This window comes from Oncorhynchus mykiss, chromosome 24 (genome assembly GCF_013265735.2).
Source record: "Oncorhynchus mykiss isolate Arlee chromosome 24, USDA_OmykA_1.1, whole genome shotgun sequence".
NCBI lineage: Eukaryota > Metazoa > Chordata > Actinopteri > Salmoniformes > Salmonidae > Oncorhynchus > Oncorhynchus mykiss.
Window position 1 is genome coordinate 30,310,019 of NC_048588.1, and position 111,316 is coordinate 30,421,334.

General features: G+C 43.6%; 3 protein-coding genes across 3 annotated transcripts in view; all 3 read right to left on the reverse strand.

Annotated features, from left to right (window-relative positions):
* The window catches only part of LOC110503392 (von Willebrand factor A domain-containing protein 5A-like), a 2,236-nt gene extending 1,804 nt beyond the window's left edge, over positions 1 to 432 (reverse strand). Inside the window, exon 1 of the mRNA XM_021581741.2 lies at positions 417 to 432. The gene's annotated coding sequence lies outside the window, so the exon portion shown is untranslated. The remainder of the gene's footprint in view (positions 1 to 416) is intronic.
* A 1,871-nt stretch (positions 433 to 2,303) lies between these two features.
* On the reverse strand, positions 2,304 to 49,199 carry LOC110503155 (von Willebrand factor A domain-containing protein 5A). Its single transcript, XM_036961293.1, has 18 exons — positions 49,057 to 49,199; positions 43,353 to 43,403; positions 43,028 to 43,230; positions 42,530 to 42,752; positions 42,023 to 42,198; positions 37,225 to 37,339; positions 36,853 to 37,028; positions 36,570 to 36,658; positions 22,641 to 22,785; positions 12,917 to 12,996; positions 8,385 to 8,499; positions 8,094 to 8,252; positions 7,792 to 7,895; positions 5,527 to 5,777; positions 5,001 to 5,153; positions 4,099 to 4,256; positions 3,095 to 3,218; positions 2,304 to 2,823 (listed from the first exon to the last, which is right to left on the reverse strand). Exons 2-18 carry the CDS (start codon positions 43,393 to 43,395, stop codon positions 2,744 to 2,746), a joined length of 2,394 nt encoding a protein of 797 aa, XP_036817188.1. The 5' UTR covers positions 43,396 to 43,403; positions 49,057 to 49,199; the 3' UTR covers positions 2,304 to 2,743.
* A 3,396-nt stretch (positions 49,200 to 52,595) lies between these two features.
* Positions 52,596 to 91,937, reverse strand: LOC110503154 (von Willebrand factor A domain-containing protein 5A). Its single transcript, XM_036961292.1, has 18 exons — positions 91,791 to 91,937; positions 85,516 to 85,566; positions 85,191 to 85,393; positions 84,693 to 84,915; positions 84,192 to 84,367; positions 76,343 to 76,457; positions 75,971 to 76,146; positions 75,627 to 75,715; positions 70,974 to 71,118; positions 61,840 to 61,919; positions 57,815 to 57,929; positions 57,514 to 57,672; positions 57,212 to 57,315; positions 55,937 to 56,187; positions 55,387 to 55,563; positions 54,479 to 54,636; positions 53,424 to 53,547; positions 52,596 to 53,151 (listed from the first exon to the last, which is right to left on the reverse strand). Exons 2-18 carry the CDS (start codon positions 85,556 to 85,558, stop codon positions 53,072 to 53,074), a joined length of 2,418 nt encoding a protein of 805 aa, XP_036817187.1. The 5' UTR covers positions 85,559 to 85,566; positions 91,791 to 91,937; the 3' UTR covers positions 52,596 to 53,071.
* Positions 91,938 to 111,316: the final 19,379 nt, after the last annotated feature.

Sequence of the window (111,316 nt, forward strand, 5' to 3'; positions counted from 1 at the left end):
ACACACACATTATCTTCAGTACGGGGATCAAGAAAGAAAACTCAAACATATACAGTAACATTTAGTATTCTGATTAGTACATATACAGTAACATAATAGTATTCTGATTAGTACATCCTGATTGAAATGTATACATAATTAGTCATTATAGATAAAAAATTCCCTTAACAACCTGCCACCTTGATGGTGATGGTCAGGTATTGTAGAGCCCGTGATGAATGTCGGTTCAATAAACATGATACATTCTGAACGTTCTGTAACGTTGAGCAGTGTTGAACAGAAGTCTATAATAATAAGCATATTAAATGTAATTTCAATATCTGATACAATTTTGATTTTTTAAAGAAAACCGGAATGCTTTCACAAAGTAGCCTTATCATCACCAAACGCTGCACTTACGTATAATAATAGCCTACCTTAAAATCTGTGATAGGCTGGTTTTCAATCTTCAGAGCAGGTCTGATTGGTAAAAAGACAAATTGGTGAAAAAAGCTCTCAGAATTGGGCTTCCAGTGTAAACGCAGCCTTCTTCCTGGTTTATAAAGAAAGGTAAATGTCAATAGTAAACACGTGTAGGTGCACCGGTGTGCACTCATCTCATTGTCATAGTCACAACTGCTATCTTCCTATTGGTGGTGGTGGTGGATAGACACATTAGGCCTATTCAACCACTGGTTGTTTTTGAGTCTGTAATGCAGGTTTCTACGTTATGTCTTTGACAGTCTTATTATAAGGCATATATGTATATAGGCTATGGCAATTCTTTGTCCCTAATCTATGGATTTCACATGACTGGGAATACATATATGCATCTTTTGGTCACAGATACCGTTAAAAAAAAGGTAGGGGCGTGGATCAGAAAATCTGTCAGTATCTGGTGTGACCACCACTTGCCCCTGTCACACCCTGATCTGTTTGACCTGTCTTTGTGCTTGTCTCCACCCCCCTCCAGGTGTCATCCATCTTCCCCATTATCCCATGTGTATTTATACCGGTTTTCTCTGTTTGTCTGTTGCCAGTTAGCTTTGTTTTGTCAAGTCTACCAGCGGTTTTCCCGTATCCCTGGCTTTCTCTAGTTCCTGTTTTCTAGTTTTGACCATTCTTCCTGCCCTAACTCTGCCTGCTGTTCTGTGCCTTGTCACACCACCCTGGATTACAGACCTCTGACTTCCCTGAGCCTGCCTGACGTTCTGTACCTTGTGGACTCTGCTCTGGATTATTGACCTATGCCTGCCCTGAGCCTGCCTGTCGTTCTGTACCTTTCGGACTCTGCTCTGGATTACTGACCTATGCCTGCCCATGACCTGTCGTTTGCCTGCCCCTCTGTTTTTGTTATTAACTTATGTTACTTCAAAACTGTCTGCATCTGGGTCTTCTGAGCCTTGAAAGCCCATGCAGTGTGAAAAATATCCTTCCTTCGCATAGAGTTGATCAGTCTGTTGATTGTGGAATGTCATCCCACTCCTCTTCAATGGCTGTGCGAAGTTGCTGGATATTGGCGGGAACTGGAACACGCTGTCTTACACGTCAATCCAGAGCATCCCAAACAAGCTCAATGGGTGACATGTCTGAGTATACAGGCCATGGAATAACTGGAAAATGTTCAGCTTCCAGGAATGGTGTACAGATCCTTACGACATGGGGCCATGCATTATCATGCTGAAATATGACGTGATGGTGATGTGATGACGTGATGTTTTGAATACAGGGCTGGAAAAGCCTGCACATCCAGTGGCTCTCCAGAAGGGGTTGGCCACTCCTGATCTAGGTTCCATGAAGAAGGAACAGAGGTTGGTGTCATTAAAAAAACAAATAAAATGGCCTCCCGGGTGGCACAGTGGTTAAGGGCGCTGTACGGCAGCGCCAGCTGTGCCACCAGAGACACTGGGTTCGCGCCCAGGCTCTGTCGTGAACCGGCCGCGACCGCGAGGTCCGTGGGGCGACGCACAATTGGCCTAGCGTTGTCCGGGTTAGGGAGGGCTTGGCCGGTAGGGATATCCTTGTCTCATCGCACACCAGCGACTCCTGTGGCGGGCCGGGCGCAGTGCGTGCTAACCAAGGTACACGGTGTTTCCTCCGACACATTGGTGCGGCTGGCTTCTGGGTTGGATGGTGCTGTGTTAAGAAGCAGTGCGGCTTGGTTGGGTTCTGTATCGGAGGACGCATGACTTTCAACCTTCGTCTCTCCCGAGCCCGTACGGGAGTTGTAGCAATGAGACAAGATAGTAGCTACTAAACAATTGGATACCACGAAAAAGTGGTGAAATTTAAATAAAATAAAATAGATGAAATGACCAATCAACATCATATGATTTTAAAGGACAGTGTTACATGATCACACAGGCACTCATCTAGCTTTCCATTTTACCAAGCATTTTGGATAGTGATGACAGTGATGATAGTGATGACAGTTAACAGTTAACACATTGTTTCCAGTAGCCTATTGAATTGATAACCAAAGCAAAGTCTGACAAGTATAGCTGTATATGTAATACATAGATTCATGTTGATATGTTAATAACAACCAATACATTGAGATACATAAGTGCCCCTACATTAAATGACAGTAGGCTAATATAGGTGAGAGGTTGATAATTAGGCTTGTTCAGACCGGGACAGTAGCTAGTTCCACCATGTTGCTTTGAGGAGGGGACCAGGAGCAGGTTGGGTTGTGTGTATATCTGACCCCAGGCAGAGTAGCAGGAGCGTGGGGGACAGAGAGAGGACAGGCAGTGTGAACCTCTCAGAGCCCCAATGTGTCTTTCTGCACCTGGCAACCCAAAAGGGTGTTTCCAGCCTGGACACACTCGGACACACTGGCCGCTGAAACACACATCACCAGGACAGGTATCATGAGAGATATTGTGGAATCATGGGGACAAGGGTGGGCAAAATGTATCCTCAAACACTTGTTAGAAGACAAAATACCACCAACATTGTATTGTGAATGATTGATTATACTCACAATAGAGAGATTAAGTAATAGAGTGGATCCCAACCAGGAAATTGCTTTCACGAAACAATTTATTTCCAATCAGGTTAGATGAAGGCCAAAATTTTAGATGCCAGGACTATGAGAGTGAGCTATAGCTACCTTTCTGAGCCTGGATCCATGATACTGCCTTCAAGGCCAGAAACTGCCACTCCTCCTGAGCCTCCATCTTGAACCCATAGAGCCATACCAGGGCTAGAACCGTGGCCCACACCTCCTGGTCCACCTGAGAGAGAGAGAACAGAACAGAAAGACAGACGGGGAGAGAGAGACAGACCGACAGACCGACAGACCGACAGACAGACAGACAGACAGACAGACAGACAGACAGAGAGAGTGACAGACAGAGAGAGCGACAGACAGAGAGAGCGACAGACAGAGAGAGAGAGCGACAGACAGACAGACAGACAGACAGAGCGACAGACAGACAGACAGAGCGACAGACAGACAGACAGAGCGACAGACAGACAGACAGAGCGACAGACAGACAGAGAGAGAGAGAGAGCGACAGACAGACAGAGAGAGAGCGACAGACAGACAGACAGAGAGAGAGCGACAGACAGACAGAGAGAGAGCGACAGACAGACAGACAGACAGACAGACAGACAGACAGACAGACAGACAGAGAGAGAGAGAGAGACAGAGAGCGACAGACAGACAGAGAGCGACAGACAGACAGACAAACAGACAGACAGACAGACAGACAGACAGACAGACAGACAGAGAGAGAGAGAGCGACAGACAGACAGAGAGAGAGCGACAGACAGACAGACAGACACACAGACAGAGAGCGACAGAGACAGAGAGCGACAGACAGACAGAGAGCAACAGACAGACAGACAGACAGACAGACAGACAGACAGACAGACAGACAGACAGACAGACAGACACACAGACAGAAAAAGAGAGTAAGGGAAAGAGAACGAGAGAGATGATGAGAAAGAGAGGAAACAGGCAGAAGATAAGGATACTGAGACATGGGAATCATGGTGAGATTCAGTTCAATGGTCATCATGCCGTTGTCCAGAGCTGATGGTCATTCTACAGAATATACGTGCAGATAGTCTGTGTGATTTCAGAGTCTTAGTTTATTTCTGTGGACCTACCGGTGCAGGCTTTGGCTTGGCCACTTCCTCCTCAGTCTTCCCCAGTACCTCAGCCAACGCTGCCTCCAGGACCCAGGAACCAGAGGCCTTCTGGAGGGAGATCAGCTGGAGGAGAGTGTCCTTCACAGGATTAGAGGATGTGGCTGGACAGTCTAAGTCTGATGGGACAGGACAACAAATAGTCAGAACGGTGACAACTGACCAAAACGTTTTTTACCTAATACCTAAACATTATAGCACCAGTGGCTAACTGGGTCACCCAAACCCTAAAAACAGTGGTAAAGTCCTTGTACTGGGCTTGAGTAATACAATCACAATAAATGGATACGCTTTGGGGAGTATCAAACTGTGTTACCTGTTATTCACATGGGAATTGTACTTGAAATGAGGTTAACACAGATATTAACCCTTTGCAAGAGTCTTGGTCACAGTCTAATAATTCAGGTCTCCAAACCAGAAAACTAATGTAAATGGGTAATGTTTGTTTTGTACATTCCTATCAACAAAAAAGTCTATCAATAGCAGATCATAATTCAATATTACAATTCAATACCCAAAATAATTCAACATTTACAATGTTCTTTCCAACATTTCTGTAAAAGCCATGATGTGAAAAGGAAAAAAATATAGAAAATGTGTATTGTCAATTCCGGATATTGTCAAATGTAATTATTATTTGAATTGAACCTGAAATGAATAAAGACATGTAGTTTCATCTAAACATGCAGCCTTTAAACATGAACCCATCAGATCACAATCTAAATACAAATGAACAGGGATCGTATTAACAGGGTTCAGTCAAAATATGATTAACTCATAATAGTGATAGGAAGCATATTGAAATAGAGGCATGAGCATGAGTCATGCAATTTGTTTCATAACCAAATAGACTCAGTGCTTACCTTCACTATGAAGCTTACTCATTTTGCTAAACTTTGACCTTAATCCTAGGGGACCCATATCAGCTTGGACATTGAAACTCATCTTTTTGGGCATAGACATGTTCATAGCCGCACCATACACCGTCCTCCTGGACATGGAGGTTTTTAAAAATGCTGAGAAAGAAACACACAGGTCACTGGGTTACAAACAAAGGAAAACACACAGAACACATTTATAAATAAACACTGAGGCTTACATGTGCAGAGGGCACAGTTTGTGACACTGCAGCTCGGGTTACCACTTATTTATTTGGGGCAGCAGGGAACCTAGTGGTTAGAGCGTAAACGAAAGATCGAATCCCCGAGCTGACAAGGTAAAAATCTGTCGTTCTGCCCCTGAACAAGGCAGTTAACCCACTGTTCCTAGGCCGTCATTGTAAATAAGAATTTGTTCTTAACTGACTTGCCTATTTAAATAAAATGTAAACATTTGTATACATATATTTTGTGCTGTTTACACAATATCTGCATAAAATCATTTCCTTACACCGACGCTGTTGTTTCACAGACACAGACACACTTGGCGTGGGGACTTGTCTGAGTAGCATTGGTCCTTGCACAGCCTCTCCATCTACTTTGTGGACAGCGATGAAGGCAGTAAAGACACTGCTCACTCCTGATTGGACGCTGAGCTCTACCACCTTCTCTTGCACTCCCTTCTTCTTCCCATCCCCCTGTCTCTCTTCCATCTCCAGGGAGCGGATCAGGGTTCGAGCCCCCAGCCTGTGGATGGTCAGTCTGGAGAGGAGGGATAGAGAGATTAAGATGGTGGAGTGGGGGAGAGAAGGGATAGAGAGATTAAGATGGTGGAGTGGGGGAGAGGAGGGATAGAGAGATTAAGATGGTGGAGTGGGGGAGAGGAGGGATAGAGATATTAAGATGGTGGAGTGGGGGAGAGGAGGGATAGAGAGATTAAGATGGTGGAGTGGGGGAGAGGAAGGATAGAGGGATTAAGATGGTGGAGTGGGGGAGAGGAGGGATAGAGAGATTAAGATGGTGGAGTGGGGGAGAGGAGGGATAGAGAGATTAAGATGGTGGAGTGGGGGAGAGGAGGGATAGAGAGATTAAGATGGTGGAGTGGGGGAGAGGAGGGATAGAGATATTAAGATGGTGGAGTGGGGGAGAGGAGGGATAGAGAGATTAAGATGGTGGAGTGGGGGAGAGGAAGGATAGAGGGATTAAGATGGTGGAGTGGGGGAGAGGAAGGATAGAGAGATTAAGATGGTGGAGTGGGGGAGAGAAGGGATAGAGAGATTAAGATGTTGGAGTGGGGGAGAGGAAGGATAGAGGGATTAAGATGTTGGAGTGGGGGAGAGGAGGGATAGAGAGATTAAGATGGTGGAGTGGGGGAGAGAAGGGATAGAGAGATTAAGATGTTGGAGTGGGGGAGAGGAAGGATAGAGGGATTAAGATGTTGGAGTGGGGGAGAGGAGGGATAGAGAGATTAAGATGGTGGAGTGGGGGAGAGGAGGCATAGAGAGATTAAGATGGTGGAGTGGGGGAGAGGAGGGATAGAGAGATTAAGATGGTGGAGTGGGGGAGAGGAAGGATAGAGGGATTAAGATGTTGGAGTGGGGGAGAGGAGGGATAGAGAGATTAAGATGGTGGAGTGGGGGAGAGGAGGGATAGAGAGATTAAGATGGTGGAGTGGGGGAGAGGAGGGATAGAGATATTAAGATGGTGGAGTGGGGGAGAGGAGGGATAGAGAGATTAAGATGGTGGAGTGGGGGAGAGGAGGGATAGAGAGATTAAGATGGTGGAGTGGGGGAGAGGAGGGATAGAGAGATTAAGATGGTGGAGTGGGGGAGAGGAGGGATAGAGAGATTAAGATGGTGGAGTGGGGGAGAGGAGGGATAGAGAGATTAAGATGGTGGAGTGGGGGAGAGGAGGGATAGAGAGATTAAGATGGTGGAGTGGGGGAGAGGAGGGATAGAGAGATTAAGATGGTGGAGTGGGGGAGAGGAGGGATAGAGAGATTAAGATGGTGGAGTGGGGGAGAGGAGGGATAGAGAGATTAAGATGGTGGAGTGGGGGAGAGGAGGGATAGAGAGATTAAGATGGTGGAGTGGGGGAGAGGAGGGATAGAGAGATTAAGATGGTGGAGTGGGGGAGAGAAGGGATAGAGAGATTAAGATGGTGGAGTGGGGGAGAGGAGGGATAGAGAGATTAAGATGGTGGAGTGGGGGAGAGGAGGGATAGAGGGATTAAGATGGTGGAGTGGGGGAGAGAAGGGATAGAGAGATTAAGATGGTGGAGTGGGGGAGAGAAGGGATAGAGGGATTAAGATGTTGGAGTGGGGGAGAGGAGGGAAGGAGAGATTAAGATGGTGGAGTGGGGGAGAGGAGGGATAGAGAGATTAAGATGGTGGAGTGGGGGAGAGGAGGGATAGAGATATTAAGATGGTGGAGTGGGGGAGAGGAGGGATAGAGGGATTAAGATGGTGGAGTGGGGGAGAGGAGGGATAGAGAGATTAAGATGGTGGAGTGGGGGAGAGGAGGGATAGAGAGATTAAGATGGTGGAGTGGGGGAGAGGAGGGATAGAGAGATTAAGAGGGGAGGATTGATGATGGGATGGGGGTACCTACTAAATGTATCAAATCATACAACATAGATGAAATGCATTAGTAGTGCTGGCACTGTTTCTGTTAATGGAGCGTCATGGCAGTCTTGTCTGTAAGTGGTGGCACATTCCCTTAATGTATCTGACCAAGGCATGCACACCGTAAACAGTAAAAAACAGTGCTGTTTTTACCCAGTGTCTTCTGCAGGCTTGAGACTGAAGCTCAGCTGGTTCTCAACAGGCTGCTCAGCCAGGTTGTACTTCACTGTCACTGAGCCCTCTGTGTCCCCTGAGCTCTGAGATAAGGAGATAGGGAAAGAGAAAGACAGAGAGACAGAACGATATAGAGAGAAAACAAGGAAATATGGGGTTGAGTGAAACACGTGGACCTTGACCAAACAAATAGTTATGACCTTTCCAGTGCCCTTTGAACATTGACATACTGTATGTTAAACAATATCAACACTCATAACAGGAGAAGGCAGAGCCCTAACCTTCCCAGTGAGCTGGGCATACAGCAGTGCCCTCTGACCCTGGAAGAGCACTCTGATTGGTGGAGACAGAGGGGTGACAGACACCCCCTTTGGGACATTCCACTTGACTGAGATGTCCACCACAGCCGGCTGCAGGGCAAACCGGAGGGACTGCATCACCTGAGGGAGGGAGGGAAGAGGGAGAGAGAAGAAGCGGTAGAGAAGAAGGCAGGTGATGAAAACACATTTCTAACCAATACAGCCCTCTTTACATATGCACACACACACTTTCCCACCCTCTTACTCTCTTACTTTGGGCTGCATCCTGTCCTGTCCTGTGATAAACTGTGAGTGCCCTCCACCCTGCTTGGCCACCCCAGAGATGAGAGCAGAGCTGGCCCCCTCTCCAATCCCAAAGGAGAAGCACCTGGCAGGGACACACCCAGGGAAACAGTATTATTGTTGTTGTCAAATACCAAAATAAGGCTATCAAACAAATCACTGGTATCGTTTTCTTGTGCTTGTGGGCTGACTGAATTAAAACATAACTGTACAGGAAGAATCATCAATACAGAAGCTTTTGTTTTCTCACAGGGGTGAAAAACCCCTAACCTACATAATCCCCCACACTGCTGCCCACAACCAGATTGGATAGGTTTACATTAGATTAAGTTTAACAATGTATCTTTTGAGTCAAAAAGACCAGTGGTTAGAACCTTGTAGACAAAGATGGCTTTACTTTCCAGACAGGTGCAATGGCCTCTGTTACAAACTACAGTGGGGCAAAAAAGTATTTAGTCAGCCACCAATTGTGCAAGTTCTCCCACTTAAAAAGATGAGAGAGGCCTGTACATCATCATAGGTACACTTCAACTATGACAGACAAAATGAGGAAAAAAATCCAGAAAATCACATTGTAGTATTTTTAATGAATTTATTTGCAAATTATGGTGGAAAATAAGTATTTGGTCAATAACATAAAGTTTCTCAATACTTTGTTATATACCCTTTGTTGGCAATGACAGAAGTCAAACGTTTTCTGAAAATCTTCACAAGGTTTTCACACACTGTTGCTGGTATTTTGACCCATTCCTCCATGCAGATCTCCTCTAGAGCAGTGATGTTTTGGGGCTGTTGCTGGGCAACACGGACTTTCAACTCCCTCCAAAGATTATCTGTGGGGTTGAGATCTGGAGACTGGCTAGGCCACTCCAGGACCTTGAAATGCTTCTTACGAAGCCACTCCTTCGTTGCCCGGGCGGTGTGTTTGGGATCATTGTCATGCTGAAAGACCAAGCCACGTTTCATCTTCAATGCCCTTGCTGAAGGAAGGAGGTTTTCACTCAAAATCTCACAATACATGGCCCCATTCATTCTTTCCTTTACACGGATCAGTCGTCCTGGTCCCTTTGCAGAAAAACAGCCCCAAAGCATGATGTTTCCACCCCCATGCTTCACAGTAGGTATGGTGTTCTTTGAATGCAACTCAGCATTCTTTGTCCTCCAAACACAACGAGTTGAGTTTTTACCAAAAAGTTATATTTTGGTTTCATCTGACCATATGACATTCTCCCAATCTTCTTCTGGATCATCCAAATGCTCTTCAGACGGGCCTGGACATGTACTGGCTTAAGCAGGGGGACACGTCTGGCACTGCAGGATTTGAGTCCCTGGCGGCGTAGTGTGTTACTGATGGTAGGCTTTGTTACTTTGGTCCCAGCTCTCTGCAGGTCATTCACTAGGTCCCCCCATGTGGTTCTGGGATTTTTGCTCACCGTTCTTGTGATCATTTTGACCCCACGGGGTGAGATCTTGCATGGAGCCCCAGATCGAGAGAGATTATCAGTGGTCTTGTATGTCTTCCATTTCCTAATAATTGCTCCCACAGTTGACTTCTTCAAACCAAGCTGCTTATCTATTGCAGATTCAGTCTTCCCAGCCTGGTGCAGGTCTACAATTTTGTTTCTGGTGTCCTTTGACAGCTCTTTGGTCTTGGCCATAGTGGAGTTTGGAGTGTGACTGTTTGAGGTTGTGGACAGGTGTCTTTTATACTGACAACAAATTCAAACAGGTGCCATTAATACAGGTAATGAGTGGAGGACAGAGGAGCCTCTTAAAGAAGAAGTTACAGGTCTGTGAGAGCCAGAAATTTTGCTTGTTTGTAGGTGACCAAATACTTATTTTCCACCATAATTTGCAAATAAATTCATAAAAAATCCTACAATGTGATTTTCTGGATTTCTTTTCTCATTTTGTCTGACATAGTTGAAGTGTACCTATGATGAAAATTACAGGCCTCTCTCATCTTTTTAACTTGCACAATTGGTGGCTGACTAAATACTTTTTTGCCCCACTGTATATTGAAACCAGTTAGGGACAGTTCCCAATGTTTGAAAATATTCTCAATGACCATCCCCTTTTATATTTTTCCATATGTACACATTTTCGGTATTAAAACTTCTTAGGGCTGCAATCCCGTCAACGGGATCGATATGACAACAGCCAGTGAAAGTGCATGGAGCCAAATTCAAAACAGAAATCTCATAATTAAAATTCCTCAAACATACATGTATTTTATACCTTTTTAAAGGTAATCTTGTTGTTAATCCCACCACAGTGTCCAATTTCAAATAGGCTTTACAGCGAAAGCACCACAAACGATTATGTTAGGTCACCACCAACTCACAGAAAAACACAGCCATTTTTCCAGCCAAAGAGAGGAACAAAAAAAAAGCACAAATAGAGATAAAATGAATCACTAACCTTTGATGATCTTCATCACACTCATAGGACTTCATGTTACAGAATACATGTATGTTTTGTTTGATAAAGTTAATATTTTTATAAAAAAAATCTCAATACACATTGGCGCGTTACGTTCACTAGTATCAAAAACATTCGGTGATATTGCAGAGAGCCACATCATGTTGCAGAAATACTCATTATAAATTTCGATGAAAATACAATTGTTAGACATGGAAATATAGATATACCTCTCCTTAATGCAACCGCTGTGTCAGATTTAAAAAAAAACTTGACGGAAAAAGCTAACCATGCAATATTCTGAGAAGGGCGCTCAGAAAAAAATAATTCTCTGCCATGTTGGAGTCAACAGAAATCAGAAATAACATTATAAATATTTCCTTACCTTTGATGGTCTTCATCAGAATGCACTCCCAGGAATCCTAGTTCCACAATAAATGTTTGATTTGTTCGATAATGTCCATTATTTATGTCCAAGTAGCTACTTTTGTTTGGGCGTTTAGTACACAAATCCAAACGCTCGTGCAGGTCCAGCCAAACGTCGGACAAAAACTTCAAAAAGTTATATTACAGGTCGTAGAAACATTTCAAACTAAAGTATATAATCAATCTTTAGGATGTTTTTATCATAAATCTTAAATAACGTTCCAACCGGAGAATTCCATTGTCTGTAGAAAAGCCATGGAACGCAGGTCGCTATCATGTGAAATGCGCATCACCAGGACCTGGCTCTCTGCCAGATCACTGACTCAAAGAGCTCCCACATCACCGTAGAAGCCTCATTCAAGTTTCTAAAGATGGATGATATCTAGTGGAAGCCTTAGGAAGTGCAACATAACCAATATCCCACTGTGTATTCGATAGGGGCTGGGTTGAAAATCGAACAACCTCAGATTTCCCACTTCCTGTTTGGATTTCTTAGGTTTTTGCCTGCCATATGAGTTCTGTTTTACTCACAGACATAATTCAAACAGTTTTAGAAAGTTCAGTGTGTTTTCTATGCAATACTACTAATAATATGCATATTTTAGCAACTGGGACTGAGGAGCAGGCTGTTTACTCTGGGCACCTTTCATCCAAGCTACTCAATACTGCCCCTGCAGCCATAAGAAGTTAATGCAAAAATAATGATTTCCACCACAAATACCTGTGTTTATAAATATGTATATCATCTTTACTACTGCAGCATGTTTTGTGGCAAAGTGAATGGCACGCAGGGCTACGGGCCAGCAAGGTGAGCTGCGCTCCCTCTCCCTGCCCGTCTCATTACACTACGATCAGAGCCGGTTGCAGACAATGATCAGCAAGAGGAAATCTGATTTTTGCGCGCAGCTTGGAAGGGACATTGCTCACTACCCTCCCCTGCGCCCAATAAAAACACCACTACCCTCCCCTGCACCCAATAAAAACACCACTACCCTCCCCTGCGCCCAATAAAAACACCACTACCCTCCCCTATGCCCAATAAAAAAAAAAACAACCCTCCCCTGCACCCAACAAAAACACCACTACCCTCCCCTGCGCCCAATAAAAACACCACTACCCTCCCCTGCGCCCAATAAAAACACCACTACCCTCCTCTATGCCCAATAAAAAAAAACACAACCCTCCCCTGCACCCAACAAAAACACCACTACCCTCCCCTGCGCCCAATAAAAACACCACTACCTCCCCTGCGCCCAATAAAAACACCACTACCTCTCCTGCGCCCAATAAAAACACCACTACCTGCCCTGCGCCCAATAAAAACACCACTATCCTCCCCTGCGCCCAATAAAAAAACCACTATCCTCCCCTGCGCCCAATAAAAACACCACTACCTGCCCTGCGCCCAATAAAAACACCACTATCCTCCCCTGCGCCCAATAAAAACACCACTACCTCCCCTGCGCCCAATAAAAACACCACTATCCTCCCCTGCGCCCAATAAAAACACCACTACCTCCCCTATTGTGGACAACTCCCCCATAACAGTAATTTTAGAACTGTCCCGTACCTTTCAGGTGGGAGGTAACAGAGTTATTTAAAGCAGGGCTCCCATAGCTAGGTAATGATAGGGGAAACAGTGATTGTGGGCCCACCTGTGAGAGCCGGCATTTGCCTTCACCAGATCCAGCACTTCCTTGGTGTTCCCCACCTCACCGTCAGTGAACAAGAAGAGCTGAGGACAACAGAGAGGGTATGTTCATCATGTGTTAATGTTAAATAAGGTACATGCAGCCCCTGGGGCATCAGGTAGCCTAATGGTCAGAGCATTGGGTCAGTAACCGAAAGGTTGCTGGATCGAATCCCTGACATGACAAGGTAAAAATCAGTCGTTCTGCTCTTGAACAACCACAGTTCCCTGGTAGGCTGTCATTGTAAATAAGATGGTGTTCTTAACTGACTTGCCTAGTTAAATAGAAGGTTAACAATAATTTTTTAAACATGCAGCCCTGAAGTATACAGAGTATGTTTCCTCAGTAACCAAAAACACAGGTCTATTTGCTGTCCCAGTAAGAAAGGCATGGTAATATAAATACCACACACTCAAAAGATACTGTTTGGTTGGATGTAACTAAACATGCCATTGTAGTGGAGTGCATGAGTAGCGGACATGAGTCAGTCATGGTCATGTGATGAGGTAGCCCCGCCTGCGAACTTAAAAAAAAAAAAAAAAACCCTAATAACTAATATTGATAACCATTTACACTACCGGTCAAAAGTTTTAGAACACTTACTCATTCAAGGGTTTTTCTTTGTTTTTACTATTTTCTACGTGGTAGAATAATAGTGAATACATCAAAACTATTAAAAAACACATATGGAATGCTATAGTGTTTTATATTTTAGATTATTTAAAGTTGCCACCCTTTGCCTTATTGACAGCCTTGCACACTCTTGGCATTCTCTCAACCAGCTTCACCTGGAATGCTTTTCCAACAGTCTTGAAGGGGTTCCCACATATGCTGAGCACTTGTTGGCTGCTTTTCCTTCCCTCTGCAGGCCGACTCATCCCAAAACCATCTCAATTGGGTTGAGGTCGGGTGATTTTGGCGGCCAGGTCACCTGATGCAACACACCATCACTCTCCTTCTTGGTCAAATAGCCCTTACAGAGCTTGGAGGTGTGTTGGGTCATTGTCCTGGTGAAGTGTGCCTTGAACTCTAAATAAAATCACTGACAGTGTCACCAGCAAATCACCCCCACACCTCCTGCATGCTTCACGGTGGGAACTACACATGCAGAGATCATCCGTTCACCTACTCTGCATCTCACAACACAACATCTCACATTTGGACTCAGACTAAAGGACAGGTTTTGCTCCCATGATGTGGAGTATCTGATGATAAGCTGTAGACCACACTATCAACCTAGAGGGTTATCTGCATTTCTCGTAGCTGTCTACATACCACCTCAGACCGATGCTGGCACTAAGACTGCACTCAATGAGCTGTATTTAGCCATAAGAAAATAGGAAAACACTAATCCAGAGGCAGCACTCCTAGTGGCCGAGGACTTTATTGCACATTTCTATCAGCATGTTAAATGTGCAACCAGAGAGAGAGAAAAAAAAACTCTAGACCACCTTTCCTCCACACACAGAGAAGCGTAACAAAGCTCTCCCTCCATCTGACCATAATTCTATCCTCCTGATTCCTGCTTAAAAGCTCAAATTTAAGCAGGAAGCACCAGTGACTTGGTCAATAAAAAAGTGGTCAGATGAAGCAGATACTAAGCTACAGGACTGTTTTGCTAGCACAGACTGGAATATGTTCCGGGATTCTTCCGATGGCATCAAGGAGTATACCACATCAGTCAATGGCTTCATCAATAAGTGCATCAATGATGCCCCCCCCCAACAGTGACCATACATACATGCATACGTCTTCACTGACATTTTCAACCTTTCCCAGTCCATGCCACCATAGACCCTGTGCCCAAGAACACGAAGGTAACCTGCCTAAATGACTACCGACCCGTAGCACTCACCTCTGTAGCCATGAAGCGCTTTGAAAGCTGGTCATGGCTCACATCAACACCATTATCCCAGAAACCCTAGACCCACTCCAATTTGGATACTGCCCTATCAGATCCACAGATGATGCAATCTCTATTGCACTCCACACTTCCCTTTCCCATCTAGTCAAAAGGAATACCTATGTGAGAATGCTATTAATTGACTACAGCTCAGCGTTCAACACCCAAAGCTAATCAAAAGCTAAAGACCCTGGGACTAATAACCTCCCTCTGCAACTGGATCCTGGACTTCCTAACAGGCCGCCCACAGGTGGTAAGGGTAGGTAACAACACATCCGCCACGCTGATCCTCAACACAGGGGTCCCTCAGGGGTGCGTACTCAGTCCCCTCCTGCACTCCCTGTTCACTCATGACTGCACAGCCAGGTACGACTCCAACACAAGAGTGATCACTGACAATGACGAGACAGCCTATAGGGAGGAGATCAGAGACCTGGCCGTGTGGTGTCAGGACCACAACCTCTCCCTCAATGTGATGAAGTCAAAGGAGATGATTGTGGACTACAGGAAAAGGAGGACCGAACACGCCCTCATTCTCATCGATGGGGTTGCATTGGAGCAGGTTGAGAGCTTCAAGTTCCTTGGTGTCCACATCAACAACCTAACATGGTCCAAGCACACCAAGACAGTCGTGAAGAGGGCATGACAAAATCCTATTCCCCAGGAGACTGAAAAGATTTGGCATGGGTTCTCAGATCCTCAAAAGGTTCTACAGCTGCACCATCGAGAGCATGGTTGCATCACTGCCTGCGACCGCAAGGCACTACAGAGGGTAGTGTGTATGGCCCTGTACATCACTGGGGCCAAGCTTCCTGCCATCCAGGATCTCTATACCAGGCGGTGTCAGAGGAAGACACAAAAAATTGTCAAAGACTCCAGTCACCCTAGTCATAGACTGTTCTATCTGCTACTGCATGGCAAGCGGTACCGGGGCGCCAAGTCTAGGTCCAAGAGGCTTCTAAACAGCTTCTACCCCCAAGCCTTATGACACCTGAACATCTAATCAAATGGCTTCCCAGACTATTTGCATTGCCCACCCCCTCTTATACGCCGCTCCTACTCTCTGTTATTATCTATGCATAGTCTCTTTAATAACTCTAGCTACATGTTACCTCAATTATCTCGACTAACCGGTGCCCCCGCACATTGACTCTGTATCGGGACCCCCTGTATATAGTCTTGCTATTGTTATTTTACTGCTGCTCTTTAATTACTTGTTCCATTTATTTCTTATTCACATTTTTTTAACTGCATTGTTGGTTAGGGGCTTGAAAGTAAGTATTTCACCTGATGTATTCGGCGCATGTGACTAATACAATTGTTTGATTTCCACCGGTCTAATGTCCATTGCTCGTGTTTCTTGGCCCAAGAAACTATTTCTTATTGGTGTCCTTTAGTAGTGTTTTTTTGCAGCCATTTGATCATGAAGGCCTGATTCGGAAAAGTTGGCACAGTGGTTAAGGGCAGCGTCAGCTGTGCCATCAGAGACCCTGGGTTCGCGCCCAGGCTCTGTCGTAACCGGCCGCGACCGGAACAGTTGGCGCAGTGGGTGACACACAATTGGCCTAGCGTCGTCCGGGTTAAGGAGGGTTTGACCGGTAGGGATATCCTTGTCTCATCTCGCACCAGCGACTCCTGTGGCGGGCCGGGCACAGTGCGCGCTAACCAAGGTTGCCAGGTGCACGGTGTTTCCTCCGACACATTGGTGCGGCTGGCTTCCGGGTTGGATGCGCGCTGTGTTAAGCAGTGCGGCTAGTTTGGGTTGTGTATCGGAGGACGCATGACTTTCAACCTTCGTCTCTCCCGAGCCCGTACGGGAGTTGTAGCGATGAGACAAGATAGTAGCTACTACAACAATTGGACACTATGAAATTGGGGAGAAAAAGGGGTAAAAAATAAAATAAAATAAGTTGTGTCTGTTACTTGAACTGTGTGAAGCATTGATTTGGCCTGCAATCTGAGGAGCAGTTAATTCTAATGAACTTATCCTCTGGCTCTTCCATTCCTGTGGCTGTCCACATGAGAGCCAGTTTCATCATATCGCTTGATTGTTTTTGTGACTGCACTTGAAGAAACATTCAAAGTTCTTGACATTTTCTGTATTGTCTTAAAGTAATGATGGACTGTCGTTTGTCTTTGTTCATTTGAGCTGTTATTGCCATAATATGAACTTGGTCTTTTACCAAATAGGGCTTTCTTCTGTATACCACCCCTACCATGTGTCTCAAACACATTAAGGAAAGAAATTCCACAAATTAACTTTTAACAAGGCATATCTGTTACTTGAAATGCATTCCATGTGACTACCTCATGATGCTAGTTGAGAAAATGCCAAGAGGGTGCAAAGCAGTCATCAAGGCAAAGGGTGGCTACTTTGAAGATTTGACTTTGTTTGTTCCGGCACCTATCTGCCCAGATCCGGTACCTCTCACAGCATGATTTATTAATTATTTCACTGTTCACACTGTAGACATTCTAATAAAAGCAGTCAGCATTAAATCAAGTTGTCTCCTTGTTATTCCTCCCGCCCCCCAGAAAGACCATCATGTAAAAGCGCAGTGATCTTTCTATGTAATCATCCTATCCTGCCACACTGATTCCAGACCTGCTCTCTTTCATTGTACATAGAGGTTATGGGGAGGACCAGTGGGGTAAGTAACTGATCTTGACACAGGTCTTGGTAGTGGTGGTCAGCTAGTGAACAGGTCCCTATGTAAATCACATCACGTAACCTAGTCGTCTCCCTAATAAATTTGAATCGTGGGAAAACCAAATAAAAAAAATAAGAAAAAGTTTAAATTCGATTGCCTTTTCTTAAGTCCAAAAAAACAGAGAAACATGGTGAATTGAACCCAGAACGTGCCAGAGAACTGTCAGAGCCGGAGGAGAGGATTGAGGGGCATCACCACCGGCACCTCCACTTGCCAGTAGGCCTACTAGAGAGTCAGACTCGGCGGGAGAGGGAGACGGTGAGCTGGGGTGGAGGGGGGGTGGAGGGGGGCAGTGCATCAACTGACGAAGTGCTCGGAGCAGGTGCAATTTGCAGTTCAACAACAACTAAACGTATAACCCCAGCTTGTCATGCAGAATTCAAAGTTGGGCTGAACAACATGCAAAAAGGAGCATCGGTCTAGAAACGACTGGAGGGATTCAACTAGAAGAAGAGTGTGTGGCATGTACGGTAAATTAACATCCTATGCTTCAGACATCAAAAAACAAGAGCCCTCAGAAAGAAGGTTTTTGAACATGCCTGAACCAAGGCGCATTTGGTGGCAGCAAGCCTTGAAAACAAGGCTAAAGAGGACACCTAGGTTAACACAAAATAAAATAACAAATAGACACTACAGCCAGAGTCTTCAGAACAGCCTTAGAAGGTTAAATATCACAGTCACATACACACTCATGGATTCGAGCAAGAAGTTGACTCTCAGGAGTTAAATGGACTTGACATGGGAAGAGTCATTGTGAGAGGTTTTAAAAACTCAAGGTAGGACATTTTTTTCCCTTTACCTTCACAGCATAGAACAAGTTTGTAATGTGAATATGTGCTTCATATTACCACAGGCAGGAGGCCTGTATATTATCATGTGTGTGTTCTGCAGTATTTTTAGTTACTTAACTAGGCAAGTCAGTTAAGAACAAATTATTATTTACAATGACGGCATACACCGGCCAAACCCGGACGACGCTGGGCCAATTGTGCGCCGCCCTATGGGACTCCCAATCACGGCCGGTTGTGATACAGCCTGGATTCGAACCAGGGTGTCTGCAGTGCCTTTAGACCGTTGCACCACTTGGGAAGCCTACATTGATTTATTTTATTGTGATATTTGTTCTGCTACATTGTCTTGAAAATGATGTAAAATGTGTGTCTGGTAAGCCCCACAGCGGCGATGTGTGCATATGGGAGGTGTTCTGCAGTGTTGTCTAAAAATGTTGCTGAACATTGAGGTCTAGAAAATTAGGCTGTCAGAAATTCGGACTTGCGTAAGCCCCGCAGCTATACTCAAGTATAGTATATACCTACCCTCAGTTTGAAACTGGAAATGTACAGTTATTTGTGTAAAACTAACATGGAAATAGGACTCAGACTCATCCTCTGGCTTCAAAACAGAAGTCCTAACTCTCATGGTATTGTAGCTCAATGTACAATATTTGTATGTTAAGAAACAAAAGACAAAACAAAGCTCAATAAAAACCGACCAACCTCTAGTAGAGTTTAACACCCGTTCCTTTCCACACGCCCACTACTTTCCTTTAGACACACCTACTACTTTCCTTTAGACACACCCACTACTTTCCTTTAGACACACCCACTACTTTCCTATAGACACACCCACTACTTTCCTATAGACACACCTACTACTTTTCTTTACACACACCCACTACTTTCCTTTCCACACGCCTACTACTTTCCTTTAGACACACCTACTACTTTCCTTTAGACACACCTACTACTTTCCTTTCCACACGCCCACTACTTTCCTTTAGACACACCTACTACTTTCCTTTAGACACACCCACTACTTTCCTTTAAACACACCTACTACTTTCCTTTAGACACACCTACTACTTTCCTTTAGACACACCTACTACTTTCCTTTAAACACACCTACTACTTTCCTTTAGACACACCTACTACTTTCCTTTCCACACGCCCACTACTTTCCTTTAGACACACCTACTACTTTCCTTTAGACACACCCACTACTTTCCTTTCCACACGCCCACTACTTTCCTTTAGACACACCTACTACTTTCCTTTAGACACACCCACTACTTTCCTTTCCACACGCCCACTACTTTCCTTTAGACACACCTACTACTTTCCTTTCCACACGCCCACTACTTTCCTTTAGACACACCTACTACTTTCCTTTAAACACACCTACTACTTTCCTTTCCACACGCCCACTACTTTCCTTTAGACACACCTACTACTTTCCTTTAGACACACCCACTCGCCCATACTCTGGTCACCATATTGGGATGCAGCTACCTCACGTGGGGGAGGGGGTGAATGTAGCAGACATTAGGTTATGGTCACGTGATGATGTACCCCCACCTGCGAACTTCAAAACCCTCGGCCCAAGAGGGAATTTCTTCATGGTCGAAGACATTGGTTGGGAGACCCGGGTTCATATGCCAGGTGTTACATATGGAAAGGTGGGAGAAGTTAAAGGTGTTTCAGGAGGAAACTGTATGAATCACATTAAGGCATTTAAAAGACCGAAGAGTAAGGTGATTGGAAAGAAAAGAAAGTCTCACCACAATGATATACTTTTGACATATTTTTAAAAACTCCATTGTGGACCACTCAGAGTTTAGATACTAGGAAACAAACTTAGTCAAACGTGGTACAATGGTTCCTTTGGCGTCATCTATAATACATTACATCAACTACATTATTGGTAACAGTTATTTAAACAATAAGGCCCGAGTTGGTGTGGTTTATGGCAAATATACCACAACTAACGACGCACACGGAGTGTGTGGACACAGTCCTTAGCCGTGGTATATTGGCCATATATCACAAGGGTGCCTTATTGCTATTACAAATACATGTTATCATACCAGTGATATACAGTCTGATACCACTGCTGTCAGCCAATCATTCAGGTTCTCGAACCACCCAGTTTATAATATACATTACGTCATCAACACATGTATGCATAAACCAAACTAAATACAGTCAATAAAAAGGACATGCAGGCATTTATAAAGAAACGTCTCCGTTGGGGGAAAAGGTGGCAGGCTTTGGCAGAGGCATTTATACTGAACAAAAATAGAACATGTTGGTCCCATGTTTCATGAGCTGAAATAAAAGATCCCCGAAATGTTCCATATGCACAAAAAGGGTATTGGTCTCAAATTGTGGCCAAATTTCTTTACTTCCCCTGTTAGTGAGCATTTCTCTTTTTCCAAGATAATCCATCCACCTGACAGGTGTGGCATACCAAGAAGATGAATAAACAGCATGATCACTATACAGGTGCTGGGGTCAACAAAAGGCCACATTAAAATGCACTTTTGACAAACACCACAATTCCATAAATGTCCTTAAGGGAGCGCGCAATTGGCGTGCTGACTGCAGGAATGTCCACCAGAGCTGTTGCCAGAGAATTGAATATCTCTACCAAACACCACCTCCAATGTTGTTTTAGAGAATTTGGAAGAACGGCCAACCGGCCTCACAACCGCAGACCACGTGTAACCACGCCAGCCCAGGACCTCCACATCCGCCTTCTTCACCGTCAGGATCATCTGAGACCAGCCACCTGGAGAGCTGATGAAACTGAGGGGTATTTCTGTCTGTAATAATGCCCTTTAGTTGGGTGAAACTCAATTTGATTGGCTGGGCCTGGATCCCCAGTGGGTGGGCTTGGCCCCAAAATGGACGGGCCAATAGCTGCGCCCCTACCCAGTCATGTGAAACCTAAGATTAGGGCCTTATCAATGTATTTCAATTGACTGATTTCCTTTTATGAACTGTCAGTGGTGGAAAAGGTACCCAATTGTCATACATGAGTAAAAGTATAGATACATGAGTAACTTTCTATTAAAGTAAAAGTGAATGTCACCCTGTAAAATACTACCTGAGTAAAAGTATTCGGTTTTAAATATACTTTAGTATGAAAAGTACATGTAATTGCTAAAATATACTTAAGTATTAAAAGTAGAAGTCATTAAGTATTTTACACCACTGTGAACTGTAAACCTTTGAAATTGTTATATGTAGCATTTATATTTTTGTTCAGTAGAAATGATTTTCACTGTAGCGGGACAGCTGATGAAATAGGATCATCCCTAATGTCAGTGTATAACCCACAGTGAAGATCATCCCAACTGTCAGTGTATAACCCACAGTAAAGATCATCCCAACAGTCAGTGTATAACCCACAGTGAAGATTATCCCAACTGTCAGTGTATAACCCACAGTAAAGATCATCCCAACGGTCACTATATAACAAACAGTAAAGATCATCCCTACGGTCACTGTATAACCCACAGTAAAAACCAGCCCTAATATGACTGTATAACAGTAAAGATCATCCCTACGGTCACCGTATAACCCACAGTAAAGATCATCCCTACGGTCATTGTATAACCCACAGTAAAGATCATCCCTACGGTCATTGTATAACCCACAGTAAAGATCTTCCCTACTGTCACTGTATAACCCACAGTAAAAATCAGCCCTAATATCCCTGTATAACCCACAGTAAAGATCATCCCTACGGTCATTGTATAACCCACAGTAAAGATCACCCCCACTGTCACTGTATAACCCACAGTAAAGATCAGCCCAAATATCACTGTATAACCCACAGTAAAGATCATCCTACGGTCACTGTATAACCCACAGTAAAGATCATCCTACGGTCACTGTATAACCCACAGTAAAGATCATCCCTACGGTCACTGTAAAACCCACAGTAAAGATCAGCCCTAATATCACTGTATAACCCACAGTAAAGATCCGCCATAATATCACTGTATAACCCACAGTAAAGATCATCCTACGGTCACTGTATAACCCACAGTAAAGATCATCCCTACGGTCACTGTAAAACCCACAGTAAAGATCAGCCCTAATATCACTGTATAACCCACAGTAAAGATCCGCCATAATATCACTGTATAACCCACAGTAAAGATCAGCCCTAATATCACTGTATAACCCACAGTAAAGTAATGCATGAGCTTCTCAATGGAACCATCGTTACAGAAAGTGCAGACACATTTATCTATGGGGTGTTTGTTTATGTAAGGTGTGTAAGTTACCTGTCTGGGCTGGTCAGGGAGGCAGGGCTGGCTGTAGATATGTTTTAAAGGCTGGAGGATCTCTGTACCTCCGAGGTCAGCCCTCATTGCCTTCACCTTCTGCAGAGCCTCATCCATGGTCTTCTGGCTGTACTCCACACTCTTACTGATGTCCAGATAGACACACACACACAAGGTCAAAGGGTCATCACCACAACATATTATAGGACATGGACATTTTAATATTACCCTACCTAGAGCTGTGGCAGTCATGACATTTTGTCAGCCAAGTAATTGTCACCAAATAACTGCTGGTCTCATGGCAATTGACCGCTATTAGTATAAGCATGTGTAGCATCTCCTGGCTTCCAAGCATAGCCTTCCAAGCATAGCCTTCCAATCATAGCCTTGCAAGCATAGCCTAAACAAGCCACTGATGCAGACCTTTGCAACATCTACATTTTAAAAAGTATAATAAATAAATGTAATATAGTCTACACCATCACAATATATCCATTACTTATTTTTGACAGGTCTAAAGAAACAAGATATGAAGAAAATGTAGTCTATTTCTTGAAACAATATTTCTAATGTAAATAATGTTCAAAATGGTTGGTGGGACTTAAACAATAATCATATAAAATCAGTTGTTGTTATGTGATATCGTTAAGGACGATATAACTAAATAGCTGTATCTCTGAAAGTGTACACATTCAAGGGGTCAGGTTTACATCTAAATGTTGTAAAACGTATATGATTAAATATTAAACTATTTGTGAGAAGATTAAATGTGATTTTAGCCTTCTAAATGAGAACGTTTTTTCATAAGAGACTTTTGCCAAGTCAGTAACCACGCCCACGTGAGCACAAACATTATGCCAAAGGAGGGAACGCCCCTTTTTCCCCTAAAGAATTACTAGACCAGCATGATCGACACGAGATGGTTAGAAACTCTGAAACTGTTACGGTGCGTGAATGAGGACCCAAAAGCGAATCAACTTAAACAGAGCTTCTTTAATTACCAAACATAGGTAGGCTCAGATGGACCGGCAGATTCTGACAGGACAGGACAAGGTTACAGCAAACATGATGACAGTCTGGTTCAGGCATGAATGACACAAACAAACAAGAATCCGACAAGGACAGGAGCAGAAACAGAGAGAGATATAGGGACCTAATCAGAGGGAAAAAGGGAACAGGTGGGGAACGGGGTGAATGGGTAGTTAGAGGAGACAAGGGACAGCTGGGGGAAAGCGGGGGAGAAAAGGTAACCTAACACGACCAGCAGAGGGAGACAGGGTGAAGGGAAAGGACAGAGACAAGACAACATGACAGTACATGACAGTACCCCCCCACTCACCGAGCGCCTCCTGGCGCACTCGAGGAGGAAACCTGGCGGCAACGGAGGAAATCATCAATCAGCGCACGGTCCAGCACGTCCCGAGAGGGAACCCAACTCCTCTCCTCAGGACCGTACCCCTCCCAGTCAACTAGGTACTGATGACCACGGCCCCGAGGACGCATGTCCAAGATCTTACGGACCCTGTAGATAGGTGCGCCCTCGACAAGGATGGGGGGGGGGGGGGGGGAAGACGAGCGGGGGCGCGAAGAACGGGCTTAACACAGGAGACATGGAAGACCGGGTGGACGCGACGAAGATATCGCGGAAGAAGAAGTCGCACTGCGACAGGATTAATGACCTGAGAGATACGGAATGGACCAATGAACCGCGGGGTCAACTTGCGAGAAGCCGTCTTAAGGGGAAGGTTCTGAGTGGAGAGCCAAACTCTCTGACCGCGACAATATCTAGGGCTCTTCGTTCTACGCTTATTAGCAGCTCTCACAGTCTGCGCCCTATAACGGCAAAGTGCAGACCTGACCCTCTTCCAGGTGCGCTCGCAACGTTGGACAAAAGCCTGAGCGGAGGGGACGCTGGACTCGGCGAACTGAGATGAGAACAACGGAGGCTGGTACCCGAGGCTACTCTGAAAAGGAGATAGCCCGGTCGCAGACGAAGGAAGCGAGTTGTGGGCGTATTCTGCCCAGGGGAGCTGTTCTGACCAAGACGCAGGGTTGCGAAAAGAAAGACTGCGTAAGATGCGACCAATAGTCTGATTGGCCCGTTCTGCTTGACCGTTAGACTGGGGGTGAAAGCCGGAAGAGAGACTGACGGAAGCCCCAATCAAACGGCAAAACTCCCTCCAAAATTGAGACGTGAATTGCGGACCTCTGTCCGAAATGACGTCTGACGGAAGGCCATGAATTCTGAAAACATTCTCGATGATGATTTGTGCCGTCTCTTTAGCAGAAGGAAGCTTAGCAAGGGGAATGAAATGAGCCGCCTTAGAGAACCTATTGACAACCGTAAGAATAACAGTCTTCCCCGCTGACGAAGGCAGTCCGGTGACAAAATCTAAGGCGATGTGAGACCACGGTCGAGAGGGAATAGGAAGCGGCCTGAGACGGCCGGCAGGAGGAGAGTTACCGGACTTAGTCTGCGCGCAGACCGAACAAGCAGCCACGAAACGACGCGTGTCATGCTCCCGGGTGGGCCACCAGAAACGCTGGCGAATGGAAGCAAGCGTACCCCGAACGCCAGGGTGGCCGGCTAACTTGGCAGAGTGAGCCCACTGAAGAACGGCCAGACGAGTAGGAACGGGAACGAAAAGAAGGTTCCTAGGACAAGCGCGCGGCGACGGAGTTTGAGAGAGTGCTTGCTTTACCTGCCTCTCAATTCCCCAGACAGTCAACCCGACAACACGCCCCTCAGGGAGAATCCCCTCGGGGTCAGTGGAGGCTACTGAAGAACTGAAGAGACGAGACAAAGCATCAGGCTTGGTGTTCTTAGAGCCCGGACGATAAGAAATCACGAACTCGAAACGAGCGAAAAACAGCGCCCAACGCGCCTGACGCGCATTAAGTCGTTTGGCAGAACGGATGTACTCAAGGTTCCTATGGTCAGTCCAAACGACAAAAGGAACGGTCGCCCCCTCCAACCACTGTCGCCATTCGCCTAGGGCTAACCGGATGGCGAGCAGTTCGCGGTTACCCACATCATAGTTACGTTCCGACGGCGACAGGCGATGAGAAAAATACGCGCATGGGTGGACCTTGTCGTCAGAGAGGGAGCGCTGAGAAAGGATGGCTCCCACTCCCACCTCTGACGCGTCAACCTCGACAACGAACTGTCTAGAGACGTCAGGTGTAACAAGGATAGGAGCGGATGTAAAACGATTCTTGAGGAGATCAAAAGCTCCCTGGGCGGAAACGGACCACTTAAAGCACGTCTTGACAGAAGTAAGGGCTGTGAGAGGAGCTGCCACCTGACCGAAATTACGGATGAAACGACGATAGAAGTTCGCGAAGCCGAGAAAGCGCTGCAGCTCGACGCGTGACTTAGGGACGGGCCAATCAATGACAGCTTGGACCTTAGCGGGATCCATCTTAATGCCTTCAGCGGAAATAACAGAACCGAGAAATGTGACGGAGGAGGCATGAAACGTGCACTTCTCAGCCTTCACAAAAAGACAATTCTCTAAAAGGCGCTGGAGGACACGTCGAACGTGCTGAACATGAATCTGGAGTGACGGTGAAAAAATCAGGATATCGTCAAGGTAAACGAAAACAAAGATGTTCAGCATGTCTCTCAGGACATCATTGACTAATGCCTGAAAGACAGCTGGAGCGTTAGCGAGGCCGAAAGGAAGAACCCGGTATTCAAAGTGCCCTAACGGAGTGTTAAACGCCGTCTTCCACTCGTCCCCCTCCCTGATGCGCACGAGATGGTAAGCGTTACGAAGGTCCAACTTAGTGAAAAACCTGGCTCCCTGCAGGATCTCGAAGGCTGAAGACATAAGAGGAAGCGGATAATGATTCTTCACTGTTATGTCATTCAGCCCTCGATAATCTATGCAGGGGCGCAGAGACCCGTCCTTCTTCTTGACAAAAAAAAACCCCGCTCCGGCGGGAGAGGAGGAGGGGACTATGGTACCGGCGTCAAGAGCTACAGACAAATAATCTTCGAGAGCCTTACGTTCGGGAGCCGACAGAGAGTATAGTCTACCCCGGGGGGGGGTGGTTCCCGGAAGGAGATCAATACTACAATCATACGACCGGTGTGGAGGAAGAGAGGTGGCCCTGGACCGACTGAACACCGTGCGCAGATCGTGATATTCCTCCGGCACCCCTGTCAAATCACCAGGCTCCTCCTGTGAAGAAGAGACAGAGGAAACAGGAGGGATAGCAGACATTAAACATTTCACATGACAAGAGACGTTCCAGGAGAGGATAGAATTACTAGACCAATTAATGGAAGGATTATGACAAACTAGCCAGGGATGGCCCAAAACAACAGGTGTAAAAGGTGAACGAAAAATTAAAAAAGAAATGGTTTCACTATGATTACCAGAAACAGTGAGGGTTAAAGGTAGCGTCTCACGCTGAATCCTGGGGAGAGGACTACCATCCAGGGCGAACAAGGCCGTGGGCTCCTTTAACTGTCTGAGAGGAATGTCATGTTCCCGAGCCCAGGTCTCGTCCATAAAACAGCCCTCCGCCCCAGAGTCTATTAAGGCACTGCAGGAAGCTGACGAACCGGTCCAGCGTAGATGGACCGACAAGGTAGTGCAGGATCTTGAAGGAGAGACAGGAGTAGTAGCGCTCACCAGTAGCCCTCCGCTTACTGACGAGCTCTGGCCTTTTACTGGACATGAAGTGACAAAATGACCAGCGGAACCGCAATAGAGACAGAGGCGGTTGGTGATTCTCCGTTCCCTCTCCTTAGTCGAGATGCGGATACCTCCCAGCTGCATGGGCTCAGCACCCGAGCCGGCAGAGGAAGATGGTAGTGATGCGGAGAGGGAGGCGACGGAGAGCGCGAGCTCCTTTCCACGAGCTCGGTGACGAAGATCAACCCGTCGCTCAATGCGAATAGCGAGTTCAATCAAGGAATCCACGCTGGAAGGAACCTCCCGGGAGAGAATCTCATCCTTTACCTCTGCGCGGAAACCCTCCAGAAGACGAGCGAGCAAGGCCGGCTCGTTCCAGCCACTGGAGACAGCAAGAGTGCGAAACTCAATAGAGTAGTCTGTTATGGATCGATTGCCTTGACATAGGGAAGACAGGGCCCTGGAAGCCTCCTCCCCAAAAACAGATCGATCAAAAACCCGTATCATCTCCTCCTTAAAGTCTTGATACTGGTTAATACACTCAGCCCTTGCCTCCCAGATTGCCGTGCCCCACTCACGAGCCCGTCCAATAAGGAGAGATATGACGTAGGCGACACGAGCAGTGCTCCTGGAGTAAGTGTTGGGCTGGAGAGAAAACACAATATCACACTGGGTGAGGAACGAGCGGCATTCAGTGGGCTCCCCAGAGTAACACGGCGGGTTATTGATTCTGGGCTCCGGAGATTCGAAAGCCCTGGAAGTGGCCGGTGGATCGAGGCGGAGATGGTGAACCTGTTCTGTGAGGTTGGAGACTTGGGTGGCCAGGGTCTCAACGGCATGTCGAGCAGCAGACAATTCCTGCTTGTGTCTGCCTAGCATCGCTCCCTGGATCTCGACGGCTGAGTGGAGAGGATCCGAAGTCGCTGGGTCCATTCTTGGTCGGATTCTTCTGTTACGGTGCGTGAATGAGGACCCAAAAGCGAATCAACTTAAACAGAGCTTCTTTAATTACCAAACATAGGTAGGCTCAGATGGACCGGCAGATTCTGACAGGACAGGACAAGGTTACAGCAAACATGATGACAGTCTGGTTCAGGCATGAATGACACAAACAAACAAGAATCCGACAAGGACAGGAGCAGAAACAGAGAGAGATATAGGGACCTAATCAGAGGGAAAAAGGGAACAGGTGGGGAACGGGGTGAATGGGTAGTTAGAGGAGACAAGGGACAGCTGGGGGAAAGCGGGGGAGAAAAGGTAACCTAACACGACCAGCAGAGGGAGACAGGGTGAAGGGAAAGGACAGAGACAAGACAACATGACAGTACATGACAGAAACGTTCAACAGAGAAGAACAAAATCTCAAGAGACCAGTACATTGCCAGGTTGCTACTGGCGTGTAAAATGGTTCTAAATGTACCCTGAATAATCAAACATTGAGACCAGTATACAGACGGTGTTGAGCCGGACGTCAGGAATGGTAGGACTCTACCAGACCAGAAGATGGTAAGAGTCACTTTGAGTTAAGACAAAGACTACATCGGAACATTCTGTCTGCAGCTGTTTAACCTGTTGGATCTCTAGGGGCGCTATTTCATTTTTGGATAAAAAACGTTCCCGTTTTAAGCGCGATATTTTGTCACGAAAAGATGCTCGACTATGCATATTCTTGACAGTTTTTGAAAGAAAACACTCTGAAGTTTCAGAATCTGCAAAGATATTGTCTGTAAGTGCCCCAGAACTCATTCTACAGGCGAAACCAAGATGATACGTCAACCATGAAATGAGCAGAATCTCTGAAGCTCTGTTTTCCATTGTCTCCTTATATGGCTGTGATTGCACAAGGAATGAGCCTACACTTTCTGTCGTTTTCCCAAGGTGTTTACAGCATTGTGACGTATTTGTAGGCATATCATTGGAAGATTGACCATAAGAGACTACATTTTCCAAGTGTCCGCCTGGTGTCCTGCGTGGAATTCGGTGCGCAAACGCCAGCTGCTTGTACTTTTCCATTTGATTGAGGGGAGAAACCATGCTTCCACGAACGATATATCATTGAAGAGATATGTGAAAAACACCTTGAGGATTGATTCTAAACAACGTTTGCCATGTTTTCAGTCGATATTATGGAGTTCATTTGGAAAAAAGTTCGCGTTTTGAGGACTGAATTTTCGTTTTTTTTTTGGTAGCCAAATGTGATGTATAAAACGGAGCTATTTCTAATACACAAAGAATCTTTTTGGGAAAAACTGAGCATCTGCTATCTAACTGAGAGTCTCCTCATTGAAAACATCCGAAGTTCTTCAAAGGTAAATGATTTTATTTGAAGGCTTTTATGTTTTTGTTGAAATCTTGCGTGCTGGATGCTAACGCTAATGCTAACGCTAAATGCTACGCTAGCTAGCCACTTTTACACAAATGATTGTTTTCCTATGGTTGAGAAGCATATTTTGAAAATCTGAGATGACAGTGTTGTTTACAAAAGGCTAAGCTTGAGAGATGGCATATTTATTTCATTTCATTTGCGATTTTCATGAATAGTTAACGTTGCATTATGGTAATGAGCTTAGGTCTGTAAATAGAATCCCGGATCCGGGTTTGGTCGACGCAACAAGTACTTTAGTCTAGTAAACTCGACCGAGGACCACTACGATTGTACCTTTTGAAGGATCCAGTCTAACAAGGATGAGAAGGGAAGAACATTTCCCTCCCACCACCATGTGGTACTCTGATGTATCCATTTGAACGGACACGAAGAAGAAGACTGCTACTGCGGACATGGTGACCTCTGGTGGACAACAAGAGACTTACACATCCAGAGACTTTCTGATGAACTTCTCTCCACAGGCTGATCGGGCAACTTCAACAGAGAGAGACTACAAAGACATACAAGCGTAAATATGTACATTGCATTTCTAAATCCGAATGAGTGGTTGTTAGGGTGCAAAATGTCCATATTTACATGAGCGTATTATTCAACTGCATGTACGATAGTTAAATTCCTTTGTCTCCCCTTCTCCTGCTCTTTCTTTCCCCACCCCTTTTCATTGTGTAACAAGCCGTCATATCGGGTTAGTCCACGAGGGACTTTTTATTACATTTAGTTGGTAATCAATGTATAATCTATCCTGTGTGTGTGTTTATGTAATTCTGTGTGATTATTTAGTTTGTAAATAAATAATTATTGCTGAGTCATCATGTAGATTAGTGTTCCTGCAGATATAACCGATTATGGAATGTTCAGAATGGCATTGATATGAGGAAATGCTATGATATCGAGATTCTGATTTTCTTGAGTTAATTTGGGAAACGGTAATTCGTTAAACTTTTCCTGTGGTGCCCCAGGTTACTAATGAGGTAATTGTTACTTTATTAATTTAAAATCAAGTAATAATTACAGTTAATTATTCGATAAATAGCATGTTACTGATAGCAACATCACAACACTTGTCACATGAGAAATTATAGATAAAACATATCGGTGCTCATCGGACACACATTACACAACAAGTTGGAAATCGCAAATTTAACAATGAGTGCTGAGGCGCGACTGCAGCCTCAGGTTCGACCCCAGGCTGTGTGACAGCCGGCCGTGACCGGGAGACCCATGGGACGGGTTGAACAATTGGCCCCATGTCGTCCGGATTAGGGGAGGGTTTGGCCGGCCGGGACTTCCTTGTCTCCTTGTGCTCTAGTGACTCCTTGTGCCGGGCGCCTGCGAGCTGACTGCAGTCGTCAGTTCAACAATGTTTCCCCTGCCACATTGGTGCTGCTGGCTTCCAATTTTGTGTGATATCCAATTGGTAAAATTTTAATACATTGGCCATGTGGTCAATCCAGCATGACTTCTGCCGCGTTCAAGACAACTGGGAACTCTGGGGAAAAAACTATCTCCGACTGGAAAAATAACTGAACGGTTATTCCAAGTCGGGAACTCGGGCCTCTTTCTAGAGCCCACAAGAAGGACTTCCGCTCCACCTTCCTGTTCAAGTGAGCAGAGCGCAATAAGGTGAGTCCAAAAATGTATTGTATGCTGCTACATAAATTATGTAATATGCCAGGGAGATATGTATACTGTAGCCAAGAAAGTAATACTAAGTGTATGTTGTGTAGTAAGCAGTTAGTAGACCATGTGCCTCACTCTAATAATTTGGTCCCTTTTCCCCCTCATGTAGCCTATAGCCTGTTTTCAAGAAATGTAATCATTGAATATTGTAAGAGCTTTCATTGTCTGTTTATAAGCCCCCTTTATTTAACCTACGGTTCTGACTTGGTGTACAGGGAGAATAATGTAAGAACGGCCCACGTTCTGAATTCTGCTGCTGTACATTTCAAAAGCGCTGAACATATATATTGACTACGTCCAACCTAGCTTAGATTGCCTCTTATCCGCTCGTCGTTCCCTTATGCCATAGTTTGTACATCTCAATTGTTAGTATAAACCACATTTGTTTAAGCAAATCAGCCATATCAGCTATGTTTTTTGTTTTGTTTTTAAAGGCAGTAATGTGGCTGAATGAACTGTTTCGCTGCCAGACAAGGCTCGCTGATATCCAGGTGTAGCGGTGGTAAGGATTCACTCCATGGTGCTGAAAAGAAAGCTCTGCTTTTGGGACAGCTTTATGTTGGCCCTAACATTTTGTGGGCACCATTTGTCACCGTTACAGTGCAATGAATGTATTGTTTAGTGTTGTGTTGTGGCTTTGCTGGCATGCATCAACATTTTTTGTTGTTGTTGTTTGAGCCACCAAGATTTACATGCTAAAATCGGCACTGATAATACATCAATCTACTTGCACATCATCATCTGCACATCTATCACACCAGTGTTAATGCTAAATTGTAATTACTTCGCCACTATGGCCTATTTATTGCCTTACCTCCTTACTTCATTTGCACACACTGTATACAGATTTTTCTATTGTGTTATTGACTGTATCTTTATTTATTCCATGTGTATATTCCATTCCATTCTCTGCGTTGTAATTTGTCGCACTGCTTTGCTTTATCTTGGCCAGGTCGCAGTTGTAAATGAGAACTTGCACCATTATCATGCCCCTGTCTCAGAACAGGGGCATGAGAAAATAGCACTTCAATAGCAAATGGAGGACTATGCACATAAACAGCGAATGGAGGACACTTTCCCCATGGTTCATTTTCATGAGAAATGTGCTTAATATTAGGAAAGTTGATGAATAAATATAGTAGGCCTAGCGTATAGAGGCCATCAAAACTCTGTTTTCTCACGCAATTGCATAGCCTACAGAAATGTTGCACAACATGAGCTCATGGGCTCTCATGAAGTGTTTGATGACATTTGCATTGATGTCAGAGTGATTAGAGGGACAATAGAGTGCTGAGTACCAGGCAGTTAGAAAGTTTGGAAGGTTACTAATGACCATCAGCAGCATCAGAGCTTGGAGAAGCCTAACTACTGTGACTAAACGGTCATGTGGAATTTGACTGCTTTCATGACACGTGACAGGTGGTGTGGCGGTAATAGAGTCACCGTGAAGGCTCTACCCCTACCTGCTGCAAATGATTAGCTCATCATTCTGCCCCTGAACAAGGCAGTTAACCCACTGTTCCTAGGCAGTCATTGAAAATAAGAATATGTTCTAAACTGACTTGCCTAGTTAAATAAAGGTCAAATACTGGAGGTCTCAGCCTCCAGTATTTATGCTGCAGTATTTTATGTGTCGGGGGGCTAGGGTCAGTTTGTTATATCTGGAGTACTTCTACTGTCTTATCCGGTGTCCTGTGTGAATTTAAGTATGCTCTCTCTAATTCTCTCTTTCTTTCTCTCTCTCGGAGGACCTGAGCCCTTGGACCATGCCTCAGGACTAACGGGAATGATGACTCCTTGCTGTCCCAAGTCCACCTGGCCGTGATGCTGCTCCAGTTTCAACTGTTCTGCCTGCGGCTATGAAGTCCTGACCTGTTCACCGGACGTGCTACCTGTCCCAGACCTTCTGTTTTCAACTCTCTAGAGACAGCAGGAGTGGTAGAGATACTCTTAATGATCGGCTATGAAAAGCCAACTGACATTTACTCCTGAGGTGCTGACTTGCTGCACCCTCGACAACTACTGTGATTATTATTATTTGAACATGCTGGTCATTTATGAACATTTGAACATCTTGGCCAAGTTCTGTTATAATCTCCACTCGGCACAGCCAGAAGAGGACTGGCCACCCCTCATAGCCTGGTTCCTCTCTAGGTTTCTTCCTAGGTTTTGGCTTTTCTAGGGAGTTTTTCCAAGCCATCGTGCTTCTACACATGCATTGCTTGCTGTTTGGGGTTTCAGGCTGGGTTTCTGTACAGCACTTGGAGATATCAGCTGATGTACAAAGGGCTATATAAATACATTTGATTTGAAATAAAATAAAAGATGTAAACATTAACTGTCAAACACTGGAATCCATTTATCCGGAGGCTACATTCATTGTAGCTGGGGATTTTAACAAGGCTAATCTGAAAACAAGACTCCCTAAATTTTATCAGCATATCGATTGCGCAACTAGGGGTGGAAAAACCTTGGATCATTGTTACTCTAACTTCCGCGATGCAAATAAGGCCCTGCCCCGCCCTCCTTTCGGAAAAGCTGACCACGACTACATTTTGTTGATCCCTGCCTACAGACAGAAACTAAAACAAGAGGCTCCCACGCTGAGGTCTGTCCAACGCTGGTCCGACCAAGCTGACTCCACACTCCAAGACTGCTTCCATCACGTGGACTGGGACATGTTTCGTATTGCGTCAGATAACAATATTGACGAATACGCTGATTCGGTGTGCGAGTTCATTAGAACGTGCGTTGAAGATGTCGTTCCCATAGCAACGATTAAAACATTCCCTAACCAGAAACCGTGGATTGATGGCAGCATTCGCGTGAAACTGAGGGTCGCAAGTTTTAACCACTGCTTTTAATCAGGGCAAGGTGACTGGTAACATGACCGAATACAAACAGTGCAGCTATTCCCTCCGCAAGGCTATCAAACAAGCTAAGCGTCAGTACAGAGACAAAGTAGAATCTCAATTCAACGGCTCAGACACAAGAGGCATGTGGCAGGGTCTACAGTCAATCACGGACTACAAGAAGAAATCCAGCCCAGTCACGGACCAGGATGCCCTGCTCCCAGGCAGACTAAATCACTTTTTTGCCCGCTTTGAGGACAATACAGTGCCACTGACACGAAAACATGCGGACTCTCCTTCTCTGCAGCCGAGGTGAGTAAGACATTTAAACGTGTTAACCCTCGCAAGGCTGCAGGCCCAGACGGCATCCCCAGCCGCGCCCTCAGAGCATGCGCAGACCAGCTGGCCGGTGTGTTTACGGACATATTCAATCAATCCCTATACCAGTCTGCTGTTCCCACATGCTTCAAGAGGGCCACCATTGTTCCTGTTCCCAAGAAAGCTAAGGTAACTGAGCTAAACGACTACCGCCCCGTAGCACTCACTTCCGTCATCATGAAGTGCTTTGAGAGACTAGTCAAGGACCATATCACCTCCACCCTACCCGACACCCTAGACCCACTCCAATTTGCTTACCGCCCAAATAGGTCCACAGACGATGCAATCTCAACCACACTGCACACTGCCCTAACCCATCTGGACAAGAGGAATACCTATGTGAGAATGCTGTTCATCGACTACAGCTCGGCATTCAACACCATAGTACCCTCCAAGCTCGTCATCAAGCTCGAGACCCTGGGTCTCGACCCCGCCCTGTGCAACTGGGTACTGGACTTCCTGACGGGCCGCCCCCAGGTGGTGAGGGTAGGCAACAACATCTCCACCCCGCTGATCCTCAACACTGGGGCCCCACAAGGGTGCGTTCTGAGCCCTCTCCTGTACTCCCTGTTCACCCACGACTGCGTGGCCACGCACGCCTCCAACTCAATCATCAAGTTTGCGGACGACACAACAGTGGTAGGCTTGATTACCAACAACGACGAGACGGCCTACAGGGAGGAGGTGAGGGCCCTCGGAGTGTGGTGTCAGGAAAATAACCTCACACTCAACGTCAACAAAACTAAGGAGATGATTGTGGACTTCAGGAAAGAGCAGAGGGAACACCCCCCTATCCACATCGATGGAACAGTAGTGGAGAGGGTCGCAAGTTTTAAGTTCCTCGGCATACACATCACAGACAAACTGAATTGGTCCACTCACACAGACAGCATCGTGAAGAAGGCGCAGCAGCGCCTCTTCAACCTCAGGAGGCTGAAGAAATTCGGTTTGTCACCAAAAGCACTCACAAACTTCTACAGATGCACAATCGAGAGCATCCTGGCGGGCTGTATCACCGCCTGGTACGGCAACTGCTCCGCCCACAACCGTAAGGCTCTCCAGAGGGTAGTGAGGTCTGCACAACGCATCACCGGGGGCAAACTACCTGCCCTCCAGGACACCTACACCACCCAATGTTACAGGAAGGCCATAAAGATCATCAAGGACATCAACCACCCGAGCCACTGCCTGTTCACCCCGCTATCATCCAGAAGGCGAGGTCAGTACAGGTGCATCAAAGCTGGGACCGAGAGACTGAAAAACAGCTTCTATCTCAAGGCCATCAGACTGTTAAACAGCCACCACTAACATTGAGTGGCTGCTGCCAACACACTGACACTGACACTGACGACTCAACTCCAGCCACTTTAATAATGGGAATTGATGGGAAATGATGTAAATATATCACTAGCCACTTTAAACAATGCTACCTTACATGTTACTTACCCTACATTATTCATCTCATATGCATACGTATATACTGTACTCTATATCATCGACTGCATCCTTATGTAATACATGTATCACTAGCCACTTTAACTATGCCACTTTGTTTACATACTCACCTCATGTATATACTGTACTCGATACCATCTACTGTTTCCTGCCTATGCTGCTCTGTACCATCACTCATTCATATATCCTTATGTACATATTCTTTATCCCCTTACACTGTGTATAAGACAGTAGTTTTGGAATTGTTAGTTAGATTACTTGTTGGTTATTACTGCATGGTCGGAACTAGAAGCACAAGCATTTCGCTACACTCGCATTAACATCTGCTAACCATGTGTATGTGACAAATAACATTTGATTTGAGTTTTTTTTTTAACACTGTCACTGATTATCTTTGGATTTGGACTACATGGTACAACATACATGATAAAACCCTAGAATGACACAGCTAAATGTGTTTGTAAAAAACTGAACTCCTCAGACACTGACTTGAACTGATTGAGATGAGGGTTTGGAAGGAGAGAACACTTACGGAAAGAAGGATTCATATCTGGACCCAAAACCGATGATGTTGAAGTAGCAGCCCATTGGCAGGCTTTTCAGCAAGAGCAGCAGAGTATCCTGCAAGAGAGAAATTCAACAAGTTTCTCTACTCTTCAATAAACCATTCAGGACAATCTTAAAGACCAGAAGAATACAGCGTAACCACAGGGTACTGGATTTCACTCTAAACTACCTCTTGGTGAGTCCTGTGCAGATGGAGATGTTAATTTACTAGTGCAGGGTTGTGTGTGTGTGTGTGTGTGTGTGTATACCCTGGCACTGCCAATGCGGTCCTGAGCCACAGACCCATTGTGCATGGGGCATGACATGCTGCCAGAGCGATCCACAACAAAAAGGATTTCCCCGAGTGAGGTCATCGATGACATCACATCGTTGGGGAACTCTGGGTACAGGCTCAGCATGACCACTGGGTCGCCCATCAGAGAGCCTGGGAGCGATAAAGAGAGACAGACAGAGAGAGAGAAGTGTTCAACATCTTTTCTCCTCTTTCTCCATCTCTACATCTACTGTATCTTCTGTCTCACCATGTCCCACTATGTAAACATGGATTAAGGTAGTAGACTAGACTACTCATTGATCTCATATCAACACATCTACAACAGAGTACACCCACCCCCCCTCACCTGGCTTGGCAGAAGTCTGTGCTGCCTCTACTATAGCAGTAGGCTGATGGGTGTCTTGGTAATACAACAACAGCTCAACGTCCCGGTCAAACTGATGACCTGCAGCCAGACTGACCTGCAGTTAGAACAACATTCACATGAAGACAGAGCAGTCAGAGGGAATTATGAAGGAATCTGATGGTTCATGGTGCTAGTGAGAGTGCACACACACAGACATTCATACGTACGTACAGTGCCAGTCAAAAGTTTGGACACACCTACTCATTCAATGGGTTTTTCTTAATTTTTACATTCAAGAATAATAGTGAAGACATCAAAACTATGAAATAACACATATGGAATCATGTATTAACCAAAAAAGTGATAAACAAATCAAAATATATGTTATATTATACTTTCTTCAAAGTTGTCACCCTTTGCCTTAATGACAGCTTTGCACACTCTTGGCATTCTCTCAACCAGCTTCACCTGGAATGCTTTTCCAACAGTCTTGAAGGAGATCCCACAGATGCTGGGCACTTGTTGGCTTCTTTTCCTTCACTCCTTCCAAACCATCTAAAATGGGTTGAGGTCGGGTGATTGCGGAGGCCAGGTCATCTGATGCAGCACTCAATCACTCTCCTTCTTGGTCAAATTGCCCTTACACAGCCTGGAGGTGTTGTCCTTTTGATAAACAAATAATAGTTCCACCAAGTGTAAACCAGATGGGATGGCGTATCGCTGTAGAATTCTGTGGTAGACCTGCTAGTTAATTGTGCCTTAAATTCTAAATAAATCACTGACAGTGTCACCAGCAAAGCATTCCCACACCATCACATCTCTTCCATGCTTCACAGTGGGAACCGTACATGTAGAGATCATCCGTTCAACAATTTTGAATCTCATAAAGACACAGCGGTTGGAACCAAAAATCTCATATTTGGTGTCATCAGACCAAAGGACAGATTTCCACCGGTCTAATGTCCATTGCTCGTTTTTCTTGGCCCAAGCAAGTCTCTTTTTATTGTTGGTATCCTTTGTAGTGGTTCATTTGCAGCAATTCGACCATGAAGGCCTGATTCACACAGTCTCTTCTGAACAGTTGATGTTGAGATGTGTCTGTTACTTGAACTCTGAAGCATTTATTTGGACTGCAATTACTGAGGCTGGTAACTCTAATGAACTCATCGTCTGCAGCAGAGGTAACTCTGGGTCTTCCCTTCCTGTGGCTGTCCTCATGAGAGCCAGTTTCATCAAAGCGCTTGATGGTTTTTGCGGCTGCACTTGAAGAAACTTTCAAAGTTCTTGAAATGTTCCAGATTGACTGACCTTCATGTCTTAAAGTAATGGACTATTGTTTCTCTTTGCTTATTTGAGCTGTTCTTGACATAATATGAACTTATTATTTTACTATGGATTTCTTCTATATACCAGCCCTACCTTGTCACAACACCACTGATTGGCTCAAACGCAGGAAAGAAAATCCACAAATGAACTTTTAACAATGCACATTTGATCATTGAAATGCATTCCAGGTGATTACCTCATGAAGCTGGTTGAGAGAACGCCAAGTGTGCAAAGCTGTCATCAAGGCAAAGGGTGGCTACTTTGAAGAATCTCAAATATATTTTGATTTGGTTAAGATTGTTTGGGGTTACTACATGATTCCATACCATCTACTGCACCTTGCCTATGCCGCTTGGCTATATATAGTCAGAAGTTTACATAAACTAGTTTTAATGACTCAACCACTCCACAAATGTCTTGTTAACAAACTATAGTTTTTGCAAGTCGGTTAGGACATCTACTTTGTGCATGACAATTAATTTTTCCAACAATTGTTTACAGACAGGTTATTTCACTGTATCACAATTCCAGTGGGTCAGAAGTTTACATACACTAAGTTGACTGTGCCTTTAAACAGCTTGGAAAATGGCTTTAAGAAGCTTCTGATAGGCTAACATTTGAGTCAATTGGAGGTGTACCTGTCAATGCATTCCAAGGCCACCCTTCAAACTCAGTGCCTCTTTGCTTGACTGTAACGGCTGTCGTGGGAAGAAGGTGAGGACCAAAGCGCATTCATCTTATTTAAAGAAAAAACTAAACACTGAATAAAAAACAAAGAAACAACCAAAACAGTTCTGTCTGGTGCAGACACACAAAGACTGAAAATAACCACCCACAAAACACAATCGAAAACAGTCTACCTAAATATGGTTCTCAATCAGGGACAACGATTGACAGCTGCCTCTGATTGAGAACCATACCAGGCCAAACACAGAAATAGAAAATCATAGAAAAACTAACAACAACCCACCCAACTCACGCCCTGACCATACTAGAACAAAATACAAAACAAAGGAACTAAGGTCAGAACGTGACATTGACATCATGGGAAAATCAAAAGAAATCAGCAAAGAAAAATTGTAGACCTCCACAAGTCTGGTTCATTCTTGGGAGCAATTTCCAAAATGCCTGAAGGTACCACGTTCATCTGTACAAACAATAGTACGCATGTATAAACACATGTATAAACACCATGGGACCACGCAGCCGTCATACCGCTCAGGAAGGAGACACGTTCTGTCTCCTAGAGATGAACGTGCTTTGATGCGAAAAGTGCTCAACACCAGCTCTGTCAGGAGGAATGGGACAAAATTCACCCAACTTATTGTGGGATGCTTGTGGAAGGCAACCCAAGTTAAACAATTTAAAGGCAATGCTACCAAATACTAATTGAGTGTATGTAAACTTCTGACCCACTTGGAATGTGATGAAAGAAATAAAAGCTGAAATAAATCACTCTACTATTATTCAGATATTTCACATTCTTAAAATAAAGTGGTGATCCTAACTGACCTAAAACGGGGAATTTTTACTAGGATTAAATGTCAGGAATTGTGAAAAACTGAGTTTAAATGTACAGTGCCTTGCGAAAGTATTCGGCCCCCTTGAACTTTGCGACCTTTTGCCACATTTCAGGCTTCAAACATAAAGATATAAAACTGTATTTTTTTGTGAAGAATCAACAACAAGTGGGACACAATCATGAAGTGGAACGACATTTATTGGATATTTCAAACTTTTTTAACAAATCAAAAACTGAAAAATTGGGCGTGCAAAATTATTCAGCCCCCATTAAGTTAATACTTTGTAGCGCCACCTTTTGCTGCGATTACAGCTGTAAGTCGCTTGGGGTATGTCTCTATCAGTTTTGCACATCGAGAGACTGAAATGTTTTCCCATTCCTCCTTGCAAAACAGCTCGAGCTCAGTGAGGTTGGATGGAGAGCATTTGTGAACAGCAGTTTTCAGTTCTTTCCACAGATTCTCGATTGGATTCAGGTCTGGACTTTGACTTGACCATTCTAACACCTGGATATGTTTATTTTTGAACCATTCCATTGTAGATTTTGCTTTATGTTTTGGATCATTGTCTTGTTGGAAGACAAATCTCCGTCCCAGTCTCAGGTCTTTTGCAGACTCCATCAGGTTTTCTTCCAGAATGGTCCTGTATTTGGCTCTATCCATCTTCCCATCAATTTTAACCATCTTCCCTGTCCCTGCTGAAGAAAAGCAGGCCCAAACCATGATGCTGCCACCACCATGTTTGACAGTGGGGATGGTGTGTTCAGCTGTGTTGCTTTTACGCCAAACATAACGTTTTGCATTGTTGCCAAAAAGTTCAATTTTGGTTTCATCTGACCAGAGTACCTGCTTCCACATGTTTGGTGTGTCTCCCAGGTGGCTTGTGGCAAACTTTAAACGACACTTTTTATGGATATCTTTAAGAAATGGCTTTCTTCTTGCCACTCTTCCATAAAGGCCAGATTTGTGCAATATACGACCGATTGTTGTCCTATGGACAGAGTCTCCCACCTCAGCTGTAGATCTCTGCAGTTCATCCAGAGTGATCATGGGCCTCTTGGCTGCATCTCTGATCAGTCTTCTCCTTGTATGAGCTGAAAGTTTAGAGGGACAGCCAGGTCTTGGTAGATTTGCAGTGGTCTGATACTCCTTCCATTTCAATATTATTGCTTGCACAGTGCTCCTTGGGATGTTTAAAGCTTGGGAAATCTTTTTGTATCCAAATCCGGCTTTAAACTTCTTCACAACAGTATCTCGGACCTGCCTGGTGTGTTCCTTGTTCTTCATGATGCTCTCTGCGCTTTTAACAGACCTCTGAGACTATCACAGTGCAGGTGCATTTATACAGAGACTTGATTACACACAGGTGGATTGTATTTATCATCATTAGTCATTTAGGTCAACATTGGATCATTCAGAGATCCTCACTGAACTTCTGGAGAGAGTTTGCTGCACTGAAAGTAAAGGGGCTGAATAATTTTGCACGCCCAATTTTTCAGTTTTTGATTTGTTAAAAAAGTTTGAAATATCCAATAAATGTCGTTCCACTTCATGATTGTGTCCCACTTGTTGTTGATTCTTCACAAAAAAATACAGTTTTATATCTTTATGTTTGATGCCTGAAATGTGGCAAAAGGTCGCAAAGTTCAAGGGGGCCAAATACTTTCGCAAGGCACTGTATATGGCTAAGGTGTATGTAAACTTCCAACTTCAACTGTACATATTCTCATTCACCCCTTTAGATTTGTGTGTATTAGGTAGTTGTTGGGGAATTGTTAGATTACTTGTTGTATAATTACTTCACTGCCGGAACTAGAAGCGCAAGCATTTAGCTACACTCGCATTAACAGGTGCTAACCATGTGTATGTGACCAATACAATTTGATTTGACTGTATATCAAATACACACACACACACACATGCATATGAACACACACACACACACAAGGTACCGTGGCTTGGGTTTTCTCTGTGTTGAGGTAGTTGAGTGGGTCCAGGGAACAGTTGGACTCTATTCTACAGATGGGATGAGGGGACGACACATGGGCACTGAGGGACAGACTGTAAGGCACAGAACCAGCAGGCACCGAGGACACCAGGGCACTGCCACCACTACCCCTGTCTGACCCTTAGAGAGAGATGGGGTCAGGGAGGGAGGAGGAGGGAGAGACAGAAGAAAGAAGGATAGAGAGGAGAGAGAGACCCACAAATTAGCATGTTTTTGTTCTAGCCCAGCACTTCTACCTTTCAACTCAACAACACGTCAATCAGATGTGTTTAAGCTGGACTGGAACTAAAGCCTGCACCACTCCCTGTGGGTCTTCAAGAGCAGGACTGAAGACCACCACCCTATGGGACCAGCTGCTGGTTCCTAGTCACACTGCTGCCCACAAGGTTTTATTCTGCACTATGATGTATTAGTGGTTTGTGTCTCTCCATACAGGGGTCCATGTTCTTACCCTGGGGTTGATAGCGGGGGTTGAGCACAGCTGGAAGGCAGAGCCTCAGGCCATCGTCAGCCTGTACAGCCAGCTCTGTCACATAGTCCAGGCTGACAGAGGCCTTCTCCCCTGGAGGCAGACTACCTACACTCAGCTTGAACACATCCGGGCTCTCATCACTCTCCTCCAATAGGAAGGCCTGCTGGCCCGAGCTCAACAAATCATCATACTGCTCCCGCGCCTGAGAGGGGGACAGAGGAACACAAGGACGCATCATCAGCCTGAGACAATAGTGATATGAGAGTGGTCAAAAGGATAATACTGATTCTTGAAGCTCCGCAAGTCATAGACTGCTTGGTTAACAAATTGGGTATAGTTGCCCACAGTAAGACTTTACACCAAGTTGTTCTTAAACCTGTGTAGTAACTATGTAACTATGAATCCTGCAACAAATTATACTTTTGTGGATCTGCATTGTTGCTTTTGTCTCATTGTTGACTTGTCATCTCCCCTCACCTTCTGTTTCTCCTGAACCTCAGCCACCACCTCAGTCTGTCCTATCTTGGCGCTGAACCTGCAGACAGCAGCCTCTCCTGGTAGAGGGAAAACAAAGATGGCCTCCAGAGGGCTCTCCTCCTGGTTCTCATACTGCAGAGTGGAGCTCACAGTGGCTACATGCCCCTGGACACTCACCTCCACAGCAATACTCTTCAGAGGCACTGAGAGAGGGAGCGATGGATGGAGAGAGGATAAACAAGATACTGATGAGAGCTCATGCCTGGGAGAATGAAAATCCACACAGACATGGAAGTAAACAATAATTTCTGCTTTCAAACAGTACCTGGTTCATTCTTGACTGTTACCAATCCACAGCAGTTCACCATTTTGGCACCTGAATAGGGAAGTCAGGTGTGATATTATTGTCCTCTTAACTCGAATTAGGCACTGTTCACATCACTTCAATTAAGTTAATTGGCGTGTAACAATAAATCGTAATATGCCAAGCGTCTATGATAAATTGTTTTATAAAAGGCAGCCACAGAATGCAACTACTGACAGTAAGATAAGGGCCATTGGAGAGGTGTATCTAACCATGATGGTCATGCTCCATAACTGCTGGTTGCTGATAAATACACACACACACACACATGCATATGAACACACACACACACAAGGTACCGTGGTGGCAGGGTAGCCTAGTGGTTAGAGAGTTGGACTAGTAACCAGAACGTTTCAAACCCCAGAGCTGACAAGGTACTGTTGTTCTGCCCCTGAACAAGGCAGTTAACCCACTGTTCCTAGGCCGTCATTGAAAATAAGAATTTGTTCTTAACTGACTTGCCTGGTTAAATAAAGGTAAAATAAAATAAAGAATATTGCTTTGTCAGGTAATCCAGTATTGGTCTTCCCAGAACACATTTCCTCATACAACAGTTGCATTGTGTAAAAAGGACATAACCATGCCTGAATTTCTTGTGAACAATAAACAATGAAATGATCACAGCAGCTTGACACAATAATGTTAATTTCTGTCCAGTGTCCATCCTGTGTAACCTCTGGTTGAAGTAGTCATAGAGATCCTATTCAATTGTTCCATTTAGGTTCTCTCCCTGTTTCAGAAGTTTCATACTAATTACACGTTTATGGGCAAGGGGTGAATGTAGTTCTTCTACCGGCTGTATTTTTCTTGTTTTGCCCAGAGCATTAAAGTATAAGAATTTAAACTACCATCGGTTGGCAAAACATTGGCATGATAGACATGTCACAATTGTTGTCTCTTGCTGTAAGCACATTTGGTTTTGTCATGGCTGCTCGGGTTGGGGGCAACTGTAGCACAGTATTCAAATGATCCCGAGCCAAGCAGCCACATTATGAAAACAGTAAGTGATTTAAACTTTAAGATGGTATGAATTATACAAATAATAACTTTAAATAGCCTTCGGGTCCTGTGGAGTAGGTTACTGTACCACCAAGTACATGTTGCTCTGTCCAGAGTACCCCTGAAGTAATCGCTCATGTGCATGTAACCAGTTAGCCTACGGTCTCATGAGTCTTCTCAAGTACCCCCTATGGATAGGCCAAATACCCTCAGGGGTCCTAGTACCCCAGGTTGGGAAACACTACTGTAGACTGCCAAATAAATTGCAAACAGATATTATCTGGGAAGCATCAGATGACTCAAAATGTTTTGAGGAACAAAACAGCCATGCAGAAACAGGGGGTATAACTGTAAATATTGGTTACGAACATAACTCTCTCTTAATTAGAGATACTACCCCCCTACTTTTTTCAATTTCCACCTGAAGACATTCCCCAAATCTAACTGCCTGTAGCTCTGGCCCAGAAGCAAGGATATGCATATTCTTGGTACCATTTGAAAGAAAACACTCTTGAAGTTTGTGTAACTGTGAATTGAATGTAGGAGAATTTAACACAATAGATCTGGTTTAGATAATACAATGAATAAAAACATACGTTTTTTTTTTTATTGTTGTATCTTCATCTTCATCTTTAAAATGAACAAGATAAAACAAACATTCAGATAGGATGATGGGGACAATTTCAGTGAAAAACATAAGAGGGCAACAGTACTTGTGCAAACTTTCAGAATGATAACTTCCAAAATGAGTGTGCTACATGACATTTATCAAGAAGTCACCCAGGAGTCCCACACAAGTAGCCCAAATGTACCCAAGTGGCCAAATTGGTGAAGGTATACATTTTGAAACAAATAACTATATACAAAATGCCAAAATGGTATTCTAACACACAACCCCCCAAAAAATGGAGAAAAAAACATGTGGGAAAAAAATATGAAGAAAAAAATACACTGCTCAAAAAAATGAAGGGAACACTAAAATAACACATCCTAGATCTGAATGAATGAAATATTCTTATTAAATACTTTTTTCTTTACATAGTTGAATGTGCTGACAACAAAATCACACAAAAATTATCAATGGAAATCAAATTTATCAACCCATGGAGGTCTGGATTTGGAGTCACACTCAAAATTAAAGTGGAAAACCACACTACAGGCTGATCCAACTTTGATGTAATGTCCTTAAAACAAGTCAAAATGAGGCTCAGTAGTGTGTGTGGCCTCCACGTGCCTGTATGACCTCCCTACAACGCCTGGGCATGATCCTGATGAGGTGGCGGATGGTCTCCTGAGGGATCTCCTCCCAGACCTGGACTAAAGCATCCGCCAACTCCTGGACAGTCTGTGGTGCAATGTGGCATTGGTGGATGGAGCGAGACATGATGTCCCAGATGTGCTCAATTGGATTCAGGTCTGGGGAACGGGCAAGCCAGTCCATAGCATCAATGCCTTCCTCTTGCAGGAACTGCTGACACACTCCAGCCACATGAGGTCTAGCATTGTCTTGCATTAGGAGGAACCCAGGGCAAACCGCACCAGCATATGGTCTCACAAGGGGTCTGAGGATCTCATCTCGGTACCTAATGGCAGTCAGGCTACCTCTGGCGAACATATGGAGGGCTGTGCGGCCCCCCAAAGAAATGCCACCCCACACCATGACTGACCCACTGCCAAACCGGTCATGCTGGAGGATGTTGCAGGAAGCAGAACGTTCACCACAGCGTCTCCAGACTCTGTCACGTCTGTCACATGTGCTCAGTGTGAATCTGCTTTCATCTGTGAAGAGCACAGGGCGCCTGTGGCGAATTTGCCAATCTTGGTGTTCTCTGGCAAATGCCAAACTTCCTGCACAGTGTTGGGCTGTAAGCACAACCCCCACCTGTGGACGTCGGGCCCTCATACCACCCTCATGGAGTCTGTTTCTGACCATTTGAGCAGACACATGCACATTTGTGGACTGCTGGAGATCATTTTGCAGGGCTCTGGCAGTGCTCCTCCTGCTCCTCCTTGCACAAAGGCAGAGGTAGCGGTCCTGCTGCTGGGTTGTTGCCCTCCTACGGCCTCCTCCACGTCTCCTGATGTACTGGCCTGTCTCCTGGTAGCGCCTCCATGCTCTGGACACCACGCTGACAGACACAGCAAACCTTCTTGCCACAGCTCGCATTGATGTGCCATCCTGGATGAGCTGCACTACCTGAGCCACTTGAGACGGAGTCTACAACCCACACATGCTACCACTAGAGTGAAAGCACCGCCAGCATTCAAAAGTGACCAAAACATTAGCCAGGAAGCATAGGAACTGAGAAGTGGTCTGTGGTTACCACCTGCAGAACCACTCCTTTATTGGGGGTGTCTTGCTAATTGCCTATAATTTCCACCTGTTGTCTACTCCATTTGCACAACAGCATGTGACATTTATTGTCAATCAGTTTTGCTTCCTAAGTGGACAGTTTGATTTCACAGAAGTGTGATTGACTTGGAGTTACATTGTGTTGTTTAAGTGTTCCCTTTATTTTTTTGAGCAGTGTATATACACATTTACAAAATAACATGGGTAACTGTTTACACACTTTCAATATTTGGAAGACCCTCAGTCCTCTATCAAATCAAATGTATTTATATAGCCCTTTGTACATCAGCTAATATCTCAAAGTGCTGTACAGAAACCCAGCCTAAAACCCCAGACAGCAAGCAATGCAGGTGTAGAAGCACAGTGGCTAGGAAAAACTCCCTAGAAAGAACAAAACCTAGGAAGAAACCTAGAGGAACCAGGCTATGAGGGGTGGCCAGTCCTCTTCTGGCTGTTCCGGGTGGAGATTATAACAGAACATGGCCAAGATTTTCAAACGTTCATAGATGACCAGTCAAATAATAATAATCACAGTAGTTGTAGAGGATGCAACAGGACAGCACCTCAAGAGTAAATATGAACAGTTTAGGGTTCCATAGCCACAGGCAGAACAGTTGAAACTGGAACAGCAGCAAGGCCATGTGGACTGGGGACAGCAAGGAGTCATCATGCCAGGTAGTCCTGACGCATGGTCCTAGGGCTCAGGTCCTCCGAGAGAGAGAATTAGAGAGAGCATACTTAAATTCACACAGGACACCGGATAAAACAGAAGTACTCCAGATATAACAAACTAACCCTAGCCCCCCTGACAAACTACTGCAGCATAAATACTGGAGGCTGAGACACAAGGGGTCAGGAGACAATGTGGCCCCATCCGATGAGACCCCTGGACAGGGCCAAACAGGAAGGATATATCACCCACTTTGCCAAAGCTCTATACAATATTGTGCTGCTGAGGTATAATAAACAGATATCGATATATATAGATATGAGTACAGGGAACATAAGGTTGAATATATTATTATAGACATGCTACATATACAGTCTCTTATATTATGACATTTCAGCTAGATCTACTGTCTCTATTATATTATGACAGATCAGCTAGATCTACTGTCTTTATTATATTACAACATTTCACTTTGGCCATTGTTGTGGGCCTGTCCTCCCCTCAACAGCCTCAAATAGGCTATTTCATGTCACAAATAATATATTATTAATTTCAAACAACAGCATTAGAAGAACTTACCAGACCAAAACGGTGACATTGTTCCTCTTCTGCAGGCACGTTACAGATTATACACAGTGGCTACAACGGTGTCCTCTCAGTTCAAAAAAATATTCCTCCACTTGGGAATCGCTAAATGAATCGTCCTACAACAATCTGTCTCACTTTTCCGATCAATTTCTTCTAAAATTGTGTGTACATCTGTATATCTAGACTTAGATTTAGCTTTCCCTGACTTAGTCGCCATACTGATTGATATATAAACAGCTGGATCTGTGCGTTTACCAAAACAACGCTGTGCGTAAAATGCGTAGCTCCTTCCTGAATAAAACTTCAATAGCGAATGACTCTCTTTACGCTGGAGTTTACGACATGGGACTACCTCATGAAGCTGGTTGAGAGAATGCCAAGAGTGTGCAAAGCTGTCATTAAGGCAAAGGGTGGCTACTATGAAGAATCTAAAGTATATTTTGATTTGTTTAACACTTTGTTTACTACTTGATTCCACATGTGTTATTTCATAGTTTTGATGTCTTCACTCTTATTCCAAAATGTAGAAAATAGTAAAAATAAAGAAACCCTTGGGGTTTAGGGTTTGGCCAGGGGTAGGCCGTCACAGTAAATAAGAATTTGTTCTTAACTGACTTGCCTAGTTAAATAAAAGGTTAAATATTGTTTTTAATCTAAAAAAAATGCTAGAATGTGGTAATCCCACTAGTTCGTGCTTGGCTCGGCCCACCTCGTTCGGACTCCGGACTCTTTAATAACAAAACGCCCCATCCAGAAGACGCCGCCTTCCAATGACTTACGTGTAATGTAATGGAACTTCATGATCAATGTCTTGTCACACCCTGACTGCGCCTATTCTAGCAAGCTAAACCTCCATAAAATAAGGACAATGCGATACTGTATGTTGATATCGAATGGCTATTTATAACGTATATTGGCCACCAACAATAATAAGCAAAGTAGGCTAAGGGCCATTTCAGTGATGTCTGATAACTTTTTCATTTTTTTTTTACAACTCAACGCTGTCACATAATACGCTAGTCATCCCCAAACGAAGCTGCTCTGTAACGTATTACCTTGAAATGTGTGATAGGCTGGTTTTCAATGATTGCTTTTTACTGGTCCTCGTGATAAAATCCCTCCGTTTCTACTTTCCTTTAGAAATAATATATGAAGAGGTTACTTCGTCCTGGTTTATAAAGGCAAACGCCAATAGTAATCGTTGTGCATTCAACCCATTGGCCAGTGTTCATTGTCACGCCTACTATCTTATTTGCTATTGGTGATCTGACAGTGTGAACGATATTACAGTTTTTCTCAGTCGCTTTGATGCATTTCTTAGATCAAAAGTGCAATTCTTGATACTACTTGTACAAATTCCAAATCATCTAGTCACTTGTGCACATCATTAAAGCAATTTCTTATTCCTTTGAACAAATTGCAATTGATAATGTACAAGTGTCAGCTTTTTTTCCACATTATCAATTGCTCATGTCATGTTGATCAAAATATAGTCGATGGTTCTCTGTTGAATAGTCTTACCCCTGAAAACATCTAGGCATTAGTTCCTTGCATAAGCCATTACATGCTAAATTGTTGAACTATTTGTCATAAACTGTCAAGCATAGTTTTACACATTTCTATTAGACCATTTGTACAAAAACGTGAACTGATGAATCGTGCAGGTGAAATTGACCCTCACTCATGAAGGAATGTAAAGTGTTAGTTCAACGAACAATAAACCAGTTGTCTAAATTGCTCAAAGGTGCATCTCATGAAGAATCAATTGGCAAGCATATATAGACAGACCACAACACAGAGTTGCAATTTTCCAATAATGGATGGACCAGGAAACGAACAGGGTCAACAGCCAAGAGGAGGAAGAAGGGGAGCAAGGATGCGTGGTGGAAGGCAAAACAGAGGAAGAGGCAGAAGAGGACATAGGCGCATATCTGATGACATAAGGGCCACTATTGTAGACCATGTTGTCAATCATGGCCTTACAATGGCTGAGGCGGGTCAAAGGGTGCAGCCGAATATTGGGAGATCAACCGTGTCCTCAATAGTTCAAACGTTTCGAAGAGAGAACAGGTCTGTCCACCAATGTACAGTGCACTGTTACTGTATATAAGCAGTATACAGTATACTTCCTACAATGCTTCATATTACAGTAGTCCACTTGTATTTCACAGCATACAGAAATATACTCTATACAGATACATACTGCACCTTACATGCACAGACCTGTATGTTTTACAGTAAAATGTGTGTTCGCATAGTTTTTGTCTATGTGAAAGTGTGCGATGCATCACTGCATTTTTCCCCACATAGGACTGCAAGATTACCTCAAACCGGTGGCAGAGGACGCCTTTTCACACCTCAACAGGAGGCTATTTGCACTATGGTCCGAGCAAACAATGCCAAGAGACTCAGGGAAATGCAAAGGACCATTATAGAAGACAACGATGTCTTTGAAAACATCCATACGGTTAGCATCTCAACCATCGACAGGGTGCTGCATAGAAACCAGATGAGTGTGAAACAGCTGTACCGCGCAGCCAGTTTGGGTTCCGTGTACCATTCCAAAGGAATGAGGACAGAGTTAAGGAGCTACGGTACCAGTATGTACAGGTAAAACATAGTGATACATAGTACAGTAAGCATAAACTGCACACATGTGGAAGGAACATGCAATATATGTACATTTTATGTCACTCTTCCTTACCAAAACAAATTCAACTGTGTGTTCTGGGATATAGCGTATAATGGAGTTGGAATCAAGTGAACCCTCTCACAACTTTGTATACGTGGATGAGGCTGGCTTCAACCTGACCAAATGCAGAAGGCGGGGTCGGAACATCATCGATCACAGAGCTACTGTGGATTTGCCAGGCCAACGGGGAGAAAAAATCACCATGTGTGCTGCTATTTCGGAGCATGGTGTCCTAACCCATATCCCCCTTATAGGGCCATACAACACCCAGCATCTACTCAACTTTTTAGAGACTCTCTACAGGGCTCTCATCCCTGATGATGAGAGGGGTCTGTTTAGAGAGGATTTGCCAAAGTATGTGGTCATTTGTGATAATGTGAGTTTCCATCAATCAAACATCATAAGGCAATGGTTTGTGACCCACCCGAGGATGCTCATAGAATTTCTCCCACCTTATTCACCATTCCTTAACCCAAATGAGGAGTTATTTTCAGCATGGAGGTGGAAGGTGTACGATCGTCAGCCACACACACAGATGACCCTGCTGGCTGCAATGGATGCAGCATGTGAGGACATCACAGTAGAGGCCTGCAGAGGATGGATAAGGCATTCCAAAAGATTCTTTCCACATTGCATTGGAAGGGAAAATATCCGGTGTGATGTGGATGAGAATATGTGGGCCGACAGACAGGAACGTCTGGACGTGTAGAGACAGCACAACAGTGCTGCGGGCAAAGTTGTGCCTTAGGGGTGGTTTCCTGTGTTTCTTTCTAATTTAGTTTTTTTTTTCCTTTGTGCCCCTTGGGTTGTCCAGTCTCTTTCAATCAATAACCCACATACAGTACTATGTAAATAGTACTGTTGAAATTGATATATGCCATAGAAGTGCAGCCTTGTGCATTTTCAATACAGTAACTGTCATCCAAACTGTAGCTTAAGTTTACATCAGGTAATACTGTCAAAGTACACAGTTACATTGACAACATGCCTAAACATTGTGACGACCTTGTTCGTGAACAATGACTAAATGACATATCATTCTGATGACACTGACATGATCATTGGCATGAATATTTACTTTTGAGAGATGTACTAAGGATTTTTAGTGACTGACTAGCTTTAGAAACATATCTATTGTATATTGCAGTTTGTACAAATTGTTCTGAGAAATGCACTTATTATTTTGCACATGTGAGAAATGCACCAAAGCGACTGAGAACTGTAACATCGGGGAAGTTTCCCTGCATCTCCAGGGGGGTTCAGGGGCCTAAATAAAACATCCAGTGTCATTGTGTGTGTGTGTTGACAGGGGCTGTTGCCTGGGTGGCAGGAGCAGACTGACGAATGACTGTCAGCAGGCTATATTTAGAGTCTACAACACAGAGCCAATTAAAGTCCTGAAGTAGCAGTAAATAAACTACACAAGAAGATGCTGTGTGTGATCAATTAAATATTCTGTGAGTTGGGACCGCAAGCATGACCCAGACGGACACATAGACGGGTGGTCTGAGGATATCCAGTCTGTCCGCTGGGTAGCCAACATAGTATGTCTCTGTGAATAATTCTGCCTTCAATTATCATAACACACTGACCTATATTCAACGTGGTCTTCTAGCCTCTACTCTTCTTCATCAGGAGTTACCGAACACTACTGGAGATCCATTGGAGGTGCAGGTTTCTGTTCCAGCCCAGCTAACACCCCTTACTCATTTAATCAAGGTCCTGATGAGAGGATGATGTGTAGGACTTATTAACCGGGTGTGTTATAGCAAGGCTGGAACAAAAGCCTGTACACCCAGTGGCTCTCCAGGAGGGGTTGGCTACTCCTGATCTAGGTTCCATGAAGAAGGAACAGAGGTTGGTGTCATTAATAAAATAGATGAAATGACCAATCAACATGTAGAATATCATTGATTTTATAGGACAGTGGTAAAATATGAGGAAATGCATGAATATAGACAGTGTTACATGATCACACAGTAAAGGCACTCGGAAAGGCACTCATCTAGCTTTCCATTTTACCAAGCATTTTGGATAGTGATGACAAGTACAGTTAACACATTGTTTCCAGTAGCCTATTGAATTGATAACCAAAGCAAAGTCTGACAAGTATAGCTGTATATGTAATACATAGATTCATGTTGATATGTTAATAACAACCAATACATTGAGATACATAAGTGCCCCTACATTAAATGACAGTAGGCTAATATAGGTGAGAGGTTGATAATTAGGCTTGTTCAGACCGGGACAGTAGCTAGTTCCACCATGTTGCTTTGAGGAGGGGACCAGGAGCAGGTTGGGTTGTGTGTATATCTGACCCCAGGCAGAGTAGCAGGAGCGTGGGGGACAGAGAGAGGACAGGCAGTGTGAACCTCTCAGAGCCCCAATGTGTCTTTCTGCACCTGGCAACCCAAAAGGGTGTTTCCAGCCTGGACACACTCGGACACACTGGCCGCTGAAACACACATCACCAGGACAGGTATCATGAGAGATATTGTGGAATCATGGGGACAAGGGTGGGCAAAATGTATCCTCAAACACTTGTTAGAAGACAAAATACCACCAACATTGTATTGTGAATGATTGATTATACTCACAATAGAGAGATTAAGTAATAGAGTGGATCCCAACCAGGAAATTGCTTTCACCGAAACAATTTATTTCCAATCAGGTTAGATGAAGGCCAACATTTTAGATGCCAGGACTATGAGAGTGAGCTATAGCTACCTTTCTGAGCCTGGATCCATGATACTGCCTTCAAGGCCAGAAACTGCCACTCCTCCTGAGCCTCCATCTTGAACCCATAGAGCCATACCAGGGCTAGAACCGTGGCCCACACCTCCTGGTCCACCTGAGAGAGAGAGAACAGAACAGAAAGACAGACGGGGAGAGAGAGACAGACCGACAGACAGACAGACAGACAGACAGACAGACAGACAGACAGAGAGAGCGACAGACAGAGAGAGCGACAGACAGAGAGAGCGACAGACAGAGAGAGAGAGCGACAGACAGACAGACAGACAGAGCGACAGACAGACAGACAGAGCGACAGACAGACAGACAGAGCGACAGACAGACAGACAGAGCGACAGACAGACAGAGAGAGAGAGAGCGACAGACAGACAGAGAGAGAGCGACAGACAGACAGACAGAGAGAGAGCGACAGACAGACAGAGAGAGAGCGACAGACAGACAGAGAGAGAGCGACAGACAGACAGACAGACAGACAGACAGACAGACAGACAGACAGACAGACAGACAGACAGACAGACAGAGGAGAGAGAGAGACAGAGAGCGACAGACAGACAGAGAGCGACAGACAGACAGACAGACAGACAGACAGACAGACAGACAGACAGACAGACAGACAGACAGACAGACAGACAGACAGACAGAGAGAGAGCGACAGACAGACAGAGAGCGACAGACAGACACACAGACAGAGAGCGACAGAGACAGAGCGACAGACAGACAGAGAGCGACAGACAGACAGACAGACAGACAGACAGACAGACAGACAGACAGACAGACAGACAGACACACAGACAGAAAAAGAGAGTAAGGGAAAGAGAACGAGAGAGATGATGAGAAAGAGAGGAAACAGGCAGAAGATAAGGATACTGAGACATGGGAATCATGGTGAGATTCAGTTCAATGGTCATCATGCCGTTGTCCAGAGCTGATGGTCATTCTACAGAATATACGTGCAGATAGTCTGTGTGAGTGCAGAGTCTTGCAGCACTCTCATATTGCTGAGTCTCAGTTTATTTCTGTGGACCTACCGGTGCAGGCTTTGGCTTGGCCACTTCCTCCTCAGTCTTCCCCAGTACCTCAGCCAACGCTGCCTCCAGGACCCAGGAACCAGAGGCCTTCTGGAGGGAGATCAGCTGGAGGAGAGGGTCCTTCACAGGATTAGAGGATGTGGCTGGACAGTCTAAGTCTGATGGGACAGGACAACAAATAGTCAGAACGGTGACAACTGACCAAAACGTTTTTTATCTAATACCTAAACATTATAGCACCAGTGGCTAACTGGGTCACCCAAACCCAAACCCTAAAAACAGTGGTAAAGTCCTTGTACTGGGCTTGAGTAATACAATCACAATAAATGGATATGCTTTGGGGAGTATCAAACTGTGTTACCTGTTATTCACATGGGAATTGTACTTGAAATGAGGTTAACACAGATATTAACCCTTTGCAAGAGTCTTGGTCACAGTCTAATAATTCAGGTCTCCAAACCAGAAAACTAATGTAAATGGGTAATGTTTGTTTTGTACATTCCCATCCACAAAAAAGTCTATCAATAGCAGATCATAATTCAATATTACAATTCAATACCCAAAATAATTCAACATTTACAATGTTCTTTCCAACATTTCTGTAAAAGCCATGATGTGAAAAGGAAAAAAATATAGAAAATGTGTATTGTCAATTCCGGATATTGTCAAATGTAATTATTATTTGAATTGAACCTGAAATGAATAAAGACATGTAGTTTCATCTAAACATGCAGCCTTTAAACATGAACCCATCAGATCACAATCTAAATACAAATGAACAGGGATCGTATTAACAGGGTTCAGTCAAAATATGATTAACTCATAATAGTGATAGGAAGCATATTGAAATAGAGGCATGAGCATGAGTCATGCAATTTGTTTCATAACCAAATAGACTGAGTGCTGACCAGATCTTCGACGCTCAGATCTTGGACTCCTTCTCTTTCTGCCATACATTGGCCTTGATCCTTGTAATAATCTTTGACCTTGATCAGCTTGGACATCGAAATTCATCTTTTTGGGCATAGACGTGTACACAGCCGCACCATACACCGTCCTCCTGGACAGGGAGGTTTTAAACAATGCTGAGAAAGAAACACACAGGTCACTGGGTTACAAACAAAGGAAAACACACAGAACACATTTATAACTAAACACTGAGGCTTACATGTGCAGAGGGCACAGTTTGTGACACTGCAGCTCGGGTTACCACTTATTTATTTGGGGCAGCAGGGAACCTAGTGGTTAGAGCGTAAACGAAAGATCGAATCCCCGAGCTGACAAGGTAAAAATCTGTCGTTCTGCCCCTGAACAAGGCAGTTAACCCACTGTTCCTAGGCCGTCATTGTAAATAAGAATTTGTTCTTAACTGACTTGCCTATTTAAATAAAATGTAAACATATTTATACATATATTTTGTGCTGTTTACACAATATCTGCATAAAATAATTTCCTTACACCGACGCTGTTGTTTCACAGACACACACACACTTGGCGTGGGGACTTGTCTGAGTAGCATTGGTCCTTGCACAGCCTCTCCATCTACTTTGTGGACAGCGATGAAGGCAGTAAAGACACTGCTCACTCCTGATTGGACACTGAGCTCTACCACCTTCTCATGCACTCCCTTCTTCTTCCCATCCCCCTGTCTCTCTTCCATCTCCAGGGAGCGGATCAGGGTTCGAGCCCCCAGCCTGTGGATGGTCAGTCTGGAGAGGAGGGATGGAGAGATTAAGATGGTGGAGTGGGGGAGAGAAGGGATAGAGAGATTAAGATGTTGGAGTGGGGGAGAGGAAGGATAGAGAGATTAAGATGTTGGAGTGGGGGAGAGAAGGGATAGAGAGATTAAGATGGTGGAGTGGGGGAGAGGAGGGATAGAGAGATTAAGATGGTGGAGTGGGGGAGAGAAGGGATAGAGAGATTAAGATGGTGGAGTGGGGGAGAGAAGGGATAGAGAGATTAAGATGGTGGAGTGGGGGAGAGGAGGGATAGAGAGATTAAGATGGTGGAGTGGGGGAGAGAAGGATAGAGAGATTAAGATGGTGGAGTGTGGGAGAGAAGGGATAGAGAGATTAAGATGGTGGAGTGTGGGAGAGAAGGGATAGAGAGATTAAGATGGTGGAGTGGGGGAGAGGAGGGATAGAGAGATTAAGATGGTGGAGTGGGGGAGAGGAGGGATAGAGAGATTAAGATGGTGGAGTGGGGGAGAGGAGGGATAGAGAGATTAAGATGGTGGAGTGGGGGAGAGGAGGGATAGAGAGATTAAGATGGTGGAGTGTGGGAGAGGAGGGATAGAGAGATTAAGATGTTGGAGTGGGGGAGAGAAGGGATAGAGAGATTAAGATGGTGGAGTGGGGGAGAGGAGGGATAGAGAGATTAAGATGGTGGAGTGGGGGAGAGGAGGGATAGAGAGATTAAGATGGTGGAGTGGGGGAGAGGAGGGATAGAGAGATTAAGATGGTGGAGTGGGGGAGAGGAGGGATAGAGAGATTAAGATGGTGGAGTGGGGGAGAGGAGGGATAGAGAGATTAAGAGGGGAGGATTGATGATGGGATGGGGGTACCTACTAAATGTATCAAATCATACAACATAGATGAAATGCATTAGTAGTGCTGGCACTGTTTCTGTTAATGGAGCGTCATGGCAGTCTTGTCTGTAAGTGGTGGCACATTCCCTTAATGTATCTGACCAAGGCATGCACACCGTAAACAGTAAAAACAGTGCTGTTTTTACCCAGTGTCTTCTGCAGGCTTGAGACTGAAGCTCAGCTGGTTCTCAACAGGCTGCTCAGCCAGGCTGTACTTCACTGTCACTGAGCCCTCTGTGTCCCCTGAGCTCTGAGATAAGGAGATAGGGAAAGAGAAAGACAGAGAGACAGAACGATATAGAGAGAAAACAAGGAAATATGGGGTTGAGTGAAACACGTGGACCTTGACCAAACAAATAGTTATGACCTTTCCAGTGCCCTTTGAACATTGACATACTGTATGTTAAACAATATCAACACTCATAACAGGAGAAGGCAGAGCCCTAACCTTCCCAGTGAGCTGGGCATACAGCAGTGCCCTTTGACCCTGGAAGAGCACTCTGATTGGTGGAGACAGAGGGGTGACAGACACCCCCTTTGGGACATTCCACTTGACTGAGATGTCCACCACAGCCGGCTGCAGGGCAAACCGGAGGGACTGCATCACCTGAGGGAGGGAGGGAAGAGGGAGAGAGAAGAAGCGGTAGAGAGAAGAAGGCAGGTGATGAAAACACATTTCTAACCAATACAGCCCTCTTTACATATGCACACACACACTTTCCCACCCTCTTACCCTCTCACTCTCTTACTTTGGGCTGCATCCTGTCCTGTCCTGTGATAAACTGTGCGTGCCCTCCGCCCTGCTTGGCCACCCCAGAGATGAGAGCAGAGCTGGCCCCCTCTCCAATCCCAAAGGAGAAGCACCTGGCAGGGACACACCCAGGGAAACAGTATTATTGTTGTTGTCAAATACCAAAATAAGGCTATCAAACAAATCACTGGTATCGTTTTCTTGTGCCTGTGGGCTGACTGAATTAAAACATAACTGTACAGGAAGAATCATCAATACAGAAGCTTTTGTTTTCTCACAGGGGTGAAAAACCCCTAACCTACATAATCTCCCACACTGCTGCCCACAACCAGATTGGATAGGTTTACATTAGATTAAGTTTAACAATTAATATTTTGAGTCAAAAAGACCAGTGGTTAGAACCTTGTAGACAAAGATGGCTTTACTTTCCAGACAGGTGCAATGGCCTCTGTAACAAACTCTATTGAAACCCTTTAGAGTTCCCAATGTTTGAAAATATTTTCACATGACCATCCCCTTTTATATTTTTCCACATATTCGGTATTAATGCAAAAATAATGATTTCCGCCACAAATACCAGTAGCGACCCTGTGTTTATAAATGTGGATATCATCTTTACCACTGCAGCATGTTTTGTGGCAAAGTGGATGCCACGCAGGGCTACGGGCCAGCAAGGTGAGCTGCGCTCCCTCTCCCTGCCCGTCTCATTACACTACGAGCCGGTTGGAGACAATGATCAGCAAGAGGAAATCTGATTTTCACGTGCAGCTTGGAAGGGACATTGCTCACTACCCTCCCCTGCGCCCAATAAAAACACAACTACCCTCCCCTATGCCCAATAACAAAAAACACAACCCTCCCCTGCACCCAATAAAAACACCACTACCCTCCCCTGCACCCAATAAAAACACCACTACCTCCCCTGCACCCAATAAAAACACCACAACCCTCCACTACGCCCAATAAAAACACAAATACCCTCCCCTACGCCCAATAAAAACACCACAACCCTCCACTACGCCCAATAAAAACACCAATACCCTCCCCTACGCCCAATAAAAACACCACTACCCTCCCCTACGCCCAATAAAAACACCACTACCCTCCCCTACGCCCAATAAAAACACCACAACCCTCCACTACGCCCAATAAAAACACCAATACCCTCCCCTACGCCCAATAAAAACACCACTACCCTCCCCTGCGCCCAATAAAAACACCACAACCCTCCTCTGCGCCCCAAAGAAACACCAGTACCCTCCCCTGCGCCCAATAAAAACACCACGACCTCCCCAGCACCAAATAAAAACACCACAACCCTCCACTACGCCCAATAAAAACACCAAAACCCTCCCCTACGCCCAATAAAAACACCAATACCCTCCCCTACGCCCAATAAAAACACCAATACCCTCCCCTACGCCCAATAAAAACACCACAACCCTCCACTACGCCCAATAAAAACACCACGACCTCCCCAGCACCAAATAAAAACACCACAACCCTCCACTACGCCCAATAAAAACACCACAACCCTCCCCTACGCCCAATAAAAACACCAATACCCTCCCCTACGCCCAATAAAAACACCACAACCCTCCACTACGCCCAATAAAAACACCAATACCCTCCCCTACGCCCAATAAAAACACCACAACCCTCCTCTGCGCCCCAAAGAAACACCAGTACCCTCCCCTGCGCCCAATAAAAACACCACGACCTCCCCAGCACCAAATAAAAACACCACAACCCTCCACTACGCCCAATAAAAACACCAAAACCCTCCCCTACGCCCAATAAAAACACCAATACCCTCCCCTACGCCCAATAAAAACACCAATACCCTCCCCTACGCCCAATAAAAACACCACAACCCTCCACTACGCCCAATAAAAACACCACGACCTCCCCAGCACCAAATAAAAACACCACAACCCTCCACTACGCCCAATAAAAACACCACAACCCTCCCCTACGCCCAATAAAAACACCAATACCCTCCCCTACGCCCAATAAAAACACCACAACCCTCCACTACGCCCAATAAAAACACCAATACCCTCCCCTACGCCCAATAAAAACACCACAACCCTCCTCTGCGCCCCAAAGAAACACCACTACCCTCCACTGCGCCCAATAAAAACACCAATACCCTCCCCTACGCACAATAAAAACACCACTACCCTCCCCTACGCCCAATAAAAACACCACAACCCTCCTCTGCGCCCCAAAGAAACACCACTACCCTCCCCTGCGCCCAATAAAAACACCACTACCCTCCCCTACGCCCAATAAAAACACCACAACCCTCCTCTGCGCCCCAAAGAAACACCACTACCCTTCCCTGCGCCCAATAAAAACACCACTACCCTCCCCTACGCCCAATAAAAACACCTCTACCTTCCCTACGCCCAATAAAAACACCACTACCCTCCCCTACGCCCAATAAAAACACCACTACCCTCCCCTACGCCCAATAAAAACACCACTACCCTCCCCTGCGCCCAATAAAAACACCACTACCCTCCCCTACGCCCAATAAAAACACCACTACCCTCCCCTACGCCCAATAAAAGCACCAATACCCTCCCCTACGCCCAATAAAAACACCACTACCCTCCCCTACGCCCAATAAAAACACCACAACCCTCCTCTGCGCCCCAAAGAAACACCAGCACCCTCCCCTGCGCCCAATAAAAACACCACGACCTCCCCAGCACCAAATAAAAACACCACAACCCTCCACTATGCCCAATAAAAACACCAAAACCCTCCCCTACGCCCAATAAAAACACCACAACCCTCCACTACGCCCAATAAAAACACCAATACCCTCCCCTACGCCCAATAAAAACACCAATACCCTCCCCTACGCCCAATAAAAACACCAATACCCTCCCCTACGCACAATAAAAACACCACTACCCTCCCCTACGCCCAATAAAAACACCACAACCCTCCTCTGCGCCCCAAAGAAACACCACTACCCTCCCCTGCGCCCAATAAAAACACCACTACCCTCCCCTACGCCCAATAAAAACACCACAACCCTCCTCTGCGCCCCAAAGAAACACCACTACCCTTCCCTGCGCCCAATAAAAACACCACTACCCTCCCCTACGCCCAATAAAAACACCACTACCTTCCCTACGCCCAATAAAAACACCACTACCCTCCCCTACACCCAATAAAAACACCACTACCCTCCCCTACGCCCAATAAAAACACCACTACCCTCCCCTGCGCCCAATAAAAACACCACTACCCTCCCCTGCGCCCAATAAAAACACCACTACCCTCCCCTACGCCCAATAAAAACACCACAACCCTCCCCTACACCCAATAAAAACACCACTATCCTCCCCTACGCCCAATAAAAACACCACAACTCTCCCGTGCACCCAATAAAAACACCACAACCCTCTCCTACGCCCAATAAAAACACCACTACCCTCCCCTGCGCCCAATAAAAACACCACAACCCTCCCCTGCGCCCAATAAAAACACCACAACCCTTCCCTGCGCCCAATAAAAACACCACAACCCTCCCCTGCGCCCAATAAAAACACCACAACCCTCCCCTGCGCCCAATAAAAACACCACAACCCTCCCCTACGCCCAATAAAAACACCACAACCCTCCCCTACGCCCAATAAAAACACCACAACCCTCCCCTACGCCCAATAAAAACACCACAACCCTCCCCTGCGCCCAATAAAAACACCACTACCTCCCCTGCGCCCAATAAAAGCACCACAACCCTCCCCTACACCCAATAAAAACACCACTACCCTTGCCTACGCCCAATAAAAACACCACAAATCTCTCGTGCGCCCAATAAAAACACCACAACCCTCCCCTATGCCCAATAAAAACACCACTACCTCACCTATTTTGGACAACTCCCCCATAACAGTAATTTTTGAACTGTCCCGTACCTTTCAGGTGGGAGGTAACAGAGTTATTTAAAGCAGGGCTCCCATAGCTAGGTAATGATAGGGGAAACAGTGATTGTGGGCCCACCTGTGAGAGCCGGCATTTGCCTTCACCAGATCCAGCACTTCCTTGGTGTTCCCCACCTCACCGTCAGTGAACAAGAAGAGCTGAGGACGACAGAGAGGGTATGTTCATCATGTGTTAATGTTAAACAAGGTATGCACAGCCCCTGGGGCAGCAGGTAGCCTAGTGGTCAGAGCATTGGGTCAGTAACCGAAAGGTTGCTGGATCGAATCCCTGACATGACAAGGTAAAAATCAGTCGTTCTGCTCTTGAACAAGGCAGTTAACCCACAGTTCCCTGGTAGGCTGTCATTGTAAATAAGATGGTGTTCTTAACTGACTTGCCTAGTTAAATAGAAGGTTAACAATAATTTTTTAAAACATGCAGCCCTGAAGTATACAGAGAATGTTTCCTCGGTAACCAAAAACACAGGTCTATTTGCTGTCCCAGTAAGAAAGGCATGGTAATATAAATACCACACACTCAAAATGTACTGTTTGGTTGGATGTAACTAAACATGCCATTGTAGTGGAGTGCATGAGTAGCGGACATGAGTCAGTCATGGTCATGTGATGAGGTAGCCCCGCCTTGCGAACTTCAAAAAAAAAAACCTGTGTGTGTGCTCCCTCTTGGTCTAAGACCTTGGTTGCCCCCGTGGGAGACACGTGTTACATTGGTGCCCAACGTGGGGCAAGTATGGGTAGCTGCAGCCCAATATGACAACCAGGTTATGGGCGAGTGGGTGTTTTGAGAGAGGATGTATGGAAACCGAATCAGCTAATTGGGCAGATTTGCTTCCACTTGAGATAGTTTTGCATGGCTGATTGGGATACAAGTAGTAAGCCTGCAAGTAGTGCTCCTGTGTTGTGCCTGCCGACTTGGAAGTGATTCCTGATGTGTATCACGATCGTGTGGCCGGCAGTAGCTACGTGGCCATTTCATTTTGCTTACATTATTTTATTTAAAGTAAGAAAAGCAGCATAAACAATAAATAACTAATATTGATAACCATTTACACTTCCGGTCAAAAGTTTTAGAACACTTACTCATTCAAGGGTTTTTCTTTGTTTTTACTATTTTCTACATCGTAGAATAATAGTGAATACATCAAAACTATGAAAAAACACATGGAATCCTGTAGTGTTTTATATTTTAGATTCTTCAAAGTAGCCACCCTTTGCCTAATTGACAGCTTTGCATTCTCTCAAACGGCTTCACCTGGAATGCTTTTCCAACAGTCTTGAAGGGGTTCCCACATATGCTGATGGAACGGTCGTCGGTGGAAGAAGGTGAGGACCAAAGCACAGCGTGGTACTTGTTCATGTTATTTATTTAAAACTGAACAACCTCTAACAAAAAGCACAACCGAAACAGCTCCGTCAGGTGCAACACACACTAAACAGAAAGTATAATCACGCACAACTCAAGGGTGAAAACAGGCTTCCCAAGTATGGTTCTCAATCAGGGACAATGATTGACAGCTGCCTCTGATTGAGAACAATACCAGGCCAAACACAGAAATACCAAATCATAGAAAAAAATAACATAGACTGCCCACCCAACTCACGCCCTGACCAGACTAAAACAAAGACATCACAAAGGAACTAAGGTCAGAACGTGACAGCTGAGCACTTGTTGGCTGCTTTTCCTTCCCTCTGCAGGCCGACTCATCCCAAACCATCTCAATTGGGTTGAGGTTGGGTGATTGTGGAGGCCAGGTCATCTGATGCAGTACCCCATCACTCTCCTTCTTGGTCAAATAGCCCTTACAGAGCTTGGAGGTGTGTTGGGTCATTGTCCTGGTTAAGTGTGCCTTGAACTTTAAAATAAAATCACTGACAGTGTCACCAGCAAATCACCCCCACACCATCACACCTCCTGCATGCTTCACGGTGGGAACTACACATGCAGAGATCATCCGTTCACCTACTCTGCATCTCACAAAGACACGGCAGTTGGAACCCAAAATCTCTAATTTTGACAGGTTTTGCTCGCATGAGGTGGAGTATATAATGATAAGCAGTAGACCACACTATCAACCTAGAGGGTTATCTGTATTTTTCGTAGCTGTCTACATACCACCACAGACCGATGCTGGCACTAAGACTGCCCTCAATGAGCTGTATTTAGCCATAAGCAAACAGGAAAACACTAATCCAGAGGCGGCACTCCTAGTGGCCGAGGACTTTATTGCAGGGAAACTTAAATCCGTTTTACCAAATTTCTATCAGCATGTTAAATGTGCAACCAACCACCTTTCCTCCACACACAGAAGCGTAACAAAGCTCTCCCTCGCCCTCCATTTGGCAAATCTGACCATAATTCTATCCTCCTGATTCTTGCATAAAAGCTAAAATTAAAGCAGGAAGCACCAGTGACTCGGTCAATAAAAAAGCGGTCAGATGAAGCAGATGCTAAGCTACAGGACTGTTTTGCTATCACAGACTGGAATATGTTCCGGGATTCTTCCGATGGCATCGAGGAGTATACCACATCAGTCAATGGCTTCATCAATAAGTGCATCAATGATGCCCCCCCCCCAACAGTGACCATACGTCTTCACTGACATTTTCAACCTCTCCCTGTCCAGGCCACCATAGTCCCTGTGCCCAAGAACACTAAGGTAACCTGCCTAAATGACTACCGACCCGTAGCACTCACCTCTGTAGCCATGAAGTGCTTTGAAAGCTGGTCATGGCTCACATCAACACCATTATCCCAGAAACCATAGACCCACTCCCATTTGGAAACCGCCCTATCAGATCCACAGATGATGTAATCTCTATTGCACTCCACACTTCCCCACCTAGGCAAAAGGAACACCTATGTGAGAATACTATTAATTGACTACAAATCAGCGTTCAACACTCAAAGCTCATCAATAAGCTAAAGATCCTGGGACTAAACACCTCCCTCTGCAACTGGATCCTGGACTTCCTGACAGGCCGCCCACAGGTAGTAAAAGTAGGTAACAACACATCCGCCACGCTGATCCTCAACACAGGGGTCCCTCAGGGGTGCGTACTCAGTCCCCTCCTGTACTCCCTGTAAACTCATGACTGCACGGCCTGGTACGACTCCAACACAAGAGTGATCACTGACAATGACGAGACAGCCTATAGGGAGGAGATCAGAGACCTGGTCGTGTGGTGCCAGGACCACAACCTCTCCCTCAATGTGATGAAGTCAAAGGAGATGATTGTGGACTACAGGAAAAGGAGGACCGAACACGCCTTCATTCTCATCGATGGGGTTGCATTGGAGCAGGTTGAGAGCTTCAAGTTCCTTGGTGTCCACATCAACAACCTAACATGGTCCAAGCACACCAAGACAGTCGTGAAGAGGGCATGACAAAATCCTATTCCCCAGGAGACTGAAAAGATTTGGCATGGGTTCTCAGATCCTCAAAATGTTCTACAGCTGCACCATCGAGAGCATCCTGACTGGTTGCATCACTCCCTGTGACCGCAATGCACTACAGACGGCAGTGCGTACGGCCCTCTACATCACTGGGGCCAAGCTTCCTGCCATCCAGGATCTCTATACCAGGCGGTGTCAGAGGAAGACACTAAAAATGGTTAAAGACTCCAGCCACCCTAGTCATAGACTGTTCTCTCTGCTACTGCATGGCAAGCGGTACCGGGGCGCCAAGTCTCGGTCCAAGAGGCTTCTAAACAGCTTCTACCCCCAAGCCTTAAGACACCTGAACATCTAATCAAATGGCTTCCCAGACTATTTGCATTGCCCACCCCCTCTTATACGCCGCTCCTACTCTCTGTTATTATCTATGCATTGTCTCTTTAATAACTCTAGCTACATGTTACCTCAATTATCTCGACTAACCGGTACATTGACTCTGTATCGGGACCCCCTGTATATAGTCTTGCTATTGTTATTTTACTGCTGCTCTTTAATTACTTGTTCCATTTATTTCTTATTCACATTTTTTTAACTGCATTGTTGGTTAGGGGCTTGAAAGTAAGTATTTCACCTGATGTATTCGGCGCATGTGACTAATACAATTGTTTGATTTCCACCGGTCCATTGCTCGTGTTTCTTGGCCCAATAAAGTATCTTCCTATTGGTGTCCTTTGGTTGTGGTTTCCTTGCAGCAATTTGACCATGAAGGCCTGATTCACGCAGTCTCCTCTGAACAGTTGATGTTAAGATGTGTCTGTTACTTGAACTCTGTGAAGCATTTATTTGGGATGCAATTTCTGAGGTTGGTAACTCCAATGAACTTATCCTCTGCAGCAGAGGAAACTCTGGGTCTTCCTTTCCTGTGTCGGTCCTCATGAGAGCCAGTTTCATCATAGCGCTTGATGGTTTTTGCGACTGCACTTGAAGAAACTTTCTGAAAGTTTTTGACGTTTTCTGGATTGACTGACCTTCATGTCTTAAAGTAATGATGGACTGTAGTTTGTCTTTGTTTATTTGAGCTGTTATTGCCATAATATGAACTTGGTCTTTTGCCAAATAGGGCTTTCTTCTGTATACCACCCCTACCATGTCACAACAACTGATTGTCTCAAACACATTAAGGACAGAAATTCCACAAATTGACTTTTAACAAGGAGGCATATCTGTTACTTGAAATGCATTCCATGTGACTACCTCACGATAGTCATCAAAGCAGTCATCAAGGCAAAGGGTGGCTACTTTGAAGATTTTACTTTGTTTGTTCCGGCACCTATCTGCCCAGATCCGGTACCTCTCACAGCATGATTTATTAATTATTTCACTGTTCACACTGTAGACATTCTAATAAAAGCAGTCAGCATTAAATCAAGTTGTCTCCTTGTTATTCCTCCCGCCCCCCAGAAAGACGATCATGTAATAGCGCAGTGATCTTTCTATGTAATCATCCTATCCTGCCACACTGATTCCAGCCCTGCTCTCTTTCATTGTACATAGAGGTTATGGGGAGGACCAGTGGGGTAAGTAACTGATCTTGACACAGGTCTTGGTAGTGGTGGTCAGCTAGTGAACAGGTTCCTATGTAAATCACATCACGTAACCTAGTCGTCTCCCTAATAAATTTGAATCGTGGGAAAACCAAATAAAAAAAATAAAAAAAAGTTTAAATTCGATTGCCTTTTCTTAAGTCCAAAAAAACAGAGAAACATGGTGAATTGAACCCAGAACGTGCCAGAGAACTGTCAGAGCCGGAGGAGAGGATTGAGGGGCATCACCACCGGCACCTCCACTTGCCAGTAGGCCTACTAGAGAGTCAGACTCAGCGGGAGAGGGAGACGGGGAGCTGGGGTGGAGGGGGGCAGTGCATCAACTGACGAAGTGCTCGGAGCAGGTGCAATTTGCAGTTCAACAACAACTAAACGTATAACCCCAGCTTGTCATGCAGAATTCAAAGTTGGGCTGAACAACATGCAAAAAGGAGCATTGGTCTAGAAACGACTGGAGGGATTCAACTAGAAGAAGAGTGTGTGGCATGTACGGTAAATTAACATCCTATGCTTCAGACATCAAAAAACAAGAGCCCTCAGAAAGAAGGTTTTTGAACATGCCTGAACCAAGGCACATTTGGTGGCAGCAAGCCTTGAAAACAAGGCTAAAGAGGACACCTAGGTTAACACTTAAAATAAAATAACAAATAGACACTACAGCCAGAGTCTTCAGAACAGCCTTAGAAGGTTAAATATCACAGCCACATACACACTCATGGATTCGAGCAAGAAGTTGACTCTCAGGAGTTAAATGGACTTGACATGGGAAGAGTCATTGTGAGAGGTTTTAAAAACTCAAGGTAGGACATTTTTTTCCCTTTACCTTCACAGCATAGAACAAGTTTGTAATGTGAATATGTGCTTCATATTACCACAGGCAGGAGGCCTGTATATTCTCATGTGTGTGTTCTGCAGTATTTTTAGTTACTTAACTAGGCAAGTCAGTTAAGAACAAATTATTATTAACAATGACGGCATACACCGGCCAAACCCGGACGACGCTGGGCCAATTGTGCGCCGCCCTATGGGACTCCCAATCACGGCCGGTTGTGATACAGCCTGGATTCGAACCAGGGTGTCTGCAGTGCCTTTAGACCGTTGCACCACTTGGGAAGCCTACATTGATTTATTTTATTGTGATATTTGTTCTGCTACATTGTCTTGAAAATGATGTAAAATGTGTGTCTGGTAAGCCCCACAACGGCAATGTGTGCATATGGGAGGTGTTCTGCAGTGTTGTCTAAAAATGTTGTTGAGGTCGAGAAAATTAGGCTGTCAGAAATTCAGACATGCTTAAGCCCCGCAGCAATACTCAAGTATAGTATATACCTACCCTCAGTTTGAAACTGGAAATGTACAGTTATTTGTGTAAAACTAACATGGAAATAGGACTCAGACTCATCCTCTGGCTTCAAAACAGAAGTCCTAACTCTCATGGTATTGTAGCTCAATGTACAATATTTGTATGTTAAGAAACAAAAGACAAAACACAGCTCAATAAAAACCGACCAACCTCTAGTAGAGTTTAACACCCGTTCCTTTCCACACGCCCACTACTTTCCTTTAGACACACCTATTACTTTCCTTTAGACACACCCACTACTTTCCTTTAGACACGCCCACTACTTTCCTTTAGACACACCCACTACTTTCCTTTAGACACGCCCACTACTTTCCTTTAGACACGCCCACTACTTTCCTTTAGACACACCTACTACTTTCCTTTAGACACGCCTACTACTTTCCTTTCCACACGCCCACTACTTTCCTTTAGACACACCCACTACTTTCCTTTAGACACACCCACTCGCCCACACTCTGGTCACCATATTGGGATGCAGCTACCTCACGTGGTAAGGTCTCTTGTGGGGGAGGGGGTGAATGTAGCAGACATTAGGTTATGGTCACGTGATGATGTACCCCCACCTGCGAACTTCAAAACCCTCGGCCCAAGAGGGAATTTCTTCATGGTCGAAGACATTGGTTGCTCTCGTGGGAGACCTGGGTTCATATGCCAGGTGTTACATATGGAAAGGTGGGAGGAGTTAAAGGTGTTTCAGGAGGAAACTGTATGAATCACATTAAGGCATTTAAAAGACCGAAGAGTGAGGTGATTGGAAAGAAAAGAAAGTCTCACCACAATATATTTTGGACATATTTTTAAAAACTCCATTGTGGACAACTCAGAGTTTAGATACTAGGAAACAAACTTAGTCAAACGTGGTACAATGGTTCCTTTGGAGTCATCTATAATACATTACATCAACTACATTATTGGTAACAGTTATTTAAACAATAAGGCCCGAGTTGGTGTGGTTTATGGCAAATATACCACAACTAACGACGCACACGGAGTGTGTGGACACAGTCCTTAGCCGTGGTATATTGGCCATATATCACAAGGGTGCCTTATTGCTATTACAAATACATGTTATCATACCAGTGATATACAGTCTGATACCACTGCTGTCAGCCAATCATTCAGGTTCTCGAACCACCCAGTTTATAATATACATTACGTCATCAACACATGTATGCATAAACCAAACTAAATACAGTCAATAAAAAGGACATGCAGGCATTTATAAAGAAACGTCTCCGTTGGGGGAAAAGGTGGCAGGCTTTGGCAGAGGCATTTATACTGAACAAAAATAGAACATGTTGGTCCCATGTTTCATGAGCTGAAATAAAAGATCCCCGAAATGTTCCATATGCACAAAAAGGGTATTGGTCTCAAATTGTGGCCAAATTTCTTGACTTCCCCTGTTAGTGAGCATTTCTCCTTTTCCAAGATAATCCATCCACCTGACAGGTGTGGCATACCAAGAAGCTGAATAAACAGCATGATCATTACACAAGTGCTGGGGTCAACAAAAGGCCACATTAAAATGCACTTTGGACAAACACCACAATTCCATAAATGTCCTTGAGGGAGCGCGCAATTGGCGTGCTGACTGCAGGAATGTTCACCAGAGCTGTTGCCAGAGAATTGAATATCTCTACCAAACACCACCTCCAATGTTGTTTTAGAGAATTTGGCAGAACGTCCAACCGGCCTCACAACCGCAGACCACGTGTAACCACGCCAGCCCAGGACCTCCACATCCGCCTTCTTCACCGTCAGGATCATCTGAGACCAGCCACCTGGAGAGCTGATGAAACTGAGGGATATTTCTGTCTGTAATAATGCCCTTTTGTGGGGAGAAACTCAATCTGATTCGCTGGGCCTGGATCCCCAGTGGGTGGGCTAGGCTCCAAAATGGGCGGCCTGTGGCTGCGCCCCTACCCAGTCATGTGAAACCTAAGATTAGGGCCTTCTCAATGTATTTCAATTGACTGATTTCCTTTTATGAACTGTCAGTGGTGGAAAAGGTACCCAATTGTCATACATGAGTAAAAGTATAGATACATGAGTAACTTTCTATTAAAGTAAAAGTGAATGTCACCCTGTAAAATACTACCTGAGTAAAAGTATTCGGTTTTAAATATACTTTAGTATGAAAAGTACATGTAATTGCTCAAATAAACTTAAGTATTAAAAGTAGAAGTCATTTAAAATAACTTATTAAGCAAAGCACCATTTTCTTGTTTTTAAAATGTATGGATAGACAGGGGCACACACACCAAAATGATTTACAAAAGATCCATGTGTGTTGATAATTGCGTGAATTTCAAAAATTTCCTGTCCCGCTAAGCATTCAACATGTAATGAGTACTTTGGTTTGTCAGGGAAGATGTATGGAGTAAAAATTACAATGTGTGTGTTAGGAATATAGTGAAGTAAAAGTAGTCAAAAATATAAATAGTAAAGTAAAGTTACCCCAAAAAACTAATTAAGTAGTACTTGAAAGTATTTTTACACCACTGTGAACTAAACCTTTGAAATTGTTATATGTAGCATTTATATTTTCGTTCAGTAGAAATGATTTTCACTGTAGCGGGACAGCTGATGAAAAAGGATCATCCCTAATGTCAGTGTATAACCCACAGTAAAGATCATCCCAACTGTCAGTGTATAACCCACAGTAAAGATCAGGCCTAATATCACTGTATAACCCACAGTAAAGATCATCCTACGGTCACTGTATAACCCACAGTAAAGTAATGCATGAGCTTCTCAATGGAACCATCGTTGCAGAAAGTGCAGACACATTTATCTATGGGGTGTTTGTTTATGTAAGGTGTGTAAGTTACCTGTCTGGGCTGGTCAGGGAGGCAGGGCTGGCTGTAGATATGTTTTAAAGGCTGGAGGATCTCTGTACCTCCGAGGTCAGCCCTCATTGCCTTCACCTTCTGCAGAGCCTCATCCATGGTCTTCTGGCTGTACTCCACACTCTTACTGATGTCCAGATAGACACACACACACAAGGTCAAAGGGTCATCACCACAACATATTATAGGACATGGACATTTTAATATTACCCTACCTAGTGCTGTGGCAGTCATGACATTTTGTCAGCCAAGTAATTGTCACCAAATAACTGCTGGTCTCATAGCAATTGACCGCTATTAGTATAAGCATGTGTAGCATCTCCTGGCTTCCAAGCATACCCTTCGAAGCATAGCCTTCCAATCATAGCCTTGCAAGCATAGCCTAAACAAGCCACTGATGCAGACCTTTGGAACATCTACATTTTAAAAAGTATAATAAATAAATGTAATATAGTCTACACCATCACAATATATCCATTACTTATTTTTGACAGGTCTAAAGAAACACGATATGAAGAAAATGTAGTCTATTTCTTGAAACAATATTTCTAATGTAAATAATGTTCAAAATGGTTGGTGGGACTTAAACAATAACATTTTAAAATCAGATGTTGTTATGTGATATCGTTAAGGACGATATAACTAAATAGCTGTATCTCTGAAAGTGTACACATTCAAGGGGTCAGGTTTACATCTAAATGTTGTAAAACGTATATGATTAAATATTAAACTCCATGTGAGAAGATTAAATGTGATTTTAGCCTTCTAAAGGAGATAAAGTTTTTTCATAGAGACTTTTGCCAAGTCAGTAACCACGCCCACGTGAGCACAAACATTATGCCAAAGGAGAGAACACCCCTTTTTCCCCTAAAGAATTACTAGACCAGCGTGATCGACACGAGATGGTTAGAAACTCTGAAACGTTCAACAGAGAAGAACCAAATCTCAAGAGGCCAGTACATTGCCAGGTTGCTACTGGCGTGTAAAATGGTTCTAACTGTAGCCTGAATAATCAAACATTGAGACCAGTATACTGACGGTGTTGAGCAGGACGTTAGGAATGGATAGACTCTACCAGACCAGAAAATGGTAAGAGTTACTTTGAGTTAAGAAGACAAAGACTACATCGGAACATTCAGTCTGCAGCTGTTTAAGTACTTTAGTCTAGTAAACTCGACCGAGGACCACTACGATTGTACCTTTTGAAGGATCCAGTCTAACAAGGATGAGAAGGGAAGAACATTTCCCTCCCACCACCATGTGGTACTCTGATGTATCCATTTGAACGGACACGAAGAAGAAGACTGCTACTGCGGACATGGTGACCTCTGGTGGACAACAAGAGACTTACACATCCAGAGACTTTCTGATGAACTTCTCTCCACAGGCTGATCGGGCAATTTCAACAGAGAGAGACTACAAAGACATACAAGCGTAAATATGTACATTGCATTTCTAAATCCGAATGAGTGGTTGTTAGGGTGCAAAATGTCCATATTTACATGAGCGTATTATTCAACTGCATGTACGATAGTTAAATTCCTTTGTCTCCCCTTCTCCTGCTCTTTCTTTCCCCACCCCTTTTCATTGTGTAACAAGCCGTCATATCGGGTTAGTCCACGAGGGACTTTTTAGTACATTTAGTTGGTAATCAATGTATAATCTATCCTGTGTGTGTGTTTATGTAATTATGTGTGATTATTTAGTTTGTAAATAAATAATTATTGCTGAGTCATCATGTAGATTAGTGTTCCTGCAGATATAACCGATTATGGAATGTTCAGAATGGCATTGATATGAGGAAATGCTATGATATCGAGACTCTGATTTTCTTGAGTTAATTTGGGAAACGGTAACTCGTTAAACTTTTCCTGTGGTGCCCCAGGTTACTAATGAGGTAATTGTTACTTTATTAATTTAAAATCAAGTAATAATTACAGTTCATTATTCGATAAATAGCATGTTACTGATAGCAACATCACAACACTTGTCATATGAGAAATTATAGATAAAACATATTGGTGCTCATCGGACACACATTACACAACAAGTTGGAAATCGCAAATTTAACAATGAGGGCTGAGGCGCGACTGCAGCCTCAGGTTCGACACCAGGCTGTGTGACAGCCGGCCGTGACCGGGAGACCCATGGGACGGGTCGAACAATTGGCCCAGTGTCGTCGGGATTAGGGGAGGGTTTGGCCGGCCGGGATTTCCTTTTCTCATTGTGCTCTAGCGACACCTTGTGCCGGGCGCCTGCAAGCTGACTGCAGTCGTCAGTTCAACAATGTTTCCCCTGACACATTGGTGCTGCTGGCTTCCGGGTTAAGCGAGCAGTGTGTCAAGAAGCAGTGAGGCTCTCGACCTTCGCCGAGACCATAGGGGAGTTGCAGCAATGAGACAAGATTGTAACTTCTGGCCCATGGCATTGAGTGTGAATGTTTATCCTTAAAATTCTCCCCAATTTTGTGTGATATCCAATTGGTAAAATGTTAATACATTGGATATGTGGTCAATCCAGCATGACTTCTGCCTCGTTCAAGACAACTGGGAACTCTGGGGAAAAAAATATCTCAGACTGGAAAAATAACTGAACGGTTATTCCAAGTCAGGAACTCGGGCCTCTTTCTAGAGTCCACATGAAGGATTGCCACGCCACCTTCCTGTTCAAGTGAGCACAGCACAATAAGGTGAGTCCAAAAAGGTCTTGTATGCTGCTACATAAATGATGTAATATGCCAGGGAGATATGTATACTGTAGCCAAGAAAGTAATATTAAGTGTGTGTTGTGTATTAAGCAGTTAGTAGACCATGTGCCTCACTCTAATAATTTGGTCCCTTTTCCCCTCATGTAGCCTATAGCCTGTTTTCAAGAAATGTAATCGTTGAATATTGTAAGAGCTTTCATTGTCTGCTTATAAGCCCCCTTTATTTAACCTACGGTTCTGACTTGGTGTACAGGGAGAATAATGTAAGAACGGCCCAACTTCTGAATTCTGCTGCTGTACATTTCAAAAGCGCTGCACAAATAGTTATTTTGACTACGTCCGACCTAGCTTGGATTGCCTCTTATCTGATTCGTCGTTCCCTTATGCCATAGTTTGTACATCTCAATTGTTAGTATAAACCACATTTGTTTAAGCAAGTCAGCCATATCAGCTATGTTTTTTGTTTTTTAAAGGCAGTAATGAGGCTGAATGAACTGTTTCGCTGCCAGACAAGGCTCGCTGATAACCAGGTGCAGCGGTGGTAAGGATTCACTCCATGGTGCTGAAAAGAAAGCTCTGCTTTTGGGACAGCTTTATGTAGGCCCTAACATTTTGTGAGCACCATTTGTCACCATTATAGTGCAATGAATGCTGGCATGCATCAACATTTTTTGTTGTTGTTTGACCCACCAAGATTTACATGCTAAAATCGCCACTGATAATACATCAATCTACTTGCACATCATCATCTGCACATATATCACTCCAGTGTTAATGCTAAATTGTAATTACTTAGCCACTATTCCCTATTTATTGCCTTACCTCCTTACTTCATTTGCACACACTGTATACAGATTTTTCTATTGTGTTATTGACTGTATCTTTATTTATTCCATGTGTAACTCTGTGTTGTAATTTGTCTCACTGCTTTGCTTTATCTTGTCGCACTGCTTTGCTTGATCTTGGCCAGGTCGCAGTTGTAAATGAGAACTTGTTCTCAACTGGCCAACCTTGTTAAATAAAGGATTTTTTTCCCTTTTTTTATCATAAGTGATATTCTAACGTTGTCACCCATCAGACTATTCTTAATTGAATGTTGTCTTTACATTTAATAAATGAGTGATATTTATTTTGGCTTGGACCATTATCATGCCCCTGTCTCAGAACAGGGGCATGAGAAAATAGCACTTCAATAGCAAATGGAGGACTATGCACATAAACAGCGAATGGAGGACACTTTTCCCATGGTTCATTTTCATGAGAAATGTGCTTAATATTAGGAAAGTTGATGAATAAATATAGTAGGCCTAGCCTATAGAGGCCATCAAAACTCTGTTTTCTCACGCAATTGCATAGCCTACAGAAATGTTGCACAACATGAGCTCATGGGCTCTCATGAAGTGTTTGATGACATTTGCATTGATGTCAGAGTGATTAGAGGGACAATAGAGTGCTGAGTACCAGGCAGTTATAAAGTTTGCTAGGTTACTAATGACCATCAGCAGCATCAGAGCTTGGAGAAGCCTAATTACCGTGACTAAACGGTCATGTGGAATTTGACTGCCTTCATGACACGTGACAGGTGGTGTGGCGGTAATAGAGTCACCGTGAAGGCTCTACCCCTACCTGCTGCAAATGATTAGCTCATCGTTCTGCCCCTGAACAAGGCAGTTCCTAGGCAGTCATTGAAAATAAGAATTTGTTCTTAACTGACTTGCCTAGTTAAATAAAGGTCAAATAAAATAACAGATGTAAACATTAACTGTCAAACACTGTCAATGATTATCTTTGGATTTGGACTACATGGTACAACATACATGATAAAACCCTAGAATGACACAGCTAAATGTGTTTGTAAAAAACGGAACTCCTCAGACACTGACTTGATTGATTGATTGAGACTGGGGTTGAAAGGAGAGAACACTCACGGATAGAAGGACTCATATCTGGACCCAAAGCCGATTATGTTGAAGTAGCAGCCCATTGGCAGGCTTTTCAGCAAGAGCAGCAGAGTATCCTGCAAGAGAGAAAATCAAGTGTTTTTACTCTTCAATAAACCATATAGGACAATCTTAAAGATGGAAGACTACAGCGTAACCACTGTGTACTGGATTTCACTCTGAACTATCTCTTGTTGAATCCTGTGTAGATTGAGATGGTCATTTACTAGTTCCGGCATTGTGTGTGTGTGTGTGTGTGTGTGTGTGTGTGTGTGTGTGTGTGTGTCTGTGTGTGTGTGTGTGTGTGTGTGTGTGTGTGTGTGTGTATGTACCCTGGCACTGCCAATGCGGTCCTGAGCCACAGACCCATTGTGCATGGGGCATGACATGCTGCCAGAGCGATCCACAACAAAAAGGAATTCCCCGAGTGAGGTCATCGATGACATCACATCGTTGGGGAACTCTGGGTACAGGCTCAGCATGACCACTGGGTCGCCCATCAGAGAGCCTGGGAGCGATAAAGAGAGACAGACAGAGAGAGAGAAGTGTTCAACATCTTTTCTCCTCTTTCTCCATCTCTACATCTACTGTATCTTCTGTCTCACCATGTCCCACTATGTAAACATGGATTAAGGTAGTAGACTAGACTACTCATTGATCTCATATCAACACATCTACAACAGAGTACACCCACCCCCCCTCACCTGGCTTGGCAGAAGTCTGTGCTGCCTCTACTATAGCAGTAGGCTGATGGGTGTCTTGGTAATACAACAACAGCTCAATGTCCCGGTCAAACTGATGACCTGCAGCCAGACTGACCTGCAGTTAGAACAACATTCACATGAAGACAGAGCAGTCAGAGGGAATATAACAACTATGAAGGATTCTGATGGTTCATGATGCTAGTGAGAGTGCACACACACAGACATACTGCACACACAGACATTCATACGTACGTACAGTGCCAGTCAAAAGTTTGGACACACCTACTCATTCAAGGGTTTTTTCTTAATTTATACATTCAAGAATAATAGTGAAGACATCAAAACTATGAAATAACACATATGGAATCATGTATTAACCCCCAAAAAGTGTTAAACAATTCAAAATATATTTTATATTATACATTTTTCAAAGTTGTCACCCTTTGCCTTAATGACAGCTTTGCACACTCTTGTCATTCTCTCAACCAGCTTCCCCTGGAATGCTTTTCCAACAGTCTTGAAGGAGATCCCACAGATGCTGAGCGCTTGTTGGCTGCTTTTCCTTCACTCTGCGGTCCAACTCATTCCAAACCATCTATAATGCGTTGAGGTCGGGTGATTGTGGAGGCCAGGTCATCTGATGCAGCACTCAATCACTCTCTTTCTTGGTCATATTGCCCTTACACAGCCTGGAGGTGTTGTCCTTTTGATAAACAAATAATAGTTCCACTAAGTGTAAACCAGATGGGATGGCGTATCGCTGCAGAATTCTGTGGTAGACCTGCTAGTTAATTGTGCCTTAAATTCTAAATAAATCACCGAGTGTCACCAGCAAAGCATTCCCACACCATCACATCTCTTCCATGCTTCACAGTGGGAACCGTACATGTAGAGATCATCCGTTCACCTATTTTGAATCTCATAAAGACACAGCGGTTGGAACCAAAAATCTCAAATTTGGACTCATCAGACAAAAGGACAGATTTCCAACGGTCTAATGTCCATTGCTCGTGTTTCTTGGCCCAAGCAAGTCTGTTCTTCTTGTTGGTGTCCTTAGTAGTGGTTCATTTGCAGCAATTCGACCATGAAGGCCTGATTCACGCAGTCTCTTCTGAAAAGTTGATGTTGAGATGTGTCTGTTACTTAAACTCTGAAGCATTTATTTGGGCTGCAATTTCTGAGGCTGGTAACTCTAATGAACTCATTGTCTGCAGCAGAGGTAACTCTGGGTCTTCCTTTCCTGTGGCTGTCCTCATGAGAGCCAGTTTCATCAAAGCGCTTGATGGTTTTTTGCGACTGCACTTGAAGAAACTTTCAAAGTTCTTGAAATGTTCCAGATTGACTGACCTTCATGTCTTAAAGTAATGGACTATTGTTTCTCTTTGCTTATTTGAGCTGTTCTTGACATAATATGAACTTAGTATTTGACCAAATATGGATTTCTTCTGTATACCAGCCCTACCTTGTCACAACACAACTGATTGGCTCAAACGCAGGAAAGAACTTCCATAAATGAACTTTTAACAATGCACATTTGATCATTGAAATGCAGGTGACTACTACAGTGCCTTGCAAAAGTATTCGGCCCCCTTGAACTTTGCGACCTTTTGCCACATTTCAGGCTTCAAACATAAAGATATAAAACTGTATTTTTTTGTGAAGAATCAACAACAAGTGGGACACAATCATGAAGTGGAACGACATTTATTGGATATTTCAAATTTTTTTAACAAATCAAAAACTGAAAAATTGGGCGTGCAAAATTATTCAGCCCCTTTACTTTCAGTGCAGCAAACTCTCTCCAGAAGTTCAGTGAGGATCTCTGAATGATCCAATGTTGACCTAAATGACTAATGATGATAAATACAATCCACCTGTGTGTAATCAAGTCTCCGTATAAATGCACCTACACTGTGATAGTCTCAGAGGTCTGTTAAAAGCGCAGAGAGCATCATGAAGAACAAGGAACACACCAGGCAGGTCCGAGATACTGTTGTGAAGAAGTTTAAAGCCGGATTTGGATACAAAAAGATTTCCCAAGCTTTAAACATCCCAAGGAGCACTGTGCAAGCGATAATATTGAAATGGAAGGAGTATCAGACCACTGCAAATCTACCAAGACCTGGCCGTCCCTCTAAACTTTCAGCTCATACAAGGAGAAGACTGATCAGAGATGCAGCCAAGAGGCCCATGATCACTCTGGATGAACTGCAGAGATCTACAACTGAGGTGGGAGACTCTGTCCATAGGACAACAATCAGTCGTATATTGCACAAATCTGGCCTTTATGGAAGAGTGGCAAGAAGAAAGCCATTTCTTAAAGATATCCATAAAAAGTGTTGTTTAAAGTTTGCCACAAGCCACCTGGGAGACACACCAAACATGTGGAAGAAGGTGCTCTGGTCAGATGAAACCAAAATTGAACTTTTTGGCAACAATGCAAAACGTTATGTTTGGCGTAAAAGCAACACAGCTCATCACCCTGAACACACCATCCCCACTGTCAAACATGGTGGTGGCAGCATCATGGTTTGGGCCTGCTTTTCTTCAGCAGGGACAGTGAAGATGGTTAAAATTGATGGGAAGATGGATGGAGCCAAATACAGGACCATTCTGGAAGAAAACCTGATGGAGTCTGCAAAAGACCTGAGACTGTGACGGAGATTTGTCTTCCAACAAGACAATGAGGGAAAGTGGAAAGAACTGAAAACTGCTGTTCACAAATGCTCTCCATCCAACCTCACTGAGCTCGAGCTGTTTTGCAAGGAGGAATGGGAAAAAATGTCAGTCTCTCGATGTGCAAAACTGATAGAGACATACCCCAAGTGACTTACAGCAGTTCTTTCCACAGATTCTCGATTGGATTCAGGTCTGGACTTTGACTTGGCCATTCTAACACCTGGATATGTTTATTTTTGAACCATTCCATTGTAGATTTTGCTTTATGTTTTGGATCATTGTCTTGTTGGAAGACAAATCTCCGTCCCATTCTCAGGTCTTTTGCAGACTCCATCAGGTTTTTTTCCAGAATGGTCCTGTATTTGGCTCCATCCATCTTCCCATCAATTTTAACCATCTTCCCTGTCCCTGCTGAAGAAAAGCAGGCCCAAACCATGATGCTGCCACCACCATGTTTGACAGTGGGGATGGTGTGTTCAGGGTGATGAGATGTGTTGCCTTTACGCCAAACATAAAGTTTTGCATTGTTGCCAAAAAGATACATTTTGGTTTCATCTGACCAGAGCACCTTCTTCCACATGTTTGGTGTGTCTCCCAGGTGGCTTGTGGCAATCTTTAAACAACACTTTTTATGGATATCTTTAAGAAATGGCTTTCTTCTTGCCACTCTTCCATAAAGGCCAGATTTGTGCAATATACGACTGATTGTTGTCCTATGGACAGAGTCTCCCACCTCAGCTGTAGATCTCTGCAGTTCATCCAGAGTGATCATGGGCCTCTTGGCTGCATCTCTGATCAGTCTTCTCCTTGTATGAGCTGAAAGTTTAGAGGGACAGCCAGGTCTTGGTAGATTTGCAGTGGTCTGATACTCCTTCCATTTCAATATTATCGCTTGCACAGTGCTCCTTGGGATGTTTAAAGCTTGGGAAATCTTTTTGTATCCAAATACGGCTTTAAACTTCTTCACAACAGTATCTCGGACCTGCCTGGTGTGTTCCTTGTTCTTCATGATGCTCTCTGCGCTTTTAACGGACCTCTGAGACAGTGCACTCTGATCACAGTGCAGGTGCATTTATAAGGAGACTTGATTACACACAGGTGGATTGTATTTATCATCATTAGTCCTTTAGGTCAACATTGGATCATTCAGAGATCCTCACTGAACTTCTGGAGAGAGTTTGCTGCACTGAAAGTAAAGGGGCTGAATAATTTTGCACGCCCAATTTTTCAGTTTTTGATTTGTTAAAAAAGTTTGAAATATCCAATAAATGTCGTTCCACTTCATGATTGTGTCCCACTTGTTGTTGATTCTTCACAAAAAAATACAGTTTTATATCTTTATGTTTGAAGCCTGAAATGTGGCAAAAGGTCGCAAAGTTCAAGGGGGCCGAATACTTTCGCAAGGCACTGTATCTTACATTACTCATATCACATGTATATATTGTATTTTATAACATCTACTGCACCTTGTCTATGCCGCTCGGCCATCATTCATCCATATATTTATATGTACAGTTGAAGTGGGACGTTTACATACACTTAGGTTGGAGTCTTGTTTTTCAACAACTCCACAAATGTCTTGTTAACAAACTATAGTTTTGGCAAGTCGGTTAGGACATCTACTCTGTGCATGACACAAGTAATTTTCCCAACAATTGTTTACAGACAGATTATTTCACTGTATCACAATTCCAGTGGGTCAGAAGTTTACATACACTAAGTTGACTATGCCTTTAAACAGCTTGGAAAATTCCAGAAAATGATGTCATGGCTTTAGAAGCTTCTGATAGGCTAACTGACATCATCTGAGTCAATTGGAGGTGTACCTGTCGATGCATTCCAAGGCCACCCTTTACACTCAGTGTCTCTTTGCTTGACATCATGGGAAAATCAGAAGAAATCAGAAAAATTGTAGACCTCCACAAGTCTGGTTCATCCTTGGGAGCAATTTCCAAAACGCCTGAAGGTACCAGTAAGGTATCTGTACAAACAATAATATGCAAGTGTAAACACCATGGGATCACGCAGCCGTCATACCACTTAGGAAGGAGACGCGTTCTGTCTCCTAGAGATTAACGTACTTTGGTGCGAAAAGTGCAAATCAATCCCAGAACAGCAACAAAGGACCTTGTGAAGATGCTGGAGGAAACAGGTACAAAAGTATCTATATCCTCTGTCATGACGTTGGCCTGTGTGTAAGGTTTATGACCCCCCCATAAATACCTTTCTCCCTTCCCTCTCTCTCTGACTCTACTGAAGGACTCTTGAATAGCCTTTGTTAAATATTGAGAGTCTGGGAACATCCAACAAGTGAGGGGAGAGGAACCATATTTCGGTAATAGAACCAGTTGAAAATATGCGTTGGTACTTAATGAATATGATGTCAGTTCGGTTGTCATCTGAGACATTATGACTGATGACAGGACGACATAAACTGTATCTGGGAAAGTCTACACATTCTAGTTATCAGATTCACATGGAATTGTTGTGCAATTTAAATGTTTAAATATGAAACTATTTGTGAAAAGATTAATGTAATTTTAGTTTCCAAATGAGAGATTTGGGTTTTCATAAGGTTAGAGCTCTGCTCAATCAGTGGCCCGCACCTGTGAAGAGACATTGGTTATAAACTATGAAACACAACCTTCTCTCCCTCCACTATATAAGCCCTTTACGAAAATGTAACCTCCTGTACATTAGGATTCAGTCCGATTAGGATTCAGTCCGGTACATTAGGATTTAGTCCGATGTCAGAAGGATTTAGATAATAACTACAGAACTAAGCCAACCTCAGCGTGAGCTTTGGTGGCGAATGGTAAGAACTTTGAACTCTTATTCACTACAGAAGTGATACCTCCTAGCCGTTGAGTAAGCAGCGGCCGCTGTAAACGTGGGCTAGGAAAGGACGGACGACGTATCCAGTGTAACACACAACGACGATACTACAACGTATCGCATTTACCACCAGAGACATTCTTCTGAGGACTGCAAGAGCTCTGTTGGGCAACACGGTAGGCATCTACGACCAACCTACGCAGCTCAGAGTAAATATTTATTGCATTTCCCTTTTCCAAATGGGTGGTAATTTAGAATGCATAAGATACTGTATTTACGATAGTATAGCTTCTCCCTTTGTTCCTCAGTCTTCCCGCTCTTTCACTCAAACCCAACCCCCTTTCCTTTGTGTAACCAGCCGTCATGTCGGCTACGTCCACCAGTGACGTTTTCTGTATGACATAATTTGCATTCTGTGTATATGTAATTCTGTGTGATTAGTTAGGTATTTAGTAAATAAATAATTAAACCCAATTTTGTATTGGTGATTCAACTTGTTAGCCAGGGTTCGTGAAGATAACCAAGAATTTACAACTTTCAGATGAGGCAGAAATAAGGTGACGATTAAAATTGACTGCTCTTGATGTAAAATATTACTAGGTTTTTAAGAGTTTATTCTGAAGATGACAGCTCTATAAACACTCTTTCGTGGTGCCCCGACTTTCTAGTTAATTACATTTACATGATTAGCTCAATCAGGTAATGTTAATTACAGAGAAAGGATTTTATAGAATAGCATGTCATATCAGTTAATCCGGTATAGCCAAAGACACGACACCACAGTAAAACGAGTCCTATATCAACATAACCTGAAAGGCCGCTCAGCAAGGAAGAAGACACTGCGCCAAAACCAAGCCAGACTACAGTTTGCAACTGTACATGGGGACAAAGATAGTACTTTTTGGAGAAATGTCCTAGAGTCTGATCAAACAAAAATAGAACTGTTTAGTCATAATGTTTGGAGGAAAAAGGGGGAGGCTTGCAAGCCAAAGAACACCATCCCAACCGTGAAGCACGGCGGTGGCAGCATCATGTTGTGAGGGTGCGTTGCTGCAGGAGGGACTGGTGCACTTCACATAATAGATGGCTTCATGAGGAGGAAAAATATGCGGATATATTGAAGCAACATCAAGACATCAGTCAAGAAGGAAAAGCTTGGTCGCAAATGGGTATTCCAAATGGACAATGACCCCAAGCATACTTCCAAAGTTGTGGCAAAATGGCTTAAGGTATTGGAGTGGCCATCACAAAGCCCTGACCTCAATCCTGAAGAAAATTTGTGGGCAGAACTGAAAAAGCGTGTGCGAGCAAGAAGGCCAACAAACCTGACTCAGTTACACCAGCTCTGTCAGGAGGAATGGGCCAAAATACACCCAACTTATTGTGGGAAGCTGGTGGAAGGCTACCCGAAATGTTTGACCCAAGTGAAACAATTTAAAGGCAATGCTACCAAATAATAATTGAGTGTATGTAAACTTCTGACTTCTGATGGGATGAAAGAAATAAAAGCTGAAATAAATCTGTCACACCCTGACCTGAGTATTCTTTGTTTTCTTTATATATTTTGGTTAGGTCGGGGTGTGACATGGGTGATATATGTGTTTTTGTACTGTCTATGGGTTTTATAGGTTTCTGGGGTTGTTCACCATCTAGGTATTTATGTATGTCTATGGTTGCCTAGATTGGTTCTCAATTAGAGGCATCTGTTTATCGTTGTCTCTGATTTGGAACCATATTTAGGCAGCCATCTTCTTTGGGTATTTTGTGGGTTATTGTCTATGTGATGTTGCATGTTTGCACTCAGTTTTGATAGCGGTCACTGTCTCTTGTTATTCTGTCTGTTTGTTTGTTTAGTGTACTTTGTGTTTTTTCATCTTTCATTAAAAATATGTATTCACATCACGCTGCGCTTTGGTCTCCTCACTACGATGATCGTGACAAAATCACTCTACTATTATTCTGAAATTTCACATTCTTAAAATAAAGTGGTGATCTTAACTGACCTAAGACAGGGAATTTTTACTAGGATTAAATGTCAGGAATTGTGAAAAACTGAGTTTAAAAGTATTTGGCTAAGGTGTATGTAAACTTCCAACTTCAACTGTGTATATTCTCATTCACCCCTTTAGATTTGTGTGTATTAGGTAGTTGTTGGGGAATTGTTAGATTACTTGTTAAATAATTACTTCACTGCCGGAACTGGAAGCATAAGCATTTCGCTATACTAGCATTAACATCTGTTAACCATGTGTAAGTGACCAATACGATTTGATTTGACTGTATATAAAATAAAGACACTTAAACATGCATATGAACACACACACACACAAGGTACCGTGGCTTGGGTTTTCTCTGTGTTGAGGTAGTTGAGTGGGTCCAGGGGACAGTTGGACTCTACTCTACAGATGGGATGAGGGGACGACACACGGGCACTGAGGGACAGACTGTAGGGCACAGAACCAGCAGGCACCGAGGACACCAGGGCACTGCCACCACTACCACTGTCTGACCCTTAGAGAGAGATGGGGTCAGGGAGGGAGAGAGACAGAGAAGAAAGAAGGATAGAGAGGAGAGAGCGACCCACAAATTAGCATGTTTTTGTTCTAGCCCAGCACTTCCACCTTTCAACTCAACAACACGTCAATCAGATGTGTTTAAGCTGGACTGGAACTAAAGCCTGCACCACTCCCTGTGGGTCTTCAAGAGCAGGACTGAAGACCACCACCCTATGGGACCAGCGGCTGGTTCCTAGTCACACTGCTGCCCACAAGGTTTTACACTGCACTATGATGTACTAGTGGTTTATGTCTCTCCATACAGGGGTCCATGTTCTTACCCTGGGGTTGATAGCGGGGGTTGAGCACAGCTGGAAGGCAGAGCCTCAGGCCATCGTCAGCCTGTACAGCGAGCTCTGTCACATAGTCCAGGCTGACAGAGGCCTTCTCCCCTGGAGGCAGACTACCTACACTCAGCTTGAACACATCCGGGCTCTCATCACTCTCCTCCAATAGGAAGGCCTGCTGGCCCGAGCTCAACAAATCATCATACTGCTCCCGCGCCTGAGAGGGGGACAGAGGAACACAAGGACGCATCATCAGCCTGAGACAATAGTGATATGAGAGTGGTCAAAAGGATAATACTGATTCTTGAAGCTCCGCAAGTCATAGACTGCTTGGTTAACAAATTGGGTATAGTTGCCCACAGTAAGACTTTACACCAAGTTGTTCTTAAACCTGTGTAGTAACTATGTAACTATGAATCCTGCAACAAATTATACTTTTGTGGATCTGCATTGTTGCTTTTGTCTCATTGTTGACTTGTCATCTCCCCTCACCTTCTGTTTCTCCTGAACCTCAGCCACCACCTCAGTCTGTCCTATCTTGGCGCTGAACCTGCAGACAGCAGCCTCTCCTGGTAGAGGGAAAACAAAGATGGCCTCCAGAGGGCTCTCCTCCTGGTTCTCATACTGCAGAGTGGAGCTCACAGTGGCTACATGCCCCTGGACACTCACCTCCACAGCAATACTCTTCAGAGGCACTGAGAGAGGGAGCGATGGATGGAGAGAGGATAAACAAGATACTGATGAGAGCTCATGCCTGGGAGAATGAAAATCCACACAGACATGGAAGTAAACAATCATTTCTGCTTTCAAACAGTACCTGGTTCATTCTTGACAGTTACCAATCCACAGCAGTTCACCATTTTGGCACCTGAATGGGGAAGTCAGGTGTCATATTATTGTCCTCTTACTGGGAAACAGGCACTGTTGGAATATTGATTTGTACTGTATCAATATTGATAAAACCTGGCAATAATACAACATTGGTCTTCTTAGGAGAGGGAACATACATACTCATTTCCTCATACAAATCAAATCAAATGTATTCGTCACATGCTAAATAAACAACCAGAGTGGTCTCATAGACTATACGTAATATACTACATGTAAATCCGGGACACTCAAATTAGTATGATAAGTTATGTTTGGTATGGTTGCATAAGATAGGTTACTTAAGGTAAAAATTATAGTAGGGTTGTTGGTCGGAGTGGATTTGAAGGCGTGTAACATGAACATCAAGCAATCCAAAGGTTGCATGTTCAAATCTCATCACAGACAACTTTAGGATTTTAGCTAATAAGCAGCTTTTCAACTACTTACTACTTTTTAGCTACTTTGCGATTGCTTAGCGTGTTATCTAACCCTTCCACATAACCCTAACCGTAACCATTTAACCTAACTCCTAACCCTAGCCTTAACCCCTAACCCCTAGCCTAGCTAGTGTTAGCCACCTAGCCACCCAGCTGACAATAGCCACAACAAATTAAAATTAGTAACATATCATACATTTTTTAAATTCGTAACATATTGCGCTAATTACTAATTCGTAACATATTGTATGAATTGTAATTTGTAACATAACATATAAATTGTAAATCGTAACATATTCTAAGAAATGGATGATGGACATCCACAAATTAAAATACCATAAGAAAAGTAACATATCACACTAAATGGAATGTCTCAGATTTACTTACAGAATAATACAAAATGTTCTGAGACCACGTTGAAACAACAGGTGTAGACTATCAGTGAAATGCTTACATATGGGCCCTTCACAACAATACAGAGAGAAAGAAAATAGAGAAACGAAAGTGCCTTTGAGAAAAAAGGGAATTTACCGAGCTTGGAGTTCTTGTGAACAATAAACAATGAATTGACCACAGCAGCTTGACGCAATAATGTCAATCTCTGTCCAGTGTCCATCCTGTGTAACATCTGGTTGAACTAGTCATAGAGATCCTATTCAATCATTCTAATTCTTAATTCTATGAGACTAGTGAAATTGGATGGAATGCAATAGTCAATAGTGGGTGATTTTGCAAGTCAGGAGGTAGCTCTACCTGTCACCTGGAGGGTGTTAGTCAGGTAGGCTATTTCATAATTTCAGAGTTTTAGGATGACACAAATTGATTTATAGAGGCAAGTAAAGATTTCACACTTGTCTGACAACCTGGGTTCGAATAACATTTAGCAAAAAGCTTCTCAGGACAAACACACACACATGGATTTAGGTTACTTTAGCCCATCATACCAGCTGTAGAATATTCAAATGTTTATTTTTTTTCACCCCCTTTTTCTCCCCAATTTCATGTTATCCAATTGCAATCCAAATGTGATCTTGTCTCATCTCTGCAACTCCCCAACGGGCTCGGGAGAGGCGAAGGTTGAGTCATGCGTCCTCCGAAACATGACCCGCCAAACTGCGCTCCTTAACACCGGCCGCTTAACCCGGATGCCAGCAGCACCAATATGTTGGAGGAAAAACCGTACAACTGGCGACATGAGTCAGCGTGCGCCCGGCCCGCCACAAGGAGCTGCTAGAGCATGATGGGACAAGAACCTCCCGATCAAACCCTTCCCGAACCCGGATGACGCTGGGCCAATTGTGTGCCACCTCATGGGTCTCCAGGTCGGGGCCAGCTGCGACACATCCTGGCCTGTGGTAGAATATTCAATAACCACAGCAGATTTTTTTTAAATAAGGTAACACTTCATTTTAAGGGGTCCATATTAAAGTCTAATTACATGTGTAATTACACTGTAACAATTATTGCAGTTAACTGTAGCAACCAATAGTTACACTGTAATAACAAGATGTAACTGGTAGTCATTGCCGTCTGTAATTACAACGGCTTGTTACAAATGGGCAGGTTTCCACTAAATTCATCAACTTAGTCTTTTGTCTCTTCTCAGCTGCATCCGATTTAGTAACAACAGTCACGAAGTCTGAGACCCCTCGTGATTGCACTGGCTATCTGCACGATTATGCTCAATAGGCTCTAATTACTTACCCATGAATGTGCACTGTTTAAAATATATTTCCACTCAACGTTATTGTTAGCACTTGCAACCAAAATAAAGTGTACCATCTGGGTTAATTTGCTCATCCCAGATGAGGAAAATACACACTATTTCAAAGCATAGTACATTACATGTTTTCCTAAGTACAATGTAATTACTAGTTGTTACGCAGGATTTAGCTAGTTAAAATAAAGTGTACCATCTGGGTTAATTTGCTCATCCCAGATGAGGAAAATACACACTATTTCAAAGCATAGTACATTACATGTTTTCCTAAGTACAATGTAATTACTAGTTGTCACGCAGGATTTAGCTAGTTAAAATAAAGTGTTTCTTGAGGGGTTCTTAGTTATAATTAATGTATACGTATACGTATACAGTACACAACCCATCCTGACAACCCGGCTCTCATTTTAAAGGTTCTGGATACGCAATCCAAGTGAGAGGATAAACAGCACAGAGTACATTTAATATCTGCATAGCTAGTTAAAAGCATGTGTATCTTGAGGGGTACTTACTTGTAATGAATGTGTACTTATACAGTACATTACCCATCCTGACAACCTGGCCCCTCATTTTAAAGCTTTTGTAAGTCTTACTTAATTTCTGTACCTTATTGTGAAATAAAGTGAAACTTCCAGAAGTTTTAAAGCTACAATATGTAACTTTTTGGGCGACCCTACCAAATTCACGTTTGAGTTAATGTGAGTTATTTATCTGTCATTCTAGTCTCAGAAGCAGAAGATATGTCCTATGTTCCCTATTTCTTTACTTACCGTTCTTAAGTTTTATTTTTTAGTCTTTTACTTTCGGTTTTGTACACAAGATTCAAACAGATAATACAATATTTTTGGTTATTTGCAGAGATATCTCACAGCAGTTTAGATGGTACGATTATTCTCTACTTTATACATTGCCTGTTTTGTCACATAAACTGAAATTTCAGCAACCAGGAAATGGAGGAGCGATTTCTGCATATTGCACCTTTAAAATGAGGGCCAGGTTGTCAGGATGGGTAATTTACTGTATAAGTACACATTCATTATAATTATACAACAGGTGGGTCTAATCCTGAATGCTGATTGGTTAAAACCACATTCCAGCCGGTGTACATTCCACAAGTAATCACCGGCTAAATCTATGACATTAACATGCATATTTACTCTGCTCCATCTGACTGCACAATCCACTGTCTCATCAGCCCAGCCAAGCAATTTATAAACTTGATCTCCACTATAAAAAGCATCAAGACATTATCTCACATTTCTTTTATACTAAAGTTTAGTTTGCAACAGTGGAGATTTGTATAAACCTTGCTGTCTGTCTCTCTGACATTATTTCAATATTCAAATTCGGTCTCCAGCTGTCCCATAGTAATAACTGTGTTGGGATGAGACAGACAGGCAGGGAGGCAGCATTTCTCAGCCAGTTGAAATCATGAATCAGCTGGCAACATTTTTATGGATATGTACAAAGAAATGTCAGCTAGTTTGCAGTCTTTCCAGCTTCAGTTTGAAGGGATTGTGCAAGCTAGCTGTGTTGTTGGCTAGCTCCTCTGAACAACAGTGTCCTGATGAGTGTGCACATTTTGAATGCCAGGCGAAATCGCTCCTCATTAGCTCAGTGTTGTAGTTGCTCATGTACTATGCTTTGAAATAATGTATTTTTCCACATCTGGGATGCCTCCCATATTAGATCCCAGTCAGTGAGGTTGACTTACTGATCTGTTTTTACCAGCTCAACCAAGTTAACCCAGATGGAACACTTTATTTTGGGGACAAGTGCTAGCAACAACACTGAGTGGAGATATAGTTTGAACAGTTAACATCAAAGCTAAATAATTAGAGCCTATTGACCATAGGCTATAATCTCTCAGACACCCAGCACATCCATGAGAGATCACTACCTTTGTGACAGTTGTTACTGTATGCAGCTGAGAAGAAGTGAAACACTAAGTTGGTGAATTTAGTGGAAACCTGCCCATTTGTAACAAGCGTGGTAACAAGCATTCATTGTTACACCTCTGTAATTACAGACCGCAATTACCTCCAGTTACATGCTGTTATTACACTAACTATTAGTTGTTACAGTTAACTATAATAATTGTTAGTGTAACTACACATGTAATTACACTATAATAAGGACCCCTTAAATTTAAGCTTTACCAGAAAGAATGGTAGAGCCTGTGATGAATGTCTGTTCAATAAACATGATACATTCTGAACGTTCTGTAACGTTGAACAGTGTTGAACAGAAGTCTATAATAATAAGGATAGTAAATAAACATGATACATTCTGAACATTCTGTAATGTTGAGCAGTGTTGAACAGAAGTCTATAATAATAAGGATAGTAATAAACATGATACATTCTGAACGTTCTGTAATGTTGAGCAGTGTTGAACAGAAGTCTATAATAATAAGGATAGTAAATAAACATGATACATTCTGAACGTTCTGTAACGTTGAACAGTGTTGAACAGAAGTCTATAATAATAAGGATAGTAATAAACATGATACATTCTGAACGTTCTGTAACGTTGAACAGTGTTGAACAGAAGTCTATAATAATAAGGATAGTAATAAACATGATACATTCTGAACGTTCTGTAATGTTGAGCAGTGTTGAACAGAAGTCTATAATAATAAGGATAGTAAATAAACATGATACATTCTGAACGTTCTGTAACGTTGAACAGTGTTGAACAGAAGTCTATAATAATAAGCATAGTAATAAACATGATACATTCTGAACGTTCTGTAACGTTGAACAGTGTTGAACAGAAGTCTATAATAATAAATATAGTAATAAACATGATACATTCTGAACGTTCTGTAATGTTGAACAGTGTTGAACAGAAGTCTATAATAATAAGCATAGTAATAAACATGATACATTCTGAACGTTCTGTAACGTTGAGCAGTGTTGAACAGAAGTCTATAATAATAAGCATAGTAATAAACATGATACATTCTGAACATTCTGTAACATTGAACAGTGTTGAACAGAAGTCTATAATAATAAGCATAGTAATAAACATGATACATTCTGAACATTCTGTAACGTTGAGCAGTGTTGAACAGAAGTCTATAATAATAAGCATAGTAATAAACATGATACATTCTGAACATTCTTTAACATTGAGCAGTGTTGAACAGAAGTCTATAATAATAAGGATAGTAAATAAACATGATACATTCTGAACGTTCTGTAACATTGAACAGTGTTGAACAGAAGTCTATAATAATAAGCATATTAAATAAACATGATACATTCTGAACGTTCCGTAACATTGAACAGTGTTGAACAGAAGTCTATAATAATAAGCATAGTAATAAACATGATACATTCTGAACGTTCTGTAACATTGAACAGTGTTGAACAGAAGTCTATAATAATAAGCATAGTAATAAACATGATACATTCTGAACGTTCTGTAACATTGAGCAGTGTTGAACAGAAGTCTATAATAATAAGCATATTAAATAAACATGATACATTCTGAACGTTCTGTAACATTGAACAGTGTTGAACAGAAGTCTATAATAATAAGCATATTAAATAAACATGATACATTCTGAACGTTCTGTAACATTGAACAGTGTTGAACAGAAGTCTATAATAATAAGCATATTAAATAAACATGATACATTCTGAACGTTCTGTAACATTGAACAGTGTTGAACAGAAGTCTATAATAATAAGCATAGTAATAAACATGATACATTCTGAACATTCTGTAACATTGAGCAGTGTTGAACAGAAGTCTAAAATAATAAGGATAGTAAATAAACATGATACATTCTGAACATTCTGTAACGTTGAGCAGTGTTGAACAGACCCTGAGAAGTTGTCACTTGTTGCTTGTTGTGCATCTATTCTCGCAAGCTAAAGCAAACCGCCATAAAATAGGATGTTGTGATATGTGGATCCTATCGAATTGGATGGTTCAAAGTCTATTTCTAACAATTTTGGGCCAACAATATAAACATAGTAAATGTCATTCAAAATGTAAAAAACCTGAATGCGTTAACAAAGTAATCATCCCAAACAAGACATGTGTGTAACGTACCTTAAAATCTGTGATGGTTTTCAAAAACTGCTTTACTGGTCCAGGTGATAAAAAAACAATACCAAGTTTTTACTTTAGTTTAGAATGAATATGCGTCAGAGTACACTACTTCTTCCTGGGTTGTAAAGGCACACTGGATATGGTGCAGCTAGGGTGGACTGTGCATGGTTATGAGTTTCACAATATTCTCTCTCTCTCTCTCTCTCTCTCTCTCTCTCTCTCTCTCTCTCTCTCTCTCTCTCTCTCTCCTCACCTTACTTCATCCGTGAGTCACCTCAAAAAATTTTGGGGTGAAAAATAAAAATAACAAATTAAAAAGCAGCAGTAAAATAAAAGTAGCGAGGCTAGAGTTAAAATGATCATGAATAGATAATAAAAAGAGAGTAGCAGCAGCGTAAAAATAGGGGGGGGACAGTGCAAAAAGTCTGGGTAGCCATTTGATTAGCTGTTCAAGAGTCTTATGGATTGGGGGTAGAAGCTGATAAGAAGTCTTTTGGACCTAGACTTGGTGCTCCAGTACCGCTTGCCGCGCGGTAGCAGAGAGGACAGTCTATGACTTGGCGGACTGGAGTCTTTGATCATTTTCAGGGCCTTCCTTTGACATCGCCTGGTATAGAAGTTCTGGATGGCAGGAAGATTGGCCCGAGTGATGTACTGGGCCGTAGGCACTACCCTCTGTAGTGCCTTGCGGTCGGTGGCAGAGCAGTTGCCATACCAGGCAGTGATGCAACCAGTCAGGATGCTCTCGATGGTGCAGCTGTAGAACCTTTTGAAGATCTGAGGACCCATGCCAAATCATTTCAGTCTCCTGAGGGGGAAGAGGCTTTGTCGTTCCCTCTTCACGACTGTCTTGGGGTGTATGGACCATGTTAGTTTGTTGGTGATGTGGATGCCAAGGAACTTTTGCCCAGTCTATGAGAATTGGGGCGTGCTATGTACTCCTTTCCTGTAATCCACAATCATCTATTTTGTCTTGATCATGTTGAGGGAGAGGTTGTTGTCCCTGGAACCACACGGTCAGGTCTATGACCTCCTCCCCATAGGCTGTCTCGTTGTTGTCGGTGATCAGGCCTACCACTGTTGTGTCATCTGTAAACTTAATGATGGTGCTGAAGTCGTGCCTGGTTGTGCAGTCATGATTGAACAGGGAATACAGGAGGGGACTGAGCAAGCACCCCTGACGGGCCCCTGTGTTGAGGATCAGCGGATGTGTTGTTACACACCCTTACCACCTGGGGGTGCCCAGTCAGGAAGTCCAGGATCCAGATGCAGAGGGAGGTGTTTAGTCCCAGGGTCCTAAGCTTAGTGATGAGCTTTGTGGGTACTATGGTGTTGAACGCTGAGCAGTGGTCAATGAACATCATTCTCACATAGGCGTTCCTTTTCTCCAGGTGTGAAAGGGCAGTGTGGAGTGCAATAGAAATGGAATCATCTGTGGATCTGTTGGGGCGGTACACAAATTGGACTGGGTCTAGAGTTTTCTGGGATAATGGTGTTGACGTGAGTCATGACCATCCTTTCAAGGCATTTCATGGCTACAGATGTGAGTGCTACGGGTCAGTAGTCATTTAGGCAGGTTACCTTAGTATTCTTGGGCACAGGGACTATGGTGGTCTGCATGAAACATGTTGGTATTACAGACTCAGACAGGGAGAGGTTGAAAATGTCAGTGAAGACACTTGCCAGTTGGTCAACGCATGCTCGGAGTACACGTCCTGGTAATCCTTCTGGCCCTTCGGCCTTGTGAATGTTGACCTGTGTTGTGGAATTATTGTAACCAAAAGGAGAGACTTTTACATTTCTTCAAAACAAGTCAACTTTAATATTTCAGGTCACACAGACACAATAGAGTTATAAGAACCCTCTATTCTATTGCATAAAATAACCATTTGATGCAATGACAGTATTATAACATAATCTTGTAATTTTTCCACCATACCTGTTTAAAGATCTTACTCACATCGGCTGCGGATAGCGTGATCACACAGTCGTCCGGAACAGCTGATGCTCTCATGCGTGTTTCAGTGTTACTTGCCTCGAAGCGAGCACCCCCTGCTATATTGTTGATAAAGAGTTACCTTTCTAATAAAACACAGAGGGTGTTCTTTATTGGAAGCCTCTCCAACATAATCCAGGTAGAATCAAAAATTTCCCAAGGCAGCTGTCTAGGCCCATTACTTTTTTCAATCTTTACTGCTAAAATGCCACTGGCTTTGAGGAAAGCCAGAGTGTCTATCTATGCGGACGACTCAACACTATACATGTCAGCTACTACAGCGACTGAAATTACTGCAACACTTAACAAAGAGTTGCAGTTAGTTTCAGAGTGGGTGGCAAGGAATAAGTTAGTGCTAAATATTTCTAAAACTAAAAGCATCGTATTTGGGACAAATTATTCACTAAACCCTAAACCTCAACTGAATCTTGTAATAAATAATATGGAAATTGAGCAAGTTGAGGTTACTAAACTGCTCGGAGTTACCCTGGACTGTAAACTGTCATGGTCAAAACATATTGATACAACAGCAGCGAAGATGGAGAGAGGTCTGTCCATGATAAGGTGCTGCTCATCCTTCTTGACAGCACTGTCAACAAGGCAGGTCATGGAACTCTATTCCACATCAAGTAACTCATGCAAGCAGTAAAATTTGATTTAAAAAACAGATAAAAAACACTGAATTGAACAGCGGAGACTGTGAAGCATGACAAACATAGGCACAGACACATGCATACACACACACACACACACACGATAGCATACGCACTATGCACACATGTACGCATGGATTTTGTACTGTATATATGGAGTAGTGGTGGATTAGAGGCCTGAGGGCACAAAGTCTGTGAATGTATTGTAGTGTTTTTAAAATTGTATAAATTGTCTTAATTTTGCTGGACCCCAGGAAGAGTAGCTGCTGCCTTGTCAGCAGCTAATGGGTATTCGTAATAAATATAAATAAAAGTTATTTAAGTCATCTGGTAGGCTCGTGTCACTGGGCAGCTCTCGGCTGTGCTTCCCTTTGTCGTCTGTAATAGTTTGCAAGCCCTTCCACATCTGACAAGCATCGGAGCCGGTGTAGTACGATTCGATCTTAGTCCTGTATTGACACTTTGCCTATTTGATGGTTCGTTGAAATGCATAGCAGTATTTCTTATAAGCTTCTGGGTTAGAATCCCGCTCCTTGAAAGCGGCAGCTCTACCCTTTAGCTAAATGCAGATGTTGCCTGTAATCCATGGCTTCTGGTTGGGGTATGTGCTTACAGTCACTGTGTGACGACGTCATCGATGCACTTATTGATGAAGCCAGTGACTGATGTGGTGTACTCCTCAATGCCATCGGAAGAATCCCGGAACATATTCCAGTCTGTGCTAGCAAAACAGTCCTGTAGTTTAGCATCTGCTTCATCTGACCACCTTTTAATGGACTGAGACACGGGTACTTCCTGCTTTAATTTAGCTTGTAAGCCGGAATCAGGAGGATATAATTATGGTCAGATTTGCCAAATGGATGGTGAGGGAGAGCTTTGTACGCCTCTGTGTGTGTTGAGTAAAGGTGCTGTAGAGTTTTTTTCCTCTGGTTGCACATTTAACATGCTGTTAGAAATTAGGCATTTAAGTTTAAGTTTCCCTGCATTAAAGTCATCAGTATTACGACTCAGGATATGACCCAGATGTGGACATGGGAGGTAGATAGTACAGTTCTCAGAAGATTTATTAGAAACACGGGGCAGGCAAAGGGCAGGTCGAGGGCAGGCAGAGGTTCGTAATCAGGTCAGAGTCAAGAACTCTGGTAAGACCTGACAAGACAAGACGAACTGACAACAGACAAACAAAGAACACAGGTATAAATACACCGGGGATAATGGGAAGATGGGCGACACCTGGAAGTGGAGACAAGCACAAAGACAAGTAAAACAGATCAGGGTGTGACACCCGGCCACTAGGAAGCTCCGCCTCTGGATGAGCATTTTCCTGTTTGCTTATGGCCTTATACAGCTCCTTGAGGGCGGTCTTAGTGCCAGCATCGATTTGTGGGGGTAAATAGATAGTTACGAAAAATATAGATGAAAATTCTCTTGGTAAATAGTGTGGCCTACAGCTTATCATGAGATAATCTACCTCAGGCGAGCAAAACCTCAAGACTCCCTTTATATTAGATTTGGTGCACCAGCTGTTATTTACAAATATAAACAGATCGCCACCCCTTGTCATACCGGAGGCGGCTGTTCTATCTTGCCGATGCAGCATAAACCATGCCAGCTGTATGTAATTCATGTCGTCGTTCAGCCACGACTCGGTAAATCATAAGATATTGCATTTTGTTATGTTCCGTTGGTAGGATATTCGTGATTGTAGCTATTCTATTTTGTTATCCAATAATTTTACGTTGACTAGAAGGGCTGATGGTAGAGGCAGATTAACCACTCGCCGTCGGATCCTTATAAGGCACCCCAACTTGCATCCCTGATATCTCCGTCTCTTTCTCATGTGAATTACAGGGATTTGGGCCTTGATGGGTGTCTGAAGTAAATCCTTAACGTCCGACTCATAAGAGACAGTGGGAGAAACATTATGTACAAAATAAGTTACAAATAACGCAAAAAAATACACACAATAGCACAACTGGTTAGGAGACCGTAAAACGGCAGCCATCTCCTCCGGTTCCATTTTTCTGAATCATTATTAATCGACTGTTGAGTCATTCACCTAAACTCTCCAATTCTCTAACCTCATCTACACCCATGTCTCTCATTTTCATATTTATATTGATGCATGCAAATAAACAATAGTAAATCATTTCCCCTTTTTTCTCTGACATCCCCCTCTCAAGCTCACACACTTCTCAGTCACAGTCCCAATTCCCTTCTCCTGTGGAAACATACGGGTTTAAGTTATAGAGTCTAGTTCTGCTTCCTCTGGGGGTCAGACCCTGAAGTGCAATGCTGAGCTAAAGTGCAATACTGAGTCTATCGTTGGTTAGCAACTGACCCCCAACCCTCACAAGAAAGGATCTGCTAGGTGGGAGAGGGTGTGGAGAGGTTGTTTTTCATCGTAGAGGCCACTCCACCATTTTTCTTCCTAGGAGAAAAGAGAGGGAGTTGGGGATTGAGTGAAGAGGGAGGAGGCCTTCAGTTGAACACTATGGCTGGTAGTATATGCAGCCTTATTGTGGAGAGTCAATGCACCGTGCAGTAATGGAGGGGGACAGGAGGATGCCTTCAGCCTTCCATTTACCCCTTAAGAAAGACTCCGTTTCAACCAGAATCTCATGCAAGCTGCGACAGCGGTGCACATCCCATCCATGACATATTTATGTAGACTGAATAATGGTGTGATATCCTCAACAACTTTTCTCTTGTTACAGACTGTGGTTGAAGGCTCAGCAGAACTCACATGTAGATTTCCTCTACCAGACACCAAGCACACAGCATGTCTGACACTTACGACAATAGCGTCTGACTCATCAAGCAGGAAGTAGAAGGAACAGGAACCAAGACAGGTCATGAACTAAGGTGAAAAAATAACTGTGTTGACTCGTACCTACGTACAGCAATATGTTCGAAGTATATTTATTTGGAAAACTTATATAATCAAGTTGAAGATGAGGGCTTTCCTCATCTGATATACACTAAGACATTATAGTAACTATAGAAATGATAAGTAACAACAGTTTATGACATTTAATGGTATTTAATGGTATTCATATAAAACATTGTAGGTTCATATATCTATTCCTGAAATCCATGGTTGCAATCCAGCACATGGCACTAAAATTGTTTATCTAACACAATTTAAATAAGGAAGCACCGCACAAGTTATAAGATTACTGAAGTACATATACTGTATATACAACTTTGATAACTTTATGACTATGGCGATGATTATATACATTATTAGTTCACTTTAATTAGGGTTCTACATCTATGCAATCTGGTTTCCGAGCTGGTCATGGGTGCACCTCAGCCACGCTCAAGGTTCTAAACGGTATCATAACTGCCATCGATAAAAGACAATATTGTGCAGCCATATTCATCAACCTGGCCAAGGCTTTCGACTCTGTCAATCACCATATTCTTATCAGCAGACTCAAAAGCCTTGGTTTCTCAAATGACTGACTCGCCTGGTTCACCAACTACTTCTCAGACAGAGTTCAGTGTGTCAAATTGGAGGGCCTGTTGTCCGGACCTCTGGCAGTCTCTATGGGGGTGACACAGGGTTCAATTCTCGGACCGACTCTTTTCTCTGTTTACATCAATGATGTCGCTCTTGCTGCTGGGGATTCTCTGATCCACCTCTACGCAGACGACACCATTCTGTATACTTCTGGCCCTTCTTTTGACACTGTGTTAACTAACCTCCAGACGAGCTTCAATGCCATACAACTCTCCTTCCGTGGCCTCCAGCTGCTCTTGAATGCAAGTAAAACTAAATGCACGCTCTTCAACCGATTGCTGCCCGCACCTGCCCGCCCATCCAGCATCAGTACTCTGGACGGTTTTGACTTAGAAAATGTGGACAATTACCAGAGGTATGGACTCGAGTCACAAATATGATGACTTGCAACTCGACTTTGACTTTAACACCAATAACTCGTGACTTAACTTGGACTTGAGCCTTATGACTCAACCTGACTTGATACCCTCCCCAAGCCCAAATATTAAATATGATGCTATTAAAAAAAGTGAGCGGTGCATCAACTCTTCATTTAACAGATTACAGTTCAATTACAATTGTCCGTGGCAGTGCACAGGAACGCCAGCGGGGGAATTCAGATGGAGCCCTTGGAAAGATGGTACCCAAAATTATTATTTTCGGATATAAAGACGACGCTGTATCAACAAAAAACAGATTGCAACAACATGTGGGAAGAAAATGACAGACGGAGGCGCAACAATTTCCAACTTTGTTCGACATTTGAAGCTGCACAAAGTATGTGTAACTTGCTTGTTTCATGGGTTTCTTTTTTCCTTGGCTTGTGATGTCTGTAGCATGTATTGTTATGTGCGCTCCTCACTGCTTGTGATGTCTGTAGCATGTATTGTTATGTGTGCTCCTCACTGCTTGTGATGTCTGTAGCATGTATTGTTATGTGCGCTCCTCACTGCTTGTGATGTCTGTAGCATGTATTGTTATGTGCGCTCCTCACTGCTTGTGATGTCTGTAGCATGTATTGTTATGTGTGCTCCTCACTGCTTGTGATGTCTGTAGCATGTATTGTTATGTGTGCTCCTCACTGCTTGTGATGTCTGTAGCATGTATTGTTATGTGTGCTCCTCACTGCTTGTGATGTCTGTAGCATGTATTGTTATGTGCGCTCCTCACTGCTTGTGATGTCTGTAGCATGTATTGTTATGTGCGCTCCTCACTGCTTGTGATGTCTGTAGCATGTATTGTTATGTGCGCTCCTCACTGCTTACCTAGATCAGATTTGCAGATTGACTCGTCACCACGCTGTTTGGAGATGGAAAAGATCAAATGAGCACATTTGTGGCAGAGTGCCTCCTAGAATGGTTGTGTACTCTTCCTATCCTGCTGATTACGGTGAGTGCTTGAACCCCTGATTGTGTTTATGCTTCACTCAAATCCCACCATATCCCTCTCTGCTTTTTCCATTGATAATGAATGAAGAACGGTGGCTTATTTCATCTGAGGCACCGCATGCAGATACTGTTTTCCAGATAGAAATGCATAGATGTATAGATCTGTACTCCATTCTCTATTCTACACGGCAAAGGCTGTTGTAGGTTATGTATTTTTTATGTGAATTGCCATGTTGGATGGCCAGCAGATACTCTCCTGCTTAATTCATCCACCCGACATGACCCGACCCAGCCTACCAGGCCTCTCCCGCTGTCACAGAGAGGGGGGGGGGGGGGGGGGGGGGGGTCTTTCTCATGGCTACCCATGTATTTCCATGGAAATATAACGTTTATTTGGAAAGTAATAAATATATATTTTTAAAAGCATTCATGATTTGTATAAATTTAATATACTATTGCTCTTGTTAAAAATATGAAATGGTATAACATTTGGTGAAGAGCACGTTATGACTTGTTTAGGATTCAAAACTCAAAGTTTAGGACTTGAGACTTGACTTGATACTTGACGGTCTTGACTTGAGACTTGACTTGGAAATCGAGTGCTAAGACTTGAGACTTACTTGTAAAACAATGACTTGGTCCCACCTCTGACAATTACAAATAACTAGGTGTCTGGTTAGACTGTAAACTCTCCTTCCGGGTTCACATTAAGCATCCAATCCAAAATGTAATCTAGAATCAGCTTCCTATTTCGCAAAACAAAGCATCCTTCACTCATGCTGCCAAACATGCCCTCGTAAAACTGACTATCCTACTGAACCTTGACTTCGGCGATGTCATTTACAAAATAGTCTCCAACACTCTACTCAGCAAATTGGATGCAGTCTATCACAGTGCCATCCGTTTAGTCACCAAAGCCCCATATACTACCCACCACTGCGACCTGTATGCTCTTGTTGGCTGGCCCTCGCTACATATTCATCGCCAAACCCACTGGCTCCAGGTCATCTATAAGCCCTGCCTTATATCAGCTGACTGGTCACCATAGCAGCACCCACCCATAGCATGCGCTCCAGCAGGCATATTTCACTGGTCACCCCCAAAGCCTATTCCTCCTTTGGCCTCCTTTCCTTCCAGTTCTCTGCTGCCAATGACCGGAACGAATTGCGAAAATCACTGAAGCTGGAGACTCATATCTCCCTCACTAACTTTAAGCATCAGCTGTCAGAGCAGCTCACAGATCACTGCATCTGTACATAGCCCATCTGTAAATAGCCCATCCAACTACCTCATTCCCATGTTGTTATTTATATATATATATATTTTTTTAAGTGTTGCTCCTTTGCACCCCAGTATCTGTAATTGCACATTCATCTTCTGCACAGCTATCACTCCAGTGTTTAATTGCTATATTGTAATTACTTTGCCACTACGGCCTATTTCATTGCCTCACCTCCCTAATCTTACCTGATTTGCACACACTGTATATATATTTTTTTCTATTGTGTTATTGACTGTGCGTTTGTCTATTCCATGTGTAACTCTGTGTTGTTGTTTGTGTCGCACTGCTTTGCTTTATCTTGGCCAGGTTGCAGTTGTAAATGAGAACTTGTTTTCACCTGGCCTACCTGGTTAAATAAAGGTGAGAAAAAAAATCAGATTAGCTCCTATGATGGGTAGCACCCACAATCCAGTTCATCTAGTCATCAAGACATGCCTATGTCAGGTAAGCATCCTTATTTCAGTACAAATGTGACTCTTCACCATGTAATTTTCTTCAAAGTTCGATTAGGCTCCACTGTACTAAACATTCCAACAAATTCATCCAGCATACACTAGCTAGATAAGCAGAGAGAGAGAGAGAGGCTTGTGATAGGACATGCAGCATATGTGGTTGAGGTTAGAGACATGAAACTGATAGTCAAACTGTGGTGAGTATGCTCAACAGAGAATGGCTTCGGAGATTCCGGAACACTGTTCAGTGAGAGGTTTGACCTTTGGTGTGTGGAATTTAAGGGACTTCACTGATCAATGCTCAATAAACATGGTAGAAAAATACAAAAAGGTCATGGCCTATTTTACTCTACATGGAAAATCTTTGTCACCACAAACAAACGTTTATGTGGCCACAAGGTTCAAAGAACACATCCTCCTGTTCTCACAACTAACACAACACACACGGGCACGTAACACACGTAGCAAACTGGTTTTCCTTTCATGTAAAGATTAAACGATTACAAACCTTGCAAGTCTACCGGTACCTAAGACCAAAGTCTACTGGAAATAATTGTATTTTTCAGGTGTAATGGCTTTTTCAGATGAGGGGGTTGTATGTTCTGCTGTGTGTGGTACTGGCTCTACCAGGCTGCAGAGATTTCCTCCCCAACATCTGGACCCATATGTTAACCCTGTCCTTGGACTCCTACACACACCAGTTTATCACGAGCAGGGGGTCCTCAACATCACTCTGGAGACACTGAGCATGGCCAACACACACAGGAGCAATTCAGGCTGTGGGGTGTGTGAACACACACACACACACACACACACACCACAGAAGCTATTAAATAAATAGCTGAAAACAAAACAGGATCTAAATGAACAGGGTTCACAGGGTGACAGAAAGGACACAACATCAGTTGGATAACAAAGCAAGCGCTCTATCTTCCGTTATGTACAAAGTCTGGAGTGGATCTGAAATATGGTTCATGAGGAGAAGATGATTTTAAACATTAGCCTTACATATGCAAATAATAAGTGAAAGATTTTAATTCCAAAATGCTATCTATCTATTTTCAGAAATGTTGGTAAAATAACTTTAATTGTTTAAAGAAATTATGAAAGAGATTCAGATGTTTTTTCAGCATCTAATCATGGCATGGGGTTGTTCAATAAATTACCACAGTATGAGTCATAATACCCATAAAACTTAATGGTTAAACAGGGAAATATTTCCAATCATTTTTTTACCATTCATTTTTCCCATGGGGGATTTTAGAAACCCTTAAAATAAGACTCACCCTGGCGTTTTGATTACCATGTAAATCTCTCTAAGACAAAGTTACTTTTATCAATATATTCGCCTTCTATTTACTCCCCCCCCCCCCCCAAAAAAAATGCTAACTAGCTGTTAATGTGGCTATTGTAAAGAACTACAAATGCCATGATGATGTGACTGCCAAATCGAGGAAAATGTATCTAATGTTAGCTAAATGAGGCAATGAATAAATTGGCAACATTTCTTTAAATTGACGGTTCTGTGTAATGTCTTGTACACCTTTTAAATTGACACAATACCTGTTAGTAAAGGTGTCAGCTAGAGATGACGTGCAGGAGCTAGGAAGGATTTGTAGTCTTGCATGATATCTACTTCGATGCTAATTGGCATCAACAGCAATCAGCAATCAACAGCTCAGCCACCAAGTGGTACCGTGCTTCTACACCTGCATTGCTTTCTGTTTGGGGTTTTAGGCTGGGTTTCTGTACAGCACTTTGAAATGTCAGCTGATGTAAGAAGGGCTTTATGAATACATTTGATTTGATTTGATTTGATAGGCCGCACAAGCTCACAGAACCGGACTGTATATATACAGTGGCAAGAAAAAGTATGTGAACCCTTTGGAATTACCTAGATTTCTGCATAAATTTGTCATAATATTTGATCTGATCTTCATCTTAGTCACAACAATAGACGAACACAGTATGCTTAATTAAACTAATAACTAATAAAGCAGGAAGCTTTGACTAGATCAATAAACCGTGACTAGATCAATAAACAAGTGGTCAGATGAAGCAGATGCTAAGCTACAGGACTGTTTTGCTATCACAGACTGGAATATGTTCTGGGATTCTTCCGATGGCATTGAGGAGTAGACCACATCAGTCGCTAGCTTCATCAATGTCTTCACTGACATTTTCAATCTCTCCCTGTCCGAGTCTGTAATACCAACATGTTTTAAGCAGACCACCATAGTCCCTGTGCCCAAAAACACTAAGGTAACCTGCCTAAATGACAACTGACCCATAGCATTCACGTCTGTAGTCATGAAGTGCTTTGAAAGGCTGGTCATGGCTCACATCAACACCATCATCCCAGAAACCCTAGACCCACTCCAATTTGCATACCGCCCCAACAGATCCACAAATGATGCAATCTCTATTGCACTCCACACTGCCCTTTCACACCTGGACAAAAGGAACACCTATGTGAGAATATGATTCACTGTCTACAACTCAGCGTTCAACACCATAGTGCCCTCAAATCTCATCAAAAAGCTAAGGTCCCAGGGACTAAACACTTCCCTGTGCAACTGGATCCTGGACTTCCTGACGGGCCGACCCCCAGGTGGTAAGGATATGTAACAACACATCCGCCACGCTGATCCTCAACACAGGGGCCCCTCAGGGGTGCGTGCTCAGTTCCCTTCTGTACTCCCTGTTCACTCATGAATGCATGGCCAGAAACGACTCCAACACCATCATTAAGTTTGCAGATGACAACAGTGGTAGGCCTGATCACCGACAACAACGAGACAGCCTATAGGGAAGAGGACAGAGACCTAGCTATGTGGTGCCAGGACAACAACCTCTCCCTCAAGGTGATCAAGACAAAGAAGATGATTGTGGACTACAGGAAAAAGAGTACCGAGCACGCCCCCATTCTCATCGACGGGGCTGCAGTGGAGCAGGTTGAAAGCTTCAAGTTCCTTGGTGTCCACATCATCAACAAACTAATATGGTCCAAGCACACCAAGATAGTTGTGAAGAAGGCACAACAAAACCTATTCCCTAGGAGACTGAAAAGATTTGGCATGGGTCCTCAGATTCTCAAAAGGCTCTACAGCTGCACCATCGAGAGCATCCTGACTGGTTGCATCACTGCCTGGTATGGCAACTGCTCGGCCTCCGACTGTAAGGCACTACAGAGGGTCATGCGAACAGCCCAGTACATCACTGGGGCCAAGCTTCCTGCCACCCAGGATCTCTATATCAGGCGGTGTCAGAGGAAGGCCCTGAAAATTGTTAAAGACTCCAGCCACCCTAGTCATAGACTGTTCTCTCTGCTACCGCATGGCAAGCGGTACTGAAGCGCCAAGTCTAGGTCCAAGAGGCTTCTAAACAGCTTCTACCCCCAAGCCATAAGACTCCTGAACATCTAGTCTAATGGCTACCCAGGCAATTTCCAGTGCCCCCTCTCACCCCTTCTTTGCACCACTGCTACTCTTGGTTGTCATCTATGCATAGTTAATCTAATAACCAAAATGTACCTACTACCTCAAATAACCGGTGCCCCTGCACATTGACTCTGTATCGGTACCCTGCTGTACATAGTCTCGCTGTTGTTATTTCACTGCTGCTCTTTAATTACTTGTTACTTTTATCTCTTATACTTATTTGTATTTTTTTGAAACTGCATTGTTGGTTAGGGGCTCATAATTAAGCATTTCACTGTATTCGGCCCATGTGACTAATAATATTTGATTTCATTTGAATAACACACAAATTATTGTATTTTTCTTGTCTATTTTGAATACATATTTTAAACATTCACAGTGTAGGTTGGAAAAAGTATTTGAACCCCTAGGCTAAGGACTTTTCCAAAAGCTAATTGTAGTCAGGAGTCAGCTAACCTGGAGTCCAATCAATGAGACAAGATGGGAGTTGTTGGTTCGAGCTGCCTTGCCCTATAAAAAACACTCACAAAATTTGAGTTTTCTAATCACAAGAAGCATTCCCTGATGTGAACCATGCCTCGATCAAAAGAGATCTCAGAAGACCCAAGATTAAGAATTGTTGACTTGCATAAATCTGGAAAGGGTTAAAAAAAAGTACCTCTAAAAGCCTTGATGTTCATCAGTCCACAATAAGACAAATTGCCTATAAATGGAGAATGTTCAGCACTGTTGCTACTCTCCCTAGGAGTGGGCGTCCTGCAAAGATGACTGCAAGAGTACAGTGCAGAATGCTCAATGAGGTTAACTTGTTTGATCCAGGGTCCTTTTTTCAAAATTTCCGTCTGACTGATGTGCCCAAAGTAAACTGCCTGTTACTCAGGCCTTGAAGCCAGGATATGCATATAATTGGTAGCATTGGAAAGAAAATTTGATAGAAAACACTCTGAAGTTTGTAGAAATGTTAGAATAATGTATGAGACTATAACAACAGATATGGTAGGAGAAAATCCAAAGAAAAAACAACCAGAATTAATTTATTTTGAGAGCCCATGCTCTTCCAATGGAATGTATAGTGAAAAAATGTAATCTAGCTCCCAGTATGCAATTCCTCTGGCTTCCACTGGGTGTCAGTACTCTTTGTTCAAGTTTTCAGGCCTGTTTCTTCCAAAACGAGGAAGAATAATACGTTTTACCACAGGGACACAAGACTTGGAATATTGTGTATGAGAGCGCAACGAGGAGGACACACCTGCTAATATCGTTTCCCTATTGAACATAAATGACCTAGAGAGCGGTTCACACCAGATATCCTAAGAATATTGTTGAACTGAAACAGTTTTGTAAAGATGAATGGTCCAAAATGCCCCCTGGCTGTTATGAAGGTCTGATCCGCAACTACAGAAAACATTTGGTTGAGTTTATTGATGCCAAGGGAGGGTCAACCAGTTATTAAATCCAAGGGTTCACATATTTTTACTACCCTACACTGTGAATGTTTACAAGGTGTGTTAAATAAAGACATTAAAATATATAATTGTTTGTGTGTCATTAGTTTAAGCAGACTGTGTTTGTCTATTGTTGTGACTTAGATGAAGTTCAGATCAAATTTTATGACCAATTTATGCGGAAAAGCAGGTAATTACAAAGGGTTCACAATTTTTCTTGCCACTGTATATATATAAATAAATGTATATTTATGTGTATAAACTCAGCAAAAAATAAACGTCCTCTCACTGTCAACTGCGTTTATTTTCAGCAAACTTAACATGTGTAAATATTTGTGTGAACATAACAAGATTCAACAACTGAGACATAAACTGAACAAGTTCCCCAGACATGTGACTAACAGAAATGGAAAAACGTTTCCCTGAACAAAGGGGGGGTAAAAATCAAAAGTCAGTATCTGGTGTGGCCACCAGCTGCATTAAGTACTGCAGTGCATCTCCTCCTCATGGACTGCACCAGATTTGCCAGTTCTTGATGTGAGATGTTACCCCACTCTTCCACCAAGTCACCTGCAATTTCCCGGACATTTCTGGGGGGGAATGGCCCTAGCCCTCACCCTCCGATCCAACAGATTCCAGACATGCTCAATGGGATTGAGATCCGGGTTCCTCGCTCACCATGGCAGAACACTGTCATTCCTGTCTTGCGGGAAATCATGCACAGAACGAGCAGTATGGCTGTTGGCATTGTCATGCTGGAGGGTCATGTCAGGATGAACCTGCAGGAAGGGTACCACATGAGGGAGGAGGATGTCTTCCCTGTAATGCACAGCGTTGAAATTGCCTGCAATGACAGTAAACTCAGTCCAATGACGCTGTGACACACCACCCCAGACAATGACGGACCCTCCACCTCCAAATCGATCCCGCTCCAGAGTACAGGCCTCAGTGTAACACTCATTCCTTCGACGATAAACGCGAATCCGACCATCACCCCTGGTGAGACAAAACCGCAACTTGTCAGTGAAGAGCACTTTTTGCCAGTCCTGTCTGGTCCAGTGACAGTGGGTTTGTGCCCATAGACGACGTAGGTGCCGGTGATGTCTGGTGAGGACCTGCCTACAAGCCTGCAGTCCTCATCCCTCTTTGCAGCATGCCTAAGGCACATTCACGCAGATGAGCAGGGACCCTGGGCATCTTTCTTTTAGTGTTTTTCAGAGTCGGTAGAAAAGCCTCTTTAGTTTCCTAAGTTTTCATAACTGTGACCTTAATTGCCTACCGTCTGTAAACTGTTAGTGTCTTAACGACCGTTCCACAGGTGCATGTTCATGAATTGAACAAGCATGGGAAGCAGTGTTTAAAACCTTTACAATGAAGATCTGTGAAGTTATTTGGATTTTTATGAATTACCTTTGAAAGACATGGTCCTGAAAAAGGGAAGTTTATTTTTTGTTGAGTTTACACTACCGTTCAAAAGTTTGGGGTCATGGCACATTTTTTGTTTATAACATCAAATTGATCAGAAATACAGTGTAGACATTGTTAATGTTGTAAATGAATATTGTTGCTGAAAATTTTTAATGGAATATCTACAGAACAAAGGCACACAGAGGCCCATTATCAGCAACCATCACTCCTGTGTTCCAATGGCACGTTGTGTTATGTGGCTTACAGCAGGTCACCAGGGGGAGACTCGTCGAGGCCTGGTAGCAGATGGAGTGTTCATCACGAGGCGATGGCTCCATCTGCTGGACGTGCCAGGTCTCGACGGGCTCCCCAGCCATGACCAATTGGGGCTGATTGGGAGCTGGTGAGTAATTAAGGGCGGATTGCTCACCAGCTGTGCAAGGCCCATGAAGCTGCCAGAAGGGCAGCACACAGGGGGAACTGGGGGGAAGTAAGGTGACTTCCATGTAGTTGGAGACGGTGCATGAGTGAAAACGAGGGAATTTGAGTTTGTGTGCCAAACAGGATGCAGCAAGACCCGGAGCCCAGAAGCAGGTATCCCGGAGAGGGTCTCATGGGGGAGACCTCCTTTTCTTTTTTCAACTATTTAAATAAACACCCTAAATAAACACCCTATTTAAATAAACACCCTAAATAAACACCCTATTTAAATAAACACCCTAAATAAACACCCTATTTAAATAAACACCCTAAATAAACACCCTATTTAAATAAACACCCTAAATAAACACCCTATTTAAATAAACACCCTAAATAAACACCCTATTTAAATAAACACCCTAAATAAACACCCTATTTAAATAAACACCCTAAATAAACACCCTATTTAAATAAACACCCTAAATAAACACCCTATTTAAATAAACACCCTTGAAACTGAACTAATCCTTCTCTGTCCGTGTCTGATCTGGGTAAACGGCTTGACCAAACCCCCTGGTCTGCCACAGTTAGATAATCCAAATGTATCATTTTAAAAGGCTAATTGATCACTAGAAAACTCTTTGGCAATTATGTTAGCGCAGCTGAAAACTGTTATGCTGATTTTAAGAAGCAAAACAACTGGCCTTCTTTCAACTAGTTGAGTATCTCGAGCATCAGCATTTGTGGGTTCGATTACAGGCTCAAAATGGCCAGAAACAAAAAACTTCCTTCTGAAACTCGTCAGTCTATTCTTGTTCTGAGAAATGAAGGCTATTCCATATGAGAAAGTGCCAAGAAACTGGCCTACTTTGAACAACGTTGTGTACTACTCCCTTCACAGAACAGCACAAACTGGCCCTAACCAGAATAGAAAGAGTGGGAGGCCGCGGTGCACATCTGAGCAAGTACATTAGAGTGTCTAGTTTGAGAAACAGATGCCTCACAAGTCCTGAACTGGCAGTTTCATTAAATAATACCCGCAAACACCAGCCTCAACAGTGGAGAAGAGACTCTGGGATGCAGACCTTTTAGGCAGAGTTCCTCTGTGTTCTTTTGCCCATCTTAATCTTTTTTTTTTGGCCAGTCTGAGATACGTCTTTTTCTTTGCAACTCTGCCTAGAAGGCCAGCATCCCAGAATCGCCTCTTCACTGTTGACGTTGAGACTGATGTTTTGCAGGCCATTGGACTCTGGAGCAGTGGAAACGTGTTCTCTGGAGTGATGAATCACTCTTTACCATCTGGCAGTCTGAAGGATGAATCTGGGTTTGGCGGATGGCAGTAGAACTTTACCTGCCCCAATGCATAGTTCCAACTGTTTGGTGGAGAAGGAATAATGGTGTGGGGCTGGCCCCTTAGTTCCAGTGAGGATGAGTCTTGAGTTCAATTCTCGGGCCGACTCTTTTCTCTGTATTCATCAATGATGTTGCTCTTGCTGCGGGCGATTCCCTGATCCACCTCTACGCAGACGACACCATTCTATATACTTTCGGCCCGTCATTGGACACTGTGCTATCTAACCTCCAAACAAGCTTCAATGCCATACAACACTCCTTCCGTGGCCTCCGACTGCTCTTAAACGCTAGTAAAACCAAATGCATGCTTTTCAACCGATCGCTGCCTGCACCCGCATGCCCGCCTAGCATCACCACCCTGGATGGTTCCGACCTAGAATATGTGGACATCTATAAGTACCTAGGTGTCTGGCTAGACTGCAAACTCTCCTTCCAGACTCATATCAAACATCTCCAATCGAAAATCAAATCAAGAGTCGGCTTTCTATTCCGCAACAAAGCCTCCTTCACTCATGCCGCCAAGCTTACCCTAGTAAAACTGACTATCCTACCGATCCTCGACTTCGGCGATGTCATCTACAAAATGGCTTCCAACACTCTACTCAGCAAACTGGATGCAGTCTATCACAGTGCCATCCGTTTTGTCACTAAAGCACCTTATACCACCCACCACTGCGACTTGTATGCTCTAGTCGGCTGGCCCTCGCTACATATTCGTCGCCAGACCCACTGGCTCCAGGTCATCTACAAGTCCATGCTAGGTAAAGCTCCGCCTTATCTCAGCTCACTGGTCACGATGGCAACACCCATCCGTAGCACGCGCTCCAGCAGGTGTATCTCACTGATCATCCCTAAAGCCAACACCTCATTTGGCCGCCTTTCGTTCCAGTACTCTGCTGCCTGTGACTGGAACGAATTGCAAAAATCGCTGAAGTTGGAGACTTTTATCTCCCTCACCAACTTCAAACATCAGCTATCTGAGCAGCTAACCGATCGCTGCAGCTGTACATAGTCTATTGGTAAATAGCCCACCCATTTTCACCTACCTCATCCCCATACTGTTTTTATTTATTTATTTTTCTGCTCTTTTACACACCAATATCTCTACCTGTACATGACCATCTGATCATTTATCACTCCAGTGTTAATCTGCAAAATTGTAATTATTCGCCTACCTCATGCCTTTTGCACACATTGTATATAGACTCCCCCTTTGTTTTCTACTGTGTTATTGACTTGTTAATTGTTTACTCCATGTGTAACTCTGTGTTGTCTGCTCATACTGCTATGCTTTATCTTGGCCAGGTCGCAGTTGCAAATGAGAACTTGTTCTCAACTAGCCTACCTGGTTAAATAAAGGTGAAATAAAAATAAAATAAAAAAAACTTGTCCTCTCCAGCAGAGGATAAGTTTAAGATTTATCTTCACTGGATTGCTACAGAATACACTGACATTCTATACGATTCTGTGTTTGGGCAAGGCCCTTTCCTGCTTCAGCATGACAATGCCCCCATGCACAAAGCGAGGTCAATACAGAAATGGTTTGTCGAGATCAGTGTGGAAGAACTGCAGAGCCCTGACCTCAACCCCATCAAACACCTTTGGGAGGAATTGGAATGCCAACTGCGAGCCAGGCCTAATGCCATGCAAGGGCATGAATTTTAAGCCCGAGCCCTACCCATGTAGGCACATTCAGGGCCTACCCGAAATCAGAAATAACTTTTGACTAAAATACAGTATATACACATGAAATGTGTAGTGAATAGTGTTACATTATTAAAGTGACCAGTGATTCCATGTCTATGTATATAGGGCTGCAGCCTCTAAGGTGCAGGGTTAAGTAACCAGGTGGTAGCCGGGTAGTGATGGCTATTTAACAGTCTGATGGCCTTGAGATAGAAGCTGGTTTTCAGTTTCTCTGTCCTAGCTTGTACCTGTACTGACCTCGCCTTCTGGATGGTAGCTGGGTGAACAGGCTGTGGCTTGGCTGGTTGATGTCTTTGATGCATTGGGCGGACCTCACCACCCTCTGGAGAGCCTTGTGGTCGCAGGCGGTGCAGTTGCCATACCAGGCAGTGATACAGCCCGACAGGAGGCTTTTAATTGTGCATCTGTAAAAGTTTGTGAGGGTCTTAGCCAAATTTCTTCTGCCTCCTGGGGTTGAAGAGGCGCTGTTGCGCCTTCT

Coding starts and splice junctions, on each gene's coding strand:
- LOC110503155 (XM_036961293.1), bottom strand. CDS start 43,395: ATGGTGAACTGCTGTGGATTGGTAACAGTCAAGAATGAACCAG. Junction 36,659..36,852: donor ACCGCATTGGCAGTGCCAGG/GTATACACACAC, acceptor TCTCTCTTGCAG/GATACTCTGCTGCTCTTGCT. Junction 8,253..8,384: donor AGGACAGGATGCAGCCCAAA/GTAAGAGAGTAA, acceptor TCCCTCCCTCAG/GTGATGCAGTCCCTCCGGTT.
- LOC110503154 (XM_036961292.1), bottom strand. CDS start 85,558: ATGGTGAACTGCTGTGGATTGGTAACTGTCAAGAATGAACCAG. Junction 85,394..85,515: donor AACTGTCAAGAATGAACCAG/GTACTGTTTGAA, acceptor TCCCTCTCTCAG/TGCCTCTGAAGAGTATTGCT. Junction 54,637..55,386: donor ATCTGAGCGTCGAAGATCTG/GTCAGCACTCAG, acceptor CTGTCCCATCAG/ACTTAGACTGTCCAGCCACA.